General features: G+C 39.7%; 2 protein-coding genes across 5 annotated transcripts; both read left to right on the top strand.

Moving 5' to 3' along the window:
- The first annotated feature begins 21,342 nt into the window (after positions 1–21,342).
- DDX59 (DEAD-box helicase 59) lies at positions 21,343–42,776 on the top strand. 2 transcript variants are annotated; one of them, XM_032878215.1, is made up of 8 exons: positions 21,343–21,606; positions 22,845–23,653; positions 24,683–24,850; positions 28,098–28,187; positions 34,362–34,613; positions 35,705–35,857; positions 36,351–36,479; positions 42,303–42,775. In XM_032878215.1, exons 2-8 carry the CDS (start codon positions 22,856–22,858, stop codon positions 42,564–42,566), a joined length of 1,854 nt encoding a protein of 617 aa, XP_032734106.1. In that variant the 5' UTR covers positions 21,343–21,606; positions 22,845–22,855; the 3' UTR covers positions 42,567–42,775. The 2 variants fall into 2 exon arrangements, with proteins under 2 accessions (XP_032734106.1, XP_032734107.1); XM_032878216.1 differs by lacking the exon at positions 21,343–21,606 and adding an exon at positions 21,986–22,028 and having other exon boundaries at positions 42,303–42,776.
- Positions 42,777–70,216: 27,440 nt separating this feature from the next.
- KIF14 (kinesin family member 14) lies at positions 70,217–122,340 on the top strand. 3 transcript variants are annotated; one of them, XM_032878214.1, is made up of 30 exons: positions 70,217–70,340; positions 72,621–73,882; positions 75,876–76,130; positions 76,769–76,856; positions 78,499–78,597; positions 80,045–80,097; positions 80,914–80,944; positions 81,385–81,492; positions 82,429–82,545; positions 83,024–83,139; positions 84,563–84,735; positions 85,833–85,980; positions 86,245–86,308; positions 88,779–88,963; positions 91,102–91,204; positions 92,146–92,306; positions 94,766–94,913; positions 95,417–95,569; positions 97,130–97,256; positions 100,324–100,417; positions 101,012–101,144; positions 102,590–102,690; positions 108,126–108,220; positions 110,121–110,345; positions 110,521–110,705; positions 114,407–114,565; positions 115,308–115,430; positions 118,776–118,850; positions 119,821–119,959; positions 120,316–122,340. In XM_032878214.1, the coding sequence occupies exons 2-30, from the start codon at positions 72,732–72,734 to the stop codon at positions 120,693–120,695; spliced, it is 4,989 nt and encodes a 1,662-aa protein (XP_032734105.1). In that variant the 5' UTR covers positions 70,217–70,340; positions 72,621–72,731; the 3' UTR covers positions 120,696–122,340. The 3 variants fall into 3 exon arrangements, with proteins under 3 accessions (XP_032734105.1, XP_032734104.1, XP_032734103.1); XM_032878213.1 differs by having other exon boundaries at positions 70,217–70,521; XM_032878212.1 differs by having other exon boundaries at positions 70,217–70,681.
- Positions 122,341–144,179: the final 21,839 nt, after the last annotated feature.

Here is a 144,179-nt window from a genome sequence, read left to right as displayed (position 1 = left end):
TGCAGCCATCAAAAAAAATGAACTCTTGCCATTTGCAATGCTGTGGATGGAACTAGAGGGTATTATGCTGAGTGAAATAAGTCAATCATAGAAAGACTATTATCATATGATCTCCCTGATATAAGGAATTTGAGAGGCAGAGTGCGGGGCTTGGGGGGTAGAGAAGGAAAAAAATGAAACAAGATGGGATTGGGAGGGAGACAAACCATAAAAGACTCTTAATCTCACAAAACAAACTGAGGGTTGCCAGGGGGAGGGAGGTAGGGAGAGGGTGTTTGGGTTACAGACATTGGGGAGGGTATGTGCTATGGTGAGTGCTGTGAAGTGTAAACCCGGTGATTCACAGACCTGTACCCTTGAGGCAAATAATACATTATATGTTAATAAAAATAATTAATAAAAAAGAATATACATTGTCTTGTTTCATGTAGTAATAATAATAATAGTAGTAATAATAATATCTTGTATTTTACAATGCTTTCGATTTTGGAAGGGCTTTTCAATGAATTACCTCAGATTTTGTGGTCTGTGCCCTCTTCAGTTTTAATGTAGTCATTTCTAATTTCATGGTCTATTTCTGAGAGCCATTTGGTATGATAATATATTTGTGGATTTTTCTGCTTAAACTATATTGCCCTTCAACTGAGTAGATCTCTTCTCAGCAAGTGTGCATTGACAGTTATTTTCTTTAAGCCCAATAATCATCAAATACTGATTAATCCACACATTTGCAACATAGTAATTAATCAACCTATTAATATATGCTATAATAAAGAGAAAATCTCTAATTCTTTCAAAATACTTTTATACAATCTTTCAGACTGTTTATAATCTACGTAAACACATCTATTTAATTCTCACAGTACATTTTTATATTATCAAACTATAATTTAAAAAAATATTTAACATTCATTCATTGCTGTTTATATTTTTCACTGTTAAGGGATTATAACCAAATGATAACTGGTCATGGGGTAAAGGAAGGAACAAGAATGCAATTTGCTAAAGTGGCTTAAAGTATTAAACTCAATTTGCAAAATCACATTGAATGTATTACCATCCAAATTAAGACTTTAAATTGCAGAAGGTTCTTGCAACGCAGCAAACAATGAAAAGTCAAAAATGGAAAGGTATCCAGCCTGAAATGAATCACCACAGAAAGTGAGAAAAATAGAAACACCCACAGATTCCATTATTTGAAGGGGGAAAAAAAAACTTTACTTCCTCTATTTTACAGTAGAGAAAGTAAAAAGATGGGGACAATGGCATGGGAGGATGGAGCAGTTTTCTTCCAGAGACAATTGTTTAGCTTAAGAATGAAGACCTTAACCCCGTGAACCTCTATACTTAATTCTAAGAAGTTACCATGTTGAGATTTCCACCAATAATTTTGTTTTCCTACAACCAGAAACACTTGTTCATTGCAGAAGAAATAGATGAATAAAACAATAAACTCACCATCTGGAAATAAATACTGTTTAAACTTTTAAAAGCTTTATTGCCACTCACATATCAAGCAACTGACCCATTTCCAGTGCACAATTCAATGTATTTTAGTGTATTTACTGGGTTGTCCAACCATCACTAAATATAATTTTGGTGGGGGACGGGGGGACCGGACCTGGCTAAAGCTCAGTCAGTACAGCTGGGACTCTAAGTCTCTGGGTCATGAGTTCAAGTCCCATGTTGGGTGGAAACCCTACTTAAAAAAAAAAAAAAACAATCACAATATAATTTTAGAGAATTTCATCACTCCAAAGAATCCCATTAGCAGTCATTTCTCATTTTCTTTACCACATGTTTCCCCCCACCACACCCCCCAACTCAGCCCTAAGCAACCATTAATCCGTTTTTCTGTTTCTCTACATTTGCCTATTCTGAACTTTTCATATAAATGGAATTGCATTTTATGATTGACCTCTTTGTCTTAGCTTAATGTTTTCAAGATCCAAGTTGTAGTACGTATCAATACTTAATTTCTTATTGCCAAATAATATTCCGTGGTCTGGATGTACCATACTTTGTTTATCCATTTGTAAGGAATATTGGGTTGTTTCCACTTTCTAACGGTAATGAATAATGTCACTATGAATATGATATCAAACAAGTTTTTGTTTGAACACCTGTTTTCAGTTCTCTTGGAATCTAGGAGTAGAATTCTGAATCATACAGTAACTCCATGTTTAACATTTTGAGGAACTGCTGACTGTTTTCCAAAATGACTGTGTATCACCTACAATCCCATCAGCAATGTATGAAGTTTCCAATTTCTCCACATCCTTGCTAACACTTGTTATTGTCTGTTTTTTTCCTTAAGAGCCATCCTAATTAGTGTGAAGTGAACACTGAAGTTTTGATTTGCATTTTCCTAATAATTAATGACGCTGGGCTTCTTTTCCTGTGTTAATTGGCTATTGGTATACCTTCTGCGGATAAATGTCTATTCAAACCCTTTGCCCTTTTAAAGAATTAAGTTGTTTTTCTTTTTATGGTTTAGTCTTAAGACTTCTTTATATATTCTGGATCTAAGTGTCTTTTATTAGGTATATGGATTGCAAATCATTTCTTCCATTCTTTTTTTTTTTAAGATTTTAATTTTGATTTATTTGACAGAGAGAGAGACACAGAAAGAAAGGGAACACAAGCTGGCCGAGTGGGAGAGTGAGAAGCAGGCTCCCCACTGAGCAAGGAGCCCCATGTGGGGCTTGATGTGGGGCTCGATCTGAAGACCCTGAGATCATGACCCAAGTAGAAGGCAGCCGCTTAACGACTGAGCCACCCACGCGTCCCCATTTCTTCCATTCTGTGGGCTGTCTTTTCACTTTCTTGATGGCACCATTTCTAGGACAAAGTTTTAAATTTATCTATTTTTTTCTTTTGTCTCCTGTGGTTTTGATGTCATATCTAAGAAGGGTTTGCCTGATTCAATGTCACAAAGATTTCTCTCATGTTTCCTTCTAAGAGTTTTAAATTTTTAGCTCTTACATTTGTGTCTATCCATTTTGAGTAAATTTTTGTGTATGGTGTGAAGTAGGGATCCCATTTCATTCTTTTGCATGTAGCTATCTGGTTGTCTCAGCATGCTTTGTTAAAATGTCTATTCTTTCCCCTGTTGAACTGTCTTGGCACTCTTCTTGAAAAGCAAATGATCATAAATGTAAGGATCTCTTTCTTGACTTTCAGTTCTTTTCCACTGATCCATATGTCTATTCTTATGCAACTGCTAATAATATTTGCCATGAATCCTTCCTCGTCTTTTTTTCTTCTCCATGTCTTTATTCACATGTTGTTTTTTTCAGATCATACCAAGTAAACAGTTTTTGACCTGTTCTTTTTCCTTAAGAGATCATTACTATCCTCCCATATCATTAAATATTCAACATGATTTTCAATGGTTGCATTATTTTCCATTGTATACGTACCACAGTTAGTTGAATGATTTTTTTTTCTTACATATTTGGGTTGAAGCCAGAAGAATATTATTTTCAAATAATGTAATAAACACACCCTAAATACACTTATATTTGTATCAGGAATTACTTTATAACAAAAAACCTAGAACGGGAGTTGGTAGGTATGAGCATACGGCTGTTCTTAAGCACTTTACACATACTGTCCTTGCACTAATTGACCAGAAAATGTACAAGAGCATCAGCTTTCCCACACCCTTACTAAAGATGGATATTATCATTTTGAAATCTTGACCAATTTTGCATTCACATATTATTGTGGACTTAGAGGAGGGAATCTTTAACAAATTTTGGATACGTTGACTAAAAGTCAAATAACAAATTTTACTCCATGTCTTAAAAATCTTAAAGTTTAATGTTATCTTATTTCCCATTTGAAGTACTGATTTGTTTTGCTTCACAGAGTAAACTTCCATTGAAAGAAAACATTTCAAATGAAGTCAGCGACCCATCCCAGGAGGGCCTCACTCACTTACTTTATATTGATGTGGTCATCAAAGTTGAGGTTGGTCATATACATCCAGAAAGTAAATTTGACCTCAATATATAGAGCTGTTTGGTCTCTGGTGAAAGGATTTGTGATAACCAACTCAACAAAGGCTTGATGTTTAAAATAGAATTCCCACCTATGAATTTCTTGTGAGTCATCTCACTGACACAGACCAGATTGCTCACAATGTTTGCTCAGGGCATTTTCCCTTGCATGAGGCCTGGCACATAGAAAGTGCTCAATAAGTGTCCGCCACTATTATTACTGTTATTATTATTATTTTATCTTTATTGTTACAGTACAATAGAACCTTATTTGCTATTGTCTCTTCTTTATAGGTAACATATTCTTTTGTTGATGTTATTAAAGATTTTATTTATTTATTTATTTATTTACTTATTCACTTATTTAGAGAGAGTGAGTGGGGGAAGGGTCAGAGGGGGAGGGAGAGAGAGGATCTCAAACAGACTCCATCTGTGCTGAGCACAGAACCCAGCTTGGGGCTCAATCTTACAACCCTAAGATGATGACCTGAGCTGAAATCAAGAGTCAGGCACTTGATTGAGCCACCCAGGTGCCCTTATTGGTAACACTTTCTGATCTCTATGGTGGCTCTTGATGTTTTGGGGTCATGTTCACTTTGAGAATCTCACGAAATCTTTGGAAACTTTTAGCAGGGGATAGAAAGACCATTTGTAGACATGAAGAATTTTATGGGCCAAAATCTATCTCTTTTCTTGTATGTTCCTCCTCTCTTTTTTGCCCTTCTATGGAAATGATGCTCAGATTTAGTTAAGAGTAACATGTATTTGAAGTTCATGATCAGGCTACCATGCTAGAAGACTGGGTTGGGACAAAACTCTCTTGGCTTTTTCCTTTCATACTTTGTTTTGTCCCTTCTCTTTTTGAGAAATACCTTCCCCTGAGGAAGCCAAAGAGTGTAAGGCCCAGGCCCGCCTCTAATTAAGGCCTAAAGAGTCCACATCCCACCCGCTCACTGCTCTCCTTTTCTCTTCTCTCTTTTTTAAGTAATTTCCATTTTCACATGGATGGTCCATTTGACAATTTGACCTCTCAGTTCTTCAGCATTCTGACCTTTAAAAATCTAATCCTCTTCCAGACCTCTCTCATCCACAGTCACATTCCTGGCTTTGTCATGACATCACTGTACTGACTCTGGGATTCTGACTTCAAGAATCCCACTCTCTGGCCACCATCACCCATCCTTCTGTCTCCCCTTTTCTAGAACTCTTGGTTCAGCACTCACTTGATCTCATCAAGAACTCCCATCCATAAATTCTATCATTTTCTCAACTATAATCTTCTACCCATATCTTCACATCCCCTGCTTCACCCCACCTAAAGTCTATAGTTAACATTTATAATTACTTCCTGAAGATATCCTTAAAATCTTTGCCACTCTCTCTCTGAGTTCCCCGGTCATACTCATTAGGAAAGTCCCCAACTCTGGTTATACCCAACAAGCTGCCCTCTTTGGGTGTGCAGAAGAGCAGCTGACTACAACTCAGCTGGTCTTACTCGCCATATCTGCTAAACTTCCTTAAATTCATGGCCCCAAAATCTCAGTTGGGTTCTTAGTCTTGCTTGACAATCCTATCGTGTTTCTTGGGATGTTTTCTTTCCCACTCTTCAAAAGGACTATTTCACACCTTCTCTCTTTTGAAATCTCCTAAATCATGGTCATAAAAAAATTAAAAAATAAAGTAGACAACTCAAACTCCAACTCTAAGCACTACCTTCATATATAACCACATGAGTTACCTCCTAACTCAATGGATCCAAGGTCTTTGTTCATTTCAAAGGCCAGTCTTTCTTCTTGTGTTCTGGATCACCTGTAGTTTTTCCATCCTCAAGGACTTTGCTCTGGCAATCATTCTCTCTCTCACATATATCAGCAATTTCCTCCTTTCTAATGGTTTATTTCCACACACAACAATATGCCATAATACCTTGTATAAAAGAAAGAAAAATTATCTTGACCCCATCTGTCTCTTCATTCTTAGTCCAGTTTCTCTGCTCCTCTTCTGAACAAAACTTCATGAGTCACTAACTTATAGTCACTAACTTACCTTGTTCCCTCACATTTTCTCTACAGTCCTTTCCCCCCTCAACACTCCTCTTGTCCAGGTCATTAACAGCTTTCCTCTTGCCAGACATAACGGTCACTTCTCTGTTCTTGTCTTGAATCTCTGAGCATTATGGACACGCTCTGTTTTTCTTGAAATTCTTTCTTCTTTTGCCTTCTAGGTCAAAAAGATCTCTGGATTTTCTTTTTTTCAATGAAGTTTATTCTTACACCCTTTGCAGGTTATTTTTCTGCTCAGTTTTTAATGCTAGAGTGCCAGAGGTCTCTGTCCTAGGGTCCTTCTCTCTATATACACATGCTCCCTAGTGACCATTTCCAGTCCTATGGCTTTAAATTCCATTTATAATCTTGCAAAAGGAGGAGCTAGAAAGCTAGGGAAGGGTGGGGGAATATTGCCTATCTACTGTACACCAATTTGTGCCTTTAACTTTTACATGACGATTACATATTCAGACAAATAAAAATTTAAATAAATACATGACAGAGAAACTAATTTCTTTCTGATTAAGTCACAATTAATTAGGGTCTTCTTTGTATCCAACCAAGCTTGATTATGACTCTACAGAGGGACAGGTTGAATTTGTAGGGCAGAATAAGGGTAACTACTAGTTTAGGGTTCTGGGAAGGCAAGAAGGATGGGATCCAAAGTCCCAGGGGAGGAATCAACCTTTGGTAGGAGAAGGACCACATACTCTGTTGGCACAGAGTAAAGGAGTTAAGAATCAATAGATACAGGAAGGTTATGTATTTGATAAGAATCTCAAGCTGTTCCTGGGGCTCCTGGGTAGCTCAGTCAGTTGGGCAACTGACTTGATTTTGGCTCAGGTTGTGATCTTGGGGTTGTGGGGTTGTGTTGGGCTTCCCACTGGGTGGGGAGTTTGTTTGAAATTCTCAGATTCTCTCTCCCTCTCCCTCCACCGTTACCATTGCATTTTCTCTCTTTCTCAAATAAATAAATAAATAAATAAACAAACAAATCTTTTAAAAAAAGGAATGAGAAGCAGTTTTTAATGTGGTGGCTTCATATTATATATGAAATAGGAGAAAACACTCTCTATTCAGAGAGTGAGACCGCGGAAGTTGGGAGACCCTTGAGGCCTGGAGGGAGGGACGGTTTAAAATAATTGTTGGGACACCTGGCTGACGTAGTCAGTGGAGTGACTCTTGATCTCGGGTTAGTAGGTTCTAACCTCCCACTGGGTGTAGAGATTACTTAAAAATAAAATCTTGAAAAAAATAAATAAAAGTAATCTTTGCTATGAGTGGAAGAGGGAGAATCAATAGAATTGATGATGGCCCAGTTGTAGCTGGTGATCATAAATTTATAGGATGGAGAGCTGCCGGCATGAATCGTGACTTTCTTTGGTCACATCTAGGTTCTGCCAGTAAATGGTTGTTTGATCTCAAGCAAGTTAGATGAACTTTGTACCTCAACGTTTCCTTATTCATAAAGTGGTAATTCATTCATTATTCATTCATTCATTCAACAACTATATATGGTCCACTACGTGCCAGGCATAGTTTTTGGGGTTATGAATAGAGTAGGGGCACCTGGATGGCTCAGTGGGTTAAAGCCTCTGCCTTCCACTCAGGTCATGATCTCAGGGTCCTGGGATCAAGCTTCACATTGGGCTCTCTGCTCTGAAGGGAGCCTGCTTCCTCCTCTCTCTCTGCCTGCCTCTCTGCCTACTTGTAATCTCTGTCAGTCAAATAAATAAATAAAATCTTAAAAAAAAAAAAGGAACAGAGTAAAAGGCAAGAAAAAGCATCTTCAATCATGGAGCTCATGATAGTTGTACTTCCCTTGAAGGTTGCTGTAAGGGAGGAGCACCTGGGTGGCTCAGCTGTTAAAGCGTCTGCCTTCAGCTCAGGTCATGATCTAAGGGTCCTGGGATGAAACCCCTGCATTGGGTTCCCTGCTTGGCAGGAAGCCTGCTTCTCCTTCTCCCTCTGCTGCTCCCCTTCTTGTGTTCCCTCTCTCGCTGTGTCTTTCTCTGTCAAATAAATAAATAAAATATAAAAAAAAAGTTTGCTATAAGGGTTACACGAGATTCTAATTTTATCAATATTAAGATGTACACTCTCTCCCCATTTTACATCTCTGAAACTTAGCTTATGATTAATCAACAGGATGTTTTTCTTTCTTGGTTACTAAAGTAATGGTGAGTTCCAGATTCAGCGAAATATGATCAGACTTGTAAATGCTTCATAAAGTGTCTGGAAGGCTATTGCATCCGGTTCTCTGCTATTAAAAATGCTAAAATAACAGAGAACTGGAAACAACCCAAATATTTATCAACAGGAAACTAGGGCTATAGAGCAAGCACCTAACTGAGTAAGAGAAAAGAATAAAGAATATTTCTATATACTGCTATGAAGTGATCTCCAGGACATGTTGCTGAGCAAAAAAAAAAAAAAAAGTAGAGAAAAATGTCCATTGTAGCTTCTCTTTATCTAAAGGGCAGATGTATATATTTGTGCACATATATAAAATATTTGCTTATACTTTCAAAACTGTAAAAATAGACAATTTTTATTTTGAAAGTAACCTGTGGGGGTGTCTGGGTGGCTCAGTCGTTAAGCATCTGCCTTCGGCTCAGGTCATAATCCCAGGGTCCTAGGTTGGAGTCCCACATCTTGCTCCCTGCTCAGCGGGGAGCCTGCTTCTCCCACTCCCCTGCCTCTGTTCCCTCTCTCGCTGTGTCTCTCTCTGTCAAATAAATGAATAAAATCTTAAAAAAAAAAAAAGAAACCTGTAATATATAAATAAATAAATAAATTTTAAACAATAACCTGTGAGGAAGGCAGGAATAAGGCAGAAGAACCCAAGGTAAAAGCTAACCTTTTCAGAATATCCACTATTTTTTAGATTTGATTTCAAACCATGTAAATGTTTATTAAGTACAAAACAGTCTTAAATCAAAATGGAAGAGAAAAGCACTTCCAAAAACCAAAAGCAAAATGAAACAAATGAGCCTACCTGTCCATTGATTTCATGTCTTAACTACACAGAAAGGCATTATTTCACATGTCTTTAAAATACAATATTTGACTATACATACCTAGTGGAATAGATGTGAATTTTTTTTAAACTTGAAAGACATTTTAAATTGTTTTCAGTAGTCATATGGTCAGTAATAATTTTGGTTGTTATTCTGAAACTATTCTATATGTAATAAATAAATAGTTACCTTAATATTCTTAGAAACCAAGATTTTCAGTATAAAAATGATACCAGCATAAAATCAAAGAGGTAAATAAAAATCTTATAATTCTAAATTTGAATTGAATGAACTCATGATTTTATTCTCCTAAAATGAAAGAAAGAAAGAAACAAAGAAACAAAGTAAGTCTTAGCTCTGTCCACTAAAATGGTTTAGAAGACAATAACCAAATTAGTAGCAATTAACATTCCTAATGCCTAGACTGTGGCCTTTACTTCTTTTTATTTTTTTAAGATTTTATTTATTTATTTTAAAGATAGAAAGAGAGAGTGGGAGGCAGAAACAGAGGGAGAAGGACAAGCAGACTCCATGCTGAGCACAGAGCCCAACTTGGGGCTTCATCCTGAGATCATGATCTGGGCCAGAATCAAGAGTCTAGCACTTTCTTTTTTAAAAGATTTTATTTATTTATTTGACAGAGATCACAAGTAGGCAGAGAGGCAGGCAGAGAGAGAGAGAGAGGAGGAAGCAGGCTCCCTGCAGAGCAGAGAGCCCAATGCGGGACTCGATCCCAGGACCCTGAGATCATGACCTGAGCTGAAGGCAGAGGTTTAACCTACTGAGCCACCCAGGAGCCCCAAGAGTCCAGCACTTTAATAACTGAGCCACCCAGGTGACCCTAGACCATGGCCATTAAATACCATTTTCCATTAAAGGGAACCCAGAGAACCAGGCTCCTGGCAGAAATACCTTCTTGGTCTGGGGAAAAATATTCAAGATGACCCTGAACTAGGCTCTGTCAAACCAGAAAGCAGAGAAACTGGGACTGATTCTGTCTGAAGGACCCAGAAGCCAGCTTGAAGAGGTTCCCATGTCAAAGATGACATTTTAGCTTCAGAAAGTAAAATTAGTGACATGAACTGAAATGTGTCAAATATATTAAAATGTTTGAGTTCCTAGAGATTTAAAAACAAAACAAAAACAAACAAACAAACAAAAACCTTCTTAAGGTCATCTTTGGAGGATGCCAGGGAGTCAACTTCTCAGCCTCTTGGTTATAAAACAACAGTATTAATCAGCACATTCATGCCTTGACAGGAGTGTGTGTAATTCTGGTACATTTCTGATCTCAGTGAAGTAGCTCAGGCTTATCGTAGGCATGCTGAAATTAACCCTTATGATACAGAATCTAAATTGCATAAAATGGAAAAGGAAGACAGAGATGGCACAAATGTTGGGAGAAAATAGAGAAATTGACAGACTCTCGGTGACTGTGTGGTTGAGAAATAATCAGGGTGGGAGAAGCTGGACAAGAAAAGCCAGAAGGAAAGGAGGCTGTTGCCAGACTTAAAAATATATGTATCTAAATTGGTGTTCTCAATTTGTCCACTGCTGAGAAATTTAGAGTTGTCTTGAAAAATGTAAGATGCTCTTCTTCTTCTCTTTAGAGAATTTAATGACCTAGCAACATGCCTAATCTTGAAAAGGAGAATCCAGTACAACATTTTTTTTTCTGCTGGAAAATCAATGCATATTGGCAGTAGATTTCTAAGCATTTTGCTGGTCATACCTTTCATATAGTGTCTTCAGAGTGCAATGGACTTACAGTGTTGTATCTAGTAAAACCTGTATGTATTTCCTTTTGCTAAGGTTTTGCAAAAGTAGACTTTATAGCTCGGCACACATGTTTTTCTTAACCACCCAATGAAATCTTTGTGAGTTTAGGTTTTAGGATGAATGTAGAGTAAAATAGACCTACTCTTAGCAAGGCAAATCCCAATTTGGCATCCCACAAGCTTCACTGTCAAGAATTCTGTGGTTCTGTGAATGTATCTGTACCAGGAGCTTGGCAAAAAAGAATAGTATTAATCACTGAGGTCAAAAATGCCATGATGTGTTTGAGATTAGTAGGAAGACATTTCTAAAAGTATCGATAATAAAATATCATGCTATTGTATTAAGTTCATCTGTAAAAGCTTTGATCTTCAGGGTATGTTTTGTGGATAGAATAAAGCTACATAGTATATATTGAACTTGAGTGTCAGCTATGACTTCTTCTCTCTCACCCTTTATGTTCAATCAATCAGGAAGAGCTACTAACTCTACTTTGTCCAAATCTGTGGATTCTATCCACTTCCCTATATCTCCACTGTCACTACCTTAGTTCAACCTACCATCTTTTCTAGCTTGAATTACTGCCTTAGCCTTCTTATCTCAGCTTTACCTCCCTACATTTTTTTCTCCGTATTACATCATCCCCTACAATCTTTTCTCTACATTGCAGCACAAATGAGAAAGAAACCTTAGTTGTTATATGGTCCTGAGATGGGGCCATTTGTTGCTGCAGCATAATCTGACCTAAGTAGAGTAACACCTGACTCCTTTCCATTCTCTGGATGGGCCACACTCTCACTTTGGGTCTTTCCCTTCTTTTCCATTTCCTGTTTTAATTGTTCCAATTCCTCTTCAGTCTTCAGATCTCACTTTAGAGGATATTTCTTCTGGGAAGATTCTCTGATCCTCCAGATCTGGATTACGTGTCCACGCTATACCTTCCTAGGACATCCTGTACTTCCCCTGTCAGAGCCCTTACTACCCTTGTAACTGTCTCCCCACCTCCACTGTAAGCTTGAGTGAGAACAGACTATGACTTTCTTGTTCATCATGATATCACCAGGCCTGCCCCATGGTAGATGCCACAAATATGTTGAATGATTAAATAATCCAATTTTTAGAATTTGAAGGTGTTGACACATGACTTATCAGGAACAGATACCAAAGGCAGAAAGTGGTAGGGTCAGAGCTGTGGTCTGATCCATGATAATGCTACAAGTGAAAAAAGATCAATGGCAGCCAGATGTGTGGACCTGTGCTTGACTCTCCTCACCTTGACCTATACTCAGACAGGTTTTCCAAGCCTCACATATAAGAAGAGTAAGGAGTAGTTATAAACTAATAGGTGTGAGACTAAAGATTCCTGGGATGAAAGAATGGTAGGCATTATTATTTCTATACATGTCTCAACAGCACTGGAGAATAACATACAGGTCAGCTCACATTTTTGCAGCATTTCCTGTTCTAAGACACAGCTTCAGGCAAACTCTCAGAATGGTTGTGCAGGATGTATGCATTCCACGACTCTTGTCTGGTTGAGTCACCCTGGATATTTTCCTGTCCCTCCCTGCCGTAAAGCATAATGCAAAACAGGAATGTGTTAGTAATGTCATCTGTGACTTCCATGTGAGCTACTATAGGGAAGGTTTTCTGCGGTCCCACAATGAAAAGGCCTTCATACAACCATGTCAGTGAAAAGAGGACCAGCAGCTTAAGTTAATTAGACCATGCGCTGGGAGACGTAAGAGGAAATCTGAATCAGAGCTCTTTATTAAAGGATAGACATGTGAGACCTGTGTGGTTCTGAGGTTTGACTTATAAACCCTGAAATATAAAGGACTCGATATTAAATACTGGGCTTCATCCAGCAGGCCTAACTCACATGCAGAAATGAGTTGTAACTCACTAGACTGTGCGTGAAGAATGAAGCATTCCACGTATAAAGATGGACTGGTTTCTGAAAGTAGCAATAAAAATACCAAAGGCCTATGGCCAAGGGCCAAAGGTTCTTTGAGAAAACTGAAGAAAGATGGGCAGGGTTATGGAACACCTATTAGCTGGAGTTATTTCTGAGGTTTCCAAGGAATTGGAAAGTGCTGGGAACATTCAAAATGATGTGATTTTAGACCTAATATTAAAAACTTGGGAGTGTAGGGGCACCTGGGTGGCTCAGTCAGTTAAGTGCTTGACTCTTGTTTTCAACTCAGGTCATGATCTCAGACCAGTGCAGGGCTCTACGGTCAGTTGGGAGTCTGCTTGAGAATCTCCTTCTCCTTCCGCCCTGCCCCCCTAAAAAACAAAACAAACAAACAAACTTAGGAGTGTGGGGGCACCTGACTGGCTCATCCAGTAAATTGTGCAACTCTTGATCTTAGGGTCTTGACTTCGAGCCCCATGTAGCGGGTAGAGATTACTTAAAAAAAAAGAACAAGATTGGAAGTGTAGTCTAGGGATTTAGTTGACAGACCTAGAGTTAAATTCCTGTGGCTCAACCACTGCTGGTGTGACCTTGAGCAAGTTGCTTAATTCCTCTATTTCCTCATGAGTAAAATCTGAATAAAGTACCTACTTTTTAAGATTGTACTGAGAATTAAACATGATAATGTTTGTAAGGTACTTTACATAATACCTGGTTCTTGAAGTCTTAATTAAATGGTAACTATGATCAAGCACAGATCTCCAATGAAGAACAGGGCTGCCCATCGGTAGGAAGCCTACTGCTTCTAAAAGTGTTCAGTAAGGGGTTATGTGACTGACTTTGGGTTTGGGCTCAGGTTGCATTCTCGGGGTTATGAGATGGACCGCTCTGTTCGACTCCGCACTGAGCACGGGGTCTGCCTAAGACAGTCTCCCTCTCCCTCTGCCCCTCTCTGCCATGTGCTCCTTCCCTCTCTCTTTCTCAAATAAATCAATAAATCTTTAAAAAATAAATAAAGGTCTTCAATAAGTCAGCTGGTTGTGTAGCAGGGTGCTATAAGGCCATTCTTCCCGTCTGGGCAAGGAGAGTGTCAGGGGTCATGACTGCACTCTGGTGAACATGTTTGAATCTAAGATTCTGTGACATGTTAGTGGTTAAATGGTTTTACAAATATTGATTCTAAAATAAAACAGCCCCAAAATACACACAGCTAAAATTGCAGAAACTACAGGGGAAAGTAGACAAATCCACCAGTGTAATGAGAGACTAACTGATCTCTTTTATCTATTCATGGATGAGAGGCCCCCTGATGGACCAACATGAACATTAGTAAAGATGTAGAAAATCTGAACTACTAATTTTGATTTATTTGATATACATAACTGTACCTATCTATTTAGAAGAAATAAACCTTCTTCTCTGGCTTAGGACATTTGTAAACATTGACTAGTGACACATGGCACATAGCAAGTCTCAGGATAATTTGAAGAACTGATGTCATATTTATTCTCTGGCCATAATGCAATAAATGTATAGGTAACAAATATACATATAAATATATGTTGAATTAAAAATACTTTAACTTACATTTTAAAGAAGAAACAATAACGTAAAATTTAGAATACCAGAACTAAATAAAAATACTATAGATCAAAACTGTGGGATATAGAAAAATTGTAATTTGAGGAAAACTTATAACCTTAATTTCTATATTACAAAAATAGGAAGGTTAAAAATATACTCATTAATTGAGAGAGATTATAAAAAGAACAACAGAATAATCTGAAGAGGGTAGAAAAGAGAGGGAGGTGGGAGGGAGAGAGAGAAAAGAACAGAAATCAGTGAAACAAAAAACAAACATACAATAGAGAGGATGACCAACAAAGTCAAAAGTTGATTCTTTGGGCTGCCTGGGTGGCTCAGTGGTTTAAAGCCTCTGCCTTTGGCTCAAGTCATGATCCCAGGATCCTGGGATAGAGCCCCACATTGGGCTGCTCAGTGGAGGGCCTGCTTCTCCCTCTCTCTCTGCCTGCCTCTCTGCCTACTTGAGATCTGTTTGTCAAATAAATAATAAAATCTTTAAAAAAAACCAAAACACTATACAATAAGATGATCTTTCCGGTGAAATTGATTAAGAAAAAAAAAAAAAAAACGAGAGAGGGGCGCCTGTGTGGCTCAGTTGGTTAAGCGTCTGTCTTTGGCTCAGGTCATGATCCTGGGGTGCTGGGATAGAGTCTGATGTGACATTCCTTGCTCAGCAGGGAGTCTGCTTCTCCCTCTCTCTCTGTGTTCTCTCTTTTTCTCTCTCTCAAGTAAATAAATAAAATCTTTAAAAAGAAAATAATGAAAGGTCAAAGGAATGAAAGAGAGGCATAATTATATATTAAACATATTTTTAAAAGATAAAATGAGGGGCACCTGGGTGGCTCAGTGGGTTAAAGCCTCTGCCTTCAGCTCAGGTCATGATCCCAGGGTCCTGGGATCGAGCCCCACATCGGGCTCTCTGCTCAGCAGGGAGCCTGCTTCCCACTCTCTCTCTCTGCCTGCCTCTCTGCCTACTTGTGATCTCTGTCAAATAAATAAATAAAATCTTTAAAAAAAAGATAAAATGAGTAACTTTGTGAAAGTAAATATAAAAACAGTTAAAAAGGACATTAAAAATTATAACTTAACAAAACAATTCAAGAATTCCCTGAGAAAGGCTGTCTGGTCCTATGATACTAAAGACAATAAATCTAAAGGGAACAATCTTTCCATATACACAAAATAAACTCCAGACCCAGATAATTTATAGGGAGTTGTGTCAAACTTTCAGCAGATGATTTCAATCTTTAAAAAAAAAAAAACAACTTTTTTAAAGTAAACTCCATACCAAACATGAGGCTCCAACTCATGACCCAGAGACCAAGAGTCAGCTGTTCTACTGACTAAGCCAGCCAGATACCCCTGAATTATTTCGGTCTTATATAAATGATTGCAGGAAATATTCTGCAACTGAGTGTTTGATGATTGTATATCCATGGAAAGTGTGACAAAGGAAAAATATAGGTCAATCTCACTGATAATCATCAATTTATTCTAAACAAAATGTTAAACATACAATGTCAGGTATATAAAAGATACTGAATCATGGCCAAATAAGGTTTATCTCAGGAGTGCAAAGATGTTAAAATTTGAAAAACCTATAATTTTTAATACTGATAGATCAGGGAAGAAAAAAAATCTCTTAAAGTGTTTTTGAGGGGTGCCTGGGTGTCTCAGTTGTTGAATGTCTGCCTTCAGCTGGGGTCATGGTCCTAGGATCCTGGGATGGAGCCCCTCATTGGGCTCCCTGCTGGGCAGAAGGCCAGCTTCTCTCTCTCCCACTTCCCCTGCTTGTGCTGTCTCTCTCGCTGAGTCTATCAAATAAATAAATAAAATCTTTTTAAAAAAGTGTTTTTGAGAAACCTTCAACACACATCATTCTTAATGAGGAATCGTGAGTTAAAGGCATTTATTTATTTATTTTATTTATTTTTAACTTATTGGCTTTTGATATCAGGAGCTAGACACAAATGTCCACTAACATTACACTTATTCAACACTATAATCAAGTTCCAGCCAGCATAGTAAGGTAAGAGAAAGTAAAGGAAAAGAAAAATAAAACTATCATTACTTAAGATTAGTTATTTTTAGAAAACAAAAACTAAAAATTATTAGAATGTGAAGAGCATTTAGCAAGGTGACCTATAAAATTTGTAAAAATGAAATTATATAAATTTATAAAAAATATATAAATTTCATTTTATAAACCAATGAACAATTCAAAAACATGTTTCTTTTTAAGCTTTTATTTATTCATTTTAGATAGAGAGAGAACATGGGAGTAGGGGCAGGGACAAAGAGAGAGGGAGGGAGATAATCCTTAGGCAACACACTCCTGAATAAAACTTGCTCAAATGGATAGCAAAACTTACGAAGGTAAAGGAATTAAGACAGAATGGTATGAGCACAGGGATAGACAGGTTGGGAGAGAATAGTGAGTGTGGAAACAGACTTGTATGTCATGGAACCTTGATGTATGACCAAACATGACATTGCAGATCACTGGAGAAAGCATTCTTCAATAAATGGTATTTGAAACATTGGCTGGCCATTTGGAAAACAAAGAAATGGATTCCTATTTCATATCAAACAAAAACGAACTCTGTATGGACCAGTGGTTTAAATGTGAAAGCCAAAACTTCTAAAGTTTCCCCCCAAATTCAAGGAAGTGCCTTTCTGACTTTAGGGTAAGCAAAGATTTTTCTAAGCCTTTCCCCCCCCCCCACTAAGGGCAATTTGAGGTTCATGGCAAAATTGAGAGGCCACTACAGAGATTTTCCATAAATCGACTTGCCCATTCATGTACGGCCTTTCCTGTTATCCACATCCCCACCAGAGTGGTATGCTTGCTACTACTGATGGATCTCCACTGGTACATCATTTTCACCCTAAGTCCATGGTTATTTAGGATTAACTCCTGGTGTTGTACATTCTGTGGGTTTGGACAAATGTTTAGCGACACGTATCCACCATTATAGTATCATACAAAATGCTTTCACTGACTGAAAACTCACCTGTGTTTCACATAGTCATCCCTATCCCAATCCCCTCAACCCCTGTCAGGGCAAGGATTTTTTAGATGCCAAAGTTGCAAAATACAGAAGAAAGAATTGACACATTCAACTATATAAAACTTAACTTTTATTCATGAAAGTCTCCATAAAAACAGTGAAAAGATCTGGGACTGGATCCCAGCTTGGGGGAAAAATTGCTCTAAAGAATGTTGTTGGAGGGATGCCTGGGTGGCTCAGTGGGTTAAGCCTCTCCCTTTGGCTCAGGTCATGATCCCAGTGTCCTGGGACTGAGTCCCTCATGGGCTCCTTGCTCGGCAGGGAGCCTGCTTCTCTCTCAGCCTCTGCCTGCCTCTCTGCCTGCTTGTGCGCTCTCTCTCTCTCTCTGACAAATAAATAAACAAAATCTTAAAAAAAAAAAAAGTATGTTATTGGAACAACTGGCCAAATTTCAATAGGGACTACATGTAAGATACTAGTCTTATATCAATGTTAAACTACCTAAATTTGAAAATGGGTACCTAAAAGAATATTTTTGTTTTCAGGGATACATGCTGCAACTTATTGTCAAATAGATGAACAAAATAATATACAGATTATCTATATTTTTTAAGATTTTATTTATTTATTTGATAACAGAGAGCACAAGTAGTCAGAGAGGCAGGCAGAGAGAGAGAGAGGAAGGGAAGTAGGCTCCCCGCCGAGCAGAAAGCCTGATTCGGGGCTTGATCCCAGGACACTGGGATCATGAACTGAGCCGAAGGCAGAGGCTTTAATCCACTGAGCCACCCAGGTGCCCCTAGATTTTCTATTTTATACACAAATAGAGCAAACTGTGAATTGAGGGGTATGTATACAGGAGTTTGTTGTATTAGTCCTGAAGCTCTTCTGTCAGTTTGATTTTTTTTTCCAAAATAGAATAAAAAATATTTTTAATACTTGAAAAAACACATGTTATAAACAGGGAAAAAATATTTGCAACACGTACAATTGACAAAATATTAGTATCAATAATATATTTCTAAGAAAAACTCTTAGAAGTAGAAGAGAAACATGAATGGACAACCAGCATATGCAAAAAGGCTCAAACTGAGGGTACTGTGATTTATTATCAGTAGACGAGGAAAATTAAGAAGTCTGACAAGAACAAGTTTTGACGGGAATGTGGAATAACAGGAAAGGGCTTATGGGTGCTGCTGGCAGTATAGACTGGTACCACCACTTTGAAAACATTACAGCATTATCTTTTTTTTTTTTTTCAAGGTTTTTTAAAGATTTATTTATTTGAAAGAGAGAAAGAGCACCCGTGAGCATGGCAGGGAGGGGCAGAGGAAGAGAGAGTGAGGGAGAGAATCTCAAGCAGACTCTGCACTGAGCATAGAGTCTGATGTGGGGCTTGATCCCATGATCCCCCCAGATCACAACTTGAGCCAAATCCAGAGTCAGATGCTTAACAGACTGAGCCACCCAGCTGGCCCCAGCAATTATCTTTTAAAGCTGAACACCCCATACTCTCCCACCTAGCAGTGTTCTCCTGAGTTCAGATGAGACTCGGATACGTCCACAGGAGGTGTGCCCAGAATTCTCCTACCAGCCTTGTTAGTAATTGCCAGGGGCAGATTTGGGTTTTGTAGAGCATGACATTATATAGTTAGAGAAAAGTCGGAACAAGCTGGAAAAGTGACAAAACCCAGGAAAGTACCATGCCATGTTTTATATTGTTTTATGCACTTCTATACTTTTTTCTTTTTTTGCTGCATATTCTTTGATCCCCTCTTCGTATGACAATATATTGTTTACATAGTGAGAATAAAAAGGCAAAGTCTTTCTTTTAGCATGGTTTATTTAGTTTCTTAAAATTATTAACCTTTGGGATATTAAAAAAAAAAAGTCTAGACAAAATCACTGTAGATCTGTTCTAGGTTTGTGACCTACAAATTCTGATAAATTTTAGGTTTGTGACCTACAAACTCAGGGATTCTGATAAATTTTACTTTGTACGATTCCCATCAATAAAGAAAAAATGTAAAATACATTTATAATCATATAATCATGGATACATTCCTAATAGGAGAACTTCCATTTGACTATGTATTGGTCCGAACTCGATCCTCTACTTTGTTTTACAGATCTAACACATTTTTACAGACCAGGTTCTAGCTCCCGACATTTCAAACTATATTTCTTCCTCAACATGTGTATAATTCCGGCATTGGATACTGTAGGACACATTCAGATCCTGATGTGATATTTGTCCCTACACCTTCCTACAATGGGATGGAAAGCAATAGTCTAATTAACAGACTGCAAACCCATGAAATACATCCCACTGAACTCAAGAAAATGTATCTGCAACTCAACCCACTTTGGCTCAATCCCCAAATGCCTGCTGCTATCTATCACCATCCAACTTGAGAAGTGTTGAAGGAGTGGAAGCTGGAGTGTAAAGAGAAAGTGGTCCTAATCCATTGTGGTTTAAATATCCTTCTTTTGAAGATTTTACAAAAACATATAACAATGTGAACACATTGTCGAGAGTCCTCTTTTACGGATATGGATGGGACGCATGGGACTGTAGGGCTCTGAAGCTCAAATTTCATTAGCTTCATGGCAAATTTGCCTCTAACAAGCACAAAATATTGGAGACAACTCAAGTGTCCACATGAAAATGGTTAAATAACTACACAAAAATAGCTTTATGGACATACAATATTACAGCAGTAAAAATAAATGTTCTACTGCTTGTTTACACTTAACTTTGATGAATCAAAGAAACATGCTGAATGGTGAAAGAGGATCCCAGAAGGCTAGATATATATTATTTTTATAATATAATTTTTATTAGGATCCCATTCTTATACTATGGGATCATAGTATTATGAGCTATTTATGGACTATTTTATGGGATCCCATAGTTGACACTATGACTACTAAATATGGCAGGGAGGGGCATCTGGGTGGCTCAGTGGGTTAAGCCTCTGCTTTCAGCTCAGGTCATGATCTCAAGGTCCGTGGGATGGAGCCCCGCACTGCTCAGCAGGGAGCCTGCTTTCCCCTCTCTCTCTGCCTGCATCTCTGCCTACCTGTGATCTCTGTGTTAAATAAATAAATAACATCTTTTTAAACATTAAAAAAAAAATGTCAGGGAGAGGGAAAAATTCAGGATTGTGGTCGCTGAAGGGAAGAATCCAAGAAATGAAGGATATATGCTTATATTAATAATGTGGTGTAGTCACAGACTTTCACATTATCAGTATGCTTTAAAATTTAACGTATTTGTTCAAAATATTATTTTGCATGCATCAAATATTAGACTGAAAATATTTTTTAAGCAGTTAAAACCTAAAATATTTAAGTCATCAACCTCTGCTTTCCTCTTCCCTCTCTCCCTGCTTTCTCCCCATCCCCAGCCCTTCTCAACCACCAGCTGCTTGGGGCACGTGGCTCCAGAGTCTAGCAAAACAGAAAAGGCAATTCACAGGCACCAAGAGCCGTGACTTACGTTATTTTCTTTTTGGTGTTGGGTGGGGTGTGGTAGTATGGAAATATGATCCAGTATGTTACACGCACCGCATCAAACTTACTCCATTTAATTTCAGAGTTACTCTGCCAGCTAAAAGCAGATTGGGTTTACAGGCCTTTGGAGCTTCTGCCCCTCCCTTTTACACTCAGACTTCCCAGTTTCTAAGGGTACCAGGCTCCCGCGCCACCAGCTTCAGTCTTTCCGGGCGGTCAAACTGTTTTTCAGCAGTCCCGGCCCACTCGATTACGTAAATTTTTCCAAGAGGTTCCCCAAACCCGCCCCGCCCTGCAGAACCTGGCCAACTCCAGCCAGGATCTGAAATTTACCAGCGCCCTGGAGCCGGGAAGAGGGCGCCGAAAGGCTCGGATCTTCCCAGGCCCCGCCCCTCCCTCGCGCTCCCCGCCCCCGCCAGCTCCCAGCCAAGCTCCGCCTCCCGCGGTAGCCCCGCCTTCCCCGCGCGCTAAGGCGCGCCGCGGCCTTTTCCCAAAACCCGGAGAAGTGGATTATGCGCTCCGCACGTTCCCTCGGAACCGTAGTGTGGCCGAGCGAGTCCAGGCTTGCCGGAGGGAAGGTCGGCCCAGCGCCGGGAGAAGGAAACCGGCCCCGAGCGGGAGAGGACGCGGCCCCAAGTCTGCGCCAGTGAGCGGGCCGCGGGCCCCGGCAGCTCCGGCCTCCTTCCCGTCGGGCTCCCTCTCTTCTGGGACGCGGGGCGCTAGGCCGCGGCGGTAGGATACACCCCCTCCCCCCGCCCCGTGAGCAGTTCCCCTCCCACCCTTGCAGTCGCCCTGTCCCGGGCCTCCTGCCGGAACGCGGTGCCCCGCCCGCCCCGTCTCCTAGCAGCGCCGTGACGTGCACGCGCCTCTGGGTGGGGGGCCGCGGGGCCGCGGTGAGGGGCAACGCCCGAGGGGAGGGTCCGGGAGCGCGCAACGGGAGGAGTCTGGGGCCGCGGAGGACTGGAAGGCCTCGCCGCCCGCCCAGCCGGAGCCTGTTCCGTTTTCGCCATTGGAGGACCTCAGTCCTAAGCTTTTCCTGCTGATACAGAGCCATCCCTCCCCCAACCTCCTTGACGTTCCCGGAGAGTTAGGGTAGTAATTCTAGATCTTCCGTTGCCTTTTTTGTTGGAATTTTTCTGGAAGAACTGAATCTGGTAATTTAGCCTAAGAACTTTTTTTTTTTTTTTTTGCGAGAAATGTTTATTAGTATGTTTAGTAGTCCCCAAATTAGGTTAAAGGCCTTTCACAATCTACGTCATTTTGCAAAAACATTCTTGGTGGAAATAGGCATAGCAGTGTTTGAGAGCTTGCGTTCTGGAGTCCACCGTGCCCGGGTTCTGACATTTAGTAAGGGTGTGAGCTTGGACAAGCCGCTTAATCTCTAAATGGCCAACGTTCCTCATGTGAAAAATTACAGTACATAATACAGCATAGTGTGCGGGCGCGTATCTGTGCGGGGATGGTGCGAAGCTCCTTTCCCGGCTTGTGAAGGTTCCCTTGTGAAGCACTAAGCACTGTGCTTGGAACGTAGCAATACATACGTGTTACTAAAATAGCATTTTTCTCTATGCTTTCTGGTTCTGATTTTAAAGATCCCAGTTGTGAAGTATCCCTCCTGTTTTGTGAATAATGTAATAGAAGGATTTACTCCAGAATTTCTATACTATTTGGTATTTCTAAGTGCAAGTAGTCAGCAGAAGCAGGCTGTATGCACAAGGCTGTATTAAGCAGAGTGCAAAGGTTCACCATTCCCATGTATAAGGGAAAAGGATTCTTTTTTTTTTTTTTCCACTAGAGGAAATTTGTGAATGGAAGGAAAGCTTGCTATTAAGTAGTGTCATGATGCCTTCTTTGATTCCTTGTAGGCAAAGCCCTAGGACTGTAGGCTGACTGCAGGATAGCCATATGGTACTTTACATGTGGACTTTTTTGAGGGTAAAATACGTCTCATTATGTGATTTCCTCAACAGAATACTGGAGGATGTTTGTTCCAAGATCTCTCAAAATCAAGAGGAGTGCTAATGATGATGGCAAAAGTTGTACAGCTAAGAAAGTTAAACCAGATGCAGAAGACCTGCGGCTGGCTGAAGGCAGAGGTGATAGAGCTGATGCGTTAGTTACAAAAGAAGCCGAAGGGCACAGTGTGGAACCATGCCCTTTCCCCAGTACAACTGGTCAGTTGGCCGAGGTTGGTTTGGTTGTACCCCAGCAGGATGCGAAGGATAGCGATCTTTCTGAAGAGCCTGTTAAGTCATTTTCCAAAACGCAGCGCTGGGCGGAACCTGGGGAACCTGTCTGTGTTGTTTGTGGTCGTTACGGAGAGTACATCTGTGATAAGACAGATGAGGATGTGTGTAGTTTGGAGTGTAAAGCAAAACATCTTCTGCAAGTAAAGGAAAAGGAAGAAAGATTAAAACTCAGCGATCCTCACCAAGTGGATTCTGGGCTAGAGTCTCCACTGAATGCTTTTTATGTCTATAGAGAGCACCCCTTTATTTCGAACCTTCAGGAAGACCAAATTGAAAATCTTAAACGGCAGCTAGGAATTGTAGTTCAAGGGCAAGATGTCACCAGACCCATTATTGACTTTGAGCACTGTGGTTTCCCTGAGGCCTTGAATCACAACTTGAAGAAATCAGGCTATGAAGTTCCAACCCCCATCCAAATGCAGATGATTCCTGTGGGACTTCTGGGAAGGGACATTCTGGCCAGTGCTGATACTGGCTCAGGAAAAACAGCTGCTTTTCTTCTTCCTGTTGTCACCAGAGCTTTATGTGAGGTAAGAATTTACAGGTGTTATTCTCAGAAGCAAGTCGGGTATAGACAAAGTTTCGTCCTTAACTATGTTAAAACTGCAAGCTATAACTGTAACTTCAGTCATTATTGCTCCTGGTGATTTTGTTCTGATTGTAGTTTGTATGAAAAACACTATTTTAGGGAATTTTTCTTTTATCGGATTGAACCAAAGATCTTTTCATTGAAGGTCTTAAAAATCATCTTCCTTACAAAATATTTTCTTTCAACAAATTTTCTTTTCAAGAAATATACTTTTGCTTTGGGGAAAAAAAAAAATCTTGCTGACTGAATGACCTGCAATTTTTGTGCCCGTTTAGCCTCCTTGGATTTTGTGTTTTGAAAAAAATGATTTATACCAAAGTTGGAAAGTTATTGTAAAGTTCAAAATACACACTTCATTGTGATTCGTGGTTCATATTAAAATAATGCTACCTTACTTTACTTGTTAGTTTATAGTGTGCAAAGCACTCCCACACATAATTAATTTCACTGACATATTTGCCAAGGACTAGTGAGTTTATGAGTTCTGAAGTAGGACAGGAAGGAAAACCACTGTAAAACGCAGGCAAAGAGAGGAGAGGTAAAGGAGGAAAATTTGGAAAACTAAAGAATTATAGAAGATCATGTGAGGGAAAAAAAAATAAAAGAAAACATCAGATGTTCAAAATATAAGTGAAACTCACTGGTGGAAAACCAGATCTTCCTGGTTTTCTCTTCTGAAGAGTGTGGCTTGAAATTGCAGGGTCCAACTGGCCTTCAGTTTTCCCACCCTGGTTATTGTGGGTGTTTCTCCCTGGCCCCAGTTTTGACCTTTTCACTGTATATCTGTTATATAAGGAAGGGTTCCATTTACGGTGGTTTTTGGAGAGAAAATCTGCACGGAGCAAAAGGCAAGAGGGTTCATAACCAGTTGGGCTGATGGGAACACCCCCAGGATCACTTTGAAGATTTAGTCCACATCAGCAGGAACTAATTGCCAGCGTTTTTAGACTTGTTTTTCACATCTTTGCAGAGCAAAACTCCATCTGCTGTCATTCTTACACCAACAAGAGAGCTAGCCATTCAGATAGAGAGCCAAGCTAAAGAATTGATGAGTGGTCTGCCACGCATGAAAACCGTGCTTCTGGTAGGGGGCTTACCCTTACCCCCGCAGCTTTATCGTTTGCGACAACATGTGAAGGTAAGCACCAATTTGATAAAATGCATTATATTTTAATATATATATAATATGCATATACATTAATATGCATATACTGTATATGCATATTAATACATATACATATACATTATATGCATATGTATTATAAGCAATATGGGAGCTAGGGTTTTTTGGTGTCGTTTTGTTTTTGCCCTTGAGGAACTTGTAAGTGTGATTTTTAGGTTATCCTTTATTTATTTTTGTTTTTGTTTTTGTAGGTTAACCTTTACATTCTTGCCACGTAAGCCTTAATTTTATTTTTAAGGTTGTTTTCTATAGGAAAGGAACACAATTTATTGAGTAGCTGTCATACGCCAAATGCTATTGGATGTTCTCCTGTGCATTACCTCATTTAATCACATTTGCTCTTGAAGGTGTGTGGGCGTGTCCCATGTCTTATGGTTCAGAAGTTAAATCTCAGAAAGATGGCATTTATCTAAGGATCCATAGCTGATACACTTTTAGAGTGTGATTCCTACAAACGAGGACATTATCCCACGTAACCACAATACAGTTACAGAATCCGGAAATTAACGTGGTTACACTGGAATGCTTCAGGAGTGAAGATTGCTGTCATTTACTTCTCAAAGCCCATTCATGTTTTACTAATCATTCTGTCAACTTTTCTTTTCAGTAGCACAAGAACGCAGTTCAGAATCACATTTTGCCTTCCGTTGCCATGTCTCTTTCATCTCCTTCAGTTTAGAACAGTTCTTTATTCTTTCCTTTTTTTCCATGATCTTGATACTTTTAAGGATTATAAACTGCTTGCTTTGAAGAACGTCCCTCAATTGATTAGATTCAAGTTATGCATCTTTGAAAGGAATATCATGGAAGAAGAGATGCTTTGTTCTTTTCATTACATCCTTTTAGGTGATACACAATTTCAGTGTGTCCTTCTACTGGTGATATTATCTGGAAAGTAAACATAAAGTTTATTTTTTGCCTTTGTATTTAGTTAAGTATTTTGAGTACTTTAATATTATATTTTTCTTGTGCTTTACCAAATTTCCAGGATGACTCATGATTACCTACTATATTTAAAGGATTATAATGCGTTATTACCATGATTTGCTTTGGTTCTCCAGTTGTCCCCAATTTGAGCGGTGGAAGCACTGTGAAGTTGGTTTCTGTGGCCTTTTATGATATCCCCATCATTCTTTGAGCGCTTTCTTTCTTTCTTTCTGAAGAAGATGTTCATGCTTACATTGTTCTTTCCTTGGCTCAGCCCTGGAATCCTGCCTTTCTCCAAGCTGCCCTGATTCCTTTTGGTAGAGGATAGTAGCTAGAAATCAAGAGCTGGGCTCTTGGTTGGGCTCATTGCTTATTGCTCTTTGCTGTTAAGGTACCATTGCTTCTAGGACCTGTCCGTGAATGGAAGGAGAGAAGGTTCCATAAGTGTATGTTTCTGAACTACATTTATTATAGACCATGAATTCATGTCGATACTTCCATCTCTAATTCAACACAGCAAGACTCATTTTGGTGCTTCCTGTTTCCATATTCATCATTCTGGCAGTGAGAAACCTGCTATCTTTTAAATGTTTATTTACTTGACCAACCATCTTATATGTAACCATTCGCCCATCCTCATTTCTGTCCCCTGCCCCCCAGTGACGCCCTCCTTCCTAGACTCCACCCTGCATCCTCTTCACCCCCTTAGACCGCAACACTCCGTGCAGGGTCACCTTTCTCTGGAGGCCCCTCATCACCCTGTGCCTCGCCCACTCCCCATACCAGACCATGTCCTTCACAGATACCCCCTGAGAAAAAAATAATGGAAAAGTCTGTCCGTTCAACAAAGTGATCTTTCAAAAGCCAGGGCAAGATAGAGACCTTTTCAGATAAAGAAAACTGAGAGAGAGTTTATTACCAGTAGACTTATCTAAAAGAACACAAACTAAGATATTCTGCATTAAAGAAGATGATTCTGGAAAGGAAGGTGTGGGATCAAAGAAAGAATGGCAAGCAAAGAAAAGCCTAAGAATGTGGGTAAATGTAAACAAACATTGACTAAATAAAAAGTAATAATGAACAATCTGTGGGTTTAAAAAAAAAATAGAAGTAAAATACTGGCCGAGTGTAGCATGTAAGTGCAGGAAAGTTGCGATTGGTGTTAAATCGTTTGCCCTTGATTGCTCAAGAAAAAGCTAAATGTGTCGATTTACTTTAGACTTTATTAAGTTTATTATAAATTTATTAAAATTCCCACACTAAAAGAATGATGGGGAAGTTCATTAAAAAAAGGTTTATAAAAAAAAAGCAGAGGGGGAAAAGTAAAATAGAAATAGAAGGGATGAACTCAGTTCAAAATAACTATAACAGATTTAAATGTTTATGGTATTTCCGAAGAAACTAAGCGGAACTCTATAGTTCTATAGATACAGATCCTTACAACCCTGAAATTTTATCATTCTCCATGATCTGTCTCACCATTGTGTCGGTGTGTCCTTCAAAAGTGGAATACAGTTGAATTTATGAGATCATTTGTAACTCTACTGTACTTTACACCAGGCACGTCTCATTTAATCCTCACAATAATTATTATCATTTCCATTTTATGAATGTGAGAACAGAGACTCACACCATTACCAATTGCTAGAGCTAAGATCCCTACTGAAGTTTGACTAAACAGGCCCCACTTTTAACCACTGCTTCAACTAATATGTTCTAAGTGTTAAGAGCCTTAAGCAACTTTAGAAATCCTTTTGTCCAACCTTTTAATTTAAAAACAAAATAGCAGGCCCAGAAAGATTCAGGGATTTGCTTTTGTTTACAGACCAGATAGCAGTCAGCCTGCCTGCCAGGCCTTTTCTGGTCTGGCCTCTGCCTCCTTTCAAGCCTCATCCAGGTCTTCTCCCCCTTTTTTACCCAGTGGAAGCCTCAGTGGTCTTCCAGCTTCAGAAGGTTCTTGAATGTTTTCCCTCTGCCCTCTCCTCACTGGCTCCCACTATTCCTTTAGGTTTTAACTTACATGTTAGCTAGGGCTGGATAGATGCCTCCATTTATTACTATACTGACCTCATGGGCATTTGTTTGTTTTTTCTGTTCCTTTATGTTGCGAGGGTCATGAGAGCAGAGACTATGTGTGACTTAATCATCATTGAATTCTGAGTACTTAGCCCAGCGGCTGGCACATATTAGCCACTCAGTAAGGACAGATAGAAGGAAGGAAGGAAGAAAGGAAGGACTATTATCTAATTTTTTTTTCTTTTTCTCTGTTCTTCAGGTTATCATAGCAACTCCTGGGCGACTTCTGGATATAATAAAACAGAGCTCTGTAGAACTCCGTGGTATAAAAATTGTAGTAGTAGATGAAGTAAGTAATTGTTGTTTAGAACATAGTCATATAGTTTAATTTATGAAAAGTATATTATACTTCTATAAACTCACTGTGTGTTCAGGCATTTTCAGTCGCAGTAGTCAGTTTTAAGCTGGCTCCTGTGTGGCCCTGCCCCTAACCTGTAGTGCACCCAAATTAAACCACGTTAACAAATGCAACCAGCTGTTCTTTTCCTAATTGACAGAAAACACAAATCCAACATCTACTATACTCTCAGTGTAAGTTATTTATTTATTTATTTTTAAACACTTTATCCATTTATTTGACAGGGAGAGACATACCAAGAGAGGGAACACAGCAGGGGGAGAGGGAGAAGCTGGCCTCTGGCTGAGCAGGGAGCCCGATGCAGGGCTCGATCCCAGGATCATGACTTGAGCCAAAGGTAGACGCTTAACAACTGAGCCCCCCAGGGACCCCTCAGTGATAAGTTTTTTAAACATTTGACACTGGCTGTCATTTGTCTATAAAAATAAATATTTCCGTGGCCAATAACTATCAAGAGGGAGTTTGGAAGTAACTCATCATGCTTAGTTGGATGATCTTTTGCATTTTTTTCTGTGTGGACATAGGTTTCTGTCGTTGTGATTTTCAGTGTGACATAGAGCATATAGGCATTTTTATTGTTTTGGTTTGCTTAGTAAGGTGAAATAAATATGTTTTTATCTGATGATATTCCAGCATGTGAACCAGCATGAGGATAGAAAGCCATGTGTCCGCCCAGCCTGGGCAAGGGCTGGTTCAACTTGCAGTGTATCACATGCCCACTTTCACACATGTCCCACCAGCAGTCACAGAGCAGGGGCCCAGCAGTGATCAGAAATGTGGGGTCCAGGAGCTGACCAGTGATGGTAACGTGGTCCGCCTTCTGTGGGTCCCCGGAGGTAGCAGTAGGTACCAGAGGATATGGAGAGAACACATAAGTAAGATCCATGAGATGAGGATTTGAGCCTTTTCTCCACCCACTATGGGATGCTGGGCAAGTCATTTAATCTCCCAGAGTTGTGGCAAGGATGAAGTAATGATTGTGAACATGTCTCATAGACTGAAAAGTCCTGTATAAATATAATGTTATTCAGTCCTTTATTTTTTTGTGTGTGTTTTTTTCTTACATATTTACGTTTGTGTATGTGAGAGAGAGCATTTAAGTTCTACTCCCTTAGCAAATTTCAATTATACAATACAGTGATATCAACTATGGTAACTGTTACAATTTCAGACCTTATCTGTTTTATAACTGAAAGTTTTTACCCTTTAGCCCCAGATCTCTTCCTGTTTCACCCACCTTCCAGCTCCTGGCAATCATTTTTCTCCTAATTTCTATGAATTTGACTTTTATTTTCTTATTTTTAACTTTTTTACATCCCATATGTAAGTGTTACCATATAATATTTGTCTTTTTTTGTCTAGCTTACTTCACTGAGTATAATGTCCTTCAGGTCCATCCACGTTACAAAAAAAGGAAAGAATTTTAAGTTTGAATAATATTCCATTGCATATATATATACCTCATTTTCTTTATCTGTTCATCCGCCGATGGACACTTGGGTTGTTTCCCTACCTTGGCTATTGTGAACTGTTATTCAGTCCTTTAAAAAGTACTGCTAAGTCAGCACTTGCCTGGTGTGCCTTTAGAGTCAGCTGACTTACTGCATCCGGTTATCATCGGACTGACTTCCGCCCTGCAAGTACGGGTGGGCTTCCCGTGGTTGCTCATTCCATGTGTTCTGACGTTCTCACCATGCTATGCACCAGAGAAATGATCCTCAGATTTTAAAGTGAGGTTCCATTCCCGCTTGCTCCTCCACATGACATTTTCACTTTTGCCAATGAATGAGCCTTCACAGGGCACCTCAGTGCTGTGCTCAGAATACAAAAGGAGTGTTCATTCAGCAAACCTGTGCCAAGTGCTTGTCCTGTGCAGCCTCTGTCCCAGCATTGCAGGAAATGAACTGGTAAGCTACATAACTGATCATGTACTGAAACTGACTTTGGCCCAGCAGTGCTATTTAGGTACCGACTGACCAACTCTGGGTCAGTTCGGATGGCATCACAAGGAAATTTTAAATATTATTACGGCCTCCAAAGTGCTGAAGTCCTACTAGAGAAAAATACACAAACACTTGAAGTAAAGGCAAGAGCATTATCACCTATACTGACACCCAGAAGTGCTGCTGGAAGGTGTCGTGCAGGCCAGGGAATGGCAGACTCTTTCTGTAAAGGACCAGACAGGAAATATTGTAGGCGTTGGGGGCCACGTGGTCTCTGCTGCAACAGCTCAGAACAACCAGAGACAGTACGTAAATAATCGGGTGTGACTGCTTTCTCCTGAAGCTCTATTTACAAAAACACATAAAGGCCTATGTTTGTCCTAAGAACCTTAGTTTGCTGACTCCTGATATATAAACTGTTAATAAAATAATGGGACTGAGTATGATACGCTAATTGTTCAAGACAATTAAGGTGAAAAGGAGAAATGAGAGAATGTGTGGCTTGGCTCCGTAAAAAATGGTTTCTCCGATGTCATGGGATGTGACCTGGTCATCCACAGATGGGACAGGATTTAGAAAACTAGAGAACATATCGAGTATTCCAGGTGAAGAGGCTAACACGAGCAGAGCCAGAACGGCCAAGCACAAAGCACGGAGGGACCAGCCAGCTTGATGCGTTCGTCCTGAGAAATAATAGGAAGTAAAGTTGGGTAGTTAGGGTGGGGTCAAATTATAGAGGGCCTTGAAAGAGAGGCAGAGGATTTTGGATTTGATGTGGGAAACAATGAGGCTTTCTAAATTATTGAGTTGGGGTGTCACATGTGGAAAGTGGTGGTTTAGCAAGGTTATTCTGCTGCTCCATGAAAGAGAAATTAAAGAAGAAAGAATCTGTGGGACAGAATGGCTAGCAACCCAGACAAGAGGTGAGCAGGGTCAGGGACAGGGCGGAGGCAGTGGGAAGCATGAGTACATTTGAGAATCACTGTAAATCAATCATTCGTGAATCTCCTGATGACTGAATATGAGAGAAGGTGGAGAAGGTGGTTGAGGAGACTCTATAAATTCTGGTTGTGCCTTTAATTTTAAGTAAAGGACAAGTGGGTATGGGTTGGGCTTAACAGTATTGGAGTTGGTTTTAGAGATGTTAAATTTCTTGCGAATGGTGCATGAAGGGGAAATACCATGTGGATATGAGAAATGGGCATCAGCACCCGTGAGCCACACTGGTTTCTCCAAGGGAGAAAGATGAGAGGGAGGGACAAGGGCTGGGGCTAAGTGTCTGCTTGTGAAGTTTGAAGAGGAGTCCGTAGTAAACAGAGAAGTAGTCTGAGAGACCAGGCAGGAACTGGGAATGAGTAATATCCCTGAAGAGAGAGGCCACTGTTTCGAGAGGAGGGTGAAGATACAGAAATGGTCAGGCATGGAGACTAAGATAATTCCTTTAGAATTAGAAAAATCTGCTCTATCACTCTTCTGTGTCTTCCACATATCTGTCCTTTAGCCTAGAATTCTCTCCTGTGTCCATGGCTCTGAAACCTTCTATCAGTTCTCCTGATAGACTTCTGGCCGCCCTTCCTCTTGGCTCTGCTGACCTGGATGTAGACTGTATCATTTCTCTTGTATTATGTTCCTTGCTATATCCCTACAATCAAGCACCGTGTTGGTCCAAGTTTCTCTAATGGTTAAGAATCATCCATTGTGTTCAGTGAATGTAATAGAAGCCCAGACCTCTTCCTTGGGTATACTGATTCAGTAGGCCTGAGTTGGAGTCCAGGAACATGTAAAAACTCTTTCTGGGTGATTCTTGTCTTCAGGGAGATTTGGGACACACTGACTTGCGTGCTGCCTGACAGATGTGCTTTTTCTGTGCTCAGATTTAATGAGTGCTTATTTGTTCATCAGATGCATTTTTAGGGCTTTTTACATGATAGACACTGTCCTTGGTTTTGAAGATACAGTGGAAGGTGAGATAAGCCATGACAAATGTTGGTACACAGGTTGTATGAGAGAGACACCGGGGGAGTTGGGTTAGTATCAGTGGAGGGTTCCCCGAACGCCATTTCTGCTGAAACCTGAATGAGGAGGAGCCAGCCACGCAGAGATCCATCTGGAGGAAAGACTGCTTCAAACAAAACAGCCAGTGCGCAGGAGCTAACATGGGAGCGAGCATTAGGTAGCTGAGCACAGAAAGAAGGCTGGTGTGATAGGGCCGTGGGGCGTGACATGGAGGAATGGTAGGGGATGAAGTCGAAGTGGATGAAGATGAAAACTTGTAGGACTTTTGGCTGTGGTTAGCAGTTGGGTTTTAGTCTATGTGCAATGGGAAATTATTGGAGGGTTTCAGCAGAGGAGTAGCGGATATGATTTATGTACTAGAAGATATGGTTTACGTTCAAGCTGGGTGCTTCAGGTGGATGGCTTCCGTTGTGGGGGTGACAGGATGAGGAGGAGTCTTACAACTGTGAGCTGGAGAGAAACAGCTGGATTTGGGGCACGTTAGTGTGAACAGATTAGATGCGGGGAAGCTTGGATGAAAGAAACAGGGCGAACTTATTTCTGATGGCTTCTCTGTTTTCTGAACTAGGAGAAGCGAGGCCATCTCCTAAGAGAAAGGGGCTTAGTGGGATTATTGAGGAAAAGCAGGGGATGTTTGCAAGACATACTCCCGTGTGCATATGCACATGCTCCGTGTCTCATGGTAAATTGAAACATGGAGACCGTGCTGTGAGTGTGGTCTCAAGTGTCTTAAATATTTTATCTCATTAATCCTCGTAACAGCCCCATGGGGTGGTTACCATTATCACTCCCATTTGTAAAAGGAAAAACTAAGGCATATAGCCATTCATTAACATGCTTAATTTAAGGTCCTAGGTAGAGCCAGGATCAAACCTAGACCATCATGTTTATTTTAGATTTTTTAAATATAGAATGAATAATATTAAAATGAGTGTTTAAACTTCCACATTAATGGACACTTAAAAATACAGTACTTTAGGGATGCCTAGCTGGCTCAGTCAGTAGAGCATCAGACTCTGGATCTGAGAGTCATGAGTTTGAGCCCCACATTGGGCATGGAGCCTACTTAAAAAATAAAAAACAAAACAAAGAAATAACAACAAAAATACAATGCTTTAGTCTAAATACACTGAAATAGTTTAATATCTTATTTTTCAAAATTATAGACACCTGGATTGTATTTAAAAATCAAGATAGCCATTATCTTTCATTATTTTAAAGCAGCACTAACAAAATTTTTTCTTGTTTGCTTAGTAATACATAAATCGTTTTTGAAAACTAGCAACGCAGAAATATATACAGAAGCAAAAGCCCTCAACATTAAATTTTTAAAATTTATTTAATATTTTACTATAAATATATGTCCATGGTAAAAAACAAAACAAAACAAAACAAAAACAAAACAAAATAGGGCGCCTGGGTGGCTCAGTGGGTTGGGCCACTGCCTTCGGCTCGGGTCATGATCTCAGGGTCCTGGGATCGAGTCCCACGTCGGGCTCTCTGCTCAGCGGGGAGCCTGCTTCCCTCTCTCTCTCTCTCTGCCTGCCTCTGTCTACTGTGATCTCTCTTTCTGTCAAATAAATAAATAAAAAATTAAAACAAAACAAACAAAAAAACAAAAAAACCCCCAAACTTTGCAAAAAGCTATAAAATGAAAAATTTAATTGCATTCCCTTCCACAGCCTGCAGGCCCGTTCCCCAGAGTTAGCAATTAAGTTTCTTGGGTGTATATGCAAATGGTACCACGTTATACATAGTGTTCTGTACTTTGCTTTTTTCCTCCTAGCAGTGAATATCATTTAATAAAGTACTTTCTTCTCATAATTTATGATAGCACAGGGTTGTAGTATATGGCTTTACCATATTTTATTTCCCAGATCCCCTATTGATGGATATTTAGGGTTTATACATTTGTTGCCAGTATTAATAATGCCATAAAAATCTTTGTATATCACTAAAAACATGTAATTATACAAATATAAGTTTATATAAATATATATTTTCCCAATTCTTTATATTTTGACATTGTAGTATATTCTGTGCAGAAGTTTTTAATTTTTCATGTTCTTAATCATATCTTTTTTTTCCTTGGTGGCTCAGGGTTTTAATGTCAAGTAGGACTAACTTTAAAATGATTTCATTTTAGGCCGATACCATGTTAAAGATGGGCTTTCAACAGCAAGTGCTTGACATTTTGGAACACGTTCCTAATGATTGTCAGACCATTTTGGTTTCAGCTACAATTCCAGCTAGCATAGAACAACTAGCAAGCCAGCTTCTGCAGAATCCTGTGAGAATTATCACTGGGGAAAAGAACCTGCCCTGTTCCAGTGTGCGCCAGATTATTTTGTGGGTGGAAGAACCAGCCAAAAAGAAGAAATTATTTGAAATCTTAAATGTGAGTAGTGAACCACGCAACCCTGTTTTGTAGACAGTGTTTGCATCTTTTACAATTCTTAAGATAACGATTTTTAGATACAGCTTTTGGGTAATTTAGTCTAGATATTTAATAATAAATTGCTTTACTTTGGAATTCTGTGGGGATCAAATAAATGCTGTATGGATGTAGGGTTGCTTTTCATTTTCTGTATTATAGAAAGACATATAAATATAAAGATTATTCCTAAATAATATTTTTTTATTAGTAGTTTTATATATCGGATAAAGACAAGTTCTTTCTTGGCCATTCTGTCCTTGAGAAATATAATTTTTTTGGCAGTAACTTGCTCATTTTAAAAAAATCTTTTATTTATTTATTTGTCAGAAAGAGAGATCACAAGGAGGAGGAACAGTAGGCAGAGGGAGAAGCAGGCTCCCCTGCTGAGCAGGGAGCCTCAATGTGGGAGTTGATCCCAGGACCCTGGAATCATGACCTGAGCTGAAGGCAGATGCTTAACTGACTGAGCCATCCAGGTTGTCCCAGCAGTAACTTGTTTAAACAGAAATTTATTAAGTGGGTGGTAATGTGTAATTACAGTTACTTAAAGTAGAAAGGGAGTGCCTGGGTGGTTTAGTCAGTTAAGCATTTGGTTCAGTTTCAGATCAGGTCATGATCTCAGGGTTTTGAGGTTGAACCCCATGTTGGACTCCTTGCTCATCGTAGAACCTGCTTAAAATTCCCTCTCACCCTCTCTCTCTTCCCCAGCTTGCTTGGGCTCTCTCTCTCTCTCTCAAAAAAAATTAATTAAAAAAATAAAGTATTAAGTTAAATACAGTTTGTATTTACTTATAAACAGTATTTAAAATTTTAAATTGCACTCAAAATTTTAAAATTGTTTTTGCAATATTAATGAAATGATGGAGAAACATGAAGGGCAGTAGAGTTTTGCGCTTTTGTTTGTGCATGTTTTAAAGAAAACACTCATTTTAACACTCATTTTTCCTCTATAAACCTTTTGATAACTAGCTTATACTAATGCTTTCAGAAAAACTTCCTGTTTTGATTTATGTTCTATGAATAATTTTAAATACAGGTTTTTCATTTTTTAGGATAAGAAGCTCTTCAAGCCTCCAGTGTTAGTATTTGTGGACTGCAAGCTGGGAGCAGATCTCTTAAGCGAGGCAGTGCAGAAAATCACAGGTTTAAAAAGCGTATCTATACATTCGGAGAAATCACAAACAGAAAGGAAAAACATATTGAAGGTTTGACACTCAGCATTCTCTTTTTAAGGGACCCCATATTACCAGCTGGTTTTTAAAGCAGACTTTTTTAATGACTGCAAGAATTTCAGGCAAGCAGTGACTGTGAGCTAATTGTTCCTCTTGGTCAGGCTTCTGTGTTTTGGGAGCAATAAGCCTATTCCCTATGGGATTAATCTACTACATAGATTACTAATTCAGAATCCACCATTTCTGGAATCAAGTCAGTTTAGACTGGGGGAGGGCAATAAATTCACCCTTGGAAAAGTTTGCCAGAATACATTAGTAGAAAAAAAATTGATACCAGGGATGGGGAGAGTTTGGGAAGAATTAAGCTACACATATTCCTCAGTTATATTAAGACCTTAACTTATTGAAAAGATTTGGCAACAACAATATTGATGAAGAAAGCTTTGAAAAAAGAAAAGATGTCTGAATTATATAAAACCAGATAAGATAAATTCTGAATAATGAATTGTGTTGCTTTGTCGGGAAGGGATTACTTGAAGGAGACTACGAAGTTGTGGTGAGCACAGGAGTCCTGGGACGAGGCCTAGACTTGATCAGTGTCAAGCTGGTTGTCAATTTCGATATGCCTTCAAGTATGGATGAGTACGTGCATCAGGTAAAGAGATTTTATATGTTTCCACCGTGAGTTTTCTTGGGTGAGGCATTGTCAGTAGAATGGTAACTAAAAAGATAAAAAAGTTTTATCATAGGCATAAAAAAAACTCTCACATCATTTTGTTTTTAAAACGTATATGTAGGGGTGCCTGGGTGGCTCAGTGGGTTAAGCCTCTGCCTTCGGCTCAGGTCATGATCTCAGGGTCCTGGGATCAAGCCCCGCATCAGGCTCTCTGCTTAGTAGGGAGCCTGCTTTCCCTTCTCTCTCTGCCTGCCTCTGCCTACTTGTGATCTTTGTCAAATAAATAAATAAAATCTTATAAAAAATAAAAAATAAAACATATATGTATAGGGGTGCCTGTCTGGCTCACTGGTGGAGCATGTGACTCTTGATTTCAAGGTTATGAGTTCGACCCCCCTCTTGGGAGTAGAGATTACTTTAAAATAAAATATTTAAAAATATGTATATATGGATATAAACTAAATTTTGTTTTAAAAAACTATATGTATACCTAAAATGGGTTAAAAATTATTAGAAATAATAACCTAAAATGTTAGTGTAAAAAAATTTTAAGTAGTTAGTTTTTGGGTTATTTTTACTTCCTTTGTATTTCTTATTCAGTAAGCATATTAAGTGGCTTTTATAACCAAGGGGAAAAAAGGCTTTGTTTTAAGTTAATATATCTGGCCAAAATAAAACTGATCCATTAAAAGTATTTGTTTTTTCTTTAGAACTCTTGTCTTCATCTCTTCTTCATATCCTTATTTGTTCTAGACTTTCACCTATTAAAGTTTTGTTTCTTTATTTTGCTGCCAGAGATAACAGCAGCTCTTCTTTCGAGCAGAAATAGAGCTTTCTGTTAGCATCACCTTATCTCCCTGACTGCTACCTGTCTTCCTTCTCTGGCATCACTTACAGACTCTTCTGTCATGTTCGTAGAATTACCTCTGAATGCCGCATTTGCTGGGATCACCCACTGAAATGCTTTCAGTGCCTTGAAGGCATTGTTGCTTGTGTCTTTACTTAGTAATAATATAGCAGAGCCTCTCTCTGCGCTGCCTCAGTTACCTGTGCATCACGGAACTGACTCGCACACAGGAATTGATTGCTCAGATCACTGAAGCTTATTTTCTTCCAAACTTTTAATGATTTTGGGTGGTAATCTTTCTAAAATATTAACATGTTTAAGAAACTCCTTTGCTTCTTAAGTAGAATATGCTGATTATAATTATTTAACTCTTTCTTGCCATCCCAAGGTCAGTCCTGTGGCTCTCAGTTACTCACAGTGTACCCTGAGCTATGGCCTCAGGGGGTCTTGATGTTTGTAGAGTTTCTAACGTCTGCTCAGAATGGCCCCATATCCTCCCGCTTTTCTGGTTCTGTATCAGTGTATTGTTTGTTCGCTTGCTTCAGTAAGTGAAGTATGAAGATACACAATAAGAATGCAAGTAACAAAAGATATAAAATGAAAAATAAGTCTCTTTCTTTCTTTTTTTTTAAATTTTATTTATTTATTTGACAGAGATCACAAGCAGGCAGAGATAGAGGGGAGGAAGCAGGCTCCCCGTGGAGCAGAGAGTCCGATGCAGGGCTCGATCCCAGGACCCTGGGATCATGACTTGAGCCGAAGGCAGAGGCTTTAAGCCACTGAGCCACCCAGGCGCCTTTTTTTTTTTTTTTTTTTAAGGTTTGTGTATTCTAGGGAGAGAACGTGCACATGTGCTTGCAGAGGGAGTGGCGGAGGGAGAGAGAGACTCTACAACAGATTCCCTCCCCAGCATGGAGCCCTCTGTGGGGCTCAATCTCACAACCCCGAGATAGTGACCTGCGCCAAAATCTAGTCAGATGCCCAACTGACTGAGCCACCCAAGGACCCCAAGATAAAAAATAGGTCTTTGTAAGGTAGCCCTCCTACCTTTTAGTAGACATTACAGTTAACAGTGCAAAAAATATAAATGCCTATTTATACACAAATATACGTGTATATGCGTACCTAGTTAGTTACACTTACTACATAAATGGGACCATATTACACCAACTGTCTATGCCTTGCTTTCTTTATTAAATATATATTAGGCATCTTTCCTTATTAGCATACATAATAGGTATCATTTTAAAAATATTAATGTGTATGAAATGCTTCCCATATGACGAGGAGGCCCTGTTCTAAACTCTTTAAATGGTTTTACTTGTTTAATAGGGCTTGATCTGTTTTCATGGCTGCATGGTAATCTATTGTATGGATTATCTTAATTCACTTGATGAATCCTTTTGAATTTCATGGAAATCACATGTTTCCAATATTCTGTTATTAAATAATGCTGCACGGGGCACCTGGGTGGCTCAGTCGGTTAAGCATCTGACTCTTGATCTCAGGTCAGGTCTTGATCTCAGGGTCACGAGTTCAAGCCCTGTGTTGGGCTCTGCACTGAGCATGGAGCCTATTTAGAAAAATAATAATAATAACGCTGCACTGAACATCCACCTGCATAGTTATGCCTCTCGTGCAGTGTATTTGTAAGGTAAATGCATAGGAGACCTGCCCGGTCAAAGGATATGTGTATTTTATTTAATTCCATTTTATTTATATTTGTTTTTTTTAGGATACATGGACTTTTTTAAGATTGATTGATTGGTTTTAGATTTTGTTTATTTGAGAGAAAAAGAGCATGAGTGGGGGAAGGAGCAGAGGCAGAGGGACAAGCAGACTCCCCGCTGAGGGCAGAGCCCTACTTGGGGTTCACTTTCAGGACCCATAATCATGATCTGAGCCAAAACCAAGAGTCGGATGCTCAACTGACTGGGCCACCCAGGCACCCCGAGGATATATGTATTTTAAATTATAGTAGGTATTCCTGTGTGCCTGCTTTTAAAGATTTATTTATTTGAGAGAGACAGTGCATGCATGAGCTGGGGGGAGAAGCAAAAGGAGAAGGACAGAATCAGAGCATGGAGCTCGATGATGCGGGCCTCAGTCTCAACCCTGAGATCGTGACCTGAGTTGCGAAACCAGGAGTTGGACTCTTAACCAATTGAGCTACCCAGGTGCCCCTGCGTGTCTGCTTCTAATTTAGGGGCAGAGAGCTTCTGGAGAAATAATTTTAAATTTGTTAAGTTTTTTAGAGTTTGTAGACTATTGCAGTTATTTTTTTAAAAAAGCTTATGTCTCAGTATAAAATATCTTAGAATAAATTATGTCTCGATTGATATAATTCACCATTTGAAAATGTACAATTCAGTGGTTTTAGTATATTCATATAGTTGTGCAACCATTACTACAATTTTAGAACATTTTTATCATCCCAAAAGAAAACCCCATACCCAACCCATCAGCAATCACTCCCCATTCTTCATCTCTCACACATGCGCACATGCGTGTATACAGACACACACACACACACACACACATCCCTTAAGCAACCACTACTCTACTTTCTGTCTTTATAGATCTATCTCTTCTAGAAATTTCATATAAATGGAATCATATGGTATGTGGTCTTCTCTGGCTTTTTTCACTGAACATGATGTTTTCAAGTTTTACCCATATACATATATCGGTACATTTTTTATTGCTACATAATATTGCATTGTAAGGATATACCACCTTTGTTCAATAGTTGCTGGACATTTAGCATGTTTCTACTTTTTTCTTTTTTACTATGAATAATGCTGCTGTAAGCATTCATGTACAAGTTTTTATGTGGATGTAGGTTTTTATTTCTTTTGTTTTAATTCCAGTATAGTTAAAATACAGTATTTTATTAGTTTCAGGTGTGCAATATAGTGATTCAGCAATTCAATGCATTACTCAGTGCTCATTAGGACAAATGCACTCTTAATTCTCTTCACTTATTTCACCCATCTCCCCACCCCCGTAACTGTCAGTTTGTTCTCTATAGTTAAGTCTCTCTTTTTTAATTTTTATCTTTTTTAATTTGTTCATTTGTTTTGTTTCGTTAATTCCACGTATGAGTGGAATCATACGGTATTTCTCTCTGACTGACTTACTTCATTTAGCATTATACTGTCTAGATTCATCCATGTTGTTACAAATGGCAAGATTCCATTCTTTCTAAGGCTGAGTAATACTCCCTGCCATATATATATCATGTCTTCTTTATTCATTCATCCGTGGATGGACACCTCCATAGAGGTGGCACGGCTGCTTCCGTAATTCAGCTATTGTAAATAATGCTGCAGTAAACATAGGAGTGCATTTATCTTTTCAAATTAGTGTTTTCCTGTTCTTTTGAGTAAATACCCAGTAGTGGAATTACTAGATCATGTGGTAATTCTATTTTTAATTTTTTGAGGAAATTCCCTACTGTTTTCCACAGAGGCTATACCAGATTGCATTCCAATTAACAGAGCACAGGTTTCCTTTTTCTGCATATCCTCGCCAGCATTTCTTCATTTTCATGTCTTTTGGGCATACACCTGGGAATGGAATTGCTGGATCATACAGTAATTCTGTGTGTATCTTTTTGAGGAACTGATAGACCCTTTTCCAACATGGCTTCATGATTTTACATCCTCACCGGTGATGTATGAGGGTTCCAATTTCTCAAAATCTTTATCAACAGTTATTATCTTTTTAATTATAGCTGTGCTAAGGGGTGTGAAGTGATATCTCCTTGTCTTGTGTTTTTCTTTTAAGATTTTATTTTTATTTATTTTTATTTATTTTAAAGAGAGAGTGAGTGCAGCACTCTGTGCTGGGTGCTGAGCCTGACAAAGGGCTTCAGTGCTTGACCAACTGAGCCGCCCAGGCCCCCCTCTCTTTTTTGTTTTGATCTGAATTTCCCCAATGACAAATGGACATGATTTCATGTACATACTGGCCATTTGTATATCTTTTTTGGAGAAATGTCTGTTTAAATTATTTGCCCCTTTTTAAATCGGGTTGTCCTTTTGTTACTGAGTTGTAAAAGTTACTTATATATTAGAAAACCTTTACCAGATACATGATTTGCAAATATTTTCCTCCAGTATGTGAGTGCAGCTGTATTTTATATTAATTTTTAGCCTTATTGGAAAAATTCAGTAACATAATTAAATAAAATAGCATTCCTTCCCTTACTTGTTCCCAGTCTCATTCCCTAGAGGGCCATGTTTTGTTTTTTTGTTTTTTTACAGCCTTAAAAATGTCCTGTATATTGGCAGCAACTATTCATTTAAATAACTCTGAAAATAGATTTTAAGTTCTACATTTAAATTAAGGAGCCGTAATTGCCCATGACTGTGTATTTACCCCCTTCTTCTGAAGAATTTCTCAGTATATTTGGAAACAAGTAAATTTTGTTTCTTGTGTGTTTCCATCACCAATTTGTATCCATTGAATTTTATCAAAATCAGAAATAACGATGCAAAAATGAATTTGCTTAAATCTCACATTTCAGAGGCACTGAAGTACTCTAAAGCAAATAGTCTTCTTGTTCTAAAAGCAGTAGCTTTCAAAAAACTTTTACCCTAACCTGCCCATGATAAGAACCATCTTCGTGTCATTACCACCCTACACACATACACACACGCACATGTACACACACGATACATAACTGAAACAAATGTTTAACAAGCAGTACTTACTTGTATTATATGTGGGCGCTTTGTTATTTTCTGTTCAAGCTATTTCATTAAAAATATGCAGGTGGCAGTCCACTAAATTGGTTTCACAAGCTAATTGAGATGTACAATTCAAAACATGCTACGTGAATGAATGTTAATCTTAGTAAAGCCTCTTTAAATACTAATCTTCATTTTCTTTCAAGAGACATTCAGGTTTTATGTGAACATTTTGGAAATGTTCTTTGCATTTCATTTCAGGTTGGAAGAGTGGGAAGATTAGGCCAACATGGAACAGCGATTACTTTCATCAATAACAATTCAAAGAGACTCTTCTGGGATATTGCAAAAAGAGTGAAACCCACAGGATCCATTCTTCCCCCACAGTTGTTAAATTCCCCCTACCTTCATGACCAGAAAAGAAAGGAACAGCAGAAAGATAAACAGACACAGAATGATCTGGTTACAGGAGCTAATCTTATGGACATCATTAGAAAACATGATAAAAGTAATTCTCAAAAATGACTTGTGATACCACTGAACAATTTTTTGTTGTGTATTACCAGTGAAATTTCTGTATAATTGTATGGTTTGAGTAAATGGGACATGTACATGAAACAAAAACATTTAACATAATTTAAATTTTTTAAATTGAATCTCAAATTTATACTGCAGTATGATATTTATTTCCCTTTTAATTCTCATAAATTAAAAAATCAGAAAATGAATTGCTAAATAAAATAAAATTTTTTCTGTGTAGACAAAGGCTTAGTTTTTCCTCAATAAATATTTTTGGAGCTGCTGTCAGAACCAGGAACCTGAACAATGAGGAGTCGGACTCAGAATGTTGATGCTTTTGTTTAGTGTCCCCCATGTGCTGCAAGCCTATCAGCGCTTGGATCATTGTTCAATAAACGAATGTTAGGAAGAAAGTAAATGTTGGAAACTGGAAGAAATGGTCAGTGCTGCTTTTAAAAGATAAATATGAAATATCTATCTTATTCTTAGTTTTCCCTTCAGTTTGGTAAATAAAAGTTTATGTTCTATTTAATATGAGCTTATCAAAATAATGTCATGTTCATGTTGCTACTTACAGTTTTAGGTTAATTTTGGTTTGCTCATTAAACTAATATTAAATGCTAGAAGAAAGGATAAGTACTTGATGCATCAGTACTTTCATTTCTTTGTAAACTGCTGGTGTCAGTTCACTTGCAGAATTTAAATAGTATGTTACATAAATACTGACACTTAACATTTAGGACACCTAACATTAGGATATCCTAAACATCCTCCCCAAAGGGGTGTGGCAGATTTGTTTTTTACCTATTTGACAGAGATCACAAGTAGGCAGAGAGGGGGAAGTAGGCTCCCTGCTGAGCAGAGAGCCTGATGTGGGGCTTGATCCCAGGACCCCAAGACCACAACCTGAGCCACAGGCAGAAGCTTAACCCCTGAGCCACCCAGGCACCCTGTGGCAGAGATTTATATAACTAACTAGAGTCTACATGTAGATAGTTTCTTAATGTTGTCTCCACCCAAAGGAAATCAGGGGGTCAGAAGTTCCCCAAAGAATATGAACCCTCAAGACTCTGGCTCTCTTTACCCTGTTTTTGTGTTTGCTGTCAAGTGATAAGTATGTTTGATTTCAAGGATGAGGCAGCCATTAAGGTCCCAGAGTGTTGTAGCAGAGGTGCATTTAGAGCCTGAACTCAAAGCCTCAGCACAGTGCTCAATGTATAAAAGAGGCCTTAAGGGGCGCCTGGGTGGCCTAGTGGGTTAAGGCCTCTGCCTTCAGCTCAGGTCATGATCGAAGGGTCCTGCTTCCCCTCCTCTCTTTGCCTGCCTCTCTGCCTACTGGTGATCTCTCTCTGTCAAATAAAAAGAAAAGGGGGGGCCTTAAAAGTGCTGGTAATACTCACTAGAGAAAGGGCACTTTTTCACTAGACTCAAACTTGCCTATAAATAAAAGCAGTATAATTATAAGAGAGCTTTGCAAGTCAACATATTTAGAAGAATGTATTTTTTTAAAGATTGATTTTATTTGTGAGAGAGAGAAAGAGAGCACAAGCAGGGGGAGTGGCAGGCAGAGGGAGAAGCAGGCTCCCCACTGAGCAGGGAGCCAGACATGGGGTTTCAATCCTAGGACCCTGGGATCATGACCTGAGCCAAAGGCAGACGCTTAACCGACTAAGCCACCCAGGTGTCAATTTACCGAACTTGTTAAACCATCACCAATGGGCACTAACATTTTTTTTTAACTAACCTCTGTGCCAAACGTGGAGCATGTCCTCACAACCCCAAGATCAAGAGTTGTGTGCTCTACGGACGATCAAGCCAGGCACTCCTAAAAGACCATATTTAAACAAAAATCGGTAGTATTGGGTTATAACGCAACCTCACTGGTCAGCTTAATGTGCTGGCTGGCCGGCTTCTGCTCCCACCACCACTCCTGTCCTTCATTTTTCTTCTTACAACCTGATGTCCCGCCTGCTCTCATTTTGAACTTTCCTATTGCCCTGGGTATTACTGACCACCCTCTTCGAAACTCTCCCTTCCCTTAAGGCAGCAAGTGAATGAGGCAATGGTGGGGGCAAGAGCCCCAGGCTTACAGGCTCATCGTGAGGATCAAATCAGCATTTTTTTTTTTTTGAAGTTCTTTTTTTTGTTTCCTCACATCTTCACAAAGGACATTGCCATGTATTTAAACTCTCACACTGATTAATTTACTTTTATAAATCTAAGTTGGATCCATGAAGTGTTCTATTTTCTGATAAAACTGTACTTTTTTTTGACAGTCAGTGTTACTCTTTTATGAAACTAATATCAACACGTGCCCTTTTATGAAACTAATATCAACACGCCTCTTATTGCCTTGTTGCATTTTCTGCTCACCACAATCCACACAGAGCTTGCTCCACAAATGTAGGCAGGCCTGCCACAAGAGGTGACGTGTCATTCGAGGTGACTTTCCTGGCAGCCAAAAGTAAACTGACTCCAGACAGATAGGACTCCTTTGTTGTCTCCCAGGCACACTTAGAGTGACCCAAGAGGCTGTAGGGCCACAGTATGAAAACCAACCACTGATAATTAAGTAAACACAATTCTCTTGTTCTTCGAGGTTAGTGTGAGGACCAGTGTTACTGTTCTATTTTATAATGTATGGCATCTGTGGTGTTAATTTGACAAAATTTCACATAAAGGGATTATAAGACAAATGTTTACTTTTTAAAGGTGTTTACAAATAGCAATTCATAAAATGTTTACAAAAAGTAATTTTTTGAAGATATTTTATTTATTTATTTGTCAGAGGGAGCACAAGCAGGGGAGCAGTGGGCAGAGGTAGAGGGAGAAGCAGGATCCCAGCCGAGCAAGGAGCCCAATGTGGGACTCGATTCCAGGACTCGGGGATCACAACCTGAGCCAAAGGCAGCTGCTTAACCAACTGAACCACCCAGACATCCCTACAAACAGTAATTTTCTAAAAATTTTTGAATTTTAGCTTTCTGAAGAATTTGTTATCCTTTTCTCATTTCATCTCATGAAAGCTTAATAAAACTGTTTGCAGATAACTAGGTTCTAGTTGCAGCTCCGCAGTTTTTTTTTTTTTAATTAGGGGAAATTTATTACTATCTCTAATCTCTAGCTTTGCTCATTTGTAAGATGAGAGGGTTTGCTTTAAACTTCTCTGAGGTTTTCTCAAATCTCTATAAGATTTTACTTTTTATTTTATTTTTTAAGATTTTATTCATTTGAGAGAGAGATAGAGCACGCAGGGGGATTGGCAGAGGGAGAAGCAAGCTCCCCACTGAGCCAGCCAGGAGCCTGATGTGGGGCTCAGTCCCAGGACCTGGAGATCATGACCTGAGCCAAAGTCAGACACCCAACCCTCTGAGCCACCCAGGTGTCCCTCAAGATCTTATTTGTCAGAGATAGAGATAGAGATAGAGAAAGAGAGAGAGAGACAATAAGCAGAAGGAGGGGCAGAGAGAGAGGGAGAAGCAGGCTCCATGCTGAGCAAGGAGCCCCATGCAGGACTTGATCCCGGGACCCCAGGATCATGACCCGAGTCAAAGGCAGATGCTTAGCTGAGCCACCCCCGCATCCTAACTTTTCTTTTTTATTAAATAATCTCTATACCCGATGGGCTTGAACCCACACCCCAAGATCAAGAGTCACATGTTTGACTGACTGAGCCAGCCAGGTGCCTTTGTACTTCATAGTTTAATATACATAAATCTCTGTTTCCATGTCTGGAATATGCTTCAGAATAATGCAGGGCGGGGAGTCTGGATGAAACAAAGTTGGCTAAGAGCCCATCGTGACTGAAGGCAGGTGATGATGGGTACATGGGAGTTCATTACTATTCGGCCTATGTTTGATGTGTTTGAAATATTCCATAATTAAAACACACACACACACACACACACACACACACACACACACACACACACACAAATATATACAGATTTTGTATTTATATAAACTCTCCAATCCTATCCTTTGACTTGTGCTCCAGTTACAGATCTTCAACTTTCCCCCCAACCTTGGCTGAAATTTTGCCTGTCTAGAGCCAAATTCATCAGCTTCCTGACAAAAGTAAAATTCCCTCCTGACTTCCCCACTGCCTGTGGTGCTACCATGTCCAAGTCATGCTCAGAACTGTGGTGTCATCACTGACTCACCTCTCTCCCTAGTCTCCGTATCTGCTTACTCATCAAGTCCTACCTGTTTTTCTTTCAAAATGCCCCCATTTTTTTTTTAAGATTTTATTTATTTGACAGACAGACACAGAGAGGGAACATAAGCAGGGGGGGTGGGAGAGGGAGAAGCAGGCTTCCTGCTGAGCAGGGAGCCCAATGTGGACTTGATCCCAGGACCCTGGAATCATGACCTGAGCCGAAGGCAGACGCTTAACTGACTGAGCCACCCTGGCGCCCCAAGATGCCCCCATTTTTGGGCTGCCACAAAAGGCCAGGTCTCCATCACCCAAAATCTAAATTTTACTCGCACCTCTGAATTGGCCATTCTAACTGCAAGCCCCCTGGCACTCGGTGTTCCTCCAATCCAGAGCAGGAGCATATTTTTAGAGTAGAATTTTAGAAACCTTCAGCAGTTTCCTGTTGACAGCAACATCAAATCTGCGCTCTTCCTGGCTGGGGTCCGAATCCCTCCTTCATCTGAGTCCACTCGGCAACTTTCTTCCCACTGTTCCCAAGCCCTGACCATCTGCTGTGGCTTTCTCTGCCCACTAGAACAGCACTGAACACCGCTGCTGGAAGATTCAGCAGTTCCTCGGAGCTTCCGCGGACACATTCACAGTACCGGTAATTAGCTGCTGGCAACCTGAACGTTATGTCACTGGCTGAGCTCTCCGTCACCCAACACAGCTCAAGAAAAACGAAGCATATGCTTGTACAGGGACACTTTTAATTAGGGAGGGAATGTTTGTCGCCTTTTTTCTCTATTTTGAATCCTGATGATATTTTCTTTGGAATTCCAGAGAACTTTTAAGTGTTTGGAATCAGGTAATAATAGTAAAGCGAACTGTGAAATTCGGGCAGCATTTTATGTTTTTATTTCTATTTATTTATTTATTTGAGAGAGAGAGAGAGAGCACGAGTGGGGCGTGGGGCAGAGGGAGAAGCAGACTCCCTGCTGAGCAGGGAGCCCAATGTGGGACTTGATCCCAAGACCCTAGGATCATGATCAGAGCCAAAGGCAGACACTTATCGGACTGAGCCACCCAGACGTCCCTATTTTTATTTTTTAAAAAGGTTTTATTTATCTATTTGTCAGAGAGAGAGAACACACAAGCAGAGGGAGCAGTAGGCAGAGGGAGAAGCAGGCTCCCTGCTGAGCAGGAAGCCCTATAAGGGTCTGGATCCCAGGATCTTGGGATCCTGACCTGAGCTGAAGGCAGATGCTTAACTGACTGAGCCACCCAGACATCCTTAGGACCGCATTTTAGAACTGACAGAGTTGCTTTGATACAGGAGTTAGATAACTGAGTGCATTTCCTTAAATGTCATGCTTTAGAGAAAGGAAATTAGGACTTTATTTTAAAAGATGTACGTATTTATTTAAGAAAGAGAGCACGTGCAATGGGGGGCGGGACGGAGGGAAAGAGGGAATCCTGAGGTAGACTTCCCACTGAATGTGAGCTCTACATGGGGCTCCTTCCCAAGACCCCAAGATCATGAGCTATAATCAAGAGTCAGTTGCTTAACCAATTGAACCTCCCAGATGCCCCAACATTTTAAAACAATTATTATGATTTTTAAGGCATTTCACAAAGAACAGTTTATGACTTCTATGAATGCAAAAATAGACTGAAAATTCCTAATCAAAAATAGCATTTTACATAAAATGTATGCATGCACATAGGAAGTATCTTTGGAACAATATTAGCAAAGCAGATGTGAGAGCCACGAGGAGGAGAGAGCTGGAACTGTATCTTTCTAAAATAGAGGGCAGTTTCCATATTTATTTATAGGTAAATGGCTGTTCAATTTCCTTAAAATTCTTTTGGATTTGGGGGTGGTAGGGAAGTGCAGATTATGTGTGTATGTGTTTTGTAAGAAAAAAATTTCAGGGGCACCTGGGTGGCTCAGTGGGGTTAAAGCCTCTGCCTTCGGCTCAGGTCATGATCTCAGGGTCCTGAGATCGAGCCCTGCATCAGGCTCTCTGCTCGGCAGGGAGCCTGCCTCCCCCTCTCTCTGTGCCTGCCTCTCTGCCTACTTGTGATTTCTATCTGTCAAATAAATAAATAATCTTAAAAAAAAAAGAAATACATTTCAATTTCAGTTTATTGGGAAAGATAGCGTTGTGTTTAAGAAATTAGTTTATATACTTGAACTCTCACTAACAGATTTGAAATAGTACACATAAAATTAAAATTCATTTCAAACTGCTAGCAAATTAAATAATTTAGCTTAATGCTGTTGGAGAGGTACTATTGGGTGGGGATGCATTTTGGAATTTTTTTTTAAAGATAAGACATCATTGTAAACGATTCAAGGAAAATTTTATATGGGCTTTAAAGAAATACCCAGACTAAAGATATCTTGGGCACATCAGTCCAGGAACTGAGTCCATCCAAGCCCCAAGGTAAAGGACAGATACTTGACTTTTTCTGCCATCTCCTCTTGCATTCAATGCATACTGGGGATGATAGTGGGTTCTGATTGTTTTGTATACTTACTTGAAAAAAAAATCTATAGAATGGGATTCTCAGGATTTCAATTTTTTTTTATGTGTGATTGAAGCTTCTGTAGCTTTTCTTAATTAGTTTTTGGGTGTGGTTTCATCTTGTATACACAGTATTTATTCTCAAGTAAGTTATTAATCTTTTTGTTTTTTTCCAGTTTTATTAAGAAACTAAAGGTCTAGGTAGCCTTTGTGAGACTCATGAACTCAATCAATTTATATTTTTTTAAAAATGCGAACACACAAGGGAAGCAAGGGCAAAAATGAACTATTGGGATTTTATCAAGACCAAAAGCTTTTGCACAGCAAAGGAAACAGTTAACAAAACCAAAAGACAACTGACAGAATGGGAGAAGATATTTGCAAATGACATATCAGATAAAGGGCTAGTATCCAAAATCTATAAAGAGCTTATCAAACTCAACACCCAAAGAACAAATAATCCAATCAAGAAATGGGCAGAGGACATGAACAGACATTTCTGCAAAGAAGACATCCAGATGGCCAACAGACCCATGAAAAAGTGCTCCATATCACTCGGCATCAGGGAAATACAAATCAAAACCACAATGAGATACCACCTCACACCAGTCAGAATGGCTAAAATTAACAAGTCAGGAAATGACAGATGCTGGCGAAGATGTGGAGATTAACAAGTCAGGAAATGACAGATGCTGGCGAAGATGTGGAGAAAGGGGAACCCTCCTACACTGTTGGTGGGAATGCTAGCTGGTGCAACCACTCTGGAAAACAGCATGGAAGTTCCTCAAAATGTTGAAAATAGAACTACCCTATGACCCAGCAATTGCACTGCTGGGTATTTACCCCAAAGATACAAAAGTAGTGATCCGAAGGGGCACGTGCACCCGAATGTTTATAGCAGCAATGTCTACAATAGCCAACCTATGGAAAGAACCTAGATGTCCATCAACAGACGAATTGATAAAGAAGATGTGGTATATATACACAATGGAATACTATGTAGCCATCAAAAGAAATGAAATCTTGCCATTTGCGATGACGGGGATGGAACTAGAGGGTATCATGCTTAGCGAAATAAGTCAATCGGAGAAAGACAACTATCATATGATCTCCCTGATATGAGGGAGAGGAGATGCAACATGGGGGGTTAAGGGGGTAGGAGAAGAGTAAATGAAACAAGATGGGATTGGGAGGGAGACAAGCCATAAGTGACTCTTAATCTCACAACACAAACTGAGGGTTGCTGGGGGGAGGGGGGTTGGGAGAGGGGGTGTGTGGTTATGGACATTGGGGAGGGTATGTGCTATGGTGAGTGCTGTGAATGTGTAAACCCGGCGATTCACAGACCTGTACCCCTGGGGATAAAAATATATTATATGTTTATAAAAAATAAAATTTAAAAAAATAATAAAAAAAATAAAATAAAAATGCGAACACAAAATCAGATACCTGATTCTGATAACAAATTTTTCCAATACTAAAATACGGACCCAATCTTTTAGAAGATTGTTTTTTCCTGATGTATAAATACATTGATATGGTCAGTCTTGCACAGGTTTAAAATCAATCATATTACTTACACATTTATCAAATTGCCAGAAATTCAGACCATATTATTGCTGCCGAGTACCCTGTGGATAGACTATGATGGTGACATTTCATGATATTCTAGACCTTATGATCCTTAATGCCCAGGATTAACAGATGCTCACGTCTTTGACAAAAAGTCAAGCTTCTTGAAAGCTCTGAAAACTTCAGACCAAGAGCTTTAAAAGTAGAGACCGTGTCTCTGAGATCCGCATGAGCCTCATTACCTGTTTTTCTGATTTTTTTTTTTTAAGATTTTATGTATTTATTTGACAGAGAGATCACAAGTAGGCAGAGAGGCAGGCAGAAAGAGAGGGGGAAGCAGGCTCCCCACTGAGCAGAGAGCCCGATGCGGGGCTCCATCCCAGGACCTTAAGATCATGACCTGAGCCGTAGGCAGAGGCTTAACCCACTGAGCCACCCAGGCGCCCCTGTTTTTCTGATCTTGAGAAAATGCTGGTAACTGGAGGATTTTAGTTGATGGAATTCCTTTTTTTTTTTTTTTTTAAAGTCTTTACAAAAGCCAACCAGAATGGGAAAATAAAAACAAATTCATAAGGCTGCTGGGCAGCATAACTACGTGAATGGTGCCCCTTGAGTTGTGCAAGAAAGTCGCTGGGAGTTTTAGAGTGTTTAAGGACAACCGGTGAAGTGAAAGCTGGTTGAGCAGTTAACCCTTCACATGCTTTGGCATATCGGGTAGCAGTGCTCTGGCCAAAAGCTAGGGCGGCTGTGATTTCCCCTGTCATGGCTTCGCTGAGCTCATTGGTTACAGGGCTGTATAGGCTTACCATTTAGTATTCACAGTGCATCCCGGCACGCTGAACGCAGCACAGAACACTGGTGATTCCCTGCGGTTGGCGGTGGGTATGGGTGTGTATGGAAGGGCAGACATTATTTGACAACAAAGGAGAACAAGTTTATCATGATTTTATGAGCATCAGGGCTTGGCTTTGTGTTCATGATGTTTCTTTGTCATCAGAGAGAGCAGAATCCCTAAATGTAAACATGAAGACAGTGTCTTACTTGGTTGAAAGAGCAAGATAGGAGCCAACTACTGACAAATTTTCTGCTGTGATGGAGAAACACAATTTCATTACCCTATTGCATTTAAAATAAACATGGTAGGTGCGCCTGGGTGGTTCAGTCCATTGAGCATCTGACTCTTGATTTCAGCTTGGGTGGTGATCTCAGGGCTGTGGGGTTGAGCTCCACTCGGGGCTCTGCGCTCAGTGGGGAGTCTGCTTGGGATTCTTTTGCTCTGCCCCTCTGGCAACCCCCTCCTCACGTGTGTGCTCTTTCTCTCAAATAAATAAATAAATATGTCTTCTAAAATAATTTTTTTTTAAAAAGTGCTAAAAAGAAAAAGGGTAATTACAAAGATGGATCTGTGGATTTAATAAAATTGTTAACAGTGGTCAATATCATCAATAAGTATTTAGGTGGCCGGTTTCTAAGCTTTTAAAAAATAGGAAATGAAACCAAGGATACGATTACTTTTTGAAAGCACTAGTCAGTGGGAGCAGAGGTGAGTGAAGACATAATCAAAGGTCAAGAACAGGAAGAAACAATTTTAAAAAAGAATTACTGATATTCTTTCTGGTTGTTTTTTCTTACTAACACTAGTAGAGAGGGAAAAACAAACATAGGGACCTAGATGGGGCCGTGATGGACGGCAGGAGGTTGAGGTGATATTACTCTCTGGAATACTCTGATTCTCATCCACCATGTGAAGCTACTGGAGGTGCTAATGATTAAATTACTTCTAAAATGATAGATTTAGAATTCCTAGATAATAGACCCTGTTTCTCTGAGGAATAAAATGGAACTATTGTAGATTAAAATTCTTAGTGATTCTTTTTTTTTTTTTTAAGATTTTATTTATTTATTTGACAGACAGAGATCACAAGTAGGCAGAGAGGCAGGCAGAGAGAGAGAGGGGAGAAGCAGGCTCCCTGCTGAGCAGAGAGCCTGATGTGGGGCTCCATCCCAGGACCCTGGGATCAGGATCTGAGCCAAAGGCAGAGGCTTTAACACACTGAGCCACCCAGGCGCCCCCTTAGTGATTCTTTAAGGAACAAAATAACCATACAAACTTCTAAACTGTTTAGCGGAGACAATGAATAACTAACGCTATTCTAGCATTTCCCGGGTATTAGGCAGTGTTTAACCACTTTTGATGATTAACTCATTTAATCCTTGCAAGTGCCCTAAAAGGTAAGTACTTTTCTTTTCTTTTTTGTTAAAATAGGCTCCATGCCCAGAGTGGAGTCCAGTGCGGGGCTCGAACTCACGACCTGAGCTGAGATCAAGAGTTGGATGCTCAAGTGACTGAGCCACCCAGGTGCCCTGGTACTATTTTTTTAAAATCAACATTTTACAGAGGTTCAGAGGAGTTACCTAAAATGCCCAAGGTAAGTGGTAGAGCCACGACTCAAGCCCAGACAGCCAGGATCTAGCATTTCTGTGCAGAATCAACATCCCTGTGCTGAGTTTTGGTACAGAGAGAATGACAGGCAAGTTCCTTCCTCTATGCCCTGGTAGTCCCATTTCTTCTCAAAGCAGGGACCATATATCCTCTAGAAGCGAAACATTTGAAGCCAGAGAGACCACCTTGTTGACAGCTTCTTGTTTCACGCCCACGTCCCGCAGAGAGGGAGAGTGTGAATATCCACAGGCTGTTGGAGTGTTAGGACCAGAGTCCAAGCCTTTTGATTTCTTCCATGACTTCATTTTGCAGATTTTATTAGTCCCCAGAGCCCCTAGAACAATGCTGTACTATATTCTCAGTGAATGCCTAGACAAGTATGTACATAGCCTATGACTTAAAATAAAACATAAAATCTATTAATATATTATTAAAACATAAAATAACTCAATAAAAACACTATAAATAACAAAGTATTTCTATTCCTTTTTAAAAAATTATGGAACGATCATTGAAAGCTGAATTCTAGCTATAATATTTGGCAATTTATAGAGAACAGCCTTAAAAGTGAATAACTATCATGAAATAAAATAGAAAAATAATCTTTTGATATTTAGACTGTGCTTTATAGTTTCAAAACTCTTCCTTATGTTTTAATGCTTATAAACAAATTGTATTTTTATATATGTGTGTATATAGATACATAAATTTTTGTATATATATTATTTAATTTAATTTTTTTTTTTTTTTTTTAAGGGAGAGAGGGATGGATGAGGGGCAGAGGAAGAGGAAAAGAGAATCTTAAGCAGGCTTCACGCTCAGTACAGAGCCAACTTGGGGCTCAATCTCACAACCCTGAAATCATGATCTGAGCTGAAATTAAGAGTCAGATGCTTAACTGATTGAGCCAACCAGGTGTCCATATTATACTTTAATGTAATTCTGGGTTGGTTTTTTTCTCCTAAAATATCAGGAATAGAATAGTAGTGGAAACTTGATCTGGGTTTTTTGGTTCTCTTTACTTGTTGATATATAATTCAGAAATTTATGAAAATTAAATGCTCAGTTTTAGTAGATTAGGTTGCTATTCAGCAAATAGCCATTTCTCTGCCCCTCTGTCTCATGGGGTGGGGGATATACCTTTCTGCCCTACTTGCTCTGGGCTTGGCTCTGTGGCTTGCTTTGGCCAATGGAACAAGAACAGACTTGACAAAAGCAGAGATTTTAAATGAGCTTTGAGCCATTGAGCGTGAGAGGCACCCGAGCTGGCCACTGCCCCTTCAACCTATACCTGGAAAGAGAGGCACAAAGACCAGACCTGATTCTCACCAGCAGCGGCCTGAGGCAGAGAGAGCCACCTCAACAACTTACAGATCTGTGAGCAAGAAAAGGAAGAGATTTTGTTTCAAGCCCCTGAAATTTAGAGGTGTTTGTTATACCACATTATTGCCATAGAACCCTGAGATCTGTGGGAACCTGTACGGTGGTAGAAAAAGGAGGTCACATTTACTAATGACCTAAGATGTGTCAACGGTTTCACTGACCATGTGATTATTTTTGTTTAAAGATTTTATTTATTTATTTGACAGAGAGAGAGGAAGAGCACAGAAGCAGGGGGAGTGGTAGAGGGAGACGGGGAAGCAGGCTACCTGTTGAGCAGGGAGCCCAGTGCAGGGCTTGATCCCAGGATCCTGAGATCATGACCTGAGCCGGAGGGAGTTGCTTAACCAACTGAGCCACCCAGGTGCCCCATGCGATTACGTTTTTTTTTAAAGATTTATTTATTTATTTATTTGAGAGAGAGGAGAAAGAGAGAGCATGAGCAAGTGGAAGGGGCAGAGGGAGAAGGATAGAGAATCCCAAGCATGCTCTGAGCTGATCAGGGAGCCGGACACAGCCGTGGATGCCCAACACTTGAGATCAGGACCTGAGATGAAACCAAGAGTCACACGCTTAACGGAGAGCACCAGCCAGGCGCCCTGACTGACCATGCAATTCTTACGACAGCTCCATGTGGTGGGAACTATTATTATCCCATTTTGTAGGTGAGGAATGGAGCAGAGAGGGGTTAAGTAACTTCTCCAAGATCACACAGCTGGTACAGTACGGCATGGACTGAAGCCCCGCTCTGGATGGTTATGAAACCTGTGCCTTTTGTTCTCTACTGCCTCACATGTTCTTACGTGGTTTTTAAAATTGCAGGCTCAAAATGAGAATTTTAAAAATGGCTCATGACATAGCGGAATGAGCTAGAATTCAGACACCAGCAGCTACATTTGAGAAGATGAGATGTTTGTTAATGGATGTTATTAAAAACTAAACATGTGGAAGGATTGTTTCCAAGCTTCTAGAAATGTGACACTAAAGGTTTATTCTATTCTGTAATGATTGTGACAAACTGTACATAATTGTCTTGAAAGTTATTTTTTTTTAATTCATCCAGAGAGATCTTGGGCCAGATCCTGTTCCAGCAATGACGCCTCTGGATGCTGTGGTTGACAGTGTCTGTGACATCTATTTCCTGCCTTCGAGAGATGAGTGGTTTTATGGGGAAGCCCGGAAGTGGGCTGTGGTTACTGTGTTGTCCCTCAGTCTGTTTCTGTTCATTTTTGGTGGAGAGGTGGAAGGCAGGTGGAGGCCATAGCTTTTCAGAGACATTGGCCACATGGGCCCTTTATCTTATTTTTTCCCGTTGCTGTCACCACTGCCCCTTCTCATTCTCTCTACAGCCAGTGAGAGAAGAGGCCCAGTTACATTCCCCACTGGCCAGTCCTCCAGCAGCCAGAGTAACAGCAGGAGGGGCGGCCAGGCCGCAGGGACCCCGGCTTTCTAAGAGCTGCGACCATTTCTCCACACACCTTCTTACACCCTGGCTGGTGTGTGAGAAGCAAAGGTCCCTTTGCACCATCTCTCTCCTTGTAGTGCTACTTCCGACCTCCCTCTCTCCTCAGAGGCTGCTGCTCTCCTGCTGTTGTTACCCAAACCTCTTGCTCATCAGCACCAGTGCCCCACACCCATCGTTCCAGCTTCCCTGCGATCAAGATTGGCTCTAGCTCCCATCAGAAGGAGTTAATGAGATAAAGAGTTAACTCCCATCTAATGAGTTAATGCATGCTGTGATTTCAGGAAAATGGCTTACGTTATTTTTTTTCTGTCCGCCCCCGCCTTGAAGGAACAGTTAAACATATCTGGATAGACTGTAAATTGTGGGATCTCAAGGACCAAGAAACATGAAATGACAATAACTAAATGTATGGAATGCTGTGTGCCGGGAAAACATATTAATTCATTTGATCCTTATAACAACCCACTATGGGAGTCCCTATTATTATCACGTCCATTTTACAGATGATGAAAACTGAGGCACATTGGAGTTAATTATGGTGCCCAGATCTAAGTAGCTTTTGAGCTTCACTCCTAACATCTACTGGGAGAGAGGCAAGAAGCACCTGGGTGACTCAGTCGGTTAAGCGTCTGACTCTTGGTTTGGGCTCAGGTCATGATCTCAGGGTCCTGGGATCGAGTCCCACCAGGGCTCCTTGCTCAGCAGGGATCCTGCTTCTCCCTCTGCTGGCTGCTCTCCTAGCTTGGGCATCCTCTCTCTGTCTCTCTTTGACAAATAAATAAAAATCTTTAAAAAAAAAAAAAAAGCTTACGAGATGAACACTGCTTCATGCTTAATCTTTGTTGAGGAGAGCCCAGGCGTACAGACATCTATTCAAGACAAGGAGCTCTAGCTTTAGAAAGTAACTGAGAGATAGTTTGTCTAACCCCATCAGTTTACAACTGAGGAAACAGAATAGAACAGGTTTAATGGATTTGGTTGGGCCTCCTGGCATTTCCTGACGACCTGTCCAGTGATCTTAAAGTGTCAGCCGTTCACCCCCTCTTTCCTACTTCTCTTCATATAACCTGTTCCCAAATCATATTGATCTTCAACCTCAGGATGTCTCATCCACTGCTGGCTTGGTTCCCGCCCCCGCTGTCAACCAGGCTCATCATTACCTCCCAATTGAACGGACACAGTGACCTTCCATGGCATGCCTTCCTCAGCCACCCCCGCCAACCCCGGGCTCCTGCCCACAGCTCACAATCACACGCTTGTCTGCTCATCTTCTTCAAAGGCTGGGTCTGATCTCAGCACAAGCCTGGAGCCCAAAGGCCTGGATTTGAATTTCGGTTTTACTATTCTGTCACCAAACAGACTCAGCCATTGTGGTTAAACACAAAATAGGGGAGGAGGATGGTGAGACCAGCACCCGGTTTAAAGCTCAGCCCTGGGGACTGAGGCGGACAAAGCTTCAGCCCAGAGCACCCGGGCCAACCAACCTCAAACTCCATCCCCAGAGGCATAAGCAGCCATCATTAAAGCTGGCATTTCTGTCCTCCATCTGAGTACATTTAGGGGTGGGGGAAGAGGGAGGGCCAGGGAGGGCTGGGAGGGACAGCAAAGAGAGAGGGAGTCCCCACACCCACTGCCTCTATTTAATTTCTCAGTGAAAATCTCTCCCCTTCCTAGAAATGGAAGCAGAAATGAAAGTGTGGCTAGCGCTGAGGGTTATAGCAGGGCAGGGAGACTGGAATTAAGGGAAAACTTGCCAGTGTGAAAAGCGGTCCCCCTCCCCATTTACAATTACCAGGTGCAGAGTGGGAAGAGGTAGGGAGCACAGCTCCGAGGGTCAGGACCAGGTACCCCACATTCAGACCACACACACAAATACGCGCGCGCGCGCACACACACACACACGCACGCACACACCCTCCCCGAAAAGCAGGGCCCCTGCTGGCGGTGTGGCATTCTCATTACCCTGTGCTAGGTGCCTTTTAACACAAAGGGAGAACTGAGTGCATTGTGTGCTCAGGTAAGAAGATAAATTTACAGATGAACCTGTGATGAAGGAGTATCAGTTGCTACATTCCAGGAATGGGCCAGATTACTGAAGATTCAAACAGTTTAGGGAAATGGGCAGAAACGAGGTTAATGAAATTCAGATCTTCCGCAAAGCTGGAAGATCATGCATTAAAGTAGAATCCGTAATATATTTAAATGAAGCCTTAATAGGTAGAATTGCTGGCAATAATGAGGAAAGGATCCTAGGGCTAGATAAAAAATCATCAAGAGTCTAGTTACAAACAGGGGATTTCCTCACAGAGCAGAGGAAGCAATGGTTCCTCTACGTAAATGAGTTTCTCATATCTCATTTAGAATCCTGGGTGCAATCCTGGGCTTGTAGCTATGCCAAAACTGAACACTGTGTTAAAACAAAAAAAAAGGCCAGTGGGGTGGGGGTTGTGGGGGTGGGAAACAACGGGAAAGGTTGATCTGGAGCTCAGGAATGTGCCATAATATTTTTTAAAGGACTGTTTCTCCCCTTTCCTGAGCTGAGTGCAGGAAGAATCTTTAAACTTTGGTTCAGGGCTTAGGGGGTGTCTGGCTGGGTCAGTTGGTGGAACGACCTCAGGTCATGAGCTCATGCTCCACGTTGGGCATAGAGCTTACTCAATAAAAAATAAAAATTAAAAAAAAAAAAACTTTGGCTCAGATGTCTGGAGTTTTGGAGAGGCATCCCCACAATTCTTTTCATGCTTTGTCCTCACTCTTTCGCTGACTTAGTACTTTGCTGTGTTTTTTTGAGATAAGGATTCTAAATTTATTGCAGGCAGAGAGCAGGAGTTTTGAGCAGAGAAAAAGGAAATGGAATAATTTTGAAGTTAGCATTATTTGAGCACAGTCAAGAACACATGAGTGCAGAGTGGGCTACAACTTTGTGAAACCAGAAACAGCCTCTAAGCACAGACCTATCATCAGCAGGGGCCAACGAAGTCCCAGGGAAAGGAAGAGAGAGGCCATGAAGATGTGACCAGAGAGATGGGAAGCCATAGAATTCTGTCCCTTTTCATCCGGTTAGAGTGCAATTGTCTTATGATTGAATAAATAAAATTTGAACCCACATCTTAAAGCCCTGCTCTCTCATTCCTATATGCAATGAGAGAAAGAGAAATTCTTTAGACTTGCCCTGTCCTGTATGGTGGCTGTTGGGCACTCAAATGTGGCTGGTCCTCCTATAAGTGGGAAATACACAATGGATGTGAGAAAAGGACATAATTTCATTAATAATTTTTTAGTATATGTGCTGCCAAAGCTGGCACAATTTCATTAATAATTTTTATGTGGATTGTGTATTTGAGTGATAAGTCTGATATGTGGGGTTAAATAAAATATATTATTAAAATGAATTACTCTTTTTACTCTCTTAATATGGCTATTACAGAATTTAAAATTCGTATGTAGTTTATATTATATGGGACTACCTGCTTTAGATTTTCAAGTAGTGGAACGGACGTCTAGGGTAGCAGTTTGCATTCCCCTTGTTAGATTTCTGGAGAGGGGGGAGCAAGCTGATAAACGAGGCGTCTGTTTTCATTTTCTTTGCTCAGGAATATAATCTCGAAATGCTCAGGCCGAACTGTTAGAGTAGATGTTTGGGGCTGATGAAAGCCTCGTGGTACAGAAATTTAATTAATAATATTTGAGAAATGCAGCTGGGGAGAAAGGACACAGTGAACAAGACTAATTATTTGGGCATAATTCCATGTGAATTAAACTCATAAAGTCCATCTAAACCTTCACCATGGCTTGTGAAACACTATTCTTCACAGAAGACAGCAAAATGCCATCATTTACTCATCTTTGTACGCTAGAGGAAACTGAGAAAATGTTAATCCAAATAGAACACTAAACTCTCTGTTGTGCCCCAGATCATTGCGTCTGAAAAAAAAAAAAGAACTTGTAGAACTCTTTCTGTTGGTGGATTTCTTTTTTTCCCGAGTGAGTCAGAGAACAGACTGTGGTCTAAACTAAAAAAAAAAAAAGAAAAAAATTTAAAAATAAGCTTTATGCAAACGGGTAAGGGCATGTGGATGGGTGTGGAATTATGCATGAAGCTACAAAACTGGATAGACACTCCCTCTTCTCCCCTCTGGAAAGACTGAGGATGTAGATGATTCTCGTAATCCAGGTGGCCTGCTTACCTGGCAGCTGGTCTTTTAAAACTGCAACCCTGAGAAGCAATCACTTGGCACAATCCTTTTTATGCTGTTTTTTAAACGGGAAAACTGATTTATGAGAGCACACTAACGGAAGAGTGATTATGTCATTCTAGACCGTTCTCGGCATTCTGGACAGTACTACCATTGCAACTGAACCAATAAAAGAAATGGGATTATAAACTATTTTGGTGTTAATATGGACAGCTGAGTGATTTATACACATTTAATATCCTTAGTGAGACCTCCTAATCGCTTTTTATACTGGTTGAAAGGTAAGTTAGTCTTATTTTTCATCCCTTTTTGGAAAGCATCTACAGTTCTGGGGAGCAAGAATGTCTTATCCCCTGATTGCGAGCAAGAAATCTTGTTTCTTTTAAGGTCTTTTTAGCTGGACTAAGAACCAAATTGATATGAGACAGATGAACAGGAGATAATCAAATTGAATAGCATATATACGGAGAAGCTACATAAACGAAGAATGTACATAGACATGGAAATTCCAAGGACAATCAGGCTAAATGAAGTGTATCTGTTATCTTGTATCAAGGAAAAGGAGCTAAGGGTCTGTGGTTTTAAAAAAGGGAATACGGGACAACTGGGTGGCTCAGTTGGTTAAGTGGCTGTGTTTGGCTCAGATTATGATCTCAGGGTCCTGGGATTGAGCCCGCATCATAGGGTTCTCTTCTCAGTAGGGAGTCTGATTCTCCCTCTCACTCTCTCCCTGTGTTCTCTCCATCTCTCAAATAAATAAATAAAATCTTAAAAACAAAGGAAAGAAAGAAAGAAAGAAGGAAAGAAAGGAAGGAAGAAAGAGATAAAGAAAGAGAGAAGGAAAGAAAGGGAGGAGAAAAGAAAGAAAGAAAGGAGAGAAAGAAAAGAATGCAATTCACAGGGTAATCAGGAGAAGAGCAGAGGTTTGGTAATTAGATGTTTGCCCTGCCATAAGATGGTTAGTCAGACAAGATTTATCTCTGGTAATAACCCTTATTCTGGAAGGACCTGACCCCCCAACCCTGCCTTTAGATTTTTCTGTGTAGTTAAGAGAGGGACAAAAGTTTCTATTGAACCAGCAAGGTCTTGATTGCCTTCAGCTCAAAATAATCCACGTGTAGGGGCACCTGGGTGGATCAGTCGGTTAAGCTTCTGACTTTTTTTTTTTTTTTAAAGATTTTATTTATTTATTTGACAGAGATCACAAGTAGGCAGAGAGGCAGGGAGAGAAAGAGGGGGAAGCAGGCTCCCCGCTGAGCAGAGAGCCCGATGCGGGGCTCGATTCCAAGACCCTGAGATCATGACCTGAGCCGAAGGCGGAGACTTTAACCCACAGAGCCACCCAGGCGCACCTAAGCTTCTGACTCTTAATGTCCACTCAGGTCATGATCTCTGGGTCTTGAGATCAAGCTTCTCCCCATCCTCCAGCGGGGACTGCGTGAGAGTCTCTCTCCTCTCCTTCTCCCTCTGCCCCTCCCCGCTCAAATAAATACATAAATCTTAACAAAAAATGCGCATGCCAAAGTGGGACATTCTACTTGTCCTGAACTCCTTCAAATTCTACTTGGAATAGTCAGCAACATTTTCAACACAGTGTAAACAATGACTTTGGGCCGAGTTGGCAAAGCACCATGGGAAGAAGACTCCCAACAAAAGGTCAAAATTAGCATTTTAATTTTTTTTTTTAGTTTTTTTTTCTAAAGATTTTTATTTATTTATTCGACAGAAAGAGAAAGAGAGCACAAGCGAGGGGGGGGGCAGCAGAGGGAGGAGGAGAAGCAGACTCCTTGCTAAGCAGGGAGCCCAAGGCAGGGTTCTATTCTAGGACTCTGGGACCAGGACCTGAGCCAAAGGCAGCCGCTTAACAGACTGATTCACCCAGGTGCCCCAAAATTGGCCTTTTTAAAAAAATGTTTCTTCCTAAGCAAACCCTAGAGCTTTCTTTATATAAAAATTGGTTACCCGGCAGGCTTTGGGGCTGACAATGGTTTTTAAATCTTACTAATCTTCTCTGGAATGAAACCAGCATGATTCAAAGAGCAAAGAGAGGCTGGAACGTTTGCTAATCCCAGAGTTCTTTTCTTTTTATATTAAAAAAGGATTACTAGCTTAATGTACTTGTTTCTTTTTAGATTACTGGTAGTAATGCTAAATTTATTCAGAATGTGTCACTGAGTGATCACAACCGAATTCATACAGATTTCATCAACAGGACGAATAAAAAAGTACAAGCATATTATATAATACATACTTCCGAGGCTCTTGGTCTAACGTGTATTAGAATTTAGAAGGAAAATACAAAATATGACAGATTTTTAACTATCTATATCTGTTTAACTCTAGGCATATCAAAAAGTCATAGAAACTTGAGCACCAGAAAGCATCATTGTAAAAACAGCAGTACAGAGCAGTGGTGTGGAACACAGGCAATGGCGCCCAATTTCCTGAGTCCTGAACTTGGCTCTGTGGCTTAATAAGTATATGATATCAAGCAAGTTATTGAACCTCCTGGAAACTGTTTCCCCTTATCTATAGAATAGTGATAGTCCCAGTAATGTTACTGAGCTTATAGGGTTATGGAGATTAAATGAGATAATGTATGTATCTTTCTCAAAGAAGGGACTCAATAATTGGTAGTTATGATTATTTAATGCAGTCATTGAACTCACCTGTTTCTCAGGTGAGCGAACTGCCCGAAAGAAACTGGTTTGGTCCTATCATGAAGTTGTGATGGAGCCACAGCTGGTATTCAAGGGCTGTGCTCTTAGCACTGTCCTCAACATCCACTTTGTCCTCTGGACTTTAAAATCATTCATTTTTATAGTTTTATTGCCCTTTTTTGTTATGGATCCCAAATGGAACTAAATACAAACACCTACAAAACAGGAAAATACAGCCTGAATTTTAATGATTAAAAAGTTATGAAATTGACTAAATTGTAACAGGTTTGAATCCTAAGAGACCGTACATTAGTAAGAGATTTTTCCTGAAATCTTAATCTAGAAGGCTTCAAATATGCTTGCTTTACTTCTGAATTCTTTCTATCTTTTCTTTCAGTTTGTCTCCCTCTAGTGGATCTTTAAAAAATACTTGCTTTTATTTTCAGAGTGACTGGATTGTTTGGGATAGGTTTTGACAAGTTAAGAGAGTTCATCTATTGTCAGCCTGGTTCATGTTGTGAAACTACTAGAATACTGTGTTGCCTGGGTGGGAGTCTGCAGAGACTCTAATTAAAGGAGGGTAGAAATAGTCCAAGGGCGTTTGCTCTCTGCCACCCACATGAGCTCTAAGTAGCACACGCAAAGACACAAAAGCATGTTCAGAGAAGTTGCAAGTTGTTTGAAATGACTGAGAAAAAAGTACAAGCGATTTGGGATGAAAGACTATGGTAAGAATGGAGTGGAAGGGTAAACAGGACCAAATCACAGGGTTTTTTTAAGTTATGTTTGAATTTAGTTTTTAAGTAATGAGAGTTGTATTGATTAGGATTAGGCTACAAAAACCAAAAATCCAAATAAGTAGCTCTTAGAAAACAAAAGTGAAGTTCTGTCTATATAAAACAAATCAAGAAGTAGGTAGTTTGGTATGGCATTCCCCATCAATAGGGATCCAGGTTCTTTCTAATTCTGCCTCCTCCATCCACAGCATGTGGTTTTTCTCATCATGGTCCAAAATGGTTGCCAGAGCTCCAGCCATTGTATACATTTATCTAATTGGCCATCTATATTTGCACTTCAGACCCAATTTTCCCAGAAAATAAATTAACTGATTTCTACCCCTAAACTAGTGCTTTCCTTTGGTTCTCTAGCTCCCTATCTCACTAGAAGAAAGAACAATAAAATGAGACTGAGAAGGAGATGTAGGAGACGAGCTGAGAGAGAGTTCAGCAAACAAGAGAAGAGTGTTTTAAAATGGAGTGGTGAGGGGAGGCTGGCTGGTTTGGTTGGTGGAGCATGGAACATGTGACTCTTGATCACTGTGTCATGAGTTCTAGCCTCATATTGGGTATAGATATTACTGAAATAAAATAAAATAAAACAAAATGTAGTGGTGACTAATCATGCTAAACGCTGCAGAGAGTTAAGACATACAGGTCTGAAGGTCAGGATTTTTTTTTTAATGAAGGATTTTATTTTTCTTTAAATATTTTATTAATTTATTTGAGAGAGAGCACAAGCACGGAGGCGGAGAAGGCTTGTGGGGAGAAGCAGAGGGAGAGGGAGAAGCAGACTCTTCTCTGAGCAGGGAACCCGACGGGGATCACAAGCCGAGCAGAAGGCAGACTTGAAGGCAGACTGACTGAGCCTCCCAGGCACCCCTGGAAGGTCAGCTTTTTATGAGAGCTGACAGTAAGGTGACTGGTGAGCTTGGGAGAGGTGTGTCTGCACTTTTTTCCTAGAGCAGAGCCCTGTTCAGTGTTGAAGTTCATGGGCTAGAATTGGACCTCTCTTGCCTCTCACTATTATCATGATGGTGGGATAGTGGGGGTAGAAGTTAGTTGAAATATGAAGTGAAGGGAGCAGTAAAGGAATAGAGAAAGGGAGTGTTGGCCTTCAAGAAATTCATATGAAGAGAGGAGTATCCTCCGCTTGTCCCTGTCATGGCTGATCTAACCTCATACTGTGAGGTTAACTTCCAATCAGAAAGAGTTGTGGAGGAGTGCTTGGGTGGCTCTGACTCTTGATTTTGGCTCAGGTCATGATCTTAGATCAAGCCTAGCATTTGCCCTCTACACCTCCCCACCCCCACCGCCCCCACCACTGAACATGGAACCTACTTGAGATTCTCTCTCTCAGCCCTGTCTTCCCTTGCCTTCTGCTCAGTCTTCTGCTCACTCATGCTCTTTCCCCCACCCCAAAAAGAAGAAAGAAAGAGAGAAAGAGAGAGGAAGGAAGGAAGGAAGGAAGGATGGATGGATGGATGAGTTGTGGACATCTCAGTTGTGTCCATGGAAAAGTCCTAGACTCTCTTACTCTATTTGGACCTTGGTTCTTAACCTTTAGCACTATTCCTGGAAACCTGATTATTTGGGGCCCTAACGGCCCTGCTTCTTTCTTGATTTTAATGAGTCTTAATTTCTCAGTATTTTCTTTTGGATACCATCTTGTGTTCTCTTTCTGGCTTCTACCCCTTGTACCTGCCCTGTCCAACAGCCCTGGCTGAAAGCAGCCCCTTTCGCATGAATTCGATATGCCTCATACACCTCTACAACTGCTATGCCCCTTCCGAAGGGAGCACTGACATAAGGAGGGATGGAAAGGTAGAAAAGGAGCCAGAGGACAAGAAGAGGTGTGGGGGTAGGGCATTCTTCTCTTCTCTTCTCTTCTCTTCTCTTCTCTTCTCTTCTCCTCTTCTTTCTCTTCTCTTCTCTTCTCTTTTCTCTTCTCTTTCGGATGAGAGAAATGTGGAAGATGGAAGACAGGATAACTGATGTAGGGAGGCCCCTAGTGGTGGAGAAAATGAATCCGGGATCCAGGAAAGACACCAGTTTCTCTGAAGCCAGAGCTAAACGAGGGCTCAAAGGAAGGAAAAGTTTGCAGCTGGCGACAAATGCGATTAGAAACTTAGGAAAAATATCAGTAGGGTTATCTTAGATGACTGAAGATGTAATTGGTTCCGACTGAGCTCACAGTTGTGCAGAACTCAGGTTCCATGTAATGTGCTTGCAATTTTCATATGCATGGTCCATTTTAATTCTCCTAAATACCTGACTATTAACTGCGTATAGTTGAAACATATCAATTTAAATTTATATATGGTAATGTGTCACATTTATCAAATCATTTCACCTGTATTATCTAGTTTGATTCTTCTAGCGACCATTGATACATTGTCTCCTCATTTTACAGGTAAAGAAGTCAAGGTTCAAAGGGAGGTAAAATAATTTGAGTGACAGCAGGTTTTATGACTTTAATCTCCCAAAAGAACTATTATTTTAGTAAGTCAAATTTGAAAACATAAGGCATTTTTAAGGGCTGCTGTTTTGGCAGTAACAAAGCATTCTGCCTGAACTAGAGAACAGGGCTCTGACACAGGCAGATGCGTTTGGATGTTGGAGAGGGCCTGATGCCCTAAATCAGGCAGATGCTAGCCACTGACTCAGAAAACTGAGTCTTTATAAATATTTTATTTATTTATTTGACAGAGAGCGATCACAAGTAGGCAGAGAGGCAGGCAGAGAGAGCGGGGGAGGAAGCAGGCTCCCTGCTGAGCAAAGAGCCTGCCTCGGGGCTCTATCCCAGGACCCTGGGACCATGACCTGAGCTGAAGGCAGAGGCCCAACCCTCTGAGCCACCCAGGCGCCCATCTTTTTTAAGGTTTTGTCTTTAAATAATCTCTACATCCAGCATGGGGCTCAAACTCACAACCAGGAGACCAAGCGTCACACACTCCAGGAACTGAGACAGCCAGGAGCTCCTGTATTCCCTTTTCTTATCTTCTTTCAAAACGCCTACAAAATCTGAAGTTCTAAAAAAAAAGTAATCAAATTGGAGCAAAATTGAGATTGCCACTGCTCCCTCTTGGAGCTAGGTTTTCGTTGCTCTTTTGATTTCTAAGAGTATAGGGAGTCCTTTACAAAACGAGACTCACTATTTCATCTTGTAGTTATTTCTAGGGATTAAATCATAATCCTCATCCTTTATAAAATAAGATGTGTCATTATTATAACAGAGAGCTTCTAAAATGCATGATCCCAGTTTCTCATCACTAGCCTTGAATAGGGCTTTTCTGTGTTTTGGAGAGTTATATTAAGCTATGCGTTTTAGTAGCTTACGTTTATTGAGCATTAATCCTCTAGCAGGCTCCGAGCTAAGTACTTTGCATACATTATCTCATTTAATCCTCATTAGGACGCTTTAGGGAAGGTAGCGTTACCATCTGCAATTTCCATATGAGGATGCTGAGGCAGTCAGAGTTTAAATGACTTTCTCTTCTGGTCAGTTGTGGACAGGATTTGGAGAAGTATATCTCAGTGTAATAAATAAAAGATCAAAATTCCTCTTGGGTAACCTGGAGATGGCTCACAGGTAGCCCTTTGTCCTGTGGAGTATTATTCCTATGGTTGGAATTAAACTGGGAGCTTCTAAAAGCAGAAAGAAAGAAGAGGGAAATATGGTTAGTTTAGTGTTAGAAGAAGGTCCTCTGACAGTTCGAGCAGAGCACTTGGGGAGGCAAAAGTGAGACAGACAAGGTCCTGCTCCATTTTGAGCTCACAGTCTTGGGCAGATTATGATTATAGGCCAGACATTGTCTGGTCTTATTGGACTCATAACTATAACCTTAATGGACGCTTAGCTGTTTTTTTTTTTTTTTAAAGATTTATTTATTTATTTTAGAGAGAGAGCGCGAGCATGAGTGGGGGGAGGGGCAAAAGGCGAGGGATGGAGAGAAGCAGATGCCTTGCTGAGCATGGAGCCTGATGGGGCTCCATCTCACATCCCTGAAATCATCCCACATCCCTGAAATCATAAGGTGAAATCAAGAATCGGATGCTTAACTGACTGAGCCACCCAGGCTCCCTGGCACTTAATCGTTTTAATACGATTTATTTATTTCTCATCTTTAACCACTTAAAGCATCTCTCAGGGCTGAGCATTGAGAATTTTTCCAGTTTGGGGCCAATATGGATACACAATTTTCCTGCACACTTGTTGGTATCTACTGAAATATTTTTTTAAAAAGATTTTATTTATTTATTTGACAGAGAGAGACACAGCAAGAGAGGGAGCACAAGCAGGGGGAGTGGGAGAGGGAGAAGCAGGCTTCCCTCTGAGCAGGGAGCCTGATGCGGGGCTCATTCCCAGGAACCTGGAATCATGACCCGAGCCAAAGGCAGGTGCTTAACAACAGAGCCATCCAAGCGTCCCTGAAATATTTTCTTAGAATAAATTTTTGCAGAACAGTTCCTAGGTCAAAGAGTATGAATATCTTTATGGTTCTTTCAACACGTTATCATGTTGCTTTCTAGAACGATTTGTGATTTGCACAATATATTTATTAAGCATCTACAATATATCGAGCTTTATATTAAACACTAGGGATATACTGTGAACAAATGTGGTCCCTGCCTCCAAGAAGTGTAACAATTTCTGTCACTAAAAATATATACTTCTAAATTTTTTTTAAAGATTTTATCTCTGGGGTGCCTCTGTGGCTCTGTTGGTTAAACACTTGACTCATGATTTTGGCTCAGGTCACGATCTCAGGGTTGTGAGATGGAGCCCTGAGTAGGGCTCTGGCTGGGCGTGGAGGCTGCTAAACATTCTCTCCATCTACCTCTCCCCATCAGTCAAAAGTAAAAAAAAAAAAAAAAAGATTTTATTATTATTTTTTAAGATTTCATTTATTTGAGAGAGAGGAGAAAGCACAAGCAGGGGGAGGGGCAGAAGGAGAAGACTCCCTGATGAGCAGGGAACCTGACCCGGGGCTCCATCCCAGGACCCTGGGATCATGACTTGAGCCAAAGGCAGACGCTTAACTGACTAAGCAACCTAGGCACCTTTAGATTTTATTATTTTTTAATGTCATCTCTATACCCAGCTTCCCAAAGCGGAGCTCACACTCATGACCCCAAGATCAGGAGTTGCATGCTCTACCAACTAGGCCAGCCAGATGCCCCTATACATTTAATTTTGATGCCAAATCACCAGGACATAAGTGTAAAAAACCATTTTTTAAATTTATACCTATTTTTCTTTTTACATTTGCATTTAATGATTGGGTGTTTATGTTCTATTTTTATATAAATTATTTTTGTCTGTAGGTTGATTCTTTTTTATGTGAAATATCATTGTCCATTTTAAAATTCTGTTTATTTTCTTATTCTACTTATAAGCTTATTTTCCTTGTAAAATTGAAAGAAATGTTTTCATCTGTCATATTTAACATATTTTTCTTGTTAGCTTATATTTTAACATTTCATTATTACTTCCAACTACACACGTTTAAAATTTTTATGTATTTGAGATTGTCAGTCTTTCCCTTTGCCATATCTTTTGCTTATAAACTGAATGGCTCTTTTCTCATAGACCTGATAAATATTATATTATTTTTCTGATGGTTTCTCTATAACTTAATCATCGTTAATTTTAGAATGATTTTTAGAGTGAGTTTTAGAATAAGTACTTCATCATCCATTCAGTTTTTCTATATAGCTGGAGCCACTTCTGGTTTCCTTTCGTATACCATTGAACACATTTCCATTACCTGCACTTTTGCCCTTTAAAAAACACTGTTGCTCAAAATAATTTAAAAAATAAAAAAATTAAACAAAAATAAAAATACTGTTGCCTTATAACATGTTTGACTAGAGTCTCTCATTGATCTCGTTATATTTCAGAATGTATTTTTGCTACTTTTTTGTGTTTCAAAATCTTATTGGAATATATATTGAAACTGATTAATCTTATGACGTGACTTCAGAATTCTAGTTATACCACTTGCTGGTTGCTTGTTCACCGGTTTAACTCTAAGCTTGGGGATAATATTAATATCTGCCTCGTTAAATTTTTAGAATTAAGTGGGAAAATTCCACGTAAAGTCATTTAGCACACTTTCTATCTCCACGCTTTGCATAGGAAATGCTAGAATCGTATTAATTATTATGCTTAGCTTGAGGACAAATAGCCATTTTTACAACTTCGCTCTAAGGTGGATAGGCCACGATTTTTCTATACTGAGCATCTACAAAAGCGTCACTGTCACTCTTATTTAAAGGTGCCCAAGCTCCAAGCCTAAGCGCAGCCCGGGGAGGGGCGGGCCCCGTTGCCTAGGAGATGGGGGGCGGGTCTGGAGTTTAGAATCTCTGCTACCCGCCGCCCCGCACTTCCTGGGGGCGGGAGGAGGCGAGGGCGCGGCGCCCGACGCGACGTCCAGCAGCCAATCAGAAAGCAGGGCGCCCATTCAAATTGCGGCCGCAGAGGGAGCCGGCGGCGCGGGTTGTGAGTGGTGTGGACGTCGTTGGGGAGGTCTTCGCGAGTGGGGAACCCTTCAGAGGGGCGAAGTATCCATGCTGTGGGGGCGTGCGGGCGCCTTCTGTACCGGTGACCGCTGAGGTGCGAGTGGAGGCCTTAGCGCGGGGTCCCCCACCGGCCCCGGAATCCCGGTCGGCGGCCAAGGGATCCCCGAAGGACGCGCGCGGGCGGCTCCTCTGTGGGGACCCGGAAGCCGGACTTCAGGGCCCCTCGGCCCGGGCCTCACCCACTGAAATCTCGCCCAGTCGGTTGGCATTAAGAGGTACATTCGCTGTCGCAGCCCTCGGAGTGACTAGCGGGGAGAACCATCCACGGGGATCTTTCGCTTGTGGTTGTGACTTAATTTCCTTCTTTCTGTTCGTTCCACTCCTCTTTAAACTCCGGTGGCAAAACGTCCCAAACAAAAAGCCCCATCTGTTTGCGTTAAGTAGCAAATAGTTTTTAGCTGCGGTAGAATTTCCAGAATCTTTTCTTGCCTTTAAATTTACTTCCATAAAAGGAACATTCTGTACTTTTAGTTAAAATGTTGAAGGAAGATGCTTATATCCTGGCGGTTTTGTGTTTTTGTTTTTGTTTTTCTCTTTTTGGGGCGGGGGCGGCGGCGGCGGTGGTGGTAATGATTATCACTTATTTAAAACTTTAAAAGACTTACTTAAAAGTTAACTTCTATTATTTTATCCCTGCATAGCCGTATCTATGGAATCGTTTGAGCAAGTGTCATTTTACAAATTAGAACCAGGCATGCAAATTTAAAGACTTGTTTACATCAGTAGTAGACAGTTCCATGCAGAGTTGACTAGAAGCCAGGCCTTTTAGCTGTCACTGCAGTTCTTTTTCTTTTAAACCATTAGTGCTGCATAGATATTGTTGACATATTTACAGACACACCTGTCTGCTTTGTTGTTTAACTGCTAGAGGGCAAGCTGTCTACTTACCTAATCTTGCATAATTTTTCTCAACCGAAGCAATTCATTTACTTGTTGTAGTTATTGTCTATGGTATTTATTTGGGAATACTCTGTTTTGCGACCCCTCTTAAACTAATCTCCACGAGGCATCCCTGTAATTAACATACATTCAACAGGTGTAATCGAAATGCTTTATCCAGTCTTTGATTTAGGTGCCAGGGTTTCTGTTAGTCCCTCTCCTAATCTGCAAACAGGGAGTACTCAACTAAAAATCTTTGCTGACATGCACGTTCCTACCCCCCACCTTATTGTGTTAAAAGACACATAACATGTATCATCTTACCTTCTTTTACGTATACATTTTAAAGTGTCTATCCTTAAATACATTCATGTTGTTCAGCCGTCACTAACATCCATTCCCTAATCCTTTGTCATCTTGTAAATCTGAAACTCTGTACTTATTAAACAACAACCCCTCATTTTTCTCCTGGCTCCAGCCCCTGGCAACCACCATTATACTTTCTGTCTTTATGATTTTTAACTACTCCAAGTACCTCATGTGAGTGGAATCCTCCAGTATTTGTCTTTTTGTGACTTATTTCATTTAGCTTTAAGTCTTCAAGTTTCATCCATGTTATAGCATATTGCAGAATTTCTTTTTAAGGCTGCATAATATTTTGGTGTCTGTAAATACCACATTTTGGTGAGCCCTTCATCCATCCATGGACACTTGGGTTGCTTCCATATTTTAGGTACAGCGAATAATACTGCTAGAACATGGGTGTACAAATGTCTCTTCAAGACCCCGATTTTAGTTCTTTTGGTTAGATATCCAGAAGTAGAATCCCTAGGTCATATTGTAATTCTATTTTTAGTTTTTTGAGGAACTTCTATGCTGTTTTGCACAGTGGCTGCGCTACTTCACGTTTCTGCCAGTAGCACACAAGAGTACCAATTTCTCCATGTCCTCACCAATACTTGCTTTTTTTGTTAGTAGCCAGCCTGATGGGTGTGATGTGGTATCTCATTGTAGTTTTGATTTGCTTTTCCCTAATGATTAGTGATGTTGAACATCTTCTTATGTGCTTATTGGCTATTTAAATATCTTCTTTGATATGTACTGTTTACATCTTTTAAGTCACTTAGTGCTTTATCCTGATATCATGGAAAACTGTGTATTTCTTCTAGACTAAGGAAATGGGAACAGGGTCTTGTCAGTAGTATCTATCAGAGGGCCTGGCATGTAATAGGGACTCAGTAAATATTTGTTACATAATGATTATAAGCTCTTTGAAGGCAGAGCTTGTGTGAAGTTGCTTAGGAACAGTATCTGAGGAGGAGATTGTGATTTATTCTAATGTATTCCTTTGGAAAATTATTTTCACAGTGGAGAGTTCTCGTATTTTTTAATGTCTGTTTATAGTCTTACAATCTATTTTTTTTTTTTTTTACAGTTTAGCAGATAATTGGAAACTTACACATAAGATATGGCTGGAAGTCAAATGAACATCTAAAAAAGAGCTTCGGTTCTTCACCAACACTTTTTTAAAACAACTTGCGCCACAATGTCAGTATACACCACACATAGTAGAAATAACAGGGATATCCTTGGTATACCTTCTTCCCAAAAGAGTTCATCACTGAATGTCCTCACCCATAGTAGCAGACGTAAGCTGCATTTGAATTCAGATATGTCAGAATGCGAAAATGATGATCCGTTATTGAGATCTGCAAGTAAAATCAGAGACATAAATTGTACTTACGTGATTTCAGCCTGTAAAAAAACAGGAGAGGTTCCTCTTACCCCTGACCCTGTAGGTAGATTGGCACTTCAGAGAAGAGTTACAAGGAACAAAGAATCATCTTCACGTGGCAGCGAGTCAGGAAACTCAACTGAAAAAACTGCAGAGACACGTCTTACATTACAGCGTCGTGCTAAAATAGAATCTGTGGACAAGTGGAGAACAACTCAAACGGATTCTGTGGAAAAGGGGAAAACAGCTCAAACAGATTGTGTGAAAAAGTGGAAAACAACCCAGAATGTGGGAAGCCCAAAGGAAAATGATTGTGCTTCCCTGGAAGCGAGGAGAAAGGTAACAGTTGTAAATAATGATAAAGACTCTTCTGTGGCACCTTTTGTACCTTTAGCGGAAGGCCCAAAAGATGTTGAAATGATGAATGATGAAAAACACAAAGAAACATTTTCTGCCCCTCTTGGGGCAAATGAACATGTTGTACTTCAATACTTAAGTAATAGAGCATCCACTGATTCCCAGAGTCAGACTAAAGTTGTTCCATCCAGACACTTGGCAACAAAACCTCTTCAGAGCAAGTTGAGTATCAAAGTGTCAGGAACAGGAAACTTACATCAGCGAAGTACTGGGAAGGATATGGCAAAAAATTCAAATAAATTTGAAAGCTTAGAAAAAAGAACACCTACGAAGTACATCATAGGACACAAATGGACACCGAAGTGTGGCACGCCACAGCTTATGATCCCAGCTGCATCGACACCAAAAAATAGGGTGCCTAGCCTCCAAGTTAAACAAAAGCCAAGAGGTTCTCTTCTAGCAAATGAAAGGGAAAGGTCACAAGAAAATACACTCCCTCTTGAAGAGGAAACAGCAGGTCAGAACACTTCTGTAGAAGCAGACCCCCTAAAAGTAGAGAACAGTCAAGTGACAGTGGCAATACGTGTGAGGCCTTTCAGCAAGAGGTATGTTAAACCTTTTAAAATCTAAGGCCAAACTTCTGACATGTAATGTGTCTCATTCCTCTCTGCCTTTGGAAAGTGAGTGCATTCATGCATCTTCAAGCTTGGCACTGGCATTTCTATGTAGAGAGAACTTTTGGTTTAGTTGTGGAACCCTCATTATTTTTGATGATTGGGTATAAAATTAAAACATGGAAATCATCTTTTATAAATGTAAATTTCTTTAAATCTCCTGCTTTGAAAACATTGGAATGACTTAAGTGTCTAATGCAGTCTGCTTTCAAATCTGCAATGTATGGCGGGCTCTTCTGTGTTTCCCTTAAAAAGAGCACTTATTAGGTCACTTATTCCACAAAGAGGTCCTTCCAAAATCCTGTCCAGCATAGTATCATTCCTATCGTCATCTCTGATAGTATTTATATATCAGATATATATATCTAATAAATGTTATAGATAGTTATATATCAGATATAGATATCTAATAAATGCAGTGATATATTAGATTTGAGGTTGATAGTAAAAAATCTCTCTCCAAAGTGGTTGTGGGTGAGATAGTCACATATTACAGGTAGGGATGAGAAAGATAAACATGACAAAATGTGAATGTGGCATTTAATTATTTTTGGATGTTTTGTGGGGTGACTGCAAAAAAACCTTCAGTCTTAGTTGTTAACTCTGTTGTATATCTAAGCAAGATGTGACAGGATATGGTGACCCCTGCCGTGAGGGAAGGAACCCCTAGTTCGAACCTAAAGGGTCAGTGATTAAAAGCAAGTTGTAAGTTGCTTTAAAGCCTGTTAGTGAAGATGTGGGGTTTGTGATAAGTGAAAAAACTGAGAGTGAGTTGGCTGGAGAGAATGGGGAAACCTCAAAAACAGGCCTCAAGGTTCATGATAGGATGAGAGGCAACAGAAGGAACAGAGGTGGTAGGAGTAAACCCCACGATAGATGACCACCCACGATGGATGAGTACTAAGTTTTGAAGAGAACTTAGTAAGGGGCCAAGTGCCTGAGTCCAGACTCATCAGACAAGCCATGTAAACTGGGCTGATAGCAGGGGCGGTGGGACACTTGTCACATTGAAGAAGCAGGTTGATTCCAGGATAAATTCTGATCTAAAGCAGAGTTGGGGGCAAAAAGGGACATCTGGGGCCAGGCAAGGACTGTTAATATTTTTCTGCAGATGCAGAATAAGTGAAAGATTTCCACTTAAGTCTGATGGAAGAAGGATGCACGTGAAAATCCATGATTTTTTTTTTTTAAAGATTTTGTTTATTTATTTGACAGACAGAGATCACAAGTAGGCAGAGAGGCAGGCAAAGAGAGAGGAAGGGAAGCAGGCTCCCTGCCGAGCAGAGAGCCCGATGCGGGGCTCGATCCCAGGACCCTGAGATCATGACCTGAGCCGAAGGCAGAGGCTTTAACCCACTGAGCCACCCAGGCGCCCCGAAAATCCATGATTTTAAGGGAGATAATCTAACGGCGGGGGGATCTTCATATTAACAGTAACAATAGGCAGTAGCCCAAAGAGATTTATGATTGAGACTTAACTGAGTTTGTTGAAATTATGTTTGCATTTCATGTCCGCTTTATGTAGATCTGCATCTCTGAAACTTCTCTATAATATATTAAAAAGTTCCTAGATTTGGACTGAAGAGTATAGATAGATTATAGTGGTGGGATGGGTGAAGGGAGAGCTCAAGAGAAAAAAGGAAAAAGATGGAAAATCCTGTAAAAGTAGGGTGATTTTTCAGACAACAGATCTGGGACTCCATTTTCCCTCTAAGGAGTGACCCTGGAGCTGTAGGAAGTATGTATTTGGAAACCCACTATTACTATTTTAGCTGGTCTACATTTTCCACATAAAACTAAAGAATTATCTTGCTCTGGAGGTATGTTGTGTTTAACTAGTTTTGAGGTTCTTGTTATATTCTATGGAATAATACTCAAAATAATCACAGTAACTTAATATTTTTCTTTGTGCTTCTTCATAAAGAGAGAAGGTTGAAAAGGCATCCCAGGTGGTCTTCATGAATGGGGAAGAAATAGTTGTGGAACATCCTGACATGAAACAAGTTTATAATTTTATTTATGATCTTACATTCTGGTCTTTCGATGAATGCCATCCCAACTATGCTAGCCAGACAACTGTTTATGAGATGCTAGCTGTACCCCTCCTAGAACGTGCCTTTGAAGGCTACAATACCTGTCTGTTCGCTTATGGTCAGACTGGCTCCGGAAAATCATATACGTAAGTGTTATTTCCAAGTACAGTTACTGAAAATGTCAAACTCTTTGGTAAGAAACAGTGCAGTGTTGATAGAAAGAATGTAGTTTTGAAACCACACAGGTCTGGGCTCAAATCTCATCCATTTTATATACCGGTTCTGCAAACTTGGGCACGTTATGTAACCTCTGAGCTTCAGCTTATGCAGGAGATACTATTTACTTTGTGAGTGTCATTGGCCCATTGTACTGTACATATGTCTTATGTAAACCCAAATCTGGAGAGGTTATTTTGTAAATATTATTGTGAGAATTAAAAGTAGTCAACTAATCAATGGTATATGTATATTAAAGGCTCTGCTTGTACTTTCTCACAACTCTCTGAATTAGATACCTCATATTTATTTCCATTTTATAGAAGAGGAAATTGAGGTTTTCTGGGGTTAAGTACCTTGTTTAAGGTCACAGAGCTAATAAGTGGTGAGATAAAGATTTGAACTCCAGAAGATCTGACTTCAGAGACTAGGTTATTAGATATTTATAATGTGGTTTAATTAGCTTGTTTCCCATTCATTCCCCAACCCATTTCCCCAGAAGAATTTTTAAAAACCACTAATCAGTTTTGTCCCTCTTCACCCCTGCCATTTATTATGTATTTTCCAGGATGATGGGACTTAGTGAAGAACCAGGAATAATTCCAAGGTTTTGTGAAGACCTTTTTGCTCAAGTAGCCAAAAAACAAACTCAGGAGGTGCGTTCTCTTTTGTAAGCCTTCATGTTAGACTAGGAAACAGTCAAATCAAATTAAAATCAGAGTCATCACCACTAAGGAAATAATGGAAGATGCAATTTTAAGTTCTAAATCATTCTCTTTTGGAAAGTGGGATGGAGGGGAAGTTGGAGATTCAAAATTTCGGAATGAATTCCCCTCGATGGGCAGTGATAAAAGGATCATCTCTTCTGTCTTCTCTAGCTTTTTCAGCTTTATTCCTTTTATGTATGTGTAGTGGCTTATAATGTGGCGTTATGTACCGTTACATGTTTGTAGTCAGGCAGGTACACAGACTCAACTAAGGACAATAGGCAGAAACTTCAGAACAACATGAAGCAGAGAGCAGTGAAGCTGGAGTTTAAACCCAGATTCAGCTTCAAATACCATGCTCTTTACACTGCCCTACACCTGAAAATCTGTACTAGCTTCCCTTTTTTCTTATTCATTCGTACATGAAGCCAGTATTTACTGGATATCGGCTGTTTGCCGAGCAATCCATTAGATCACTTTTCCCCAAATTTGCTTCATCATAAGAATTACCAGGAATGTGTCAGGGGCAGATTTTCATTTGTGTGTTTGATCATGTGTGATTGTATGTGTGTGTGTGTGTGTGTGTATACACTTGCTACAAAAATCTCTTCAGGAGATTCTGATTTAGTTGATCTGGGCTACAGCTGGGAATTTATAGTTTTCTTACTACACTATACCTAGTGATTCTTATGATAAGGGAAATTGGAGAAATGCCGTGCAAGATTTGAGAATATGTAGTTAAAAGACCCAGTTTCTGTATTTAAGAGAGTATAATGGAGAAATGAGTCAGTAAATAGCCAAGCACAATCAACTTAATGCTAAATAAATGAAAGCAAATACTATAATAGAGTAAGAACAGTGTGCTTTGAGAATATTTAAGATTAGAGGAAGCCACGTGTTCTTAAATGGGGGACAACTGAGCTTATTTTTGAAGGAAACAGAGCAGTTATTAGCTTGGTGAAGAGGTGGAAGGACATTCCAGGCAGCTGGGAGCAGCACGTGCAAAGCTTTGAAAGCAAGAAAGTAGGGAGCCTTTGGGAATCTGTAAATTGTTTACTTTGCTTTAAGCATGGAATTTGAGAGTGGAGGGTGATAAGAGATGAAACCAGAGAGGCAGGCAAAACTCAGCTTGCGAATGACTTTATGACCCCTGCATCTAGGAATCTAGAAAGCTATGAAAGGATTTTACGCAGGGAAATCAAATGGTCACCTTTGCTCTTCAAAAAAAAAAAAAAAAGATAGCTCTGGCTGCAGTGTGGAGAACGGATTGAAAAGAAGTAGAACTGGATGCAAAGAGACCAGTTGTGGGACTTGTAAACTGTAAGGAAGGCATGACAAGGGGCTAGATTCAGGTAGTGACTGTAGGATTGAACATTCGAGAGATCTTAGTAAGTAGAGCTTATCTTCTTTGGAGAAATGTCAATTCAAGTCCTTTGCCTGTTTTTAAATTGGGTTGTTTGTCTTTTTGCTATTGGGTTGTAAGAGTCCTTTATATATTCTGGATCCTAGAACCTTATCTGATATATAATTTGCAAAAAATGCAAGGATTTTTAAAATAAGTTGCATGTTGTGTTTCTATTTGTCCTACTAGGTCAGCTACCACCTTGAAATGAGCTTTTTTGAAGTGTATAATGAAAAAATTCATGACCTTCTGGTTTGTAAAGGAGAAAACGGGCAGAGAAAGCAACCAGTAAGATTAAAACAATTTATGATCTGTTTTTAACTTGTTTTTATAAAAGCGCATGGTTATGCTAGTACTCAACATGATCTAGATGGCTTGCATTTTTACTAAAATTGCTATTATATGATAGCAAATGCTTGGGATCTACAGTCTAAATGAGTAAATAAATAGTAAATAAACTAAACATTATTGCTAATGGGAATTAAATTCGTTATTAAATTTAGCCTCTTTTATTTATTTATTTATTTATTTTTAAAGATTTTATTTATTTATTTGACAGAGAGAGATCATAAGTAGGCAGAGAGAGATGGGGAAGCAGGTTCCCTACTGAGCAGAGAGCCCGATGTGGGGCTCGATCCCAGGACCTTGGGATCATGACCTGAGCCGAAAGTAGAGGCTTTAACCCACTGAGCCACCCAGGCGCCCCATAAATTTAGCCTCTTTTAAAGCAAATATTGTATCAAAATATAAGATAAAATATGTTTCAAGATTTCGTTAGACCACTTAAATCAAACACTAAATCCCTAAAGCCAAAAAGCAGTAGAAGTTTAAAAATTGTTTTGTTATTATAGAATATGTATCTTACTGGGTTATTTAGTAAATTGGTATCTTGTACATAATATTTTCTTTGAAATAATAAGTTCCACAAATACATAATTTTTTTAAAAAACTGCTATCAAAATGTAAAATTAGGGGAGTACCTGGATGACTCAGTTGATTAAGCCTCCAACTCTTGATTTTGATTCAGGTCATGATCTCATGGGATCTCTTGGGATTGAGCCCTTCATTGGGCTCTGAGCTCAGCAGAGCAGAGTCTGCTGGAGACTCTCTCTGCCTTTGCACCTCACCCCCTACCTTGCTTGCATGCTCTCTCTCTCTCAAATACATAAATAAAGTCCTTTCTTTAAAAGAATATAAAAATTTTAAATTTTGAAAAGGACCTTGGAGAGCAAGAAAATAAAATCAAAAGAGGTCACTTGACTTTCAAAGTCAAGTCATTCAAAGTCATTGTAGCTATGCTGTTGGTAACATCAAGAATCTTAAACTTGGCTTTTCTTCTTTGACCTAAATGTATTTTAAATTTCTGGTTACAAAGTTTAAAACATAATGTAAAGCTGGAAAAAAATTAACTGAAATTTGCTGAACGTATTTTATTTTAAAGAGATATTTAAGAGCATAGAGATAATGGCTACTGCAGGTCTTAAGAATAAAGAACTAGTAAGATATTTGATGCTACAGCGAACTGTGGCATCTTGTAAAAAGTTTGTGATTCTGAAGCAGTATCTTAATGCCTTACAGATTTGTGTTTGTGAGAACCTTTATATTTATCTCTGGGTCAAGTAAAGGCAAATCTCTTTGCCTTAACTCCACATACACAAGAAAAGACCATTTAAAATTGTGTTTTATATGAAATATTTGTTATGCCCTTAATAATGCTAATGTTTGCTTCTATTAGCTGAGAGTAAGGGAGCATCCTGTCTCCGGGCCGTATGTCGAAGCTCTGTCAATGTAAGTGTTTGGCTCAGCAAAAGCGAGGAGGAGACAAGAAATGAATAGAACGAATGTTGTTCTCATTTGCCTTCCCGACTTTGAAACGCAGGATAACTATTTAACGTTCACCCTTAATATCATTCCTTTAATTTTTCCTCTCTTTCCAACTACAGCATTAGCTGCTTTTGTTTGTTTGTTTGTTTGTTTATATCTTTTGCAGCACCTGTAAGTGCCTGGCATGGAGTGTCAGTTATACTGTGTGTGAGATATTTGATTTTTCTCCCTTTATCCCCTTTCCCCATTAAGTTAAGACTTCCCTTTCTAGCTGCTTTTTCTATTACTTTAAGCTGAAGAGGGGGGAAGGTGCTAAGATGACTTTAGTGTTGAGAGTGTGAAACACGCGAAGAGTCATTTACTTTATCTTTCAACACCCCAGATGCTTTCTTAAAGAAAAGGGGAACTGAATAGGTATGGATTCGGCTCCATTCAATAACTCTGGGATTATGTCGTGACCTATACATACTAGCATACCCACCCCCATGTAGGCCAAGTATGGGTTTTGGTCTCACGATTTAGACTTGAATATTATACTATTAAGAGCTAAACTGCTTCATTAATAAAAAACAGACTTTTTGGTAAAATTAAAAGATTTCCTACCCTTTAAGAATGGAGACAGTGAAAGATTGTGTGAGAACCAGTATAATAACATCTATGAATTATTCAATTGTGGTCTTCAGAAAGTAATTATGTAATTTAAACATTATTATTATTTTATGAGGATAAGAAGGTAATTATCAGTAAAAACAATTTTGTCTTTTTCCTTTTTAAAAATAGGAATGTTGTCAGATCTTACTCTGATATCCAGGTAAGATTGATTGTATTTTATCTTCTTTCCGCTACATAGAAAGATCATAATCATAAGTATTCATAAGAATATTTCTCCTTAACTGCTACTTGCATAAGTAAATCTTGTTAATTCATTATGAGCTGATTTTGTTTGTTAAACTTCAATCAGAGGAATTACTCTTCTGAAGTAAAAATAAAAATTGACTATCATAGCAGCTTAGCGTTATTGAAATAGTCTTTTAAAGGTGTAATTTCCTGATTCAAGTATCTGTGATGGAGGCAGAGTTGAAAATGGGAATAAAAATTATTAAAATACGAACATTTATTAATTTCATTTTATAAACAGTTTATAAAATGTGTATATGTTGCCAGATGCACTTACTTAATTTTGTTGTTTCTTAATTTGTTCCAATAAATTTTAGTTTGCTGTTCTGACCTCCCTCTCTTCTTTCTTTTAAGAGTTGGCTAGAATTGGGAAATAAACAAAGGGCAACTGCTGCTACTGGTATGAATGATAAAAGCTCCCGATCGCATTCGGTTTTCACCCTGGTAATGACCCAGACCAAGGTATTCTTTTTATTGATTATTTTATTCTTTAAATCAAGAGTAAGAGTATGGTAATAGAAATATATAACATAATTGGATTTTAGTATACACAATAACAGAATGACTTTTGTATAGATGGCAGTATTTTTATTTTACTGTTTGAAAAATCAATAACGTATGATTATTTATAATATCATTGATATTAATATGATAAGAATATTAATGTATGATAATATGTTTATAATACATGGTATTTGTACAGTATTTGGAAAAACGTATCAGAAAGTCAGAGATTTTTAAAAATTCAGCCATAGGTTCCACTATTCAAATAAAGCCCCTCTCAGTATTTTAATATATAATATTTTAGTTGTTTTACAATCACTCTTAAACAAATTTACAAAATCTTCAATAATTTTATGCCATTAAAACTCTTTATCAACTATCATTTTTATAGCTGTATAATATTCCATGAACGATTCCAGTTTCTCTGCTGTTGGACATTTATGTTGCTTTTAAGTGCTTTGCTCCTTTGGGATGCCTGGCTGGCTCAGTCAGAAGAGCATGTGATTCTTGATCTTGGGGTCATGAGTTCAAGCCCCGGGTGGGTGGAGAGATTACTTAAATAAATAAATAAACACCTTGCTTCTCTCATGCTGTGATAAATAACACCTTTGTACATTAAGCTTTTGCTCTATTTATGGTTGTTTTGTCAATATAATTGGGTAGTTGTGAGTTTTTATCTCTTTACAGTCATTTATTTTGGCATAATGCAAGCATTGCTCCATGTATTCTTGAATGTTTATTATAAGTTATTAATGATCACACTTTTGTGAGAGGACAGTTTCAAAAATAAATGAGTGGTTTGTAATCTTGTCTAACCTTCCATTTCAAGACTTATATTGAGAGCAAGTCATGGAAGAACTTATGACCTATTATTTTAATGTCTTTTTGCTACAGACGGAATCTGTGGAAGGGGAAGAACATGATCACAGAATAACGAGTCGGATAAACCTGATAGATCTGGCGGGCAGTGAGCGGTGCTCCACAGCTCAAACTAGTGGAGATCGACTGAAGGTAAATGTGAGGCTTTTCTGGGGGCACCCGGCTGGCTCAGTCAGTGGAGCATGTGACTCTTGTTCTCGAGGTTGTCAGCTCAAACTGATGCTGGGTGTAGAGATTACTCAAATAAATACAATCTTTAAAAATATATAAGAGGCTTTTCTCATTTTAATGAAACTTAATTAACTTTTAATTCCCCAGGGCATTATTTGTAGGAGTTTGCAAACTAAATATACTTAACAACAACAAACAAAAACAAAAACTGTCTATTTGCAGTTTATAGACAACACTGCTGTGGTTTAAAGAGAGATCTTTACTTTTGTGGTCGTGTTTGCTTTTCAAAGAAAATTGGTAAATTTTGAGTTGTAAGGAAGTTGGTAGTTTATGGAAGAAAATATTGACTTGGTAATTATATGAGGGAAGGAATGTATTTTGTGAAATGAATGGATTGCTGAGCAGTTATTTTAAATTAGATGTTTTTTCTCGTACACAGGAAGGTGGGAGTATTAATAAGTCTTTGCTCGTGCTGGGAAAGGTCATATCTGCTCTTTCTGAACAAGCAAACCGAAAGAGAGTTTTTATTCCTTACCGTGAATCTGTTCTTACATGGCAAGTATCTTTGGAAGTACAAAGAATTGTATAAAACATAGTGAACACTCTGGGGAAAAGAATGATAGACTGACTTCATGTAGCCTTGGGACCGAGAAGAAGTGGTTAGCCGTGTGACTCCCAAGACCAGACTATGCGGATTGAATCTTGGTTCTGCATCCTATAAGCTCTGCGACTTCAGGCAAATCATTGAATGTTCTAGTCTGTTTCTCCACCTATAAAATGAGTATAATAACAATACCTCCCTTGTAAGGTTATAGTGAAGATTAAATAATTTCTATAAAACTCTTAACACGTAGTATGTGCCGTATTAGTATAAGCAGCTGGTACTACCCTCACTGTTTTTAGTGCTTCATGTTTGAGCATATATGATACCACCAAACACATTGCTGTGTGTACAAAGTGAAACCGTTTTGTGTGGCACCCACTGACTAGCATTTAAGTGTTCAATAAACATTTTGTTAATGAGTATGTTTTCATTAATGAGATACATTACATTCAAATTACATCTGCATAGAGTTAATATCCAATTGTGATGTGATGAGCATTGATCTATAACTCCGATGAGGGCTGCCTCTCTACTTGACAGCCCCAGTGCAGGGCTTGATCTCAGGACCCTGAGGTCATGACCGGAGCCAAATCAAGAGTCGATGGTTAACCGACTGAGCCACCCAGGCCCCCAGACCGCTGTGTGTCTTTATAATTGGTTTATAGGAATGTAGTTGTCACCTGAAAACATTTAAGGGAAAATCTGATTTTTTTTTTTTTTTTGGTGCCTTTTGGAAACTAAGAATAGTGAAATTCATTCTGCATTAATAAAGAAAAGTGATTTAGTCTCATACTATCTTTTTTCCTCTAAAAGAAGGCTTTTGCATATAGTAAAAAACAACATTTTTGTTTATATGCCCATTCATCATTTTCAGTATTTATTGAACACTTGTTCCTAAAGGTTGTGGCAGCATTGGAAATACAGAGATGGCCAACACACATACTTTCTTTCCTGAAGTATAGCAGCACAGTCTAGTCTGGGGAGTGGGAAGTGGTATCTCACTAAATATTTGATGGTTAACCGTATTTTAAATCTTTGCCCCAGTTACTGTTTCATGAAACAATATAAAAAGTATAAGAGAAAACAATGTTCATGAGATCTAAAAATAACACAAATACCACAAAAGGTCTGAATGTTGGTGCTCATGGCGGGCTCAGTCCATAGAGCATGTGACTCCTGATCTCAGGATTGTGAGTTCAAGCCCCACATTGGGTGTAGAGTTTACTTTAAAAATAAACAAAAGTCCTGAATGGTATATGAGTGAAAAGTATAATACTGTATTATATATGCTATTAGTTTGTTTTGTTCTTTCTACATAAGTACTGCTATTAGGTTGTAGAAACAAAGTCTAATTATGACTTATTTTCCTTGAAGGCTGTTAAAAGAAAGTCTGGGTGGAAATTCAAAAACTTCAATGATCGCTACTGTCAGTCCCGCTGCCAACAACATTGAAGAAACTTTAAGCACACTGAGATATGCCAGCCAAGCCCGTATGATAGTCAATATTGCCAAAGTAAATGAAGATATGAATGCTAAGTTAATTAGAGGTGAAGATTTCTCTAAACATTTAATTATTTTATAACAGCTAAATCTCAAATATTGTTTCAGTCATGAAAATATGCAATTTAAGAAAATTAAAGATTTTTCTTTCATACCTACTTATAATAGACGCGAGACCTCATTCTACAATGATGGTGGAAGAGAGGTGGAGACGATGGGAAGTAGAATTAGGAAGGGGAAAACAAGCAGAAAAAGAAAATAGGGAGTGGGTAAAGGGGAAAGAGCGAACATAGAAAAATAATCTTACAGACTGAGTCATAGATGTGTGCAGCAGAATAATACCATGATTTATTACTTTTCCTCCTACAACCTTTCCTCCATTGTCATTCTGTTTATCAGTTCTACTCTTGCTTAGTTCATTGATCTAAAGAATAGTGATCTAAAGGCTTGAGTTTCTAGCATAGGCCTAACTTCATTTATGCTCAGTACTACTTTTTCTGTATCTCCTGGGAATCACCTGCTTAGGATGAACTTGAGTACCTGCACGGAACCTTGGTTTGTGCAGTTTTTTCTTTGCTTATGTGGAGCTACCATCTTGTCATAGTCCTTTGTCCTCTGGCCCTTTTGAGCCGTAGAGGATGAATGATTACTTCAGAGGAGCAGGCCAGAGAAGAACGAAGTTACTGTTACCATGGTCCATCATCTCCCTTTTGGATGCCCCTCTCTTTCACATATAGGGCTACTTTCATTAAAAATAAGTATTCTGAACTCCAGCTTGAAAAATCTTTTGATTTTTATCCAACATGTCTTTATGAATAAGGTTTGCCTTGGGACAATCCTGGTTCATGTCTCCTGCATTAGTGTGATTAACAATGTGCTTCTCAAAAGTGTCCCTCTTTGGACCATACATTATATGGCCATACTACTTAGGAGGGGGATATTCATTAAGATGGGAGTACTTTTTCAGATTAAGGCTAAGTAGAAATGTATAGGTAATGTAAGTAAAATAAAATTGATTTCTGTAAATATTCTATTTTATTTAGTAATATTTAAAAGTTGAAATAAGAAAATTGGAGGATCAAACCTACTGTGGTAATGATTATATCTCAAATGTTATTAATCATGCACCTTTTTACATATTTAGAATTGAAAGCAGAAATTGAAAAGCTAAAAGCTGCTCAAAGGAACAGTCGAAATATTGACCCTGAACGATATAGGCTATGCCGGCAAGAAATAACATCCTTAAGAATGAAACTGCACCAACAGGAGAGAGACATAGCAGAAATGCAAAGGTGGAATATAGTTAATATTTTAGATGTCTGTGTGTTACCTAAAATCACTGGACGGGTGGTGCTGGGATTGGTGGAGAGGGAGGACTTTAGGAAGGATCTTTGGCTCTGTTTTCATACTTTCTGTGTGAATAGAGGAGTCCCTCCCCAGACCATCATATTTTAAATATTCCTAAGTGGTTTCCTAATCTTTATTTATTATCTTTAATTCTCAATCTTATGCATCTGGATATTTTTAACTCTATTATTCTGTTTGTCTTTGGAAAGAGCATGGAAAGAAAAATTTGAACAAGCTGAAAGAAGAAAACTCCAAGAAACAAAGGCATTACAGGTATCATTTGAACTTTCTAAACTGATTTGAAAATTAAATGAAGATGACAGAAAATATGGAAATGGAATTTCTCAAATATTCATTGCATACTGACTCTATATGGCAAGCAATACCATAAAGAGAAATAGTATAAGAAAGTGTTGAGATCAAGACTCTGATATACTTAGAGCCCATAGCTATGTTGGAAAATTAAAATATAAACAAACCATCTAATTCTGTTCACTTCGGTTCAACAAATATTAAATGTTTTTTTCTGTGCCAGGCCAGGGGGAGGCCAAGGTGAATAAAATGTAGTTTTGGCCCTCAAAGAGCATGTAATCTAAAGAGAGGTTTACAGTGTAAATAGATGACTGAAAGGCAGTGTGATCTGACTAAGTTGAACCATATGATACTGCCATTTTTTAGGTAAGAAATGAACACTGGCAGTGTCATACGGTTCAACCTAAGGCAATGAAAAGCATGTAAAAGGAAGAGAAGCAGGAGACAGGAGGGAGTAATTAACTTTGATGAGGGTGGTTGTTAAGGAGGACTTCAAAGAGAAAAGGACAACTAAGCAAGATTTTGTTAGGCTACCAAAGTCAAGATTTCATTCATTCATTCATTCATTCATTCGTTTATTTATTTATTATGTTTTTAAAGATCTCATTTATTTGACAGAGAGAGATCAGAAGTAGGCAGAGCAGCAGGCAGAGAGAGAAGGGGAAGCAGGCTTCCCGCTGAGCAGAGAACCCAATGCGGGGCTCCATCCCAGGATCCTGAGATCATGACCTGAGCGGAAGGCAGTGGCTTAACCCACTGAGCCACCCAGGTGCCCCGCAAAGTCAAGATTTCTAAGCAAGGAATCCCATGTTCAGAAGCATGGAAGGACAACATAGCTTGGATGTCCACAGAATTCAGAACTTGTATATTAATGCTGGTGACAGAGATTGGACTGGAGAGTAATGCAAGATTCAGATCATGACATAGTGAGGAATTTGAATTTAGGTGACAGGGAGCCACTGAAGTGTTTTAAATGGAAAGGAAGTGACATGAGCAGACTTCTGTTTTAAATAGGGTCTTTTGGTAATGGTGGATTTGAGGGAGGAAAGACTCATGCTGGCTGGGAAGGTTATTCATCTAGGAGGCTGTTACCATGGTGAAGGTAAGAGGTGATTGAGAGCTCGAGTAAGGCAGTGGCAGTGGGAATGGCTAGTGGAGGAGTTGGGTTCAAAAGATAGAAAGGAGGTACAATTCATAGACTCAGAGTGTGTTTTGGATGTGTGTGTATGCTGAAAAAATGGAAAAGTCAAGAATGATGCCCAGGTTTCTGAGATGGGTGCATTGCACTGTAAAATCATGAAGTCACTGTAGTGGTGAAAGAAGCCAGATGACAGTGGGTTGAGGAGTGACTAAGGAGATAGGGCCATATAGGTAAACACTGAAAACCTTGAGTGAGAAGTCAGAGAAAGGGGCTTTGAGATCCTGGAGAAGTTTTGTTTGTTCATTTTGGTTTTGTTTCTTTAAAGGAGGGAAGACACTTGAACTTTTTTATAGCAATCAAAACTCTTTAATGGAATGAGGTCTAAAAGAGATTGGAGAGTATGTGTCAAGGGCAAAGGTATTGGCCGTAAAGAAAATATTTCAAATGACTGGTAGACAGAGAACTGTAAGAATCAGGAGGAAGGGGAGAATATTCCTTGGGAGTGGTGAGTCCAGCTTCACAGAAGAGGTGAGATTTGAGTTTTGAAAATTTGGCTTTGAAGCCTGGGTAAGATTTTGTTAGGTAGAAAAAAGGAAGAGTGCATTCTAGGAAAGGAAAATTGTATGAGAGTAAAGGTACGAAAGTTGAAGGTGTACTCAGAAGAAGGTGTGTGGATCAGTTTTATTGGAGCGGCAGTTTGTATGCGGTCATAAGGAGATAAAACGGGCAGGATATGTTATGGTTAGTTTATTGATTTTCAGGCTAAGTAATTTGACTTTTATCTTGTAGGAGGTGGGAAGTGATTGAGAATGTTTGACTAGGGTGTTGACATTTTGAGAATACCCTTTCAGGAGAATTGATTTAGCATAGGATGTAAGATGAACTGAAAACAAGAGAAATTGTTGACAGGGCAATCAGGCAGCTGCTGCAGTAGTTCAAGTAAGAGGTAATAAGGGTCTGAACTAAGGTGAGGATAGCAAAGATGCAACAAAAGGGACTGATCCATTCTAAAGACAATCAGTCAGTAAGAAAAGGCACAGTTTGAGGGTGACAGATTGATGCATGAGAGGGCTCAGGATGGTGAAGGTCAAAGAAAGGCCAACATAACTCTGAAAGTCTAAGATGTGTGATGGTAACAGTCACGGGGGAACCATGAAAGAGAGATTCTAAGAAACCTTTACTGAGACTTCACATACAGCAATTTTTGTTTAACGTAGACCACTTATTTTAGGTGGATTTAGTAATTTGCTCCTTTTTGTTAATGTTAATTCATTTTCTGACTTCCACTAGAAAGCAGGAATTACATTTCAAATGGACAACCATTTGCCAAACCTCGTCAATCTCAATGAAGATCCTCAACTATCGGAGATGCTGTTATATATGATCAAAGAAGGAACGACAACAGTGGGAAAGTATAAACCAAACTCAAGCCATGACATTCAATTATCTGGGGTGCTGATTGCTGATGATCATTGGTATGTTATTCTTCTAGGAAAAAAAGGCTCCTGTTCATTTTTTTAGTAGGCTTCCATATCTTGATGTGTATGGTTTCCTTCACATGAGGCATTCATTTTCATTGATTCTTTGGTATAATCCTTCAAATGCATCTTGTAGCCAGGAAAAACAGACATTCCGAGTGTCTTGTAAGGAAGATAGGTTAATTACTATCAATATGAGGTATAGTGTAATGGTATTTCTGTTTTGGTGTATGTGATCTGTTGGTTGAGGGATGATTTTTTTTATTTTGATTTTGATTTGATTTGATTTTTTTAAATGTCACACCTTTTTTTGCAAATACTCTAGAAAAAAAAATTTTTTTTTTTAAAGATTTTATTTATTTATTTGACAGAGAGAGACACAGCAAGAGAGGGAACACAGCAGAGGAGTGGGAGAGGGAAAAGCAGGTTTCCCACTGAGTAGGGAGCCTGATTCTGGACTCGATCCCAGGACTCCGGGATCATGACCTGAGCTGAAGGCAGACGCTTAACGACTGAGCCACCCAGGCGCACCAAGGGATCATTTCTTTTCTTAGAATTATAATTACTGGCATGAAATTAAACTTCTGTCCATCTCATATGGCAGGATTTTTGTTTGGATTGACAAATTTAAAAATTTTTTGTTTCATGTGAATTTTGTTCATATAAATTGAATGATTATATACATATTGTTGGGATGATAGTATATACAAACTGCTTTGGCTCCACATTGTATTTTCAAGATTCATTCATTTTGATGTTTTTTTAATTTTTACAGCTGTGAAGTATCTTTTTTTTTTTTTTTTAAGATTTTATTTATTGGGGCATCTGGGTGGCTCAGTGGGTTAAAGCCTCTGCCTTCGGCTCAGGTCATGATCCCAGGGTCCTGGGATCGAGCCCCTTATCAGGCTCTCTGCTTAGCAGGGAGCCTGTTTCCTCCTCTCTCTCTCTCTCTCTCTCTCTCTTTCTGTGCCCGCCTCTCTGCCTATTTGTGATCTCTGTCTGTCAAATAAATAAAATCTTTAAAAAAAAAAAAAAAAGAATGTTGGTGGTGAAGCCAGATCATGGATGTTTCAGAATGCCACGCCAAGGAGTTGTGATAGACCTAGGAGAGAGAATCAGAACAAGTAGATCCTGTTGAAACCTTTACCTGGTTAAAAGACTAGACTGGTGGGAGGGACATACTGCCAAGGGGTGAGCTATTCTTTCCAGATTGTTTTCTCTAGGTGCTACATCTGAACCGTTACTCTTTAATTATAGATCTTGGAGCCTAATTAACAGCTAAAGATTTTGGGTTGGGACTCAGCTTTTTCTGTAGCTTTTTCTCTCTCGGTTAAGTTAATCTAAAGATGAATTGGACTTTAGAGTGTCTTTCCTATTTTTTTTTTTTTAAGATTTTATTTTTTTATTTGACAGAGATCAGAAGCAGGCCGAGAGAGAGGAGGAAGCAGGCTCCCTGCTGAGCAGAGAGCCTGATTCCGGGCTTGATCCCAGAACCCTGGGATCACAACCTGAGCCGAAGGCAGAGGCTTTAACCCACTGAGCCACCCAGGCGCCCCTGCCTTTCCTATTCTTGAAATAAAAAGACTTTAAGGAATGTGTAGCATTTATAGCTGATTTTCATGGTGCCAGGGTCTAGCTAATTAGACGACTAAGGAGTGTGTTTTTATCTCCATGCTTTTCCTTCTTCTGTATTACCCTACTTTTCATGAGAGGAAAATGTTTGTTTTTCTCTTCATCTTTAAAACTCATGCATAAAACCAGAAATTAAAAAATAAAACACTTAAAAGTTTTTCATTCATAGGTAACCATTGTCAATATTCTAATGTTTTTTCCTTGAATTCATTTCATTTTATTTTATTTTTGAGGAGAAGGTTGGTATTTTTTTTTGAAGTAGTTATAGTTAAAATACATACAATGAAAATCCTTTCCACCACTGATGGATGGAGTTGCTCAGGCTTTTTTCGCCAAAACTTTAAAATGTAGTTGGAGGAAAATAAAAGAATTTTAAGTTATTTTTGTCACAAATTGATATGAATCTTAACAGCAAAGGAATAATCTCAGCAGGATTATCTTGTATTGTCTTTTTCTTTTTTGTCTGTGTTGTAATTATAACAATGTTCTTCTTATCTTAACAGTACTATAAAAAATTTTGATGGAATAGTGAGTATCATCCCAGTTGGAGAAGCAAAGACATATATAAATGGAAAACACATTTTGGAATCCACAGTATTACATCATGTAAGTTAGCCAGTGCTAAAATCTAACAAATTGTTTGACTTGGAGCAAGTTGTTTAATTTGTGTGAGTCTCAGTTTTTTCCTCTGTAAGATAAGGTAGTGAACTAGATTAAAGACTTTACAGTTCTAAAATTCTCTTTTCTATTAATTAATTAATTACCTTCATTCATGCAAAGATAAAAGGTAAATCACTATAAACCAGTACCTGAAGAACTGACCACTGACAGCACCATTACATGTCCAGTAAAGAGTTGAGCCTTGGAAGTAAGCCCCAGTTATTTGCTATGTGACTTTTGAAAAAAGTTATTTAATTAGGGTGATTGTATTTCACTGAAGTCAGGATACTGTTGAGAGCATTTGTAATAATTATATTGGGAGAAGGTTACCTGGCTGGCTCAGTTGGAAAAGCATGCAACTCTTGATCTTGTGGTCTTGAGTTTGAGCCCCATGCTGGGTGTAGAGATTACTTAAGTAAATAAAACTTTAAAAAAAATTACATTGGGAGAACAGGCAAAAATGAGTCTGTTGCAGGCAAACCAAGACTGTTGGTCACTTCATACATATCCTACTTTTCAGGGGCAGGGGAGGATTAAATGAAATAATCTGTCTATAGTTCTTAACACAATGTCTGCAAATTGTAAGCTCAGTGAATGCCTTTTTTTATTATTAAGCTCTGTGCTCTTTAACTTCCTCATTCCTAAAATCTAGATAATAGTCTTATCTCACTGGGTTGTTGTGAGACATAAATGAGATCACGTATATATAAAGTGTTTAACACAGTGATTGGCATATAGAAAATATTTAATAAATGTTAGTTGCTATGATTTTTAATGTTTATTATTACTAATATTAGACTGTATTGAATTGCTGAGCTTAATTATTTGTCCCGTGTAAGTTTTTGATTCAGACTCCCCTCAAGTAGTACATTTTTTGTGTGCTTTAGGGTGATCGGGTGATTCTTGGTGGAGATCATTATTTTAGATTTAATCATCCAGTAGAAGTCCAGAAAGGAAAAAGACCATCCGGTAGAGATACTCTTATAAACGAGGGTCCAAAAGACTTTGAATTTGCAAAAAATGAGTTGCTCATTGCACAGAGATCACAGTAAGTATTCTTGTTGACATGAAATAGTAAGAATATGAGAGAGGTCTACAAGAAAGAGTTAATCATATTGTGCTAGTCTCCGCCAGTTAATTCTTTGGGTGCTAGTGTCTAGTGACGTGATCTTTTCTCTTGGTACATTCATTCATTCAGCAGACATTAATTGAGCAGATATTATGTATCTGTCACTATACTAGAAATACAAAGAATAACTGAAATTAGCTACTTTACTGGAGGAATTTATCATCTCGTGGGGCTGACACGAAGTTGTACCAGAGTACCATGACAGAGTCCTGCACTATGTGCGGTTTATGGAGTGAGGGGTGACTCGTAGGCCCAACCAGGAATCAGCAAAGTTTTCTAAGGGACAAGAAGACATCCCCTGGAATGGAGTCCCAAGAAGCTGTTAGCAGTTAGCCAGCAGAACAGGGGTGTGTAAACTTTTTGTTTTCTTTGCCCCATTTTTAGCTCATGCAATATTGTAGGATTTCTGATTTAAACAATTCTTTACCAATTAATTGGTAAAGTATATGTAAAGAGTTAGGACTTTATCTTAAAGGATACAGAATCATTAAAAATTTTAGTCAGTGAAGAGAGAGACCTGACAGAATCACGGTTTTAGAGCTCACCATGACCCAAGTCTGGAGAACAGAAGAGAGGCGGAGCAAGTATAGCTTGCAAATGCCGTTCAGAGATTGTTGAAGTAGAAGTACAGCGTGGTTGGGTCGGAGAGAGTATTACGGAGAAAGAATCAACCACACTTGACAACCAAAGAGGATGAAGGGATGAGGAATCAGCATGACTAGTATGGACTGAGCTAATCCTATTTTATCTTTTAAAAATTCTGAACTTGCTTCTAGTGTTTTTTTTTAAAATTGTGGTACAATATATGTAACATAAAATTCACTATTTTAACCATTTTAAAATATACATCTCAAGGATATTAAGTATATTGACAGTGTGTACAACCATCAAACTATTCATCTCCAGAACTTTTTTATCTTCCCAAACTGAAACTCTGTTGCCATTCAGCTGTGACTCCCCATAATCCCTCTTCTTGTTGTCCTACCCCCCAGGCCCTGGTTACCGTTAGCCTTCCTTCTTTTGATAGTTCTTTTTTCAGTGAAATTGAGAATGGAAATTTCTATACCATGTAGTTGCTAAAGCATTGATTTTTTTTTTTAAAGATTTTATTTATTTATTTGAGAGAAAGAGACAGAGACAGCAAGAGAGAAAACAAGCAAGAAGGAGAAGCAGGCTCCCCACTGAGCAGGGAGCCTGGCGTGGGGCTCCATCCCAGGACCCTGGGATCATGACCCCGAGCCAAAGCGATGCTTAACTGACTGAGCCACTCAGCTGCCTCTAGAGCGTTGATTTTATTGAGAAGAAAGAAGCTTTCAGTTTTTTATACTCCTTGATGCTTTTCCCTTGTATATTGAAAGATGACAAAGCTAATTTAATGTTTTAACTTACCAAATGTCAAATTTTTATAGATGGTTGAAAATATACAACCTATTTTATTAGCTCTCATAACATTTTTAGAGTTATTTCAATGTTTTCCCTAACCTGTGACCTAAGCGTGAATTAAAAGTTATTGATATATGAAATATAATTTTTGCTCTAATTATTGTTAATCATAAAATACCCTTATTTAGGGGCATCTGGGTGGCTTAATTAGTTAAGCATCCAACTCTTGATTTTAGCTCCGGTTATGACCTCAGGGTTATGAGACTGAGCCCCGTGTTGGGCTCTGGCTCAGTTGGAGTCCACTTGACATTTTCTCTCACTCTCTCCCTCAGCCCCTACCGCACTTTGCGCATGCATGAGTGTGCTCTCTCCCTCTCTCTCAAAAACAAAACAAAACAAAACAAAACAAACCTTTATTTTGTGTTTTCTGTAATGTCAACTATATTGTTTACTACAATGTCAACTATATGTTTATTAATGTCAACTATAATGTTTACTACAACGTTCACTATGACATCATATTTTTATATTTTTATATAACTTATTTAAGATTAGAAAATACAGGGACACCTGGGTGACTCATTAGGTTATGTGTCTGCCTTTGGCTCAGTTCATGGTCTCTGGGTCCTGGGATCAAGCCCCTCGTTGGGCTCCCTGCTCCTCAGGGAACCTGCTTCTCCCTCTCTCTCTGCCCTTTTGCCATGCTTGTGCTCTTTCTCTCACTCTATCTCAGATGGATAAAATCTTTAAAAAAAAAAGATTAGAAAAATATATTTACTTAAATGCTATGGTAACTAAGAAATAAATAAATTTTCATCCTTTTATATTGTTTTGCATAAGGCATTCTAAAAGCAATAAAAATTTAAGAACACTGTTGACAGAGTGTCAGAATATTAATGATGAGTTAGAAATTTTTGTTTAAAGAAAACATTTTAATATGATTAAGAACTCGGATTCTTGACTATGTGTCCTGTGACTCTTTTGCTACTTTGTAGACTTGAAGCAGAAATAAAAGAGGCACAATTGAAAGCAAAGGAAGAAATGATGCAAGGAATCCAAATTGCAAAAAAAATGGCTCAACAAGAGCTTTCTTCTCAAAAAGCTGCATATGAAAGCAAAATAAAAGCATTGGAAGCAGAACTGGTAAAAGGCAGAACTGGTTTTTTCTTTCTCTGCTTGTGCGCCCTAAGTGTTTATTGCCTATAAAATTGAGTATATCCCTAGAAGGAAACTGAGGGAATATCAAAGACTAGAGAGTCAAAGCCAAGTGAGTCTCAGCCTTCTTTAATTTTACTTCAGGAACAAGTTAGTAGTAGACAAATAGGTGTTGGAAGAAGAAGAAAAATAGAGAAGCTTCTGTCTTCTACCTACTTGAGCCCATGGCTCTCTCTCTGGTTTCTTGGTCATCTTGCATTCCCACAACCCATTTTAGAGGAGAGTGCTCTAGAAGGTTTGACTGGTGATACTTATTTTAAGTTAGATTAATCAAGCTGAATGAGATAGAAAAACTACAGGGCAACTTTTCTATTGATGAGTCCATTTCTTATACATTGATTAAAGAAATGGACTCTTGTACATTTTTTATATTGTTTTTGAAAAAATATTATGTGTTTTTGCCCATTACTTTTTTTTATTGTTCTTTAAAGAAGGAAGAGGCTCAAAGGAAGAAAATGCAGGAAATAAATAACCAAAAGGCTAATGACAAAATTGAGGAATTAGAAAAGGCAAAACAGCAACTTGAGCAGGAAATCTATGTCAACAAAAAGCGATTAGAAATGGAGACTTTGGCTGCAAAACAGGTAATTTCATTTTGTAAGTAGTTGGCTCTGTTCTAAGCAACAGCTGGAATTTTTTCTTTTTTTTAAATAAACTCACGGTACCTAAGAGGAGATGGCTGAATCTGGGTCTCCTGATGAGAAGGGCTCTACTTTTTCTTCTTTTTTCTTTCTCTTTTTTTGGGGGGGTGGGGGGGGTTGAGATCATTTTGTTTGATTTTTTTTTTTTTAAATGAAAAGGGCTCTTCTTGCCTGAAAGCTTACAACCTGGTAATGCTTATAGCTCTGCTCACACATCATCACACAAACATTTTGAAAGAAACAGAGCTCTTATTTTGAGCTGGTTCCATTACAGCTTTCCCTTTTTATGCCTCCACAATTATCCTGTGATCCATCAGCCCAAATAATGTAAATGAATGAAATAGTGCTAGGGTTCAATGTGTAGAAGGAAGAAAAGCATAGCTCTTACACTGGATTGTATCCTCATGTCAGAATGAAGCATTATCCATCCATGGAAAGTGTGACCAGCAGTCTACTTGCCTGAGTGACTCCTAAGAGAACTCACAGGAGGGAGTTCATAACCCCAGTCATACGAGCTCAGGCCTTGAAGCTTTTATCGTCTCAGTGAGGGCAGAGACATCTTCAGGGCTGACTCATATTAATCAAGTTCTGAAGACTGCAGTATAAAACCAGTAAAAAACTGTCAGTATTTTAATATCTTGAGTTCCCTTTTTATCAACCATTTGAAGTATTCTTTCTCCTTATGTTAGTGGTTGTTAAAATATGGTCTTTAGTCCAGCAACATCAGCATTACTGTTAGAAATGAATCTTAGGCCCCAGAACTCCTAAAATTAGAAACTCTGGAGGTGAGGCCCAGAACTATTCTAACAAGTTTTGCATGGAATTTTGACAAATACTAAAGTTTGAGCAGCATGGTTTTCCATCTCTGCTTTGATTCCTTACATCTTAACCTCAAAATTTGTCCTTGAATAGCAATTTTCTTTTTCTTTTTTCCAAGTTATATAGTGAGAGCGTTGGTAGAAGAAAATACCTCTAGTAACCCAAAAGTTCTGATACTATAATACAGTGATAACGTATGACTAGTCAATTCTAGGACACAAAGTAGCTAGTGAACCACCTGAGAATTTTAGAAGAAAAAACAACTGTTTAAATCTTGAAAACAGTAATTATTAATGGGCTGTTATAAAGTATTTGTGGCAAATAAGGTTTTTGTGGTATCTTTTAAATTTAACTTTATTTGGTCAACAAATGTTCTTGAATGTGGGCTCTTCTGAGCAGTTTTTTCTCCCCAAAATGTTTTTTTTACTTCCTATCAATGGGAAGAATAAGATTAATTTATGTCATAAGAAATTCTAATGATTTTGTTATGGAGTCAAATTTTATACAGATACTTTATAAATCACTTTTTAAAGGCCTTTTATGCTTAATAAAACTTGTAAAACATGTATACTTAATAAAACATACTGTAAAATGAAATTTAATTATGCTGTGTTATGTTATCAATTATAATTTCTCTCTTTGTGTATTTTCATGTATGGGTCTATGTGAATGACTATCAATTAGGCTTTAGAAGATCATAGCATCCGCCATGCAAGAATTCTGGAAGCTTTAGAAACTGAGAAGCAAAAAATTGCTAAAGAAGTACAAATACTGCAGCAAAATCAAAGTAATAGAGATAAAACTTTTTTAAGTGAGTATATGATGATTTTAGCGGGCATTTTCTAAAGTTTTACGTATGTTATTTCATATGATGTAATTACTAAAATGTTAGAGTTGGTTGTCTTTGTATATTAAAAATAATTTATTTTGGATGTTACTTTTTTGGATCTAAATAAATTTGCAGAATTTTGTTTTTAGAATATTTAGTTACAAAGGCAAATAGTAAATAAAATTTCAAGTGATACTTTAATGTGTATCGTGTCTTTAAAAGTGCAATCTCTTTTTTTTTTAATTGTTTTTTTTTAAGATTTTATTTATTTGACAGAGAGAGACAGTGAGAGAGGGAACACAAGCAGAGGGAGTGGGAGAGGGAGAAGCAGGCTTCCTGCTGAGCAGAGAGCCCGATGTGGGGCTCGATCCCAAGACTCGGGGATCATAACCTGAGCCAAAGGGAGATGCTTAATGACTGGGCCACCCAGGCGCCCCTAAAAATTCAATCTCTTATTCTAATTTTTTAGGTCTTACGTCTAGACTGGGCATTGGGTACTTCCTCTTCTTTTTCACTTGAATCTTATTTTTTGCGTATGCTTCTACATTGCTGTATGGAACATGGCATGTTTTCAATGACTTTTTCTCATTATGGAAAATTTCAAACAATTTATAAAAGTAGAGAGATTGCTACAACAGACTCATATATTTATCATCCAACTTTAGCAATTTCTAATACATGTTTGGTCTTGTTCTGGCTGTACTTAGCCTGCCTGCCTCCCTGGATTGTTGTGAAGCAACTCTAAGACATCATTCCATTTGATCTGTAAATACTTCACTATATATCTCTGCATTAGATAAGGATTTTCTTCTCTGTTTCTTTGTCACTCTTTAAGCATAACCATGATATTGTTAGCAAACCTAAAATTTGGGTGGCTCAGTGGGTTAAACCTCTGCCTTTGGCTCAGGTCATGATCCCAGAGTCCTGGGATCGAGCCCCACATCAAGCTCTCTGCTCAGTGGGGAGCCTGCTTCCTCCTCTCTCTCTTGCTTGCCTCTCTGTCTACTTGTGATCTGTCAAAAAAATGAATACAATCTTTAAAAAAAAATTTCTTCTACTCATTAGATTTCTAGTCTACATTCAAATTTCCTGGATTGTGTCATAAATTTTTTTTTTTTATATCTTGTTTGTTTGAATCAAGATACAAACATGATCCCCACACATTGTGTTTGGTAGATATGCCTTGTAAGTCTTATTTTATTTTTATTATTTTTTAAGATTTATTATTTTTTTTTAGAGAGAGAGGGAGAATGCGTGAGCTGGTGTGGGGGACGGGGCAGAGGGAGAGAGAGAATCTCAAGCAGACTCTGAGCTGAACCAGAGCTTGACTCATGGCTCAATCTTAGGCCTCTGAGATCACAACCCAAGCCAAAATCAAGAGTCAGACATGCTTAACCGACTGAGTCACCCGGTGCTCCAAGTCTCTTTTATTTACATTTATTTTTCATTTTTATTAAGTAGTCTCCACGTCCAAAGTGGGGCTTGAACTCACAACCCTGAGATCAAGAGTCACATGCTCTACCTACTGAGCCAGCCAGGCAACCCCATTTAAAAAAAAAAAAAAAAAAAAAGGATTTATTTATTTATTTATTTATTTATTTATTTTAAAGAGAGAGCAAGAGCACATGTGAGTAGGGGGAGGGACAGAGGGACAGAATGCCCAAGCAGACTCCCTGCTGAGTGCAGAGCCCAAAGCGACAGATCCATGACCCATGAGATCATGACCTGAGCCAAAACCGAGAGTGGGATGCTTAATGGGCTAAGCCACCCAGGTGCCCCTTTTTAAGTCTCTTAACCCATAAATTTGCTTTTCTTGTCTCTTTCTCCTTGTAATTTGCTTTTTTGAAAAAATCAGGTTATTTATCCTGTAGTTTCCTACATTCTGGATCTTGCCCTTGTATTTCCATGGTGTTGCTTTAAGAGGTTTCTCTGCCCCTGTATTCCCTATACAATGGTGGCTATTTCTTCAGGCCTATCAGATTCAGATTCAATTTTTTAGCAAGAATTACCTGGTAGTTGTATTGTATATTTTCTATATCTTCTATTTTGAAATACATTTGAAACTATTAATGCTTGTTATATCTGTTGTGAGAAGTAAATAAATACATTGACTAATACATCTTTTTATTCTTCTTAGAGCCTAAAAACAAGACCTTGCAATGAATACCTGACTTTTTTACCATGTATATAATGAGTTTTATCCTTTCAAAAAAGTGTTCTAATGGAATATTGGTGATAAGTTTGGGTGAAGAAAATATTTATGATAAAATCTTAATTTTAAATTAGGAAAATGGAATTGTGGCCTACGTTATTTCCCTTTTTTGTTTTAATATCCTGAAATATATGTTCGTTTAAATTTTCAGGCAAAATAAAGAAAGATTGTGGTTTTATATAAGTAAGGCTGTAGTATGCTTTACCTAATACTTTAAACAAATTAGAAATTTAAAAAAAAAAAAATCAGAGGGTTGCTTGGGTGGCTCAGTGGGTTAAGCCTCTGCCTTTGGCTCAGGTCATGATCTTAGGATCCTGGTATGGAGCCCCGCATTAGGCTATCTGCTCAGCGGGGAGTCTGCTTCCCTATCTCTCTCTCTCTGCCTGCTTGTAATCTTGCTCTCTGTGAAATAAATAAATAAATAATCTTTTAAAAAATTAAAAAAAAAAATTTGAGAACCAGTATCTTAATGTACACATTGGGTTGGATGATAGATGACTCCTGTTAAAAATAATAAATCAGAAAAAATATCTTTAAAGATATTAGAAGACAAAGCATTGTCTTTGGCATTTCCTCTCTTATGAAATCTTTTCTATATCAGCTTTCTATATCACTTTCAGTTTTTTTCTGTGTCTCCACAGGTGAAAGACATCATTTTCTATGAAGAATACTTTAGTTCAGGCTTGAGGAAAAGTTACTCAAACATTGCCCTTACTTTCTGTAATAGTTAAAACCACTTATTTAAAATCAATTTTTTTTTTTTTCAGGAGTTCTGCCTAGTGATATAAGTCAGGGCTCATATGTGTTTTTTGATCATCTCTGTGTGTTTTCTACTAGTTCAGACAAATTGGAGCTCCATGAAACTCTCAATGATGATTCAGGAAGCCAATGCCATCAGCCACAAATTTAAAAAATGTTATGTTTTTGGCAGGTGAGCAATTTCTTAGCCTAATTATAAAGTAGTTCTTTGTTTTAAACTAACTGACCTTCATAGGATTGCTTTCTAAATTTAGTTTCTGCAAAGACATAGTATCTATATGACCTTTCTAGGAGAAAACAGTATCAGAATTCCCAGTGACACATTTGGACTCCCCTTTCAGAGCTCACTCGGGAGTAAAAAACTTTCAATAATTAGTGTACCATACTAAATATACTAAGTGTGTTTATAAAATATACTTATTTTATTAAAATATACTTATTTGTTAATATAAGTATATTTTATAAACAGAATAATTTTAGGTGTTTTAGGAATTTACTGATTTTCTTTTGAGTTGCAAACTTACTAATATTACATGTTTGGAAAGAAATATACCTAATTAGAATATGATTTTTAAAATTCCTATATAATAAGTTATTTTTATATAGTATATACTAGACATGAATTTTTTACTATAATAAAAATGCTTAACAATGGAAGATTTAATCAGTGGACTGAGTTTTTATGGAAGTTGTTTTAATTCAGAAAACTCTTATAAATGGGTATGTATGTTTTAGGATAAGCATTTTTCTTTGGTCTTTCTTTCAGACATGATGTATCCGATAAAGGAAGTAATTCTGACACTTATGTTCGGGTTCGTAACCTACAACTAGGGATCTCAACTTTCTGGAGTCTGGAAAAGTTTGAATCTAAGCTTGCAGCAATGAAAGAACTTTATGAGGTTTGAAATATTATTAAAACCTTTGTAAAGTTTTTGAAATAAAAAATATACAAGTGACATGTTCTTAGTAAAGAAAATTTGGCAGATAAAGGAAAAGGCAATTTACATTACCCAAACCAACCAATAGTAACAATTATGTATGTTTACTTTACTTTTGCCTGTGATAAATGGGGTTTTATTAATTCATTTTAATATAAGTATACCTGTAATAGAGAAATTTAGTGCTGAATCTGTCTACAGTTACACTGTGTGTTTTCAAAATTTTGAATTTAAGCTTAAGAGAAGAAAAAATTTGATAGACATAGAGCACTTTGCATCATTTGTCATTATCTTCAATGCCTATAATGTGTATTTTTACATAATTATATTTTCCCATTGCTGTGCTTTTTGGTATTACCAGTTGTTTTCTATTTTAATAGGACTAAAAATATCCCTGCACATATTGGTTTTTAATATCTTACAAAAACACTGTACTGAAGTCATTTGATCATTCTTGTCATATACATTAAAATATGATAGATGAGTTACCTCTGTTATTATCCTACCTCCTACTTTCAACTGTTGAAATGTTCTTTGATTATTTTTCTATATAATTATACTATTTCTGAATCAAGTTCTATATGTATAGTATTTTGCTTGAACTTTAATTAATATTACTCTAAATACTTAAAATTCAGGTTATTATCATGATTAATATAGTCAACCAGGGAGTGATTGAATCTTAATGTTGTCAGAGTATTCTTTTATTTTTCTACTGAGGATTTATCTTTTATGTTTTTACTGTCTTCTATATCCCAAGTTTATGTTTTTGAATCATTTAAAGATTTCTGTGTTTTTCTGTGATAGCACTCTTTCAATATAATTTCTAGCATCATGTGCTTGATTGTTTGTTAAGAATGTGATATTTTTAAGATTTTATTTATTTGAGAGAGTGTGAGCGGGAGAGGGGCACAGGGAAAGGGAGTGATAGAATCCTCAAGCAGACTTCCTGCTGAACACAGAGCCCAATGTGGGGCTCAGTTCCAGGCCACTGAGATCATTACCTGAGCTGAAATGAAGAGTTGGATGCTTAACTGACTGAGCCACCCAGGGGCCCCAGGAATGTGATATTTTTAGACTTCTGTCAGATAACCTGTAATTTTGTAACTTTTAATTTTAAATATAACAAATTTAAATTTTTGTTTTCTTTTAGTTGCTAAACATGTTTTAAAAGATTTTATTTATTTATTAGAGAGAGAGAACATGAGCAGGTGAAGGGGCAGAGGGAAAGGGAGAAGCAGACTCTCCGCTGAACGGGGAGCCCAATGTAAGGCTTAATCCCAGGATCCTGGGATCATGACCTGAGCTGAAGGCAGATGCTTAACCCCATGAGCCACCCAGATGCCCTAGTTGCTAAATATTTTTTAATGTAAACTAATAGAAACCATATATTTTATTTTCCTTAGAATAATAATAATAACAAGAGTGACGATGTCTTTTGTGATCCTGAAGATGAATGGGAACCTGACATTACAAATGCACCGGTTTCTTCCTTTTCTAGAAGGAGGTAAAGACATTTTGTTACTGTTTTTTGTTGTTGTTGTTGTTCTGGGTATATATTTGTAGATAGAAAGAAAGCTACTTCCTTATTTTAAAGGAACTATCTATTGTCATGGATATGTCTGTGCAGAGACTGAGTAATAGAAATAGTATGTTAGTGATCAAATTACAGCACTTGGGGCATTAAATTGTTTATCAGTCAGTAAGAATGGGGAAAAAATGATCAGCATCTCACCATGTAAGTCTTAAGAGTGACTTAGAATAGAATAAATCTAATTTCCTATAAAAATGAATAGTGTTTATTACTTTTAAATTACCCTTTTTCAAGAACTTGGCATATTCTATGATATTTTATTGTAAGTTATAGAACTTTAAATGCTGTCAAGTTAGTATGAGCACCACAGAAGAATAAATATGGTGATAGAGAACTTCTATATGTGACAAATGCTGCTTATTAACTAAAACCATAAAAGACTTCCACAGTGAATAGATGTTTTTCAAGGAAAAAACTAGTTCTGTTTAGACCTCAGATGCTTAGATTACAGTGGAGCAAAATGGTATAATAGAATGGTCGTGGTCTTGGAACCAATTTAGCTGCTTAGTTTGGTTTTTAAACAAAGACTTCTTTTTAAACAAATACTTCTTCATTTGGTTTTTAAACAAGACTACTGTCTGCTATGTCTTGAGGATACAAAGATGAATAAAGAAATACTCTCTGTCCCCAAAGACCAGGAATTGAAGAGACTAGAAGAACAGTTGATAAAGACCCAGAATCAGGTCAGGCAGAAGGAGTGGAGAGGAAAGTATGGTTTTATACATATTCAAGAGGAAGATTGAATAAGGACTTGGCTAGCTGTGGGGTTGAGGGTGATAAAGGGCTCAAGGATGAATCCTGGTCTAACAGGGGTAACTGGCTAAAGGAAGGTGGTGTTCCCAGACATGGAGGGTCAGATTAACTTATTTTTGAACACAATGAGTTTGAGATTCCCAGGGAGCATGCAAGTGTATACATTCAGCTCTGGAACACGGAAGGAAGGATTTGAGAATTTTCAGATGTTAGAGTCCATGGCATTCTCCATCCAACAGAAGCATCATCATTATCAAGAACATTTACTTAGTGCTTGCTGAGTGTTCTCTCAGGTGGTTCTTACACAAAACTACGAGATCAGTGCTGTCATCACCCACCTTTTACAGATGAAGAGGCTCAAGATTTAAAGAGGTTATAAGTTGTCCAAACTCACAGAGCTGATAAAGGAAGAGCCAGCCCTCAAATCCACGTTTGAGTGACTCTGAAGATCCTGATTTTTCTTGACCACTGTGCCACATTGCCTCTCTGTTGCATATGAAAGAACAGAATCTCTCTGGTTAATTCCCCCCCACCCCTTCATCACCTTCAGCTGCAGCTCAGAATCCATTTGGGTTTCCAGACCTTTTCAGGCCTTTCTTGTTTTTGACGATGATTATTTTAAACTCATTTAAAAACTTTCAAAGAGATGGAACTACTTTAGAGAGGTTTCTTCCTCCTGTTACTTCTCTTCTATTTGCTATATGGTAACGGCTAAGCTACAGCTGGAAATAGCCAAGAAACAAGAATCGATACATGTTATCTTATGTGTTATATACATACCAGCTGTGTATTTCAAGCTGAAAGAAATCAAAGCATGTCCTTTAAACAGATTCTGAGTTTCTTGAGCACAGGATATATATCTGTATCCCTTATAATGTACTATAATAAAAAAGTCACAGGTTCATGTCAGTGTCCTGGGTTCTAACTTTTTTCATTAAGTTTTTAATTTCAATTCCAGTATAGTTAGCATACAGTATCATATTAGTTTCAGGTGTGTAATAGAGTGATTTATGCCAAGTGTACCCAGGGGCAAGTGACATTACATCTTTAGGTTTCAGTTTTCTCATCTCTAAGATGGAGACAGTAATACATTTCTATAGTGCCTCTTGCTAAGTTTAAGTGAGGTCATATATAAAAACAATTGCTTCTTCTGCTACTTCTGCTATGACCACCGTGGGACTGATGATGATGCCGTGAAGTAGTTGTAAGGATTCGAGATAAAATATGTAGAACTTCCACCGCAGTGGATAGGTGTTGAATAAATGGCAGTTCTTAATATTGGATGTTTATATGTGCTAAATAAGATTAAATCTTGGAATACAGAGATGATCTTATTTCTTTTTTTTTTTAAGATTTTATTTATTTATTTGACAGAGAGTGAGAGATCACAAGTAGGCAGAGAGGCAGGCAGAGAGAGAGAGGAAGAAGCAGGCTCCCCGCTGAGCAGAGAGCCAGATGCGGGGCTCCATCCCAGGACCCCGGGACCACGACCCAAGCAGAAGGCAGAGGCTTTAACCCACTGAGCCACCCAGGCGCCCTGATGATCTTATTTCTGATTTAATACCAGTGATATCTTTAGGTGGTATCTTCAGGTGATTTATCTTGAAGATTTCAGAACAGTGTTGGGTTCTCCAAAATGAGCTAAAGATGGCCTGTGGGGTGTATTGGGCAGAAGGCCTTGGGGTATGTAAGCTAACCTAAAGTAACATAACCTCCCCCAAATTCAGACCACAACTACAAATTCATCAGAGGGTGATTCATAAATCCCTTTAGATTTTATAATATTGGTTTCTTACTGTATTTTATTATAAACAGATACAAACTTGGTGTACTTAGAATTATGGATCACAGTATGATTAATGAACATTAGTGAGCAACGAGATGCATGAAAAAGGTGAAGGGGATTAAGAGTACGTTTATTGTGGTGACCACCGAGCAATATATAGAATTGTTGAATCACTGTATTTCACTATATTGTACACTTGAATCTAATGTAACACACTACATGTTAATTATACTTGAATTTTTGAAATTAATTAAAAATATATAATGAACATAAAAATTTTAGCTTATTGAAAGTTGGTGATCTACATCTTATTTTCTGCTAACCTCTAGGTTAATAACTAGGGAACCAACAAAAGTTTAAATTATTACCAGAAAATTAAAACTTCTTTTGATATTTTGAAATTAGGTGTTTTCATGTGGTAGAGATGTTTTCTTGAGAACTTCTAAAATTTAAAACTATCATATTTTTCTTAAAAAATGAATTGCTCTTGGTCAGAGACCTTGTATATGAAGTTTCAGCCTTGTAAGAATGTTTATGACAGAATTGCAAACTCTGAGAATGCCTGCGGGTAATGGAAACACTGACAGATTCTTAATTATGGAACCGTTACCAGGCAGTGATACGCCATAGCCGCTCTGCAATGAAATAGACTGGTTTGGATGCCTATAAATTGTGATTCGTTCTGTGGACAGTTGAAAGTAAAACCTCTCCTTCTCCTTCAAATTCTTTGAAAGGAATGTGACAGGCATTTTGTTTGAGTTTAAACATTGTTTAACTATGATAGTGTTAGAAGAATAGATTTCCCTGGTTTAGACTTTCTGTAATGTACCCTTCCCTTTCATCCCTAAATACCAAAAACTGTTACCTTTGAGGATTGATATTTCTTCTTCCTATTATCGGTCATATTGAGGTTTGATATTTCCTTTCCCCGTTATGAGTCATATTTCTGTGTTTTTCTTGTAGGAATTCATGGGGAAAAATATATTTGAAACATTTAGATGACTCCAGATGGAATATGTTTTTGTTTAATGATCTTTTCTTTTCTTTTTTTTTTTTTTAAAGATTTTATTTATTGATTTGACAGAGAGAGATCACAAGTAGACAGAGAGGCAGGCAGAGAGAGAGAGAGAGAGAGGGAAGCAGGCTCCCTGCTGAGCAGAGAGCCCGATGCGGGACTCGATCCCAGGACCCTGAGATCATGACCTGAGCCGAAGGCAGCGGCTTAACCCCCTGAGCCACCCAGGCGCCCTTTAATGATCTTTTCAACAAATAGTATTTTTCTTTGGCCGACAGTGGTAGAGAGTTCTGTTAGGAAAAAGACTTCAAAGTATCCCCTATATTTAGATCCAGGTCACAGCTCGAGGATTCACTGATACAATGAGGGCTGGAGTTGGAGTTTAGAAAATTGACAGACAAATGGCAATGTGGAAGTAGGCTGCTTTTTCCAGTAGCAGTTAAGAAAAATGAGTAACAGCTAGACAGCCAGTCACACTCCAGGCAGAGATCTGAGTGGTTTTATAGGCTGAAGGGAAAGAGGCAGCGGAAAGAGAGAGTGAAGATAGAGTCATTCCCTCCGTTTGTGTTACTGCTACACTTCACAGGCTTTCTGCTTTTCACACTGTGTAGCAGGTGCTTACTTGAATGTTTTTTTATGTAGATCATCTCCTTGTTTAGAATCCTCGCCAGGCAAATCTCGGCATAAAATCCAAGCTTCCTTGATTGGCATTAGGGTCAACCTCAGGCTGGCATCTTCGCACCCCCTAGCGTCCCCCCTTGCTCTTCTCCGCTGTCCTACTGCAGTCCTTCTGAATCTCACTCTGTCCTTGAATGCACCATACTTTTCTCTGATCACCGGGGCTTCCCACATCCTGGTGCCTGTGTCTGAACCACTGTTCCCTCCTTCCCAAGCCTGCCTCCCTGTTGGGCTAACTCCTGTGCGTCCTTCAGGGTCATTGTCCCAGGAGCCGCCTCCCCCCTCCCCACTGACTCCTTGGGCCAGGTCAAGTTCTTGTCCAGCAGACCATGCTCTGCTCGCATGGCACATCACTGTATTGTAATTATTTGCCTAATTTCTCTCTTTTCCTATGGATCTTAAGTTCATGAGCCCAGAAACCATGTTTCCTGTGTTTAAACACAGTATTTAGAAGCTGTAAATAGGAGTACTCTATGTGTTCCATTTACTTAATTTAATTATATGCTTAGAACAATACCTATCAATAGTAAAGTTCTTGCTTCATAAACCAAATGAATTTAACTATTTGTTGATGAAAATGTTTCCACAGGAAACACACACCAGCATACCCATTTTCTTTAGAGAATTAAGAATATTTTGTTTGAGATTTTATTTATTAATTTAAGAGAGAGCAGGAGAGAGAGAGAGAGAGAGCACAAGTCGGGGGTGGGGCAAAGGGAGAAAGAGAAGCAGGCTCCCTACTGATCAGGGAACGCAGTGCGGAACTCGAACCCAGAACCCTGGGATGATGACCTGAGCTGAAGGCAGATGCTTAGCCGACTGAGCCACCCAGGTGCCCCAAGAATATTTTTTTAAAGATTTATTTATTTATTTATTTGAGAGAAAGAGAGAGACCATGCATGTGAGTTGGGGGAGAAGGAGAAGGAGAAACAGACTCTTCACTGAACAGGGAGCCCTGTTTGGGGCTCCATCCCAGGACTCTGGGATCATGATCATGACCTGAGCTGAAGGCAGCCGCTTAACTGATTGAGCCCCCCCAGGTGCTCCAAGAATATTCTTAATACTCTTATTCCATGTAGTATATAACCACTGATCTTACGGTTTATCTTTTTTTAGGAGCAGGAGCTTGATGAAGAATAGAAGAGTTTCTGGTTGTTTACATGATATACAAGCCCACCCCATTCAGGATTTTCATTCTTCCCATTCATCAGGTATTTTTTCATCACATTTTCTTGTATACTGGAAAAAGTATCAAGGCTTATTGTTTACCAGCACAATAAAAGGTTATATATCTGTGGTATCAACTTGTTTATTCAGTATTATTTGAGAGTAAGATGTTTTACAAAAGTAATTTTCGGGACGCCTGGGTGGCTCAGTTGATTAGGCAGCTGCCTCAGCTCAGGTCATGATCCTAGGGTCCTGGGATCAAGTCCCGCATTAGGCAGCTTGCTCAACAGGGAGCCTACTTCTCTCTCTGCCTCTGCCTGCCACTTTACCTGCTTAATGCGCTCTCTCTGACAGATAAATAATAAAATCTTAAAATTAAAAAAAGTAATTTTTCCAGGTAAATTAAAACTGACTTTTTAAGGGCCATATTTAAAAATTAAAGAAAATGCAAGAGCTCTTTGCTCATTTGCAGTTTTCAAAGAGGGAAACAAACCACGTGTGCCTTTAGTATGGACCTGCCCAGGCAGCCATGGGGCTGGAGACGGTGCAGTGTGCAGCTCTGGGAAGTTGAGCAAGTGTCCTAACTTCTCACCTTAAGTGCCAAACCAGAGTTTTGCAATGCTTTGTAAAGTGTTGATGTTGGATTTTAGAATGCATTAACATCATTATCTTACTGAACAAGGAATATATTGTTAACTATTCATGATGACTAGGATATAATCTCTTATCCTACAGTGGTAGAGCTTTGCATTTTGTAGCTTTTCTTTTTTCTCTTCCCAAATCAAATTCTTATCTTTGGCCTACACTCTTTTTTAAAAATGCTTTTTATTTCATTTTGTTTTTTAAGTAAACTGTACCCCAAACATGGGGCTCAAACTCACAACCCCAAGGTCCAGAGTCACATGCCCTAATGACTGAGCCAGCCATGTTCCCCTGTCCTAGACTCCTTTTTTTTTTTTTTTAATATTTTATTTATTATTTGACAGAGATTACAAGTAGGCAGAGAGGCAGGCAGAGAGAAAGAGAGGAGGAAGCAGGCTCCCTGCTAAGCAGAGATCCCGATGTGGGGCTCTATCCCAGGACCCTGGGACCATGACCAGAGCCGAAGGCAGAGGCTTTAACCCACTGAGCCACCCAGGCGCCCCTGTCCTAGACTCTTAATAGTCCCCTCCCTTTGTCTTTATTCTACCTTCCTTTTAGTTTGGTGTTTCGTCATCTATAAACCTGGACCAAAAAAATAACCTTGTTTATTAAATGAGAATCGTTATACTCATGAGTTAGCATTCCAGTATAAAGTTATTACCAGAGTCTCCAAATTAGCTCTACAAAGTGTTTCCATTTACTTCTGGTTTAGACAGTGCTTAGAAAATTAGCCTGAAAATCTGTCTCCCAGAGATGTGATTGATATATTAACTGTACATAATAATTGGCTTTGGCCTATTTTGATTACAGTAAGCCTAGAGAAGGAACTGATATAAAGTAGAACTAATGAGACATTCCTTTTAATAGAGTTTGCTTTAGTATTGCCTACACTTTCAGCTTACGAATTAATTTATATTATGATATTTATATTTATTCTATTTATATTATTTTTTGTGTAACTACCATTGTTTTCACTAATTTCAGAGTTTCTTAGGTGTTTCCCAAAAGTCAGTAAGGAAGGAGAGTAAACCAGTGGTTGCTTAGTTCGTTTGCATTGTCTATTATTTGTATTGTGGTTGAGGAACTACTAACCTATGGACTGACTCCACTGACAGATGAATTGACTCCTTTATAAAATTGTGTTTTCACTTAGGCTTATTGAAGTAAAAATGCATTGAAATAAGAACAGCCTACTTTGAATTTACTGACAAATGAGTCTATAATATGCTTGTGTTAATGCATTTATTTGAAAGTATTGTGCCTGAAAAGTAGGCTTAAGATGGCTATTTTCTACTGAGACAGGATTACTGGAGAAATCGAGCCCTATTTACTCAAGTTCAGCAGAATCTTTTCTTCCTGGAATTTGCAAAGAATTGATTGGGTCATCCTTAAGTTTTCTTGGACAGAGTTATGATGAAGAAAAAACCATGGCAGACAGTCTGATGGATAATTTTCTTAAAATTTATCACGGGCTATTTGCCATTTCCAAAGCTCATGAAGAACAAGACGAAGAAAGTCAAGAAAACTGTAAGCAAACTTACAGCTTTTATTAACTCACATGAATGATTATTTTCTGCACATTACATATTCTTTTTAATGACTGTCACATTTTGCATGCATTTTCTGACTTTAATGGTGATCATATATGAGTTCTTTTATCTGGAGATTATTTCTTCCAGTAATTTTCCTTCTTTTTTCAAAGTGTTCTCTTCTGATCGAGCAACCCAGTCACTTACAATCCAGGTCACATGTGCTTTTGAGCACCTTGTGGTGCTAATCAAACACTGGCTGAATGAAATTCTGCCTTGTACCAGCACAGCAAGGCTTGAAGATGAATTGAGACAAGAGATCAAAAAACTAGGAGGCTACTTACAGTTATTTTTACAGGTAAATTGCTTTGCTGATTATCATTTGAAGAATTCATTTATTCAGCAAATATTTATTGACCTACTGTCTGCATCTTCCCCAAAATTAGATCTGTAGAATTTTCAGAAGTGATTTCTGTTTTATAATTCTGAAACTGTGGTTATCTATAATCGTCTATTAATTATGGCTTCTGTGCCAGGCATTGAGAGTTCTCAGTGATTTACAAATATTAACTCATTTAAATCTCTTAACAACTTCAGAAGTGGGTACCGTTATTAATCACCATTTTATAAGTGAAGCAATGGAGGTACAGGGTATGTAGCTTATCCAGTGTTATAGGCATAGCCGGTAAGTGATAGAATTAAGATCTGGACCCGGGCAGGCTTGGGCCCAGAGTTCATGCTCTTTACTATCCATATTCTACTATGCTAACCCTCAGTAACGGCAATGGGGAAAAAGGCAAAGTCTTGCTCTGCTTGTTTGTTAGATTTCAGCTTATGCTGAATTAGTCACAAGCCCAGTGATGCACAGGCAAGGAAAATAATTTTTTTTCTGTTTACCTTATATCAAGTGAGATTAGACTTGGCTCTGAAGAAGTAGTAAGCTAAAAGCTTATTCTCTGTCATATAAAATCTGGCAGTAGGCATGGTGGCTCTGCTCCACTCCTTGAGATCCAAGCTCCTTCCAACACACCTTTCTACCAAGCCAAATCATGGCCCTTTATTTCATGGTCCACCAGAGTGGTGGAGCTCTGTCTGAGTTCAGTGCAGCGGGATGGAAGAAGTGACAAAGAAGAGAAAGGCCAAACTTCCTTTAAGGGAAGTTTCTAGAAATTTCCCTATGACATTTCTCTTTATGTATCTTTGGCCAGAACTTCATTACATGACCATAACTAGCTACAAGTATTATTGGGAAATGTACTTTTTATTCTGGACAGGTATGTACCTAGTGGAAAAATCAAGAATTCTATTACTACAAAAGAAGTGGGGAATTTGATATTGGATAATACCTGGTCACACACCATTTCAGTGAACTCCTCCATAAGAACTCTTTGAATAGGGGTGCCTGGGTGGCTGAGTCAGTTAAGCATCCAACTCTCAATTTCAGCTCATTTTATGATCTCAGTGTCATTGGATCAAGCCTTGTGTCAGGCTCTGTGTTTAGTGTAGAGTCTGCTTAGGGTTTTCTCTCTCTCTCTCTCCCTCCCTCTGCCCTTCCCCTGCTTGTGCATATATACATGTGCTCTTTCTCTGTAAATAAATAAAATCTTAAAAAAAAAAGAATTCCTTGAATATATGAGGGGAATAGATATAAGAATATCAAAAGGGATAGGTTTCAGTTTTTTAAATGGGTGACTTAGATTCATAACAAAATGTTCTAAAATGTTGAACAAAACACGTTATTATGCCCACCAAGAGACTTTCTACATTCTATTATTGTGGTAGAAGTTAGTTGTATCAAATACTTCCTGAGGGCCTATTTACTTGATAGGATTTGGAAATGTTTGTTTGATTGAGTAATCTCACTAGTCAAATTGAAATCAAACGTTTATTTTTTTATTTTTTTTTTAAGATTTTATTTATTTATTTTAGAGAGTGAGAGGGGAGGTCAGAGGGAAAAGCACACTCCCCAAAGAGCTGGGAGCCCAATGCAGGACTCAATTCCGGGACTCCAGGACCATAACCTGAGCTGAAGGCAGTTACTTAACCAACTGAGCCACCCAGGCACCCCAAACGTTTATTTTTAATTGTCCATTATTCTTCCTTAGGAGGTCTTTGTGGGTCTCCCCAACTCAGGCATTTCTCTTATTTGTTTTTCAGATAACCTTATACTTCACCTGTTATGCCTTTTTTTTTTTTTTTTTAAGATTTATTTATTTGACAGAGATCACAAGTAGACAGAGAGGCAGGCAGAGGGAGAAAGAGGAGGAAGCAGGCTCCTTTGTGAGCAGAGAACCTGATGTGGGGCTTGATCCCAGGACCCTGGGATCATGACCTGAGCCGAAGGCAGAGGCTTTAACCCACTGAGCCACCCAGGCGCCCCTTTTATGCCTTTTAATATAACATCTCTATAAGCCCACACACCGCAATGGGCAGTTAGCTTTGGGCAGTTATATTACTTGTTATTGAGTTTGGGCAGTTATAATACTTGTTATTGAGTTAATTATAAATTCACACTGGATGAAGGATCACTTTGGATATAAGCAGTGAGGAAATAGAATGACCCTAGGACAGAGAGGTGGGCCTCAAACTGGTATGGGTGAAGTGATAGATGAAGGAAATGTTCTGATAGCACAGAGCCATGAAGATGAAGGCTGGCCAGAGAGCAAAGCTGGGGAGCCAAAGCCTGAGAGTCCGGCTTATGCTTGAGCCTGGAAAAGGAAGCTAGTCGAAAGGTGGTGGGAAGAGAGTGTGAGATATACCTAGTTGGCTCTTAGATTTTAGATGCAGTTCAGGAACAGGAAAAAACCCCCAAACCCATTATTGGCATTTGGAAACCCAGTGTTTGAACCCATGCTAAATTAGTTCTTGTCCTTTGGCAAACTGCTTAAATTTTTAAGCTCCCCATTTTCTCTTTGGGAAAACAAAAATAACAGCACCTATCTGACAAGGTTGCTATGAGGATCAGATGGATGGATGTTATAAGAAAGTGCCTGTGAGAGTAACTTGTGTGTAGTTTCTTTCCTTCTTTTCATCTCTAGGAAGAACACTTTGAACTTAATTTTGGACTTGTGACCTATAGCCCTATGGGAAAGGTTTTTTGTAAAGAATCAAGGATGGAGAGAACAGGTGACTCAAAGGGGAGATTAGACCAAGCTCAGGAAAGGCTTATGTTAAATTGGCAAAACTGAATTTAGTGACTACACTTCCTACCTAAGTGTGGTTTGAGAATTCTTACCGTGTAGCAGTATTATAAGCATGGCCTAGAAAGCAACCCAAGAGTATTCTGAAGAATCACTGCAGTTGGCAGGTAAAAGAAAGAAAATCTTGGGGGCGCCTGGGTGCCTCAGCTGTTAATCAACTGCCTACTGCTCAGGCCATGATCCCAGGGTCCTGGAATCGAGCCCTGCATCCGACTCCCTGCTCAGTGGGAATCCAGCTTCTCCCTCTCCCACTCCCCCTGCTTGTGTTCCCTCTCTTGCTGTGTCTCTATGAAATAAATAAATAGAATCTTAAAAAAAAAAAAAAAAAAGAAAGAAAGAAAATCTCGGTGCAGGGCAGGTGAGGCACACCTCATTCCTCTTGGGCATGTGCACTCTGGTGTAGAAGCCTTTCGTTTGAAGGGTTGGTTTTCCCGCTTTCACTTCCCTTTCCTCTTCCTTCTCCCCTGATAAGACAAAGTATCTTTATTAACCATCTGCCAGATGGCTAATGGGACAGGAAAAGTTCAAAGGCAAAAAAGAGCCACATTTTGTTCCCTTTTCTGGTGTGGGGGGCATTCACTCATCGCTTCTGTCTTCTATTTAGTTCACTGCATACTTATCTTATGTCTCCTATTAGCATGTAGGGTCTTTGGGCATAGAGGCTGTATCCAAGTGGTTTTATCATAGTTAGTAGCTATAGGGTTGCATGTTTTTTGATTCTGAGTGAGACTTTTTTGAAGCATAGTTGCGATATGAATGAATGCAGAATTTATTTTCTTCAAATTCCTTTTCTTGTCTTTTCTTTACCTCTGTTTATAATCTCATGTATCTGATATACTGATCCATTTTTGTTTTATAGGGATGTTGTTCAGATATCTCATCAATGGTAAAAGAGGCTCAAACGAAAATAATCCAAATTGTACAACAAGCTGTAAAGTATGTGGGACAGTTAGCAGTTCTTAAAGGGAGCAAGCTGCATTTTCTGGAAAATAGTACCAATAAGGCTGCCAGTGTTCAGGTAATTTGGTAATATTAGTTTTGGAAGACTTCATCTGAGGAACAGTAGTCTTCTGATAATAGTATCAACTAAACAGGATAAGTTGTTTTTATTTTAAAATAGTTCATACTTTTAATAGTTTGGCAATATTTAAAACTGTTTCAATCTAAATTAGATAATGTACTGGATAATTCTGGAATCTTCACTTTGCCTTTTGGATCTTTGCTTTGATGATGCATACCTACTCTGGAGGGTTTGCACAGCCAATCAACACATACAGAACTCCATAATTCTAGAAAATTTGTATTTGCTTGCTCTAAGTAGTCATGCCATTAAGAACAGTATTATATTAGAATGTTACTGTGTTCTAGCAAAACAGCGTTCTAAGATGACTTTTTTTTAAACTTAAATTTTCCTTAGTTAACATATAGTGCAGTATTGGTTTCTGGAGTAGAACACGGTGGTTCATCACTTAATACCCATCACCCATCTAACCTATCCTCTACCCACCTCCTCAGACAGATATTCCTTATTAACTGTTATATGTGGAATGTTAAATTATAGATTTGCTAAATTTATTACATGTTATATGTGGAATAGTAAATGATAGATTTTCTTACAGACCTTTTTTATTCCAGCTTTAGTTGAATTTAATAAACTAGGAACTTACTGTAGTCCTAAAATAAGCAGAAAATATAACAATTATTTTATAATTTAAAAAAAAACCGGAATTTTCTACTTAATGCTTAAAAACTTTTTCTAGGAGGACTTCATGGATGCTCTTTGTGATGGTGTAGACTTAGGAATGAAGATTCTATTAGATTCTGGACTAGAAAAAGCAAAAGAACTTCAGCATGAACTCTTAAGTCAGTGTACCCAAAATGAGGTAAGAGGAACAAAAGAACATTCTATATAGTACCAGATGGCCTATAAAGTTGATTTTTAGAAAATAGTTTAATTCAACTAAGTTGGATTCTTATAAATTTATATATTTTAATTAGTGTTGAATTTTTTTTTTTTTATTGAAAAGGCTGATGTGATCATTATGTCAGTTATTGTCAGTGAACCGACTGAGGATGAACTCCAGAGCAGAATGGAGTCTGGCAGTGACATCTAGTGTTCACTTTCTGCTGGTCTCTTTCTTCCTGATCTTTGTTTATGTCTCTACTTTTCCACCTAAGAATAGAAACTACCACTTACTGATGCCATATTTTAAACTAAATATTTTGCCAAAGGCATTCATATCTGTTATCTCATATCAAGATACAGAATCAATGAAGATTTGAGTGACTTCCAAAAATATGCTTCCCCAGCACCTCCTCTAGCTAACTGACGTTAAACATGAACCCAGTAGCTGTCTTAGAGGTGGCACTGTTTAAAACCAGCCTCTCAGTTTTTAGCAATCATTTATCAAGTCCACGCTCTGACTCTGTTTCTTCACCTGTTGACTGTAATAATAGTTATGTCCTAGATTGTGAGTCATTTATTTACTAAATAATTTCCCAGTGCAAGTATGGGACTAGGTGCTCTCCTTAGTATAGGGGTGAACCTCTCCACTTTGCAAGGGAGGAATTACTTGGGTTCCCATGCATTTTATGGAGCTGGAGGACCTCGTCCAGTTGTCCGAGCCAGGGTTTTATATTCTACCTATGGGACTCCAAAACTCCACAGGCTACAAAACTAAGGTTTGTAAATCGTTGTTCACACACATTAATTTTCATTACTGGGAGTTATTATTAGTGAAGTGGGGACTTAGGAGATAAGTTCTAATCTTTACAGCAGTGAAATCTCGGAGCTCTGTCAGTTCTAGAATCTTGTAACAACTTCTTGTTAAAACCATCTTTGCCCATTCCCTTTCTTTTTCTGGAGTCGGTCAGCTGGGATGGAGCTGCCTGGGGTTGTTGTGTTTGCTGAGCTCACCCCCAGGAGGACGGTACTGGTACTCATTTACATACATACTGTTTGATCTAGGAAAGACTATCAGGTAGAGGACCCTTAGCGTCCACCCCTGTGGCTCATTTCCAGGAAGGCATCGAGTAAGTTAGTTTTTTTTCTTTCCTTTTAGAAAAACCTTTTCATTAATGCATGTCTAGCTTCCTTATCAGGAGAGAAATTGTCCATGTAAGCTAGAGGGGCTCTCCAGCCCTCCTAGACTAAAAGCCTACATGGGTTCTAAAGGGCTATCATCTCTGCCCAAACCGGCTCAGAACTGGAAGAAACATTGAACATTAAATTGCTCTCCTGCTTCCTGTGTAGCCTTGAGCTGCTCCCCTGGGCCTCACGTGTTGCATTTAAAAAGTGAGGATGAGCATACGAACTCCCTAAGATTGTTCTGAGGATTTTGTGCCATTAAGAGCAGTGGACAAAAATGCTAAACACAGTTCCCCCGCAGGTCTTAGCTGCCTCGGTTTGCTCGCGCTTGTTCTTGCTGTATGCTTACCTTTCCCATTTTGTGTTATTTTGCTTTTAAAATACAAACACATTCAAAAGGAGCTCATTTTGTCACTAAAATACATGGGTCTAGTCCTAGAGACAAGACATGAGGCTGGTTTCAGGTCTGTAATGCTACTTTGAATGAAGACAGTGGACTCGTACTTCCAACTGCCGACATCTCCAGCTTGGTGGTGCCCAGCAGCAGCGCCGTTTATCCCAAAAACACTTTCTCTGTCGTTGTTTGCAAAGTACAGTTTCCACCAGCAGTAAGTGCAAGGGGCCTAGAGTCAGTTAATGAAAAGTAGAAGCGAAGTAAGCTCACACAAATGTGCTCAGAGTAGTAGGGCGGGGCACGCAGACTGATCTTGGCTGCGTTTGCAGGGAAATGCATAGCAAAAGGGTCAGGCCCATTTTGCATACAATCGTATTATTGGCATTTTCAGGCAAACTTCTCCCTCCCTTCCTCTTTTTTTTTTTTTTAAGATTTTATTTATTTATTTGACAGAGATCAAACATAGGCAGAGAAGCAGGCAGAGAAAGAGAAGGGGAAGCAGGCTCCCCGCTAAGCAGGGAGTGCATTGCAGGGCTCAATCCCAGGACCCTGAGATCATGACCTGAGCCAAAGGCAGAGGCTTTAACCCACTGAGCCACCCAGACGCCCCTCCTTCCCTTTCTCTTATTTACTTTCTCTCATAGTCTGTATGCCCCTTCTGTATAGTCATGGTGGGATTTTAGCTCGTCATATTCTCTTAAGTTAAAACTCAAGAACCTGTGGAAGGAAAAGGAAGAATCCGAAGAACTGGAAAATGGGTTCAAACATAAGGCATTGGATTTATAACTGTGAAGCTGGAGCCAGGGGAAAAAAGAATTTGTGTGTGCCTCTTTTTTTTTTTTTTTTTTTTTTTTTTTACCCAGATAAAAAAATTTTAAGTTAGACTTTGGGAAGAGCTGTGTGGGTGAAGCCAATTAAATTCGTCTCACACCATTCCCAGCAGAAATTAAGTGAAAAGGTACCTCAGGGGGGCAGCATTGAGCAGTACAAAAGCAAAGGCTTCTAACGGAGACTGGGGTTCCCACCCTGGTTCTGAGACTTAGGAGCTTGGAATCTGTTTTCTTATTTGTAAATGAAGACAGTTGCATATGCAGCATAGAATTATAATTGAGAAGCAGATAATAAAACATGTAAGGGAAATTACTCAGATATAGGAAGGCAAGTACTGACAGTAGTTAATGATACCTACTATGTTGTATATTTGGAAGTTGCTAAGAGAATAGAACTTAAAAGTTCTCATTGCAAGAAAAAAAATTGTAACTGTGAGGTAATGGATGTTAACTAAACTTCCTGTGGCGGTGGTTTTGCAGTATATCAAATCATTATGTTGTACAGTATTAAACTCATACAGCATTATATATCAACTATTTCTCTGTGAAAATTGTGAAAATGTATATGTAGTTCTCTGAGCATAATATCTGCTTGATAAATTAGTTACCCTCTTCAAGGGAAGGCTTGGAAAGTTCATCCCTATAAATATTTAAATGTAAAACAAAATGCTGTTACTATCACAAACATCAGAGTGTATCTATAGTTAATATAGAATCAACATACAATTTATTTTGAAAGAAATTCTGCCTACATGATTTAGGTACGCTGACTGTTTAATTGCAGTCCCAATAATAGAACTCAAGTCTTTCAACTTCTTAGACTAAAATTCTTGCCTGTCTCGTCCCATAGAGTTCTAGGATTTTTAAACTTCTAAATAATTATTTATATAGTAAAATATGTTCATATTCCATATAGGTTACCAAACAGATGAAAGGTAAAGCCATGGGATTGATTGGATGTCTTGAAAACATGTTTGCTGAGTGGAAAACAGTAAGAGAAGCTTTAATGTTTACTTTGGTTTGGTGTATTTTAGCATTTCGTTCAGCCGAAGTATAGATAATGATATCTTTACTTCAGTTTTCATCCTTAGCCAGATAATTCCTTTGTGCCTGGTTAGTTGCAGCATGTGTCATAGTTTTCTAGCTACTTCCTCTTGGACGTCATAACTAATTTTTTAAGAAAGAGATAAGATAGTATATAGAAATTGATTAATAGTATTTTATCTATTTCTTACTGCTACTAGTTTAGTAACTATCAGCTTTTCCTGGGATAGTCACTGGCTAAAAAATTGTGTTTAATAATCAATATGCTTGAAGATTTTAAAATATAGGTGAATTAGACAAATTATTTTCAAATCACAAGTAAATAACAAAATATAAATTAAGTATATAATCAATGTGTCAAATAGGACAGAAATAGCTATGGCTCGAAAATTTTTATTTAAATAAAAATAAATGGGAGATATATAAAGTTGAACTCTAAAAAATTAAATTTATCTTTTATGATATTGGATAATAAAGGGTACTGTTTTTTTATTTCATTCCCATGTAATATGATGATTGTACTTTGATTTAAAATTAATTTAAAATTCTTGGGGCACCTGGCTGGCTCAGTTAGAGGGGCATGCAACTCTTGAACTCAGGGTTGTAAGTTCAAACCCATATTGGGCATAAAGCTTAGTTTAAAAAAATTCTTTTAATTTAAAAAATAAAATTAATTTAAAATTCTTATTTCTTTTAAAAACAGTAATTACTGTTTTTAGTTGTATTATTGTATGTTGTCTTGCTTGTGGAATATTGTGTGTTGGTCTTGCTTGTGGAAACAGAACTAAGCACTGGTGAGGAAAGTAAACTCATTCTCTTTCCTGAAGATAAGACCCTGGTGATTAAAATTATATTGACTAAGCCTTACTGTCATGTAGCCTATTATGTATCTTTAAAAATATTAACTTTATTTACAGAAAAGTTTCAGAACTGAACTACAGCAAGAAAGTCCTGGATACCAAGATTTGAAGAAGATGGTTAATCTTGCACAGGAATTCCTGAAGTTAAAACATTGCTTGGAGCAAACTATTCAAATTATTATTTCTGCACTGAGAGGTATATACTCAAGACGGATTTGTAATTAATCAAAATTTTATAGTTTAAGAACTCTCAGACATCTTTTCATTTCTAATCTAATTCATTAACTAAAGTCTAATTAATGCTACTTCTTTGACACTAATTATAGAAACTTGTATGGTCATAATCTCACTTAAAATATGTAAGTACTTTGCCTAAATAATTAGATCCTAAACCCAGGTGTTTAATTAGCAGATAAGCTGAGTAATCTTAAGTCATTTAGATTTATCTTGACAGGGTTACTTTGACCTAAAAGATATGTAGAGTCATATAAGAGTAATAAATACCTCATGAAAAATGAAAAGGTTAATGAACTTTTTCTTCTCCTTGCATAGGATGCCACACTGACAAAAATCTTCTCAAGAATTTCGTTGAAAGTCTTTGCAACTTGGCCAAGGATTTTCATGATGATTTGAGCATGTGCTCTACTTCTCTTGACAGCTGTGAGAAGAGACTACCTGGAGTTGGCCATGGGGGACTAGAATCTCTAGCCAAGTCACTCCTCTTATGTTTTGAATCAGAGGAAAGAGCTGATTTGTTGAATCCCTGGGAAACTTGTAACCAAAATACCAGAGAAGAAGGACAGCAATCTAAACCAAGCAGGACTGACTCCGTTAGGAATAAAGGTGTACCAAAGCGTGTCTTTGAACTCCATGGCTCGTCCCCAGCAGTGACCTCAGAGGACAGCACGCCCAGTAGGATTCAGTGGGTGTGAATTCTGATATGTAGGCACTTTATGACCATCCATGAAAGAGAGAAAACACTGGGTAGGCAATTTTCCTTATGTAGGAGAATATAAAAAGCAGGAAGTCAGCATAAATGTTTCAAAGAAGTCCACATCTGTTTGATGGCCTTCCATTGGGAATGGAGAGTATAAGCATTATTGAATCCTGATTTCAGAATGGGCTTTCAGGATTTTCTTGGCAGATAATTTTAAATAGGCATTCACCGTATTGGAACATGGTGGCAAGATAATGAAATTAGGAGTTCAAAAACAAATGAATGGTCATTTCTCCAGTTTCTCATTGCCTTGAATTTTAAATGTTTATTTTTCACATTGATATACTATTTAAAATGTTTATTTTTCACATTGATACACTATTTTAAATGTTTATTTTTCACATTGATATACTATCTCTGGTTGGTTCTTCAGCTTGTTTGTAAATGGTTACTATAGTTACTATTAAGTTATTTTCTCATGAGTGGAAACACATGAATAATCAGTTACCTTTATGCCTGTGCCTTCTCTCCTCTGCAAATAGCTACAATGAGGTTTATGGTGAAATTGCCAATGTAGGTTTTACTAAGGCAGCTTAACTTGCATTGTTAGATCTAAAAGTGTTTTCTTGAAAGGTTAACTGGTTGCCTTTTTGAACAGTGTGTTCAAGGGCAGTTTCCTTTTCTTTCCAAATAGAAATAGTTACTTGAATATATATTAATAAAATGGCTTGCTGGTATAATAGTTCACTATATTATCTATGTTCCATAATGGGAGCTGTATGAGTACAGTTTAAAACCAATTAAATAGTGCCAGAATCATCTTTTGGATGGGGTTAAGAAATCAGAGGCTGGACCTTTTCTTGATAATGCTTGTTTTGTTAAAGGTGTAATGAAAGAGTTTGTACATGATTTGGTAAAGGTTAAAGATCCTTACTATATCTCACAGTTGATTTGCAATCAGGTAATAAAGACAATATTCTCCTTTTGGGACCTTTCATTAAGGAAATGGTTTGACATTTTGACCACAAGCATATGTGGAATCTGGAAAGATACTTAGTGATTCTGCTTGAGCGATATTGAGCAGTTCCTGGAGAATAATTCTTTTAAATAAACTGATCCTTTCATGTGCCTTTTCACTTGCAAATATCACTTTAGCCTGAGAAGTGAAAATTGGATATTAGTACCATGAGTAAGTTCAGTAATTTCCTTTTTGGGAAGAGATTGTAAATACTACTGGTTACTGTAGCCAGAACAATTTTAATAAACCATGTGCAGTATTGCCAGGTGCTTTAAAATGGTGCAGTGCAGCAAATTTGCTTTAATTTTCTTTCTTTTTTTTTCTCTTCTTTCTGGCATTTGAGCTTGTATTCTTTCTGAAGTTCTAAAAGTATTTTTAATAGTCAACGCTCTGCCAAGTGGCACTTTTGTTATCAAGTTTCATGAAGTGTCAATGTACATAGGAGAACTTTGCCTGCAGGTTGTACTTCTTTGAGGGACTTTCTAAAGTATCAATACAGTAGTTTAAAGTAGTTTAAAGAGTTTAAACATGTTAATGTTTGGTACTTAGTCTTTACTTCCTGCTTTCAAAATTCATGACTTCATTGGTCAAAAACCTATTATTAATGTCTTTGTAATTTTTGTATATATATATATATATATTTATACTTTTAAGTAAATTGTTATACAGTACTCAAACAAATGATGAAAATATATTTGCTCTTAGAATCATGTGCACTGATAAGAAATGTTATAAACAGAATGCCTTTAATAAATGTTACTGGCTTCAGAATTCTCTCTTGGGCTCAGGGTTTTTTTTTGTTTTATTGCTTTTCTTTTCTTTTTTTTAATTAAAAGCTTTTATTTATTTATTTGACAGAGAGAGATCACAAGTAGGCAGAGAGGCAGACAGAGAGAGAGGGGGAAGCAGGCTCCCTGCTGAGCAGAGAGCTCGATGCGGGACTCTATCAGAGGACCTTGAGATCATGACCTGAGCTAAAGGCAGAGGCTTAACCCACTGAGCCACCTAGGTGCCCCTGTTTTATTGATTTTCTTCGTTATTTTATTTCTGACTCAAAATTGCCATAATAGCTCTGCTTTGATAATAGTTATACTGGTTACATCATAGTTACACATAACTATGATGTGTTCATCATAGTTAGGTATAACTATAATGTGTTTTATATATAGATATATAAATCTATAATAACAGTTATACTGGTATTGCAAACCAAACAAATCATTAGGTAATACTAAACAATAATATTATTATGGCAACTACTTAAAGATTTTTTTGTTCAACATTGCTCTGCCTCTTTGCAGCTAGTTGTCTGGGATAGCTTTATCTGCACGTGCTGTAGTGGAAAGAGCGGCCGTAGACAACTTGCTTGCTGTCTTCCTTCCCATTTCCTCATGTGCAGAAAGAAAAGTAATACCCACCTCATGGACTTCCTGGGTATTAAATGGGAAAAATGTAGGACTAGGTCCTGGCCAAGTAGTGCATTGTTAGTAAATATTAGTGTCTGTCCTTTCCCATTACTGGCAAATAAACCATCGTCCTCATTTGTACAGGGTCACCCGTGGTGCAAGCCTGTGCTGTGAATGACAGTCCGCCAGGAGACAAGTTGTATTGCAACCCTGCAAACACGGCATACTTGAAAATATATCTTCTACCCTCGGGTTTCATGATAATAAAAGGAAGTAAACAGTATCCCACCGGCCTTAAGGAAGGTTCGGTGTGATGTAGGAGTGTCCTTCATGAGGTCCCTCTGAGATTTTTGGCAAAATATTATTTAGTTAACTCATTAGCATTTCTAAATTTGCAGTGCCTAACTATTTGCCAGTAACAATTTTGAGGTTTTATCTAAATATGGAAAGCAAAAGTTCATTTATCACAGAGGAGGGGGAAAGTGTCAGTTTGGTGGGGTTAGAAGAAGGTTGATCCATTCAGCTTCTTGTGCATGATTCATCAGGGAAGCTTGTGCTCTGGATTTAGCAAGTGACAGTCACAGCATGATATAATCAAGACTGAATTTTTTCATCTTTCTTATTTAACCATTATTGGCTTATGAGCTTTTTAGATGTGGAATATAGGCATTTCGCTGAATAACATCTAATAGCTAGGTTCATTCTTCTTATTCCAATAATTATTTATTTAATGCCAGACATACTTCTAGTGCAATGACCTAAAAACATGGAAAAAAAAAAAAGAGCTTAGATTGCCTCAAATCCTGGACTTGTGAAAGACCCAATTTGTTGGCTCCCCAGTTGTTCATAACACTACCTTCTCAGTGCAGAAGACCCCTAACCACCCCGGAGTTGAACCCCATGAGAACCGCCAGAGCATCACTGATTGACTCAAGAGAGAATTGAGGAGGACACCATGTTGATTAAGCACATGGCTCTTCCCATTTCCCATCACCAAATGGCCAGGGGTTCAGATGCTCATAGATTTTTAAGAGTTTAAGAGGACATTCACAGTCTTTTCTAAGAAGGCATCATGCTTTTGTTTCTCTGACTCATTTCGGTGTATACATCTGAATTTGTCTCCATCATCAAGCATCTACCCTTGAGGGGCCCTCATTTTCAAGATGAACAGATTGAGCTATCCGCTACAAAGATGGGGAATTTCTGACATTTGGGAAACGGGTATCACTTCTTACAGCCCTTCTCCTCTTCTGGCTTTCAAGGCCTCCCACCCCATCCCATTTTGGATGCTGTACAGTGAAATCTCTGTTGACTTTGCTTCTCTTCCAGCAGCTCCATCGCTGGCCATGCCCGCCCCCACACCCCCTGCCCCATGACTCTCCTGAAACTGCTCTCACTAAGGTTGTTGTCAATCTTCCAGCTGCAAAACCCAAAGCAATTTTTCAGTCTTCTTCTTTGATTGCTTCTTCTCTTTAGAAATTCTTTCGTCCCCAGGGTGGGGGTGGGGGGCTGGATGGCTCAGTCAGTTAAGTGTTGGACTCCTGGCTTCCTCTCAGGTCATGATCTCAGGGTTGTGAGATCCTATCTTGCCTCAGGCTCCGTGGTTAGAATGGAGTCTGCTTGAGATTCTCTCTCTCCCTTTGTCCCTCCCCTCCAAATAAATAAATAAAAATCTAAAATGAATGAATAAATAAATAAATAAATAAATAAATTCTTTCCTCCCGGGTCCCCCATAACAGAAAATTCTGGCTTCTTCTACCTCCCTGATTGGTTTTTCATTTTTTTCAACTCCACGTGTTTCTCATCCTCTACCTATTCTTTTAAATACTAGTGTTCCTTGGATTCTGTGCCCAGTGACTCCTCTCTCTGAAGTCTCCTTGCTCTCTCTAAGGACAGCTGAATAGTGTAGCTGTTGAAGATGCAGGTTCTAGAGGCTCTGCCAATCACTCCCCCCTGTCCGGGCAGCTTCCTTACCAGAAGTAGAAGGTACACATGAGCTTAAGATCTTCATGCTAGGTGACGTAGTGGATGGTGACATCTTCAACAATGATGATGAACACAGGAAGAGCTAGATTTAAGGGGTGTGGGGAATGGGGTAATTTTTTAGATACATTTCAATTTAAGGTGGCTATAGTACCACCAGGTACACAAGCTGAGTAATAAGAGTGTTCAAGAGAGGGGTGCCTGGGTAGCTCAGTCTGTCAAGCGTCTGCTTTGGGCTCAGGTCACAGTGCCGGGGTTCTACAGTCGAGTCCCACGTTGAGCTCCCTGCTCAGCAGGGGAGTCTGTTTCTCCCTCTGCCTCTGTTTCTCTCCCCCTGCTCATGCTCTCTCTCTCTCTGAAATAAATAAAATCTTTAAAAAAGAGAGAGAGAGAGAGTGCTCAGGAGAAGGAAATGTCAATCTGGGAGCATCCGCTCATGCCTGGTGGTTAGAATTCCTCAGGTGGGTGAAATCAATGGGTAATCGTGGCTGACTTTCCTTGGGTCCTCATACGCCAGGTTTTCCAGGCTAAGGGCTGTAGCTGGGTTGTCCGTTCACCCCCACAGCCATGACTCCATCAGGTAGGTACCGTTATTATCATTTGAGAAAGGAGAAGCTGATTTCTAGCCCAACAGATTCGTTTTCCTGGTCCTTAGACTTCATATAAACCAAATCATACAGCGTATTAGCATGTGTCTGGTTTCTTTCACTCCACCTTTTTGCGGGTCCTCGCGACCAGAGTGTGCGTCCGCACTCCAGCCCTTGCTACTGCTCAGAGCAGCGAGCTTTCCACGTCCTCACCGGAAGGGTTGAGCCCTTCACCTGTTGCTGGACACGGGACCTCTTTCCAGTGTGATCGTTTGCCCACATGGATCCCATGTTTTTCTATATTTCAGTGTGGGACTTTGCTCAAGCTCTACTTTTAGGATTGGGAAGGGCTCTTCTTGCATTTTTTTCCTTCCAGATTTTAAGTCATTTCTGTCAATGTCTCCATTAGGCCTCCTGGGTCAGCAGGATCCAGGCTCCCCAGGAGCCCTGTGATGTCTTCTACTCCTTCCTGCACATACCCCTTTCTTTCTCTGCCACTCCTAGGCCCCCTGGCTGGCTGCCCAGAACCCACTGCTCCCGTGAGCATCCAGAGCATACCTTCTGGAACTTCCAGGCCACCTCCCCAGCCGGCAAACCCTTAGGGCTCTTAGAGAAACCTCACCTATTTACTACTCAACAACAGAAAAGGAAGAAAGACTTCTGCGAGCTCCTAGACTTGAGTTCATATTTTTTCCCTACTTCTCTGAAACCAAGCCTCCTCCCCAGCACATCATCGAGGACGCACGTTGGTGGACGTGCACAATGAAGTCATTGAAGGATGGAAGAAGAAAACTATCTCAAACCCTGTCCAGGGCAGGGCTTTCTTCTATGATGTAATTCACAACCTCTTTCTGGGAAGGAATTAGCATTCCTGATAAAATGCTTAAGGAATGTTCTGCTAGAACAAAATGAGATAAAAACTTCTGGGAAGCCAGGGTTACTCACTCAGCTGACTAACTAACCAAATACTTTTTAACTAGACTTTCTTTTTTTTTTTTTTTTAATCCAGTGATTCTTTATTCTCTTCCTATAAAATCTCTTCACCAAAAAGTTCTCTTGGAACTGACTTCCACACAAAGGCCTCTTTCCTGGCAACAACTTTGAAGTGTTTTTTTTTTCTTTTTCTTTTTAAGATTTTATTTATTTGAGAGAGAGAGAGAGATCACAAGCAGGGGGTAAAGGGAGACATAGACTCCCTGCTGAGCAGGGACCTCCTCCCCTACCCCCCACCATGCCAATGTGAGACTTGATCCCAGGGCTCTGGGATCAGGACCTGAGCCAAAAGCAGACGCTGAACGACGGAGCCACCCAGGTGCCCAGGCAGCAACTCTGAAATCAAACTCTGGCATGTGCTTATAATCAATATGAGATGTTGCTATGCCATTCTGACAGGATTCTGGGTGATAATTGAGGTAAATTTGAACTTAACATAAGTCACTTTTCATAGATTTAAGCATTTAACATTTTTTTTCAAGTACTTCCTTGTCTTCACTCTTTATTCTTTAAAATATTTTATTTATTTGAGAGAGAGAAGGGTGAGAAGCAGAGGGAGGGGGACAAGCAGACCCTGCACTGAGGGCAGAGCCCATCGCAGGGCTCGATTTCATGACCCCGAGATCATGACCTGAGCAGAAATCAAATGCTTAAGCGACTGAGCCCCCCAGCAGTCCCTGTCTTCATTCTTTAAAAGGTGAATATACAAGTTTGGGGAGAAGCTAAAAAAAAAAAAACCACAAGAAGTTGGAGCAGAACACAGTCCTAGGGCTCCAGCTACCCAAACAGCTGGGAGGAAACCCAGAAAACAAAAACCCCAGTCGTAAAACCCCTGGGGACAGGGCTGGGGAGAGAGCTCTGAGCAGTGAGCACAGGGCACTTCAGGCTTGCCAGACCCGGGCTCGAGTTCCTGCCCTGACCTTGGCAGTGTGACTCCGGGCCAGTCACAGCCTCCCTATGCCTCGGCTTCCTCAGCACCCCCAGAGACAATCCCACACCCTCGGGGGGCCTCTGTGAGTTCTGTTGAATTGCTAGACTGTGTGCCTTGACTGGCATGCGGGTTTCAGCGAGCACGGGGACTCAGTAGGTTAAGCGTCTGTCTCTTGATTTCGGCTCAGACCATGATCTCAGGATCGTGATGTCACATCGGGCTCCACACTGAGCAGGGAGTCTGCTTGGGATTCTCTGTCCCTCTGCCTCTGCCCTTCCCTCTGTCTCTCTTTCTCTCTCTTAAATAAATAAATAAATAAATAAATAAATAAATAAAATCTTTAAAAATTATGTGTTATCTCCCCAATTCCCACCGCCAGGACGGGGATGGACTGTTAGGCTCATGGCTCTTGCCTCCTCACAGCAACAGATCGTCTGGCTTTGTCTGCAGTGTGCAACGGTCACTGTTTCCTCTTCTTCGAAGCTCCTGGACCAGCATGTTAGGCGTGGACCTTCTGGCCATCGATCGGATTCGGACAAACAGAATCACAGCTAACACCTCCTGTGAACTTGCCGTCTAACCTTGGTGAGCACAGACATGGTTGCTGCTGCGGAGGACAATTCGTGTTCCTGTCCAGGTCTGACCCCTGCTCCATTACTCCTACGCCAGTTACATTTTCCAGGGCAGGGTATACTTCTGCAGCATCCTAAAATAACATGAGAGCTGAGTACCAGTTTGAAGTTTTTGCATATGTAGAGATCTCTGTTTCTTCATTTCCCTCGGTTTCTGTATCCTCCCTAACCACTTAGGACATCACATCCCCAGTTAGCATCAGGCTAGGGGATGGAGAAGTGGAAAGAACGCATCCTCGTCACCAAGTTTGCTTAGGTCTGGAATATGGGACATGAAACTTGTCAAGAGCTTAAGCACTCAGGTCCCATCCACACAGCTTAGATTTGGGGAAATTCCACCTGAAGTAAAACGAAATGTACTAGACACCGAGGGAAATTTACAGCAGAGCAACCCAAGCTCTGAATAACCCACATGCAAATCTGTGAGCAGTTTCAGTTGTTCAAAGGGTGGTGCTTTTAGTAAGGTCTTTTCAAGAAAAGCGAGTAAGCTCTGGGCCTTCTGATGCTCCTTGACCTTCCTTCATCATTAATTACTTCCAGTATCCCCTGCCACCCATCCAGAAGGCCCCGGTGGCTTCCATTCCCTGAACACTGTTCCAGTCCCTTCCTGCTTCTACCCCATATGGACTCTGTCACTCTTTCTCTTGTGGTCCCCGAAGCTCAGGGCTTGGCTTCTCTCTCTCTCTTTCTCTCTCCTGCCTCCACACCTTTCCTTCTGGATCTCAAGCACTTTCCTGTGTGGGTTTTCCATATGTCTCAGACCAACAGGCACCCCCATTCCAACTTTTCATCCCCACCTGTCTCCCCAAACACATTTTTTTCTTCCACGAACTTCTTTTGCACCTGACCTTCTGCGTATCACTGTCTCACGGTTCCTGAGTCTTAGTCTTCACTCTGTCTCCCCGTGTCTCCCATCATCCAACTCGATACCATTCTATTGACTCTTTCTCAACAAAGCGTCTCATCTGCCCCTTTCTTTCTTTTAAAATTGAAAAAAATTTTTTTAATTAGGTAGGCTCTGTGCCCAGGGTGGGCTTGAGCTCACAATCTTGCCATCAAAAGTCGCATGCTCTACTGACTAAGCCAGCCAATTCCCCTGCCCCTTTCTTTCCATTCCCACGGATAAAATTCTAGGTCTCTCTTACCTTGTGCCCAAAGGTTACCAGTGACTGATCTTATTTTTATATTCTCCAGTTCCCTCCTCCCCTGCCTGCCATCACCAGGATAGTTTTCTTAAATCTCTGGATTTATTTTCTCATCTCCTTCTACTCAAGAACTTTCAATGTTTGCTTCTGTCCAGAGACTGATACCGAAATACAGAGCTTGGTACTTTCCTCCTTCTACAACGATACCCTTCCAAACTATGAACTACTCAGTGTCTCTCAGGTGAACCTTGTGCCTTCTGGCCCCAAGTTCTGGCTGGCAGGAGACATACCGTCTCTCTTTCTGTCGCCTCATCGAGTCCTAGCCATCCCTGAAATTCTGCCTCCTCTAGGAAAATCTCTCACTCAAATATTAATTGAATGGGGTGCTGTGACAAGCCACGCCCTGAGGCACTGAGAGGAGAATGGCAGAGAAGACCGCCCAGGAGTGACCTCCTCCCACAGAGCTCGCATTCTAGGGGAGGACAGACAAGTCTGCAGCAATGACAATACGGTGTGACCAGTGTTCTGACAGGGGCTGTATAGAAAGCACCTACCCCACAGGTTGAGATGGGATGTGCAAGACCTAGAAAAGGAGAGGGAGTTAACCAGTGAGGCGGCGGGAAGCTGGATCTCTCAGGAAGACAAAACAGTGCGTGCAAAGACCTGAGGAAGGAGAGAGCCTGATGCGTGGCCAGTGGGGCCGAGGCTGATGGAGACAGGGCTGAGTGGAGAGACAGAGGCAGCAGATGTCCTCAGAAGGACTTTAGGGAGACACTTGTGAGTGGCATCCAGAGGTTTGGACATTGAAGGGTTGTAAGCCAGGAAGTGATTTTGAATTTGGATTCTAGAAAGATCCCTCTTTCTGTAGCATGGAGAATAGATTGGAGACAGAGAGAAAGACTGTTGAGGAAATGGTCTCTGGGAGGCTTGAATGAAGGCATGGACACAGTGTATGGGTTCTAGAAACATCCAGAAGGGAAAACGGGCAAGACTGGCTGACAAGGGAGGACGAAGACAAATGAAGGGACGAGCTTGATGACTGGGTATGTGGCTGGAGCAATCAGTCAGGCAGAGGTTGGTACAATTCACACCAGCAGGAAAGGCCAGGGAAAGATGGGAGGGAGTGAGGTGTGTTTGTGCCACTGCTGACCCTAGTCCCACAGGCTAGGTGTCCTCAACAGCAGAAGTCTGTAGTCTCACTGCTCTGGAGGTTAGAAGTCCAAAATCAAGGTGTTGCTTCCTTTTAGGAGAGGATCTGTTCCGGGCCTCTCTCCCTGGCTTGTGGATGGCCTTCCTCTGCCTTGTCTCGTCATATCGTTTTCCCGCTCTGAGCCTGTCTGTATCCAGACCTCTCTCTCTTTTATAAGGCTAGCTGTCATCCTGGATTCCCATCCGCCTTGATCTCATTTTAATTTGATTACCTCTGCAGAGACTCTATCTCCAAATAAGGTCACATTCTGAGGTACTGGAGGTTAGGACGTCAATATCTGAATTTGGTGGGGGTGGTTGGGTGAGGAGGGAGGACACAATTCAACCCATAATAGGAGATACAATCAGCTCAGTTTTAGATCTGTTGGCTTGAGGGGTCTTGGCACACTCAATGTACAATATCCAGTAGAAAGTTGAAAATATGAGCCTGAAGTGGGAGAGGGTGCTGGTTTATAATCTTTTATATTTTCACACTGTGGTATATCTTTCCCTTTTTTGTGTAGATGTTGTCACTCCAATACCTAGATATGTTGCCTGAGGGGAGTTTAATAAATCATTTCATTCTTACAGTAGCTTACTAACTTAAGAATAAGTGCTTTCTCCTATTTTATGGAAGAATAAACAAAAAATTTAGAAAATTTAAACTATTTGCCCAAGATCACACAGGGAGAAATAATTAGAATTAGGCCTCAAATACAGGTTTATAAGCTCCTAATATCACACTTTTTGGTAAATCTTGGTGGTGGAGGGGTAGGTTTGGGTGATAAATGGGGGAAAAGGTGGGTGAGCAGGTGTGTAGGTGGAAGGATGGAAGGTTAGAGGGATGTTTGTCTGTCTGTCTGGATAAATGCGTCAGAGGAGAGATGGATAATGTCAAGATCTCCCTTTGTGAGCACTTCCTATGGGTGAAATTGTCCAACTATGTAGAGGTCATGCAACTGTGAGTTTAATTATCAATTCCATGAAGGTGATGATATTGTTATCCTTACAAGCCAGCTGAAGAGATGGAGGCTTCGTGGGGGGTGCTTGGGGCTAACCCTAGGGCTCTAGGGTTAGGAAATGGGTGGGCGGAGTCCATATTAGAACCCAGCTCTGTTTGAGATTTTGAGCCTCTGCTAATTAGTGCACTACTGTACAAATGCAAATGCTGCTCCCAGACTCAGAACCTCCCTGGTTTCACCTGAGTTCATAATTAGTCAGCAAGCAGTTTTTAAGACTGTACATGGGCAGGAGCACACCAGCTCCCTATGGGAAGTCCCTTTCTTGCTTTGCTTCTATCATGAAATCATGAACTAGAAGGCATTCATGTTTTAAATGTCTTCTTATTCCTAAGTATCTTTTTTTTTTTAATCTGCCCTAGGCACGCCATACTACCTAGCATGCTCAGTTTTCTTTAAATGAGCTTTTCAAGTGACGTGAAACAAATACTTAAAATGCACAAATCCTGTGTCCTGCAAGAATTTTCACCAAGTGAATGCATCAAGATAGCTGCTACAGAGATAAGGAAACAAGGGGACCAATGCTTAGAAGCCCTCCTCATGCCTGCTCCTAGTCATTGGCCCCCAATAGGTGACCTCCACGCGGACTTCTAACAGCATGATTAGCTGTGCGTGTTTTTGAGCTTTTGTGTAAGTGGGATTGTATCTGGGAATTCTTTTGAGTCTAACTTCTTTTGCTCAGTGTTCTCTTTGCAAGATTCATGATGTGGTGTAGGTCATTCACCATTGCTACATAGTGTTTCCTTGTATGGCAATTACTATATTGCAATTTGTTTATCCACCTGTGGACAATTTGCATATTGCCCACCCTCCCCGTATCCATATACGTCAGTCATGTTTTTTGCCAGAGACTTTTACACTTGCCGGCCAGCCAGGCATAAGTCCCCCGCTGTGGCTTTGGCCACATGACTCGCTTTGCCTAAGAAGATCTTAGCAGAAGTGATGCAAACTGTCTTGAAAAAATGCTTTGAAGACTGGGCTTGTTAGCTCTTGTATCTCTGCTATTGCCATGGGACCAGCACGTGCAGGCTGGCCCTAGGAGGAGAACTAGGGATATGTGAAGGAGGCCTCCCCTCCTGTCTCTCAGAGCCCAGCCTGGATCAGCCGCCATAGAGTCATGAGCTAAGAAAATGCAGCTGCTGTCTGCCAGGGAGATTGTGTCCATGGTCAAGCGACACTCTCTTCTGTCACACCATGCCGTGTCTAGTTGATGTACCTTTGCTTTATTCTGTTTTCTGTTACTACAGTGAAGTTGACATGAGCATTCTTGAAAATGTCTTTTAGAGGCACACATCTACTGGTTCCCAGATGGCTCAAATGTTATAAAAAAAATTCACAGAAGGAAGGTCCTCATGCAATTTCCTTTAACCATTATATTACCAAGTATCTACCCCAAAAGGAAAAGTAACACCTATCTGTCCTTGTGTTCATTCAAGCTTCTAGAGAGATTAATATTAATGGCAAACAAACAAATTGTTCTGAGACCAACATAGCCAAGAACTAGCTCTTTAGCTGGGCGTGCAGCCCCTTACCTTCCTACAAATGGGAGTCCTTGTAGGGCCAGCCGGAACATGGCCCAGTGGCATCCAAACGGCATTCCTCTATGCCTCCACAAGCTAAACCAAACCCACTTTGAACTTGTTCTCTCCCAGTTGGTGCCCTTGTCGGGGCCATCCATCACCAGCACACTTCCCCTGGACGACTGTTTCAACGATACATCATCCAAGTGAGTGGGGGATTTCTTAACGGATTGCTCGTATCCATCAGCACAGCGAGCCACAGCTCCGGGAATCTATTAGTGTAATCCAGCATCGGGGTGAGGCATATTGATAGAGCCACGCTGGTCGATCTGTGAATTGTGGGTACCTAGAAGTTCAGGTCAGGAGACTAATGCAGATTTCAGTTTGGATTGATGCGGCTATGAATGGTATTTTATGATATAAACTTTACTTCTGATTTAGAAAGTAATTTAATGTGGGTGACAGCTGAGGTCCAGGCTAAGAGAGGTCGACATGGTAGATATCTGTAGCTCTTGGAAGATCTATTTTGGGAATAAATTACTGTTCTTGATACTATTATTTCATTTTGCGATATGTCATCAGGGGCACGAGAAAATTGGCCTGGGAGGAAAATTTTGCTCATAAAGCAAAACGGGCTTGTTCTGCTGCCTGCCAGGTAAATAAATATGAGGTGAGTGTGGCCACTGCAAGGTTCAGTCGCCATGTGTTTTCTTTCGTTGGTTGGAGCTGGATTCTCAAAGGTCTTGCCCTTGACCTGATGTTTAGATAACTAAGCAGAGGTTGCCATGCATATGTTGTTAACAACGGCTGCAGGACTTTGGTGATAAGAAAAACTATAGTGATTAGGCAGAGGAGTAGGGGTACAACAGGTACGACGACCAGATGCCAATATGGGGTTCAAATCGATTAGGACCCAAATCGGGGAACACGTACCTATCTTTGTTGTTCAGGAAATAAAAGGCGTTGTTCTATCCCACGGACATACCTGACAGCTTCTGACTAGACATGGAAAAAATTTTCTGGTGACTTTCAAGCCTTGTCTACTACTTTATTAAATATAAAAAGAAATGATAGGCAATACTTATTTGATACTTATCTATTATTTCACTTAATACTCACAACAGCCTTATGAGTTAGGTACTATTATTACCTCTCTTTCTCTCTCTTTTTAAGATTTTATTTATTTATTTGAGAGAGAAAGAGATATCAGGAGCAGGGGATAGGGGTGGAGGGAGAAAAAGACTCCCCGCTGAGCAGGGAGCCCGATGCAGGGCTTGATCCTATGGCCTGGGATCTTGACCTGAGCGGAAGGTAGATGCTTAACCAACTGAGCCACGCAGGAGCCCTTATTATCTCTATTTTAAAGTTAAGATAAGTGAACCACAGGAAGGTTGAGTGACTTGCCCAAGGTCACACAGCTGGTAAAAGCTGAAGATGGGATGGATACAAGTATCTGGGTCTCGACATTTTGCTCCTGACCCTCAGGAGAAGAGAACCTCAAACCTGGCTGCACATAAGCATTACCTGGGGAGGGCTTTAAAAATATCAGTACCTGACCCCTGGCTCCCAGATTTTGTTTTAATTGGTATGAGGCGAATTGGTCCATAAATACATTTAATACTTTCTAAATATTTTCTCTTGTGTAGGCAAAGATGAGAATCACTAACTCAGTCCCTTTCAATAAATGGTACTTATTTTCATGATGATGTTTTAATGCGACTGCACCAAAAAGCCGCAGAAGTCACTTTCCAATTAGCAGCAGAGGAGCAAAGCATTTAGAGAATCTTGGGCTCCAGGGGCCACCTGAGGCGTGGGCGGCTCATTGGCTCAATGACGACAACTTCAGGCAGAGAAGACAAGTGCAGAGTTTCTTGCCGATGGGCACATATTGCCTCTGGAAAGACGTCAGCAAGCCGCCTACCGCACAGCGCCTTCTAGAACTCACAAGCCCAGCCCCTTTTTAAAGTAGAAAAGGTTTAGTTTTACACCTAGCATCAATTTTTTAGAAAGATTTTTTTAATTATTTTATTTTTTTTATTAACATATAATGTATTATTAGCCCCAGGGGTACAGGTCTGTGAATCGGCATAGAAAGATTTTTTAAATTGCTCCTTATCCCAAAGGCAATGAGCATTTTGTTCCAACTGAGATGCCTTTCAATACTTGATTCCGGTCACGGCAAACAGAGCCTGTGTTCTGTCCTTTCACGCAGCTGAGACAGCATCGTGGGCTCTTTGTGTGGGGGTTCCTTCCCTCTGGTGTGCCTGCCAGGCCCTGTCAGGGGCTCTTAATGCTGTCTCTGTTCTCATCCTCACGGGCCGAGGGCTGGCATCGGCACTGCAGGCCAAAGGAAAATGGCACAAGACCAGCACATTAGCACATCCATTTGGCATTTGCAGTGAAAATTAGGAAACAGTCATTCTTCCAAGGGTTTTTTATTTAATGAAGGCAGGACACAGATACAAATTCACAATATTGCAAAAATTTTTGAATAATATATATCTACATTTTACATTCATTCAAATATATTTTTAACTGAAGGATAATTGACATACAATATTATATTGGTCTCAGGTGTACGATATACTGATTCAACAATTCTATACATTATGAAATGCTTAACATGGTAAGTGTAGCTACCATCTGTCATTACACAATTTATTATAGTGTTATTGGCTATATTCACTATGCCATACTTTACATCCCCGTGGTTTATATATTTTATAACTGTAAGTTTGTACCTCTTAATCTCTTTCATCTCATTCACCCATTTGCCCCACCAGCCTCCCTTCGGGGAACCACCATTTTGTTCTCTGTATTTAAGAGTCTGTTTCTATTTTGTTTCATTTGTTCATTTGGTTTGTTTTTTAGATTTCACATGTAAGTAAAATCATATGGAATTTGTCTTTCGCTGTCTGACTTATTTCACTAAGCATAATATCTTTTAGGTCCATCCATGTTGTGAATGGGAAGTCCCCGTTCTTTTTTATGGCCGAGTAATATTCCATTATATATAAGTATCACATCTTCTTTATTTTATTATATTCTTTTTGATGCAATTGTAAATAGGGCTTTTTCCTTTAATTTCTTTTCTGCCAGTTTGTTACTAGTGTATAGAGAGATAGAACAGATTTTTGTATATTAATTTTGAATCCTGAAGGTTTACTGTCTTCATTAATTCTAATAGTTTTTTTAATGGCATCTTTAGATATATATATATATATATATATACATACATACATATAGATATATATTTATATATTATCCTGTCATCTACAAACAGTGACAGTTTTACTTATTTCTTAAAATTTGGATGACTTTTATTTTATTTTTTGTCTGATCGCTGTGGCTAAGACTTCCAGTACTATGTTAATAAAGTGGCAAGGGTAGGCATCCTTGTCTTGTCACCAGTAAGTATGTTAGTTGTGGCTTTTTCATATATGACCTTTATTATGTTGAGGTATGTTCCCTCTATCCTCATATTGTTCAGAGTTTTTATCATTAATGGATGTCGAATATTGTCAAATGCTTTTTCTGCATCTGTTGAGATGATGATATGATTTTGCTTTTTATTTGGTTAATGCTGTGTATCTTGTTGATTGGTTTGTACATATTGAACCATCCTTGCATCCCTGCAATAAATCCCGTTTGCTCAAGGTGAAGGATCCTTTTGATGCATTTTTGAATTTGGTCTGCTGAGGACTTTTGCAAGTATACTCAACAGGATACTGGGCTGTAATTTTCTTTCTTCTTCTTCTTCTTTTTTTTTTTTTTGTATTGTCTTTGTCTGGTTTTGGCATCAGAGTAATGCTGGCCTTGTAGAATGAATTTGGGAAACATTCCTTCCTCTTCAGGTTTTTGGAATAGTTTGAGAATGATAGGTATTAATGCTTCTTTAAGTATTTTATAAAGTTCAATTGCAAAGCCCTCTGGTCCTGATCTTTCATTTGTCTGAAGTTTTTTGATTAATGATGCAATTTCATTTCTAGTAATTGGTCTGTTCAGGTTTTCTGTCTCTTCCTGATCCAGTCTTGAGAGATTGAGTATTTCTAGAAATTTATCCACTTCTTCTAGGTAGTCCAATTAGTCTCTTATAATCTTTTGCACAATATGTTAATGTTTCTAATGTAGTATAAACGTGTGAAATCATCTGCAACTGACCATTAACTTTTTCAATGCTAATAGGGAGTGTAGATTGTTTGAATAACACTTGATTTTAGCCTAAAGCTTTTGGCCCCATTCACACTCACATGATGAATGGGACTACAAAATTCATATATATAATTTTGAAAACTGAAATTGAAAAACTTCTAAAAATATAATTAGATAGGGGCACCTGGGTGGCTCAGTTGTTAAGTGTCTGCCTGTGGCTCAAGATGTGATCCCAGGGTCCTGGGACCCAGTCCCACATCAGGCTCCCTGCTCATTGGGAAGCCTGCTTCTCCCTCTCCAACTCCCCCTGTTTGTGTTCCCTCTCTCGCTGTCTCTCTGTCAAATAAATAAATAAAATCTTTTTTAAAAAGCTGGTGGACTTTAAAAAATATATATAATTGATAAATCTAAAAGTCTTAATTTCATACGGAATATTATAGGTTTATTCAATTATATCTTATTTTTATATATTATGTATGTAATATATATTTTTATATTACATATTATATTTTATGTTTTTACATTATATTTATGTTTTATCAGAAAATGACAAGTGCTATGAAGAAAATCAATGGATTAAAAGAAGGGGATAGAGAGTACTAGGATACTAAGAGGAGGGTTGCTATGCTATGTATGGTGATACAGTGACATGGGAGCAGAAACCTACAATAAAAGGAGAGTGCGGGAAGAGGAAAAGGCAGAGCAGGTAGGGCCTCATAGACATTTGTAATGACTATGGATTTCACACTGAGTAGAGAGCCATTGGAGGGTTTTAAGTAGAGGATATGACATGATCTGATTTAAATTTTGAAAAGTTCACTCTTTCTGCTGTTTGGGGACTGCAGGGGGATAATGCTGGAGATACAAAGACCATGAGGAGACCATGGACATGATCCAGGAAAGAGAAGATGATGGGCATCATGTGTTGTCCTTTTACAAACTTGATCAGACTGTATTCCAATCAGACAGGAACTCACGGACTGAGTAAAAGTGAACGTGCTGGCAGGGATTCTATCCCAGCATTTGAAGTAGTTTATCGAGAGCTGTGGGGTCAGGGAATCTTCCCTTGGAGCTCTACCCAGTCTGAGCTTGTCATGCAACCATGCTGTATTAGAAAGCAGTACCAGGACCAAGCCAGGGAGCACCTTGGGATCCACAGTGTCCGGGACCATTAACTTTGGTTTGTGAAGCCGAGAAAAGTAATCTATGTTAGTGTCAATGTGAAGATCAACATGGGGTACCTGAGCGGATTCTGGAGCCTCAGATCAATACAAATGTCTCACTACTACCTTAAAAAAAGTTTTGAGTAAGATAAATGCATGTAAGAAAAATTGAAGAATTGATTATACCTTAGATATTTTTTCAAAATAATGAGATTGTGTGGAGAGGACTACCCCACAGGAGCCCCTTTGGTCAGAGATCCAGCCACCCATCCCAGGCTGGGTACATAACTGCCACCTTCTGACTCACCTGCCTCTCTCTGAGCTCCTACTGGGGCTCCCCACTGGCAAATCCGCTAAGAAGTCGGGGGGCACAGAGCCCCTGAGGGTCTTCAGGGGCGGTCTGCTTCCCTAGCATGGCGCAGAATGGAGGAGAATTTAGCTTAGAACCAGAAAGGCAAATACCTCGTGCGGTGGTTGACAGCATGAAGGAAACGCCCTTTCTCTCCTCCTCCCTCTTTGGATCTCCCTTCCCCATCAGATGGCGAATTCAAGAACTAGGAATGGGGCTGGGCAGGGGGCCTCAGGTCTCAACAGAATCAGGCTTTGTAAGAAACAAGAGGTGGAAAAGGGAATAAATACTCTTTTAGCGTAAAAAAGTCAAAGTCAGGGGCACCTGGGTGACTCAGTTGGTTAAATATCCCATTCTTGACTTCAGCTCTGGTTATGATCTCAGGGTCCTGGGTGGAGCCCAGCAGGTGGCTCCCCAATCAGCAGGGGGTCTACTTGAGATTCTCTCCCCGTCCCTCTGCCCCTCTCTCCACTCTCTCTCAAATAAATAAAATCTTTTTCAAAAAAAAGTCAAAGTCCTGTTAACAGAGGAAGAGACCTTGAATGTAGACTTGAGGCTGATTCGCTAATAGGTTTAACTTTTGAAGTTTCTAAGGGAGAATCAAAGAGAAACAGACAAAACAAAGAGAATCACCCCCCAGGCCCTTCCTTCCTGCCCCTCTCACCCTCTTTGGGGCTAAAAGCTTCCCACCCCCCAGGGGCTGGAGCTGGCTTAGGCAAGAGGCTGGGCTCAGCCCCTATCTCGAGGTCATGTGTAAGACCCTCAAAGAGGCTTGAAGCCGGTTCTGGTTCTTGCAAAAGTAGTGGACTATTTGATCCCAAAATTGGCCCTTTGTCACTCCTGAGCAGAGGGGTGTGATTTACAAATTAGGCATAAGATCTGTGGAAGGTGTTTGGTCTGTGAATTTCTAGACGCCATCTCAGTCCCAGGGGCCTCCGACAGTTCTGAAACCAGAGACTGGAGGATCCGGCGTGGAGGGCTGCTGAGCTGTGTGGGTGAGTTTTCATCTTACAGACACTCTGCAAGGGGGCAACAACTTGGAGGAGCCGCATTCTTACCCCTTCCCTGCTTATATCTGTTTCTCCCCCCCTCCCCCCCGATCGCTTTGTTTTCCCTGCCCTCCTCTGAAATGGGGCCTGAACACAGCTGACCAGAGCTTAGGGTGGGGAGTTCAGGGTGAGAAGCAAGCAGAGCTCTCTTTTCTCTGTGTCTTCTTTCTGCTCCCCCAGCCCTGGAACCCCTATTGATGGCCCTATCTATTGGCTCTTTGTCTCCCTGAGTAGTACGCTGGGGTCTGGACTGTGAGATCTGCAGGGGCCTCCCTGCCCTGGGGGCTCAGACTCCTTGGGGCAGAGGGGAGTGACTGTGGCTGAGGTGTAGAAAAGTTAGCACCCTCTTCTGGTTCCCGAGCACTGTAGGCAGCAGGGATCCTATTCCCGGCCATTGCAAAGTGCACATGGCCGGGAAATGGGCTGGGAATGTGGCCCAGATGCTTTGGGCTAGCTGGAAAAAGCAGGCGGAGAGCCCCAAGTGTGGGTCACAGCTGCACTGCGGCTGCGACCGCCTGTGGAGGTCCTCGGTGGCAGGGTCTTTACCCAAATTAAATACGGCTTGCTGACAGCTTAGAGAACACCCCTTACTTCACCCATAAACCAACACTGACATGTTAATTTGTTTCTGTACGGTTTGCAGTCACTTAATGGGGTTGGGTTTATAGGGTAAGCCTTCAGTCCCTGTTGGTTTTAACTCCCTCTCACATCAAGAAGCCTGAATTGCCTGCTGAAATAGCAAAGGACCTCAGGTTACCGGGTCTAGGAGAGAGAGAGAGAAGTGACCCAGAGCACGGGAGCTCACCATGCTGTCCACAAAAACAAAAGTGTATTTTTTTTAAAAGATTTTATTTATTTATTTGACAGAGATCACAAGTAGGCAGAGAGGCAGGCAGAGAGAGAGGGGGAAGCAGGCTCCCTGCTGAGCAGAGAGCCCCATCCGGGGCTCGATCCCAGGACTGCGGGATCGTGACCTGAGCTGAAGGCAGAGGCTTTAACCCACTGAGCCACCCAGGCGCCCCCAAAAGTGTATTTAAAAAAAATTATTGGGGGGCCTGCTTCTGCCTGTCTCTCTGCCTGCCTCTCTGCCTACTTGTGATCTCTGTCAAATAAATAAATAAAATATTTTAAAAAATTTATTTATTCATGAGAGAGACAGGGAGAGAAGAAGAGGGAGAAGCAGACTCCCCACAGAGCAGGGATCCCTATGTGGGACTCGATCCCAGGATCCTGGGATCATGACCCGAACTGAAGGCACAAAGGTGCCCACAAAGGTGTATTTTTAGCCACACACGGCACTTGATAGGTCTGCTGAAGGGGGCGGCTGCATAGTGCTTCAGATGTGCCAGACAGTCTCCATTCATCTTTAAAAAGCCCCATTAATCCTACCATTCTGTACACGAAGAGGCGGTGACTTGCCCAAGGTCACACGGCTAAGGAGCGGTAAGGCTGGGCCATGAGCCCAGGGCACTCTGGGGGGAAGCCTGGTGCTCAACCACGGTATTCTTCTGCCTCAGCGCTGGACACGGCCACTCCCCAGGGTTTGAAAGAAATACTACATTTAAGTAAAACACCGATGCTTTGTGATTATGTCCAACTGCGACCAGTCATTGCTTAGTTTCTGCCTGTTTTTATGACAGGTTAAAATGGTAACTGCCTTCATTCGTCAAGAGTGTTGTTCTCCAGTTAGGGGCTTTAGTAACTGTAGAATGGGATTCAGTGCAGATAAAGTAAAAAAGAATGATCTACGTCCTTGACATGGTTTTTAAGATAAGACCATATAGGCAGCTTTGAACAAATTTTAATGCCTTTTTTTTTTTTTTTTAAGATCTAATTGCCTTTTATTAAAGGATTCCTGAATCTGGAGGTGTCCCATCTAGCAAGTAGAGGGGAGCAAGGAATGCATTGTTTAGGTAAGGTTGCTCTCCTAAGGGGAGCCTATCAGTAAATTCCTTTTTAAAATCTTACCAGTTTTTAACATTTAAATTTAATTAACACATGATGTGTTACTGGTTTCAGAGGTGGAGGTCAGTGACTCATCAGTCTTATATAATACCCCACTGCCCCACCTCCCTCCCCTCCAGCAACCCCAATTTTAATGTCTTTAAAGCTTCCTCCCCACTGTATAATTACTCAAGAAATTAGGCCACCTCACTCTTCTGATCTTTTAGGACAAACACGAAAACACCCGTGTACCTGGTCTGCTTTGCCTTGGCTGCCCTAATTTCATCCATGGTCCATCCCTCCTCCTGCTGGCTCTTCAGGGTTTTGTGTTAACCAGAGAGCTACCCAGGGAGTCACTGTGTGGCTTCACGGTTTCACGTCACGTTAGGAAGTTTGTTTCTTAAAACCTGATTTTCTGCTGACCCTTCCTGCCTGGTCTTAAAGGGGCTTTGCACTTTTCTTCTTTTGAACTTGAGGTGGAGTGGGAACTGTGAGGCCACTGGTCTTCTGCTCTGGGCTTGGTCTGTTTGGTTTAAACGGTGCTCCGCAGTTCCCAGGGGCAAGGACAGAGCACAGGGCCGTCCTGTCCCGAGGTAACCACCGGCCTCATGACCCAGGCACTCAGTCTGATCTGGGCAGAGCCCTGATGCCTGGGATTTGCATCCTAAACCCAGTTTTGGTACGGCTACCTGGAGGGCCATTTTTAAAAAAATATTTTATTTATTTGACAGAGAGAGCAGGAACACAAGCAGGGGGAGTGAGAGAGGGAGAAGCAGGCTTCCCAGTGGGCAGGGAGCCCAACACAGGGCTTGATCCCAGGACCCCAGGATCATGACCTAAACTGAAGGCAGACGCTTGACTGAGCCACCCAGGTGCCCTCTGCCCCTTTATTTTAAAGGACTCTCAGTCAGTGACACAGCCATTTGGAGGCCAAACCTGGCACAGCAGCATTCTCTCAGGATTTGGCTGTAACTGTTGTGTCTCTAAGAAGTGGCATGAGAAATCATGGAAATGCCTTACGGAGGAGGCAGGGAAAGCACAGAATAAAACACTTGCTCCTCAGGAGGGCGGCCTCATCATGTACGACTGGCTCCTGGTGGGGCCTGTTTGGTGTGTCAGCGTCTGCATACAGTCTGGCATTCTGTGGAGGACACCCTCTCGCAGAGGTTAGTGATGGATGGTCACAGTGGCTAAATGATTAAAATCCTTGGTCTTGTAGTGGGATCTATTATTTTTTTTTCCTGTCCGCCCAGCGTCCCTGATGTGTTTGGTGAGCTGCTTTGTCCCTGTTTTAAGTCAAGTGATTCTAGTGAGGTGGCCGATGGTAGTGTTCCCTTTTTGGCCCTAAAGATGGGCATGTGACCTAGGCCTGACCAAGGAGAGATGGGGTTGGGGTGGGGGAAGACGGAAGGCCTCTTGGATCCAGCTGTGTTGGAAGATAGGATTTGCTGTTCTGGGCATTTTCAGTTACTTGAGGTGATTAGGTTTCTATTCGCTCCAACGAATGGGGCTGAGGGAGGGTTAGGTTGCTGAAGGCCCTCGACCTGATACGTAAGGTCATCAGTGTCCCATGACAGAACAGAGTCTGTCCAGCCCGGTACCTGGGTGGCCTGGCACTGCTGCCCACAGTCAGGCTCCAGCGGCCCCCCCGCACGGCGCTCTGGCAGGCTGGGAGTGGGTCTCTTCTCTGAACTCCGTCACCTGTTCCCTGAGCCGGTCCTCCCACAAAGGGGAGGCTGAGAAACTGGGGCAGGTGTCTTCAGCTAGTCCAGGAAACAAACATGGTGGCCACTGTGAGAACGGAACGGGGCACAAGTCTACTGGCATCTTGTCTTAAGGAAAGGTATTGGCGAGGGAGCGGTCTGGGGGGTGGCAAGGTGAGGGCCCTCCTGACCTCTAGTGCTACCTCAGTCCCTTGACCTCTCCAGGCCGGGCTTCCAGACTGAAGTAGAGGCAGGGTGGTCAGAGCTGCAGGGGTAGGTAGGGAACCTCCCTGAGACCCCCAGGCTGATTCACACTTGCACCACTTCTGCCCGCTGCCAGCAGGTGGCCAGCTGATGGGGAGCGGGCCAGTTGGAACAAGCGCAGCCCAGCCTCTCGGGCTCTCGGGTGGACAGAGGAATTTCCATGGCTCCTTCTGCTGCAGAACACGTCTTCAGTTCCCACCCTTGGCATCTGCTGCAGGTGTGGAATGTGTGCCTTAGTTCTTCATCGTTGCCTTACAACGGGACCAAGCCTTCTGCATCTCATTGTCACGAGCAACACTTTTCCAGTGACTTGCTTTAGATCATTAAAAGGAGATTTCTGATATTTCTAGGAATCGCCCTTATGCAGGTCTGATTGATTAGCTGACTCTTGCAAAGGCACTGCCCCATCGGCATCGAGAAGCAACTGGAGTTT

Source organism: Lontra canadensis, unplaced genomic scaffold, assembly GCF_010015895.1.
Source record: "Lontra canadensis isolate GAN:19392208 unplaced genomic scaffold, GSC_riverotter_1.0 scaffold63, whole genome shotgun sequence".
NCBI lineage: Eukaryota > Metazoa > Chordata > Mammalia > Carnivora > Mustelidae > Lontra > Lontra canadensis.
This window is presented reverse-complemented; position numbering and strand designations above follow the sequence as displayed.

What these genes read in the sequence shown, in the direction of transcription:
- DDX59 (XM_032878216.1), top strand. Translation starts at nt 22,856, where the DNA reads ATGTTTGTTCCAAGATCTCTCAAAATCAAGAGGAGTGCTAATGATGAT. An exon ending in TCACCAGAGCTTTATGTGAG is followed by an intron (nt 23,654 to 24,682) that starts GTAAGAATTTAC and finishes ACATCTTTGCAG; the next exon opens with AGCAAAACTCCATCTGCTGT. An exon ending in AAAGGAAAAACATATTGAAG is followed by an intron (nt 35,858 to 36,350) that starts GTTTGACACTCA and finishes TTTGTCGGGAAG; the next exon opens with GGATTACTTGAAGGAGACTA.
- KIF14 (XM_032878214.1), top strand. Translation starts at nt 72,732, where the DNA reads ATGTCAGTATACACCACACATAGTAGAAATAACAGGGATATCCTTGGT. An exon ending in TCATTCTTCCCATTCATCAG is followed by an intron (nt 108,221 to 110,120) that starts GTATTTTTTCAT and finishes CTACTGAGACAG; the next exon opens with GATTACTGGAGAAATCGAGC. An exon ending in GTCAGTGTACCCAAAATGAG is followed by an intron (nt 115,431 to 118,775) that starts GTAAGAGGAACA and finishes TATTCCATATAG; the next exon opens with GTTACCAAACAGATGAAAGG.